Source organism: Takifugu flavidus, chromosome 2 (genome assembly GCF_003711565.1).
Source record: "Takifugu flavidus isolate HTHZ2018 chromosome 2, ASM371156v2, whole genome shotgun sequence".
Taxonomy (NCBI): domain Eukaryota; kingdom Metazoa; phylum Chordata; class Actinopteri; order Tetraodontiformes; family Tetraodontidae; genus Takifugu; species Takifugu flavidus.
The window spans coordinates 4,688,726-4,798,942 of NC_079521.1; the positions used below are offsets into that span (position 1 = coordinate 4,688,726).

General features: G+C 40.8%; 12 protein-coding genes across 26 annotated transcripts; 5 read left to right on the forward strand and 7 right to left on the reverse strand.

The window, feature by feature from the left end:
• Positions 1 to 5,828: 5,828 nt before the first annotated feature.
• rhoua (ras homolog family member Ua) lies at positions 5,829 to 9,903 on the reverse strand. Its single transcript, XM_057015562.1, has 4 exons — positions 9,304 to 9,903; positions 8,961 to 9,019; positions 8,205 to 8,393; positions 5,829 to 8,048 (listed from the first exon to the last, which is right to left on the reverse strand). Exons 1-4 carry the CDS (start codon positions 9,593 to 9,595, stop codon positions 7,767 to 7,769), a joined length of 822 nt encoding a protein of 273 aa, XP_056871542.1. The 5' UTR covers positions 9,596 to 9,903; the 3' UTR covers positions 5,829 to 7,766.
• Positions 9,904 to 9,965: 62 nt separating this feature from the next.
• Positions 9,966 to 13,795, forward strand: pdcd2 (programmed cell death 2). Of its 2 annotated transcripts, XM_057015517.1 has the most exons (8): positions 9,966 to 10,310; positions 10,611 to 10,719; positions 10,852 to 10,908; positions 11,836 to 12,021; positions 12,395 to 12,541; positions 12,614 to 12,714; positions 12,783 to 12,896; positions 13,011 to 13,795. In XM_057015517.1, the coding sequence occupies exons 1-8, from the start codon at positions 10,110 to 10,112 to the stop codon at positions 13,191 to 13,193; spliced, it is 1,098 nt and encodes a 365-aa protein (XP_056871497.1). In that variant the 5' UTR covers positions 9,966 to 10,109; the 3' UTR covers positions 13,194 to 13,795. The 2 variants fall into 2 exon arrangements, with proteins under 2 accessions (XP_056871497.1, XP_056871506.1); XM_057015526.1 differs by lacking the exon at positions 12,783 to 12,896.
• tbp (TATA box binding protein) lies at positions 13,528 to 17,545 on the reverse strand. Of its 2 annotated transcripts, XM_057015540.1 has the most exons (10): positions 17,310 to 17,520; positions 17,090 to 17,149; positions 16,693 to 16,900; positions 16,294 to 16,447; positions 16,000 to 16,177; positions 15,733 to 15,820; positions 15,317 to 15,408; positions 15,029 to 15,196; positions 14,630 to 14,724; positions 13,528 to 14,491 (listed from the first exon to the last, which is right to left on the reverse strand). In XM_057015540.1, the coding sequence occupies exons 3-10, from the start codon at positions 16,741 to 16,743 to the stop codon at positions 14,412 to 14,414; spliced, it is 906 nt and encodes a 301-aa protein (XP_056871520.1). In that variant the 5' UTR covers positions 16,744 to 16,900; positions 17,090 to 17,149; positions 17,310 to 17,520; the 3' UTR covers positions 13,528 to 14,411. The 2 variants fall into 2 exon arrangements, with proteins under 2 accessions (XP_056871520.1, XP_056871529.1); XM_057015549.1 differs by lacking the exon at positions 17,090 to 17,149 and having other exon boundaries at positions 17,310 to 17,545.
• psmc3 (proteasome 26S subunit, ATPase 3) lies at positions 17,452 to 18,985 on the forward strand. The gene is made up of 2 exons (XM_057015507.1): positions 17,452 to 18,396; positions 18,545 to 18,985. Exons 1-2 carry the CDS (start codon positions 17,452 to 17,454, stop codon positions 18,881 to 18,883), a joined length of 1,284 nt encoding a protein of 427 aa, XP_056871487.1. The 3' UTR covers positions 18,884 to 18,985.
• Positions 18,986 to 19,521: 536 nt separating this feature from the next.
• On the reverse strand, positions 19,522 to 21,541 carry psmb1 (proteasome 20S subunit beta 1). Its single transcript, XM_057015574.1, has 6 exons — positions 21,276 to 21,541; positions 20,850 to 20,957; positions 20,542 to 20,623; positions 20,234 to 20,363; positions 19,959 to 20,065; positions 19,522 to 19,811 (listed from the first exon to the last, which is right to left on the reverse strand). Exons 1-6 carry the CDS (start codon positions 21,374 to 21,376, stop codon positions 19,626 to 19,628), a joined length of 714 nt encoding a protein of 237 aa, XP_056871554.1. The 5' UTR covers positions 21,377 to 21,541; the 3' UTR covers positions 19,522 to 19,625.
• Positions 21,542 to 21,918: 377 nt separating this feature from the next.
• phf10 (PHD finger protein 10) lies at positions 21,919 to 28,714 on the reverse strand. Its single transcript, XM_057017952.1, has 12 exons — positions 28,522 to 28,714; positions 27,889 to 27,998; positions 27,571 to 27,701; positions 27,154 to 27,237; positions 26,948 to 27,072; positions 26,716 to 26,865; positions 26,445 to 26,554; positions 26,201 to 26,348; positions 25,973 to 26,101; positions 23,449 to 23,557; positions 22,926 to 23,114; positions 21,919 to 22,825 (listed from the first exon to the last, which is right to left on the reverse strand). Exons 1-12 carry the CDS (start codon positions 28,591 to 28,593, stop codon positions 22,728 to 22,730), a joined length of 1,455 nt encoding a protein of 484 aa, XP_056873932.1. The 5' UTR covers positions 28,594 to 28,714; the 3' UTR covers positions 21,919 to 22,727.
• A 197-nt stretch (positions 28,715 to 28,911) lies between these two features.
• rab4a (RAB4a, member RAS oncogene family) lies at positions 28,912 to 31,847 on the forward strand. Its single transcript, XM_057018021.1, has 7 exons — positions 28,912 to 29,068; positions 29,680 to 29,760; positions 29,884 to 29,998; positions 30,096 to 30,158; positions 30,253 to 30,407; positions 30,681 to 30,776; positions 30,964 to 31,847. Exons 1-7 carry the CDS (start codon positions 29,053 to 29,055, stop codon positions 31,077 to 31,079), a joined length of 642 nt encoding a protein of 213 aa, XP_056874001.1. The 5' UTR covers positions 28,912 to 29,052; the 3' UTR covers positions 31,080 to 31,847.
• ccsapb (centriole, cilia and spindle-associated protein b) lies at positions 31,845 to 36,370 on the reverse strand. 6 transcript variants are annotated; one of them, XR_008947576.1, is made up of 7 exons: positions 35,691 to 36,360; positions 34,366 to 34,788; positions 33,746 to 33,807; positions 33,602 to 33,669; positions 33,349 to 33,516; positions 32,748 to 32,809; positions 31,845 to 32,040 (listed from the first exon to the last, which is right to left on the reverse strand). XR_008947576.1 is itself a non-coding variant. In XM_057017996.1 (7 exons), the coding sequence occupies exons 2-7, from the start codon at positions 34,778 to 34,780 to the stop codon at positions 31,964 to 31,966; spliced, it is 798 nt and encodes a 265-aa protein (XP_056873976.1). In that variant the 5' UTR covers positions 34,781 to 34,788; positions 35,691 to 36,370; the 3' UTR covers positions 31,845 to 31,963. The 6 variants fall into 6 exon arrangements, 5 of the variants coding, with proteins under 5 accessions (XP_056873976.1, XP_056873944.1, XP_056873954.1 ...); XM_057017996.1 differs by having other exon boundaries at positions 33,403 to 33,516; positions 35,691 to 36,370; XM_057017964.1 differs by having other exon boundaries at positions 33,602 to 33,807; positions 35,691 to 36,361.
• Positions 36,371 to 36,697: 327 nt separating this feature from the next.
• On the reverse strand, positions 36,698 to 39,951 carry acta1b (actin alpha 1, skeletal muscle b). Its single transcript, XM_057020962.1, has 7 exons — positions 39,786 to 39,951; positions 39,076 to 39,212; positions 38,356 to 38,680; positions 37,813 to 37,974; positions 37,544 to 37,735; positions 37,273 to 37,454; positions 36,698 to 37,188 (listed from the first exon to the last, which is right to left on the reverse strand). Exons 2-7 carry the CDS (start codon positions 39,202 to 39,204, stop codon positions 37,045 to 37,047), a joined length of 1,134 nt encoding a protein of 377 aa, XP_056876942.1. The 5' UTR covers positions 39,205 to 39,212; positions 39,786 to 39,951; the 3' UTR covers positions 36,698 to 37,044.
• Positions 39,952 to 42,846: 2,895 nt separating this feature from the next.
• abcb10 (ATP-binding cassette, sub-family B (MDR/TAP), member 10) lies at positions 42,847 to 48,918 on the reverse strand. The gene is made up of 14 exons (XM_057025707.1): positions 47,787 to 48,918; positions 47,493 to 47,699; positions 47,006 to 47,208; positions 46,541 to 46,675; positions 46,129 to 46,275; positions 45,749 to 45,884; positions 45,566 to 45,661; positions 45,068 to 45,277; positions 44,923 to 45,002; positions 44,637 to 44,817; positions 44,412 to 44,455; positions 44,290 to 44,324; positions 44,145 to 44,203; positions 42,847 to 44,053 (listed from the first exon to the last, which is right to left on the reverse strand). Exons 1-14 carry the CDS (start codon positions 48,193 to 48,195, stop codon positions 43,860 to 43,862), a joined length of 2,136 nt encoding a protein of 711 aa, XP_056881687.1. The 5' UTR covers positions 48,196 to 48,918; the 3' UTR covers positions 42,847 to 43,859.
• Positions 48,919 to 49,568: 650 nt separating this feature from the next.
• Positions 49,569 to 65,195, forward strand: urb2 (URB2 ribosome biogenesis homolog). 8 transcript variants are annotated; one of them, XR_008949483.1, is made up of 13 exons: positions 49,569 to 49,887; positions 50,288 to 50,441; positions 50,833 to 51,009; positions 52,614 to 53,731; positions 53,825 to 53,963; positions 54,073 to 56,539; positions 56,719 to 56,879; positions 57,344 to 57,454; positions 58,100 to 58,342; positions 59,327 to 59,423; positions 59,915 to 61,794; positions 61,919 to 62,011; positions 62,089 to 62,222. XR_008949483.1 is itself a non-coding variant. In XM_057025705.1 (12 exons), exons 2-12 carry the CDS (start codon positions 50,316 to 50,318, stop codon positions 64,228 to 64,230), a joined length of 4,971 nt encoding a protein of 1,656 aa, XP_056881685.1. In that variant the 5' UTR covers positions 49,575 to 49,906; positions 50,288 to 50,315; the 3' UTR covers positions 64,231 to 65,195. The 8 variants fall into 8 exon arrangements, 2 of the variants coding, with proteins under 2 accessions (XP_056881685.1, XP_056881684.1); XR_008949482.1 differs by having other exon boundaries at positions 59,915 to 61,103; positions 61,264 to 62,011; XR_008949485.1 differs by having other exon boundaries at positions 49,570 to 49,887; positions 61,706 to 61,794.
• A 1,578-nt stretch (positions 65,196 to 66,773) lies between these two features.
• Positions 66,774 to 107,795, forward strand: galnt2 (UDP-N-acetyl-alpha-D-galactosamine:polypeptide N-acetylgalactosaminyltransferase 2). Its single transcript, XM_057025708.1, has 16 exons — positions 66,774 to 67,159; positions 95,000 to 95,084; positions 96,933 to 97,086; positions 99,418 to 99,516; positions 99,601 to 99,668; positions 99,755 to 99,820; positions 99,903 to 100,024; positions 100,631 to 100,718; positions 100,977 to 101,064; positions 101,158 to 101,261; positions 101,947 to 102,073; positions 102,637 to 102,729; positions 103,248 to 103,331; positions 103,495 to 103,621; positions 103,863 to 103,982; positions 104,106 to 107,795. Exons 1-16 carry the CDS (start codon positions 67,064 to 67,066, stop codon positions 104,259 to 104,261), a joined length of 1,677 nt encoding a protein of 558 aa, XP_056881688.1. The 5' UTR covers positions 66,774 to 67,063; the 3' UTR covers positions 104,262 to 107,795.
• Positions 107,796 to 110,217: the final 2,422 nt, after the last annotated feature.

A 110,217-nucleotide genomic window follows, 5' to 3' on the forward strand; every position in this document is an offset into this window, starting at 1 on the left:
GGCACCAATATCTAATGACTGAAGGGAGACATAACCCTCCTAATACATGGTCATGCGGCAACAGACCTAATTAAATGTACTTTGGATGTTACGGCAGCTGCTGGCAGCGCCTGAAATCCAGATGTGTTAGTCGCTTGTTGTCATACCATTGAGGTTGGCGTTGAGCCGTGTTGTCCAGGGAACAGGTTCTTCCCGGTTCGGAACCACACGTTGACTATAAATCACAAAACACTGCAGATTTCACTCTCACACCTAGAGAGCACCGGGAGCACTGTGAGAGTCATGTTCTTTGACTTCTCCAGTGCCTTCAACACAATCCAGCCATCATTGCTGAGAGGGAAGATGGAGGGAGCCAGAGTCGACTATCACCTGGCTGCCTGGACCACCGACTACCTCACCAACAGACTACAGTACGTGAGGCTCCGTGACTGTGAGTCTCTCTTCCTCTTCACTCTCTACACATCGGACTTCAGCCACAACTCGGACAGCTGCCACCTCCAGAAGTTCTCCAACGATACAGCCATCGTTGGACGTGTGTCTGAGGGGAACGAACTGGAATACAGGGAGGTCATCACCAACTTTGTCGCCTGGTGTGAACTGAACCATCTGCGCATCAACGCCAGCAAGACAAATGAGGTGGTGATCGACTTCAGTAGGAAGGCTTCTCACACTGCACCCGTGAACATCCAGGGTTTGGATATTGAGATTGTAGGAGTACAAATACCTGGGTGTTCACCTCATCAATAAACTGGACTGGACTCATAACACAGACGCCCTGTACAAGAAGGGCCAAAGTCGTCTTCATCTGTTGAGGAGACTGAGGTCCTTTGGAGTGTGCAGGTCACTGCTTAGGACCTTTTATGACTCTGTGGTGGCATCGGTGATCTTCTACTCTGTGGTCTGCTGGAGCTGTGGAAGCTCAGAGAGGGACAGGAAGAGACTCAACAAGCTGGTCAGACGGGCTGGCTCAGTCCTGGACTGCTCTCTGGACTCCATTGAGGAGGTGGGTGAGAGGAGGATGTTGACCAAGCTGACATCAATTATGGACACCCCTCTCACCCCCTACATGAGACTGTGGGGGCCTTAAGCAGCTCCTTCAGCAGCAGACTGTTACACCCACGGTGTAAAAGGGAACGTTACCGCAGGTTATTTATCCCAACTGCCGTCAGATCGTTCAACATGCACAACACTTAATTGTAGCACCAATAACCCAGGGTTGGCATATTTGCACTAACTAATCATCCTACCTCTGGAATGTCTTATTTGCACATCTTATTTACACCTTATTTTTTTCTTCACACTGTCCGACACTCCTCCTGTACATAATTTTTTTAATTTCTGTATATACTGTACAATGTACATAGCAATGTACATAATATTAGAGTCTTTTTATTTATTTATTTATTTTTTCTTTTAGTACTTTTCTGTATTGTATACCACGGGCTACCGCTGTAACGTGCAATTTCCCCGATGTGGGATCAATAAAGTCTTTTATCCTTATCCTTATGATGAAGAAAGGACAGCCGCCAGGTCAAACTGATAAAGATGCTGTTTCACTATCAAAGCTTCTCTAACTTAACCAGTTTCATCTGTTTACACGCTGATGATTAGGATGGAGTCTCTATGCCAGGATTGTGTCATTGGTCTGTTGGACAATTTTTGAGTTTGTTCTTTATATTTGTAATCTAAATAGAAGATGAAGATATTTAGCATAATAAATAATATTCATCTGAAACATTAACATTAAAAAGCTGCTGGAGGTCATGAAAAATAAAAGATCAAAATGAATCAACTAACCACCAAACCACATCTCTGCTCCTGCTAAACTAGCAGGAAAAAAATTCAGCTTGGAAAAAGAAGTGTTTTCATCATCTGCAGAATCAGACAGCACTTTACTGATGCTGTGCAACATGAGAGAGCTAAGTGATATGTACATGATCATGACAGATGTTTCAAACTGCTGATAACCAAAGTGCAATACCCCCAATTTAATCAAAGTTTGAAAGCAAGGTCCAGCGTATAAATTAACAGATATGTTTTCTAAGGGAGAAAAATATTCCTTCTGCTCCCAGGATCAACATCCCATAATTCAGAAAGCATACCTGCTGTGGTCAACTCCATGAAGGTACTGCTTCACGATCCAATCACACACATGGCCAAATGTTCTGGCCACAAGATTGATTACTGGGAGTCACCTTGTGTGTGTGAATTTGTGTGTGATTGTATGTGCTGGTATATTGGTTTCAGCTGGTTACATCTGGTTTAAAAGCCCATAGAAAGAGCAACAGGAGGCATCTATCTCCAACCTCTCAGTATGAATTATTAATCCTTGTTTTCCATAAGTCCTTGTGCAGAACTCTTGTGCAGTCTGTGTGTGTGTGGGGGGGGGGTTAGATATTGAGACAGAGGGAGAGAGAAAAAGAGAACATTTAGAGCTGCTCTCTAATGATATGATTAAAAAAAATGGGATTACAGAAAGTTTAAACCACAAATCAAAACATTTAAACATGATAACAACCCTGTGAAATGTGTTAAAGATCTCAGCTTTTCTTAACTCCTGCCTGTGACTCCTGCCTGTGACTCAACTACAGACATCTCCTCTCCTCTCCTCTCCTCTCCTCTCTCTCCTCTCCTCTCCTCTCCTCTCCTCTCCTCTACCTGTCCTCCCCCTTCTCCTCTCTCTCTACCCAGCCGGCCATAAGGAGGAGGGTCCCCCTACATGAGCCTGGTCCTACTTAAGGTTTCTTCCTGTTAAAGGGGAAAAATTGATTGAATTGATTGATTGATCAACTCATCACCAAATCAAATCAATCTTTATTTATATAGTGTCTTTTACAATCAAAATTGTTTCAAGGCGCTTTCCAGAATCCCAGGGCCTAACCCCAGACAAGCAACAGTGGCAAGGAAAAACTCCCCTTTAACAGGAAGAAACCTTGAGCAGGACCAGGCTCATGTAAGGGGACCCTCCTGCTGATGGCCAGCTGGGTAAAGAGAGAGGAGAGGAGAGGAGAGGAGAGAGAGGAGAGGAGAGGAGAGGAGAGGAGAGGAGAGGAGAGGGAGAGGGAAAGGGAGAAGGAGAAGGAGAAGGAGAAGGAGGGGGAGAGGAGAGGAGAGGAGAGGAGAGGAGAGGAGAGGAGAGGAGAGGAGAGGAGAGGAGAGGAGAGGGAAAGGGAGAAGGAGAAGGAGAAGGAGGGGGAGAGGAGAGGAGAGGAGAGGAGGAGAGGAGAGGAGAGGAGAGGAGAGGAGAGGAGAGAGGAGAGGAGAGGAGAGGAAACCATGACCCAGTGGGGTGACAGAGGCCTGTCAGGTGATCATGTTTCCGGACCCCGGCAGCCTTGGCCTATAACAGCATAGCTAAGATGTGACCTAATGATTAGACGACCCCCTAAATATGATAATTTGTCTATCTATGATAGTAACTGGAACTACAGAATTAGTAACAATAAGCTTTTTCAAAGAGGTAGGTTTTAGGTCTGATCTTAAAAGTAGCGATGGAGTCAGCCTCCCGTACCTGGACAGGGAGCTGGTCCCATAGCAGGGGGGCCTGGTAGCTAAATGCTCGGCCCCCCATTCTACTCCTAGAAACTCTGGGAACCACAAGTAGACCAGCATTCTGAGAGCGGAGCGGTCTATTGGGCTGATAAGGTATCACTAGCTCCTCTAGGTAGGATGGAGCTAGGCCTCTGAGGACCTTGTAGGTCAAAAGAAGGGTTTTAAAAAATATTCTAAATTTAACGGGCAGCCAATGGAGCGACGCCATTACAGGAGTTATGTGATCTCTTTTGTCAATACCTGTCAGAACTCTGGCTGCACCATTTTGGATCAGCTGGAGGCTTCTTAAAGAGTTGTTTGGACACCCTGATAATAAAGAATTACAATAGTCCAGCCTGGAAGTAACAAAAGCATGAATTAACTTTTCAGCATCATGTAGCTTCCTAATCTTTATGATTTTTTCTCAGGTGAAAAAAGGCACTTCTAGAGACTAATTTAATGTGTGAGTTGAAGGAGAGATTTTGATCAAAAATTACTCCTAGATTCCTCACAGAGAGACTAGATGTTAATGAGATACCATCTAGAGTGAATCTATCCCTAAGAGGTTCAGGACCAAACACCATAACCTCAGTTTTTCCTGGGTTAAGGAGGAGGAAATTTGAAGACATCCAGGACTTTATGTCTTTAAGACAGGTCTGGAGCTTCACTAACTTCTCTGTCCATCCATTTTTCTTTCTTTGATTTCAGTACATTATTCCACCAATGACTGGGAAAAAATGAAAATAGCATGAGAAGGGGTGTAATAAGAATAAAGGACCAGTTTTGACAGGAAAACGGAGGAAAGAAAACAAAGTGGTAAGTTGAGAAAGGAAATGTGTGTTTGTCCAGAGGCAGGAGCTAAATGGACAGAGATAAAACAGCAGTTTCACTCTGTTAGCATTCCAGGTGTTTGTCATTCTATTTAAACTGCCCACTCTATTATTTATAAAGAAGAATTCAAGATAAAAATACATATTTACACTTATGGTGACTCTCCAAACACATGAACATCATTGATGGGAGTTGAGAACACACTCACCTCACAGGGGTTTTCAGTCAGCTGATAAGAAACCCTGGTTCAACCTCCTGAATTTTTGTATTTCTATGCCACATTAATCATTTTAACATTTCATAACTCTGGATTTCCCAGCTCAGACTGAATAGTTAAATTTCAAACACTTGTATCTTGTAAAATTCTCACTTTTGTACTCATTCACTAACCCAAACATATTTACTCAGAAGTTTTCTTTTTCCACCTTGTCTAAAATTATTTTGTCTTTGTCTTTGCTTAACAACGGATTTTTAATTTAACAATTCTATCCACACACACCCTGGGCTTGTTAAATGTCAGGACTGATGTCATTTAATGTTATGCAATGCTCCTACACACACACACACACACACACACACACACACACACACACACACAATGTTGATTATTGCCTTCAGCACTAGCATCTTTCTATTGTCACAATGTGTCTACATGTGAGGTAACATTTTACATGTTTCTGTCTGTTCTGGACTCGAGTCCATTAATGACATGTAAACAACAGGGCAACATAATATCAGGTGTTTTTGTCTAATTTTATTGTCTTCGGACCACTTTCCTATTAAACATTAACTTACAATTTCTTCACTGTCTGCTTTGATCCAATGAAGCTTAGAAAAATATGCCTTTATGCCATTACATTTTGAAGAACAGACTTTGCTTTAATGCTTTAAAAGTTGATAAATGTCAGCAAATGAAACTGAGAAGAGAAAATCGAAGCTCATATAACCACAACAGAGTTGCCATTCACAGCACGGAGAAATGCTTGTCAGGTAGAGCAAAACAGTTGGTTTCCAAGACAAAGTTAATCAGTGTATACACCCCCCCAACACACACACACACACACACACACACACACACACACACACACACACACACAGCATCTAAGAAGAGAGACGCCACTCAGCAAATGTCACATGACAAACTTCAAAATAAAGCACTTGCATAACTTCTAAGACTGTGAAACCAGATTCTATTCACAATGATCCTGTCTGAAGTTTCTGTGGTCTCAATCTGACTCATCTACTTTGTTTCTCTGTGTCCCCCAAAAAAATCACTTCCTGCCTCATGATGTGCATCAGCTGAGCACAGCATGGCTCTTGTATCCTATATATGAAAAAATCACTACAACTCCAGTGAAGATAGAAAGTAAACTGTGTAGTTGCAGTTTGTGAAAGCTATTTAGTAAGCAGCTATGAAGCCAAATTCATGAATTTGTCCTCTTAGAAAAATAATCAAACACACAAAATTAAGCAGTCAAATATTCTTTATTTCTAAAACCTCTGCAGAAAAATATCTTTGTGTAATTGCTGACCAGATTTTGGAACATCACCATCAGCAGATTCCTGCAGCATTATCCTTCTGTTACAATATTTTTACATGAGGAAAAAACAGAAATCACTGTGATGTTTCTCTCCAGCTGAGTGACTTGGTTCTCAGCTGGTGTCCCATGTGAGGGAGCTCACGTCTGTTTTGAGTGATATCCAAACCAATTAAACCATTAAATCTCAAGAATGAATCATTCTATCCATTCCCCCCTTCCAGGGTGTGGAATTCTTTGACCTGAAACCAGTCATGCTGTCATAGCAAATTTCCATGTATTTGGATGAGTGATTGTCTCAATCAAGTCCACAATTAAAGAGAACTTGTCTGTATATGTGGATCAATCTAAATCAGAGACAGTCGGCATGGTGGTTGTTTTCCTCTGCTCCCTGCTCACTCATGTCTGTTCATCCCACTTTAGTCGTCCATCACCACATCGTTAATATATCACATAAAAAAACCACAAAATTGTGTCAAAACCTTAACAAAACACAGAGTCAGTCAAAACTTAACATTTTCTCCAAAAATAGTTCACCTTCAGAGTTCAATCTGTTCAACATTACAAAGCTGGTGCATATTCAAATCACCATTAGGGGATATTAAGCGGTTTTGTTGTGGCCTCTATCGTCATCATCTGTGGAAATGATAAAAACAAATCTGGAGTTCTCCAGCTCTGTGAGAAACACAAGTATTGTTTTCAGTATAAATAATATTGTGATCAATATTATGTGTGTAATCAAGTTTAGTGATGACAGGCTTCATTAAATAGCAGCTACTGTAATGGACATCATAACCTTTACCCTACTAAAATCCACCCTGTTCCAAGAATACATGCAAACAGCAAGACAAGCAACTTATTATGCTTCTTCTGCAGCGAGAAACAAAGCATTTGCTGAGTAAAATGTTGACACAGTGATCCCACTCACTCACTTATGTCACAGCTTCTGCAGAAAAACTGGCTGCAGCAACAGTCTTCATGTCAGAACTCTACAGAACTAACTAAAGAACTAAAATATTGAACAAGATGGGTGCTTGTCCTCAAAAAGTCCTGAGAAAATCCAATATCAGTGTAATTTTTTCTGGCTACAAATATTTTAAAATCTATTAAATTCAAAAAACACAATCACAAACTAAAGGCAGTTAATGAAGCATGTAGAGCACAAAAAATATGTGAAGCTAAGATTCTGTCTTCTTCGTGTTTTTGACAGCTAGTAGTCATGATTACATTGACAAAAACATGAGGGGGAGAAATTTCATCAGCATGAATTAAAACAAATGCAGACACAAAGAAGACTGGAATTTAAAATAAACTAAGGCTTTTCATGAACAGTTTAAAGGAGAAAGTGAAATCCTTTAATAGACCAACTATACCAGGCACCAAAATAAATCGGGAATTGTCTAATGGTCACCACTCATAAGACAAATTAGGTTCTTAGCTTGACCACAGTTAAAGAGAATATATGGATGGTATCCTATGATTTACTCACAATTTGAAACAAACAGACAATACAGGGACCAGAAGACAGCATGGTGGGGAGTCTGGTGTCCTGAGAGTCAAGCTGCAACCAAAGATTTACTCAACATTTTCCAAACATTCTCCTGTTGGACTCCATCCGTTGTTCCATCCTGGTTATGAGAGTGATAAAGCATGTTTAATTAGCGCTTGTGGGACGGCTGCTGCACAGCAGTAGATCTCATCCAATCACAATTACCAGGAAAAATAGACCTGGAACTTTCTGTTCAGCTTTCAGCCGTAGTCCTGCTGAGATCATGTTCAGCATTTTAGGCAAAGCTAACATCTGCATTGATGGAATCCCAATAAAGAAAAAAGCCAAAATGAGATCCAACTGGCAGCGGGGCTGTTCTAGGTCATACAGCAGTACCTCTTCCACCAAGACTTAGATAGACTCTTCATTTTGTCAGGTGTCTGTCTTCGCTTTTGCCATTTCTGTTTCTCTTGCGGGTGCTTGTCAGAGCTGCAGCTCTGTAGGCTGGCCAGAATGGCTGTGTCAAACACTTCCTTCAGATTCTTTTGGGTCAGTGAGGAGCACTCCATATAGGCCACAGCTCCAATCTCCACTGCACATGCCTGCGCATCTGCCGGCTGCACAGGTCGCTCCCAGAACTTTGCTAGGTCAATGAGAACCTAAATGGAGGAAAATTTTGAAATAATCGATCAGCTTAAATGTGCATCTCAGGTCTTAGCATGTTTATGCTTCATCTTGCATTTTGAAAACTCTGTTATCCACTGCGTATCATGTCTACGTATCATGCGTATCAGCACAGAATACAGTTGTTCCACCTTGACATCTTCTCGTAGGTCAGACTGTGTCCCAACGAGGATGAGTGGTGCAAAGGGGACATACTTTCGGATCTCTGGGACCCACTTCTCAGGAACGTTCTGGAAAGAGGTGGGACTAACTACGCTGAAGCACAGCAGGAACACATCTGCACTGGTGTAACACAGGGGCCGCAACTTGTCAAACTCTTCCTGGATGAAGTCAAGACAGTGAAGATGAAGCAAAGGCAGTTTGTTACTCAGTAAAATGTTTTTCTTTTTTAATATCAAGCAGAAAAACTAGTTGAATTGGATTGTCTGTTCCTGAGTGATGTCATTTTAACAAGAGATGATTAACTTGGGAAATGTCCCATCTGTCCTTCCTGACTTTCATCTTCCACTCTGTCCTTCCTCTGGCTGTGAGCCTCCTCTCATGTAGAGACAAACAGTTTTTGCTGTTGTCCACACATAATGAATGGGCCCCAGACACATCTGCCCCTTTGAAACAATTATCACATATCACATTTAACAGACTTGCTTCATCAGAGACGTCCAAAGAAAGAAAATCCCAAAAACTTCCTGTGTGCTGGACTGCAACCATATTTAACACATATCTATTGTAACACAGAATGAATAGTTTCTCTCTGGCCATCAGTTCCTCAGGTCAGTCATTGTTCCACCTAAACTCGAAACGCTGCTCTCTTGTACTCTCAGCCAGCGTGCGTGTGTTTGTGTGTGCATTTGTGTGCGTGCATGTGTATGTATGTAGAGATCACTGACCTGGCCAGCTGTGTCACAGAGCTGCAGTTTGACTGGCTTCCCTTCCACTGATACCACCGCTACCCACATGCACACACAAAATAAGACACAATTTTTAACTTATTACTTTTTACACGTTGTTAAAAAAATGAATGAGAGAAAAGAGAATTTCTCAAAGTTTAAGGACAGATGATCTGTAAAAATATTTTTTTTTGCCTTATTAGCTGGAAAATATCTCCAATAAAACTATATGGTGGTTGTTCTGCATGGAATTATGATATTCGAGGTTGCAGTGTTTATTTAGTCTCACATTTGGCAGTTTAATGGATAAAGGTGAATTTCAGGTTTATTTAAAGGTCTTCACCTGAGAAGTTGTCAAACGCAGTCGGCACGTACTCGGTGGGATAGCCATTGGTGGTGTAGCTCACGACCAGGCTGGTTTTGCCCACCGCTCCATCGCCCACCAGCACGCACTTCACTCGCCTCTCAGCTCCTCTCGCTGATTCTGGCCCCAGCGTCGACCGCCGCGTCCTGCCGGAGCTCCTGTCCTGACTCCGGATCCTCCTCGGGGGAACAGGCGGAGCGAAGGACACAGGCGTAGACTTGTAGCCTTCATTGCCCCGAAGAGGACTCTGCACTGGCGACGAGGGTGACATGAAGCTCCAAGAGACTTCACATCGCCGAGTCCTGCGCTGTATGCCGGGTGAACCTATCGCGGTTAGGGTTAGTCAAATAACTCGGCTGCTGCTTCACTTTAGTTCCCATGGTTAAATAAAAAAAGATTTACAATCTCTAAGTCAGCCAGAGCTGAATCTTGTTTGTCCGTTCTAAGAGATAATGTCCATTCAAAAAGAACGTATATTCACTTATTGCTAACTTTTTTCTGACGATCTGCGTCCGGTTAGTCCTCCTACGGATAGACCAGTGCCAAGCTCTGCTCAAGTGACACCACTCACAGCGAGCGAGCGCGCGCGTGTGTGCGTGCGTTTACGCGGAATTTTAAATTACAATCGGACAACAGCGGAACAGAAATTTGATCTTGTTTTCCTACGGAAAGTTTTTTGGGGTGCACCCACGATTCGGACGTGGGCGTGAGATGATACAGTTGTCTTGACTCACGCCGTCTACATATTGTTAAAATACCTTGTTTAAATGGCAGACTGAGTTTTTATGATGTCAAGGGATATGAATTCGACACCACCAGAAGTGGTTCTGGGTTTCCTGGAGGAGGCGAAGCACTGGCGACTCCTGCCTCCACAGTTTCCGAGTAAAGTCGGAGGAAGGCCTGCGTGGCTCAGCCAGAGAAACTTACCTTCACCACACGAGCTAGAGTGTGAGGTATGCCGCCTGCCAATGGCCTTTCTGCTGCAGGTAAGTGGCAACGAGATCATCCTAAATTATGGTTACCCCTTAACATACATGCTTAATATTTCATGGAGTCTGTGGTCGTCATTTAAACTTGTGCGCTTATTGATAGAGACTGGTGTGATAAACTTGTATTATTATTCTTAAATGAGTAAATCCATAACTAAATTTCAAGATTGTTAACCGATGCTTCATCTTCATACCACGCTGAACGTGGTATTAAGCTGAGTTGTAACTAAACCTAAAACTTTGAGTTGTATTAACCCCTCTGTGTGGTTACTTAATCTCGTTCTATCCTGTTTTTAGGTGTATGCACCAATTTTTGGCCTGGAGAGAAGTTTCCATAGAACAGTTTTTGTGTTCTGCTGCAAAACAGACAAATGCTACACATGTAACAACAACAGCTGTATAAAAGGTAACAGTATTACTTCTGTTGCTACTTTATATTCACAGCAGAGCAGAATTGACACTTCAGCTCAAATCTGTTTAGTCTTTGCTCTTGTAAGTCATTTCCTAAACACGTCCTCTAGATCTGTGTTTGTCTCAGTTTTCAGAAGTCAGCTACCTAGGAGGAATGAGTTCTACCCCTTCAACCCTCCACCAGGTTTGTGCCAGAATGTTACCAAATCAGTGTACGCTCATTAGCCACATTATTAGTTCAATTGCTTGTTAACACAAGTAGCTACTCAGCTGATCACATGGCCACAACACACTTTATTAAAGCATGTAGACATGGCAAAGACTACTTCCTGATGCTTAAACTGAGCAACAGAATGGGGAAGAAATAGCATTTAAGGGAATTCGAGCATGGTATGTTTGTTGGTGCCTGATGGGTGGGTTCCAGGGTTCCAGAAACTGCTGATCTGAATTTATGCACGCAGTCTTTTTCCAGAAGATGGTCCAAAAAATGGTGAGTGTCAGTCATGTGGCCATATTGATGTGTGTCAGAGGAAAATGGGCAGACTGGTTCAAGATGATAGAAAGAGAAGTGTAACTCAAAAATCACTCGCTACAACCAAGGAATGAAGAATATCACAGCACTGCTTCTTTTCTCAGCTAAGAACAGGAAAGTGAGCCTACAATTCGCACAGGTTCACCAAAACTGGACAAATGGAAGATCAAAAAAATGTTACCTTGATTTACAGCTGCAAGACACAGATGGTATAGTCAGAATTTGATGTAAACAAGGTGAAAGCATGGATCCATCCTGCCATCCTTGTATCAATTTCAGGCTGCTGTAGGTGGTGTAATGGTATGGGGGTTATTTTCTTGGAACACATTGGCCTCTTGGTAACAATTGAGCATCGCATGACATTTGTGGAATAAATGTGATTTTTAAAAAAATCAGATTACGTTTAACTCAGGTTAGTAACTTGGGTAATCTGATTTTGGTACAGTTTATAGAATCAATCAAAGAACTTTGTCCCCCATGCACAGTTGTACAATAATAGCAGCTGCTGTGTAAATAGAAAATAAAATGTCATATGCAGAATATTTCCAGATAAATGAATACTGTTTTTGACCCCATCAGAGGAGGAACCCACCGATAACTCGGAAGCAGACCACAGTATGTTACTCTCCGGGTTGAAGCTTTGTTGGGTGTGTGGTTGCCTTGGAAACAAGGCCTGCTCTCGCTGCCACATGGTGACCTACTGTGGAAAGCACCACCAGACTGTCCACTGGAAACACACACACAAGAAGGAGTGTAGCAGCCCAGGTATGTGACAGGCATAGTTCTTACTAACACCAGTTAGTTTTCAATATTTACTTGTTAGAACTGCTCACATTCGATGCAGGCTGCAATTTTTTTGATGTTATTTGTTAATGTTAATAAATGAACGAGTCATCGAGATTAGAGTGCTGTTCTCTTTTTTTTCTGTAGAAAATTAAATTCTGCTCCCACTTATTTGGAACTTAGACCTCAAATGCTACGGGAGAGTTACAAAACAACCATTGTGCCCACACAATAAATAATAATAATTTTAAAAAAAAACATTAAGGAGATGATGGCGATTCTGTAGATTTAGTCCAGCATTCTGTTCTGTTAATTCCTGGCTTAAAACTTCAATTTGTGTTTTCTGTCTGTGTAGAAACAACCACTATAAAAACTTCACCATTCCTGTTTCGTGAGTATGAGCTGGTCACTGAACCTGAAGAGGAGGAGGTAGATGAAGCAGAGATAGATACAACAGTGGTTGAAGAGGAACGGAGTGCGCTACATTCTTCCATAGTAGGCTGTAAGGTGTAAAATTAATTTTATTTTATTTTAACTTGATTAGCCTGATTAAATCTTTTTTTTTTTCCTGCAGCCCTGACAGAGGCAGACCTGGAGGAGGTGGCAATGCATGAAACTGAAGATAACAAAGTATTCCAGCAGTTTAAGAAGAAAATAGCATCAGAACCTCACCAGGTAACAAAATACAAGTGTATAAAATGTCTCAAATGTCCATCCATCTAATGCTGTTTTGTGACATTCAGGTGTTACGTTACAGTCGAGGGGGCTCTCCTCTTTGGGTCTCTTCTCAGCATATCCCTTCAGATAATGATATCCCGCTATGCACTTGTGGTGCCCCCAGATGCTTTGAATTTCAGGTAGTCGGGCTATTTTCAGGCTATTGTCTCTGAGAAGATTCTTAGTGTGTTTCTATGTGGGTAGATGTGTGTGTATCTGCTGAGGAGAAGTATTGATCATAAATTTGTCTGTAGGTGATGCCCCAGCTGTTGAACAGCCTTTCTGTGGACTCCATGGGGATGAGTATTGACTGGGGGACGCTGGCAGTTTACACATGTTCTGTAAGCTGTAACCAAGGAGACCGATACATCTCTGAGTTCATCTGGAAACAGGACTTCATCTCAGAACACATACACTCAGAAAATCCTCATGTGTGATGGACTTCAGAAATCTCTTGATTTTCTGTCCAGCTGTTGGCTTACTCACATTCAATTGAATCTCAATTATTTTCATTTCAGGTTTCCTCTATATTTAAAATTCCTGATGTGTGTTCAGTAAATATATTGCTGTGTTCTTTATTACACAAAGATTTGAACACAATATATTTAGAAGTAATGTCTGTAAAGCAACATTTTAGAAAGTAATTGTTTTGTTGTTTGTAAATGCCTACTTACATAAGCTTTTTCTGTATATAAGAAAGTGACTTAGATATTTGAATTTATCTGATAAGGGCCCATTTCCAAATTGACAATGAAATGACAGAAAAATCAGTATAAGTCAATATTTACATTTATTCACAACATAGGACACATTTAGCGACCTGAAACAGACATTTCAAAATGGAAAAAATGTCTTTATTGCCATACAGTGGGACTAAATTAGAGCAAAAACTGTTTTACTTGTCTGTGATGCACACCAAGTTAAAAACATGAACATTTATAAAGCCAAAGTCATCTGTATTGAAAAAAGTATGATCCTTGAAAACTGAAGCCATTCATTCTGGCAAAAAGGAATAAAAACACTTTAAAATACTGCTCTACATACTAACACATTTATTGACCATGTGTTTTAGTGCTCATAAAATTAATGGGACTTGCAAAGTCGATAATTTATATGGTTTATTTCCTGGTGAAATATAGACTTAAGTGGAATACATCCGGTCTTAGTCTTAAACTTTCAATGAAACTAAGAGCAAACCTTGACTGAGGAAATACTAATGGGGACAATAAAACAACAAAAAATGTTTGTTTCACCCAAAACATTTTCCAAAAGTAACAATTTGGCAACTACTCAATAGGGAATATCGGAAATAAACTTTAGGAAAGAGGTGATGAATAAAAACAAAGGTTTAAAACTATTTAAATTGTTCCAAACAAAGTCCCACTGGACTGCTTCTAATCTGGTTTTTACACTTCTTTACAAAACGTATGTACAATGAAAGGAAGATAATAAAAATTAGGCAAAATAGAGCAAAAAGCAAGTGATGTCAAAATGAAAAATGTGGAAAAGTTTGGTTTTTTTAAGTATTTTTAATAAAAGAAAAGAATGTATGTCCTTGTAAAACAACCCTTTCCAGCACTCCAATTTTACAGGTCAAGGAGTTTTAGTATTACAGGAAGGGGTTGGGAATAAAGTAAAAGAAGTATCTGTAGATCCTACGTCGTCTTGCGGAAGCCTTTGAGAATGGGATAGATGTTTTCAAATGCTTCATAAATTTCTGCTCTCACCTTGGCACCTTTAAAACAGAATGTAAGTCATAGTTTACTTTTTAAAGATTTTTTTTTACAAATATGTCTTCCATTAACAGTTGTTTAAATGAGGCAATCTCAACTTCTTTTTTTCAAAAGAAGAAGTCAAAATTATAGGCATTTACCTGTGAGTACAACTTTCCCAGAAACAAAGATGAGCAAGACAATTCTGGGTTTGATCATTCGGTAAATCAGTCCAGGAAAAAGCTCTGGTTCATAGCTTGAACACACAAAAGGTTTTAATTAAATCATTACAGTGATTAGCTGAACTGTTCAAAAATTAAGCAAAACCCCTCTAACAGTCTGAACAGTGAATACAGTCTCCAAATTGATTGCTATTACAAAACACAATAATTTGGAGATACAGGATTAGGTGACATTTTTCAACAGTTATCTTTACCACAACAAATGCAGTGCCTGTTTACATTTAAATAGCCAAAACTCTTTTTTTAAAGCACATCATTTGAATTAAGTGCAAACTATGAGACTAAACATTACTTGTTCACAAAACTGAAAAATGTTACCTGCTAAACTGCTGATGCGTCAGGACTAATCCTTCCAGTCGGATTGGGAACCTCACATCACAGCTTCCCACCATGTTTTGTATTTTAAAGTCCAAGAACTTAGCAGGAAAGCCAAGCTTCTGCACCACACGAGCGTATTTTCTGGCAGCTAACCTTGACTGCTCCTCACTGTAGATGTGACACAGAAAAACGTGAAGGAATCAAATACTCAGCAAGCAAGAAAGAATTGCCCTGTAAAAGATAAACTACTGCATTATCTATATAAAGCTACCTAAGGCTAAAGCTAACCTCTTGGCTCCTGTGCAGACCATCTTCCCAGAACTGAAAATGAGAGCAGTAGTCCTGGGTTCTCGTATTCTCATGATGACAGCAGCAAAACGCTAAGCAAGAAATTGAGAGCCGTGATGAAAACAAGCAATAGTTCTTACTTATACAGTTCTTCTGCGACTGTAAAATTCTCACTGTGTTAGCAAATCAATTGAGTGATTTAAGTTACTGGATAATAATGGTTGGGTGACGATTCCCTAGGCATCATAATAATAAAAAAAATAATAAAATATATATATATACACATATGCTGTGTATTGTCAGCATGGCAGATGGAGTTTGAGCTGTTGCAAAGGGATCATTGATCTGTATATTCTAAATGTGACAAATGTTAAATCATTTTTTTTGTTGAAAGTAGTTTGGCATGCAAGTCTCACCTTTGGATTGTATTCTGCATTCCTGGCTCTCAGAGCAATTGTCTTTAAATCCAGTTTACAGCCCAGATTTACTGTAGATACTATGTTTCTAATAGCAGAAAGAATAAGAAGCATATTAAGAAAAGTTATCCAGGAGCTGCTGGTATCTGTAATGTGATTAATTCCAACCTTGATAATTTGAGCATATATATTCAAATGAGGAGCCTAAAAAGGTAAAGTCAAGTGTGAAACACTTCATAAAAAGACACTTTGGCCATTTCAACATACTGTAGCTGTGGTACAATCCCAGAGCTCTCTGAAGCTGGTGTGGCTGGTGTAATTGGGGTCATAGGAGTCAGTGGGGTGTTGTACAGTGGCGTATTTCCTGGTAGCGCTGTGGTTGTTGTGCCTGCAATTGCCTGGGAATGGAAAAGCTGTGGGGTTGTTCCTGATGTTCCAGGAATCCCTAAAGAGTAGTTTTCCACCCAAACATATATTCAATACAGATTAAATATTGATAAAAATTAAACTAAAAAATAAAATTCTTGAATTTCAGACTCGAGAAAATATGAATCGTTATACCTGTGTTTGCCTGCTGTGCTTGTTGTTGCTGTTGCTGCCTCTGCTGTTCCTCCAGTATAGACAAACTGTTGGTGTTCTGGACAGGTTGGGGTGTCAGGCCCGAGCCATACGGCATCATAGGACTGAAGATAGGCATACTTGGTGTCATGGCGCCCTACAGAAGACCAAGAGCAAAAAGAAAAATGGCATTGCCAATAAAACACAACATAGTAGGTTGCATTATGAACAAAATCAAGGGGCTTTGATCTTCCTGAAATCATAGGCTAAGATCAAAGTCCTTCCAGAATCCAGAAGATCTCGAAAATGTAATACAACTCTTGGCCAATTGGTCAACATGTACTGAAAATGTCATTAGAATCATTCTTTGAGCTATTTTGCTACCAAAGGTGTCACGCATACCTGGGGGGATGCCAGTCCTTGGAAGCCTGGTATACTGTTATTCTGGTCCATCTCTTCTGCAGTAGTTCACTGCTACCAAATAGCAGGAAGTAACAGAAGCAAGATGACTTAAATCTGGTTCCTCGAAGCCGTTTCTTAGTATAAATGTCAAACCCAAACAGAAGGCTCTGCAGATCCACCAATTTTATTGCTTCTTCTCACACTCCCCCTGGAAAGATTGGAAAAAGCAACAGTTTCAACAGACAAGTATGTCACCACTATTAATGATTTAAGATTAGTGAACTAAACGCAAACTACTGCAGCACGCACAACTTATTGCTAAAAATATTTAACCTTAATGTTACCAAGATTGGCTCAATCGTATTAGTGAGCCTTGATATATATCAGGTCTTTTTACCGTGTGAATCATGCACCCAGCGTTAGAGCCATGTTCTACGGCGGGAAGTATCGACAATTTCTGAAACGATGCAGATTATCACAAGTGGTTAGCTCCCATGCTAGAATTAGCCGCAGCAGCTAACATGCAGTCATCAATGTAGATAATTAACAGTAATTAGCTAAACTCTTTGCAAGCAGCTTTGTAATGTACAAGTGCACCACAGTAAATTCCAACTTACAGAAGCAGTCGAAATGTGGGACACAAAAGAACTGACACAGCTTAGTTTCGTCTGATTTTAGTTAGGCGCTGGAACGTCAGCAGCTTCCGGAAGTTAAATATTTCTTTTCCGCTGCGTCACAGTTCACCGAAACAGAACAAAGATGGCGTCGCTGAGTGACAAATCAGTTTGGGACGAAGTGGAAGATGGAATTGGCGAAGAAGTATTAAAAATGTCCACGGAGGAGATTGTTCAGCGAACTCGTCTCCTCGACAGCGAAATTAAGATTATGAAGAGCGAAGTGCTGCGAGTGACCCACGAGCTTCAGGCAATGAAGGATAAGATAAAAGAAAACACGGAGAAGATAAAGGTGAACAAAACCCTGCCGTACCTGGTGTCTAATGTAATTGAGTTGCTTGATGTGGACCCCAACGACCAAGAAGAGGACGGGGCCAATGTAGATCTGGACTCTCAGAGAAAAGGAAAGTGCGCCGTCATTAAAACCTCCACACGACAGACCTATTTCCTTCCCGTTATCGGGCTGGTCGACGCAGAGAAGCTGAAGCCAGGAGACCTGGTCGGTGTCAACAAAGATTCCTACCTGATCCTGGAGACTTTGCCCACCGAGTATGACTCTAGAGTCAAGGCCATGGAAGTGGACGAGCGCCCCACAGAGCAGTACAGCGACATTGGTGGTCTGGACAAGCAGATCCAGGAGTTGGTGGAAGCCATCGTTTTGCCAATGAACCACAAGGAGAAGTTCGAAAACCTGGGTATCCAGCCACCCAAAGGGGTGCTAATGTATGGCCCCCCCGGAACTGGGAAGACTCTCCTCGCCAGGGCCTGTGCTGCTCAGACCAAAGCCACATTCTTGAAGCTGGCTGGTCCTCAGCTGGTCCAGATGTTTATTGGAGATGGAGCCAAACTTGTGAGGGATGCCTTTGCCCTGGCTAAAGAGAAGGCTCCATCCATCATCTTTATCGACGAGTTAGATGCCATCGGAACCAAGAGGTTTGACAGTGAGAAGGCAGGTGACAGAGAGGTGCAGAGGACCATGCTTGAGTTGCTTAACCAATTGGATGGATTTCAGCCCAATATGCAAGTCAAGGTAAAGATGCTTTAATAGAACACTAGTTTAAACACATACCCAAACTGCTTGAAAGCAGCTGGGTTCTCTTAAAAGAATGGAATAAACAAAATTTTATTTTGGTCAGGCCAGTGGCAGTATTGTACTTACATATTAATTGTATTTTTAGGTAATTGCTGCCACAAACAGGGTGGACATCTTGGATCCTGCGTTGCTCCGTTCAGGGCGCCTGGACAGAAAGATCGAGTTTCCCATGCCAAATGAGGAGGCCAGAGCTCGCATCATGCAGATTCACTCCCGTAAGATGAACGTCAGTCCAGATGTCAACTACGAGGAGCTGGCTCGCTGCACCGACGACTTCAATGGTGCTCAGTGCAAAGCTGTATGTGTGGAGGCTGGTATGATAGCGTTGCGACGTGGGGCCACAGAGTTGAACCACGAAGATTACATGGAGGGAATCCTGGAGGTGCAAGCGAAGAAGAAGGCAAACCTTCAGTACTACGCCTAAGGACACTTGCTGTGTCTGTCATATGAGAGAGCCTTTGTTATTAAAACATGTGAATTAAATAACACTTGCTGATTAATCAGATTAATAAAAAAGTAACCTGTCTGAGTGTTGTCTCTGTAAATCAGATAACAAAGCTTTTACAAGTAGATCAGTGTTGTCACATTTTGTATTAATGTTAGGGTGCTGTTTTCATAAGATGCCATTAACATCTTGACCAAAAGATCAACCCAATAAGTGTGGATAAAACATGACTTAAACCTAACTTTGACCTTTCATTGTTCAGTTTATAAATATATGCAAATAACTCAATGAAGTTACGTCTTTACTTACCTCTATACCAAGCACAGTATACCATTTGATCCAACCACATTCTAAAATACAATATCTAGTATAAATTTCTGTAGGAGTTTTGGTAACATTTAATTGAATACATTAAAGTATATAATTTTGTCTAAAGTCATTTTGATTTTTAAAAAACACGTACCAGCAGATGTAAACACCTAACAATCTTAGGCTAAATATTTTATTTCCACCTCAGAACATTCAAAAGATCCATAGTTATGTTTTTGAACCATCTACTTTTCATATCAATCCTCATATAAACACACAGGTGACCAAAATGAATAAATGACAGAGCAGACATTTCATTTTACATTTATTATGAATGTAAAAATAACAGGTTCCTGGATCAGTTAGAGAAAACAAGGTAAATGTGGAAAGAACAGAAAGAGTAACATGTTTCTCAGTCCTTCCTCAGCGGTATGGTCTGCTCTTTGATGCCCTCTTTGGTGATGATGCAAATTCGGAGGGCATCTCCAGTGTACACATCCCTCTCTGCAGCTGAGATGAAGACATCTTTGACCAGCTGAATTGCCTTCTCCTGACTCAGAGGAACTTGCTGCACATTTTCCATGTTCTTAAAACCAATCTGGGGAAGAGCACACAACATAAATATAAAGTAGAATCTGCAGGAAAAGTCACTTTTAATTAATTGCTCTGAAACTAATCATGGTGTGTTGTAACCGAAGGTATTGGGCTCATCAAATTTATGTTAAAGTCAGTAAGTTTTATTTACCTGGTTGTCTAGAAGTGGCTGCAGCATGGCACTTGCTGATCCTCCAGCTTTGTAGGTGTCTCTCTGGTAGGAGCCTACTGGGTCAAAACTATATACTGCCCCCTTTCCTGCATCACAAACATTAAAACAAATGTAAGCTATAACAGAGACTGCAACAAAATATACACATATAACATCAGAAGCAGCAAGTGTAGCTTTTCTATTTCATTACATAAACAGTGTGCACACATTTTGAAAAGTGATACTATTCATACTGTTGGCACTGAAATGCTTACCCTCTTCATCCAGACCTCCAATGATGTTGTATACGTAGTAAGGGAAAAACCTCCTGCCATACAGAATGGTTGACAACATGGCTGCAATGGCTCCGCTGGACATGGTCTTATTGTTAGAGTGCTTGTACATCTGTGAGCACAAGAAACATCTACCGGTATACAAAATCCTGCAATAATCAATCTCTTTGGGGGCCATTTATTCAAACTGGAGTTTTTCTCTAAAAAGGTCTGTAGAGAATTTAGCAGGTACTCATTTTGACAGTGTAAAAGCAAATACAAAACTGAGCAAACAGGATGGACTAGCCCACCTTTAGTCTGGCATCAATGATTTTTGTCAGGGTCAGACAATCTCCATGGAAACCACTGCAGCCAAGGACAGTTGTGTCTGTCCTGTGGTCGGAAGGAGCGGAATGAATATTAATTATCAGGGCAGAACATTCCAAATTACAAATACTGTATTTTTTTTAGTAAATTAATAATTTAAACAAAAGTACCACAATTTCAAGTAGTCTGAAAGTATTGTACACTAAAATATGTATAGTTAACTAAATGACTTATTCTAGCTGGTGTATTAGGCTGCCACTTATTACTCTGTTGGCAGCAACAATTCACTTACAGTTTGTAGCATTTTGGCGAGTCCCGGCTGTGGATCGAGTAGCCTTCACTCAGTCTGGTGTCTGAAGCTACGATGGCAAAGTCGTCTCCGGCAACAGCTAATACAGTCCTAAATGAATACACGAGTATGTGTATGTATGGTACACGCTGCCCACCGAAATCTTTTACAGTTTCATGTAATATCTGCTAGACGCCATGTTATAGATTCGAAACTGAAACTAATGGTAAAATAAACTCACTGTTAAACAGCAGAGTTATCTGGTGACGCTGTGGTAATAATCATTTTTCAAAATAAGGATGAAGGAATTACTCAGCTAAAATACCCTTCATTAAGTCTATTGTCGTTAGATGAATTAGCATACAAGCTAACTATGACGTGAACCTTAGCTACCGAGCAGTCAGTAGTGAAATATATACTCAAACTTACCCTCCGTTAAACGCATACGGAGAGAACCGGTGTTCAACCGGACCGGCATAATGATAGTCTTTCATTTTACCGTTGTCTCCAAAAGTCTGGGCAGAAAGCATTTTCACAGAGGAAACCAACTAGGCTATTTAGTAAAGTCGCTGTATCACTGCAATATGGCAACCTCTTCTTTTTCTGTCTCGAGAGCTGCACGCTCAATGGTGTTGGGGTTTTAGCGCCCCTAGTGGGCGCCCGAGATAGATCACGGGTTTTTATCGCCCCGCCCACGCGCCCGTGATGGTTGATCCCTAGTAAAGTCGTTTAGGAATATACCATCGTGTGAGGGATTGAAAACTAGCTGTAACTGTAAATAGCACTCAAGTAAATTTTAACTAGAATGGTAATTTTACTAATTAAATGCGGACATTTTATAATAAAATGCTTTAAAAAATAAGTAAGTATAGAGGGATTGTTAGGGATCGCTAATTTGGCTACTCCACTTGTTCGGCGGGCAGGAAGTGGCCCGGGGACCGTGGTTTGTGGAACCCTACTCTAAACACGAAAAATGTGCACTTCAAACACATCAGAAATTATGAAAATGACTTCCCTGAATTAGAAGAAATTCTAGACTGAAATATTTCGTAGTTTAACGAGTCAAGAATCATTTGCAATGAAGAAAGTTCTTTATTCAGTGACTCCTCAAACCACCTACATAAATACAAAATATAAACATATCTTGGTTGCAAAAATATCTAACAGGTGATATTCGTCTTCCAGTCGCAATTACTGTACAGTGCACTACCAACTAAACAAATTCCAATTAGCTGTAAATTTCAAAATTAATTCGGACAGATCCATAATACCAATGTCTAAAATGAGATAAATTACACAGGATCACAAGCACCACAGCAAACAAATATTAAAACAAGACAACTAATTGCTGTAATTGCATCATTAAATTGAAGCCAACTAAAAGTGTTTATTGAAAGATACACAACACAAAGATCAAGGCTCAATTATATCAGATTTGTTAACATAAATACAAGAAGCACCATTTTTTTAACAACTTAGGCAGATTCCCATCAAACTCTTAATTGGAAACTGAAATGTTATAAGAAGTGAAAATAGTAAAAACAAAACAATAAAACATTAGTGGTTAATACAAACTTTAAAGTGACTATTCAACAGAACTAAATGATGGTGCGCATCATTGGTAAATTGTTTTTCCCAAGCTCTCTGCTTTTGACATGCTTTACCTTTGATATTTCATAGAAAGAAAATAAATTATAATCTTAATCCAGTGTTGGTTGTATTGTCCAAAATCATAAAAAAGGGAAGGTAACAGCAAGAATTAAAGCACAAGGACTTGATTGTTTTTGGGGTTTTTTTGACAATTATTTTTTATAAAACACTCAAGCTTCTATGATAGTTAAAATGTAATTTGGGCCTTTTGAAGAGTCCGACCAAGACAGATCATTTTCTAATGGATTTGGCTTTCTTGGGAGTTTTGGCTGCTCCCTTCTTCTCTGTTGTGTTCACATTGTTGTCACAGACCTGACAAACCCAAAGACCTGTGGAGATATACGAATTGCACATTAACTTTACCACACAAAGCATTGTCATCATTCCTGATGTCTATGACCATCATAAACCACGCATATCTCCACGTACCTGTGGGTATGGAGTCCATTCCCACGCAGAAGGTGTGGTACCCTCGGTCACATTTGTCGCAGAACATCATCTCATCCTCATGGTGAGGCTGCTGACACACAGTGCAGGTCTTACACTCCATACACTGCCAGCTGTATGTTTGGATGACAGACACCAGTTCCCCACTCATGTCCAAGCAGGATGGATGGCCTAAAGTATACAGAAATGATTTTACATTCACAGAAGCAAATATATATAAAACAAAGTAAGAGACCAAAAATAAGCATGTCAGACGGCAGTGCATACGCTTTAAAATAAAACTTTGATCTAATCCTAAAGCTGTCTTTTACTTAATTTAAATCTAAACTGACTATTTTCCAGAACACACAAACACAATGTTCATTAAAATATTAGGTAAGGTTTATTGAACAATAGTTTTTTCTTGCCAACAGTTTCACGATGACTGCTTTTATTCTAGTTTGGACCATTTATACATAAATCTAGAAAAATTGACAAGGATGCTTCCAAACTGGCAGTTACTTACCACTGTTATCACACTGGGAGCAATGAATAAGAGCTTCTGGTCTCCCCCTCTTGTTAGCCTCTCTACCCTTCTGGCAAATGCCACATATAGCACTGGGAATGACCTTAGGCTGCAAGGGCAGAATAATGCTATAAAAACCAGAAGTATCCTGTAGTCATGGACAATACATGATCAAAATGTTTACTGAAACAACACAATGACTCACAGAGCTGCTATGTCATTGTAAGAGGAGTGACTCTCCTGACACTTCAAAACTCAAATTATTGAGCTTTTAAACATCAGATTTCTTCATAAATTAATGAATGCAGATTGTGGTACAAGTATGGGCTATAAGTAAATTCATAATTTCTTTGATATGATTTATTAGAGAGAAAATTAACAAAATTTCAACACGAACAGATATGAATATCTAAGGTTTGGATTTCTAAATAAAATACCTTCAATTCAATGAGTCACAGAGGAGTGCACAGAGCAGAACAGCGTTAAAGACGTTTAACTGTTTAACTAAAAATGAGAGGTACTAAAGCAGCAAAACGGAGTTTACTGAGTGGGTATATGAGACACAAATGGGAATTCCAGCCTAAATAGGGGGAAAAAAAGGCAGAAGCCTAAAAGAATATAAACAGCAGCCAGAGACAGAAATGAGAAAGGGTTTCATCCCCATGTGCAAAAGTTCATGACAACTCCCTGCAAATATACAGAAAAACACACATTAAATTTCAGGTTACCGGTAATACTTTGTAATGTGTAAAATGATGGTCAAAACTGCCATTCAGACCTGCATTCTTCATCATACGGAGGACATCCAAACAACATTAATGCCACGACATGTCTTTAAATGAGATATCTAAACATAAGTACTTCATCTGATTGAATCCAGAACTTGATAATGGGACGATATGAATGTCACTTTCGGTATGATCTAAATATTTTTGTTAACTGTGGTGTGTGTCACTGTTCAAAACTATGCAAACCTTGTGTGACCAAAGGTAGACAGAGCAAGGAATAATCATAAGTAATGTTAGAAGCAGTTGATAACATCAGTGATGTAACTGATACATTATACACATTGTATTAATTAAAATGTAAATAATTAAGATGAACCTGTCATGTTAATATAATAGCTTAAATACAGTTTTCAAACTATAAATATAATCCCATATGTGTTATATTCTGAATATCTGTCTACAGAAGCAAAGCCAATATAGTTACATTCTAATAATTTGTTTTTATTCATGGGCTGAATGCAAAACACCAAAGTCCTCTTTAACTGCTGCACATACACTAAAGGAAAGTTGTTATTATGCAGTCACACAGCCAGGACAGACAGGAGTCCAGTTATTTAAAGTCTGCTGTTACATCTTGTATGTTTGAAAAGAAACTCCCTAGAAATGGGTAAATCTTTTATCTACCAAGATCTGCTTTGACTGATTTAACAGAAGTACAGAATGTATTTCTGTAGAGTACAGGAATTTTTTTTTAGTCACCAATTTTACTAAATTCTGGCTGCTATTGTGCCATGTTCTGTGCATCAAAAGTTTTATCTTGGATAAAAGTTAAAAAAAAATCAGGTCATAGCTAAAACACAAATATATTGATAACTCTCTGAAACAAGTTCTAAAAAAAGACCAAACCCACACCGCATAGCTGAGCTGAATCCACCAGACTTACCTGCAACCATCATGCAAATGGTGATACAGCATTTTCTAGATGCTGAACTTTATCCTTGAAAAATGTTGGCAGTGGAAGATAGACAGTATTTCTCGAAGATAGTGTTTAGTCTCATTATTCGACCTGACCCATAAACATGCTATGACTGATCCATGGCTTACAGGCTACTTCTGGCTCAGCTCAGCCAAAGTGTGAACAAGGTCAGCTAGTTCTAACCTCTACAAGGTCAGCTAAACCCCATATTCAACATTTAACAGTAAATAACCATGTATAAAACCAAGTATATTATTCCAACACACGGGCTTAGGTGCATTCTACATTTCAGATATAAATGTTCCATCACAAATTGTGTGCAGTTTATATTTCTATGACTTTAAACAAAAAGTATTTTCTTTTCAAAAACTTAAAAACTAGCAGCCAAAATGTCATCCTACTTGTCTTGGAAGTATTTTTTGTGACAAGTCAGGACCAACAAGAGTCATTTTGAAGACATTCCAAAAGAGAGGGGGGAAAAAAAACCAAAAATGAAAGTGCAGAGAATCAGAAACAAGAAACTGTTCCTTTACAATGTTCTTATTGCTCAGCAACGTGGGGGTGCAATGAACCACACAGTAATAGTAAAAATAAAAAATGGGACGAAGGAACCCCACAGTGTGGCTCTGTGCCGCACATGCTGTCTGTCTACAAAGTCACCACAGCTAAAAAGCTGACAACATGTAGAAGTCAGAGAAAGGGAAGAAAGTAGGGAAGGGTGGCAAAATGGATGAAGTAAGTAAATAGTAAAAATAAGAGGAGGGGGAGTACAGTACTGCTGCTGTTGTTGGAGGAGAGTTCAGGTGGTTTTGTCCTCTACCTTGTAGCCTGTGGCAGGTTTGTGGGAGGCAGAGTGACGATGACTACCCTCTTTGCCCTTGAACTTGTGACCATGTCCACCTCCTCCCTCCTGGCTCTCCATGTCAGATGCATTTCCAGAAGAACTGTCCTGTAGAGGAAAACAGGCAGGGGATGGGGGGGGGATAATATGACATTTTAGAATTTATATCTGTGTCGACTTATAATAATTGCAAGATATGTATCTTACTGATGAGTTGTTTTTCTTTTTCTCATCGTTTCCATCCTCGGCATCATCTGAGTCAGGTTCAGAGTCCAAGGCAGGCAGGTCTGGGTCAAGTGGAGGCTCATACAAAGCGGTATTCAGTGGTAAGTACCGCAGTTCATTTGGAGTGTATCTGTTTGTTATATAAAACAGTGATATATTAGAAATAATACACAGCACAATGGGTAACAAAAGCCTCCAAAAGCATCAGCCTAAACATGTAATATACCTTTTGTAGTATTCCTGGAACTGTCCTGGTATCAAGGCTACAGGATAGGGTCCTGTCCTTGTTAACTCTGGTGCCAGCACCTTGAATCTTCCCTGAGGGACCTGGATAATCTGAGAAAGATTACCAAACCCCATGTAATTGAGTGAATGAAACACAAATTTAACCTTTAAAAATTCATGGACAGGACATGGACATTCATGAGCCAGGTGGACATTTAGATCTTGAGATTTTTAAGGAGAAACACCTTTTTATGACTACAGTATGCACTCACATGTGTCTGGAGGTCAAAGTAAGCTCTCCTCTCTTCCATACGCTCCCTGTTGAAGTTGCTGTTGAATTCTGCAGCTTTTTTAGCTGCTTTCTTTATGTACTCTGGAACCTTGCTGGCTTCCACCTTCTGGAGGTTCTGCTGTTGCATTTGCTGCAGACATGTACACATTGGTGCCAACTACTGGTAGCTGCTGAAAGCAAACACTGATAGATCCCATTTGTATATTACTTACGGAGTATTCTTTAGCTATCCTCTGTCGTTCTCTCTCTTGCAATATAACTGAATACTCAGCGTGTTTGGTGGGATATTCCTTTATCATCAGATCTATCACCTCATCACTCCGTAGAGCTGTAAGACCTGAAAAAAGGGAACACACTGATATCACATATTGTACCTTAGCCATATTGAAACATTTTGTGTCCAAGATGATGCGCTTACCCAAAGTACACTGGGTCTCAGTAATGACATTCAGTTCTCGCAGATACAGCTTTTCTTTGTGAGACAAATCTCTTCGCTCCAAATCTACACAGCAGCAAGGACAAGTGTCAGGAAACATCACTATTCAGATACTCTGAACACCAGTGGAGTGCAGTGTATGTGCATGTTCAGATGTACTTTATACATTCATGTATATTACTTAATGTGTGTGTACTCAAAAGAGTTTAAAAACAGTTATTTACCATGTGGGAATTAATAAATGACTTTTCTTCTAGTATGACTTACTAACTCAACCAGTATTCTCATGCATAATAATTGTAACACACTCTTGAAGTGCTACAGTGTTAAATGGTGTTTTCTTTACAAAACGGCAGCTGTATTGATGAACAGTGTTTCTTCTCAGTGTTTCTTCCTTACCTGGATATTTCCTCTTAAAAGAAGTGACTCCCAGGTACTCGCTGACTTGTTCCTGCAGCATGTAATACTCTCCTGTGTCATCTGGAGGCCACTTGTACTCTGTCAGATTTTCTGCTGGGAAATATGTCAGGCTGGAAGGGGAATGGAGGTTTTAGCAAGTGCATACAAGATGGATTTCAAGGTAATAGGCCCAAATTATTGGTATAGTCTATTTTAATCTTAATTTATGAAGGGGTAATGTATAAATCCAGTTAATATTAGCAGATAGTAATAAAACTGATTGATCTATCAGTCTCCACAGATTTCCTAGCAACCTACCCAAGGTCTTGGCTCGAGGTATCGAAGCTTCGTGAGCTATCACCTGAACCCATTCTCCGTCTCTTGAGAGGCTGGCTCCCATCATTGGACTCATCTTCTAGTATATCCTCCTGAACATGAAAATTATTTTATTAATTGAATATTCACATTAAAATATATTTCCTCAGTATAATTTCAATTTAATTTATAATTAACTACGGTCTTACTAACCACCAGCTATCTTAATTCCTCAATATGTATCCAAAATAAAGAATAGAAAACAAGTTCAAATACTGTAAAACTATTTTTTTCTTAATTTGTTGCCATTTTTCAACAGTATATGATATACATACATACACACACACACACAAATTCTGTAAAACTTGTATGAAGTTTGCAAAGTACTGGGGATGCTAAAGTTATAGCTGCCAAATGGGTGGGTGGATTTTAACCTTGTTTATCAATGCCACAAAAACGATGTGAATTAATTGATTTTTTTCTTTAATGTAACTCATTTGAAAACAAAGCGGTAATGCTAACGACGCAAGCGATTGACATCTGGACCACGGTGTCGCATAAAGAAGCAGCTTGCCGAGTAAGCTCCCATACTGTCTGAAAACCAAATACTGCTCATCATCGCTGTACACAATTCACCTTTTCAGACTGTGCTCCGGGAGTAGCGGGGTTGCTGTCACAGGGTGGCCTAACAGGGAGCACAGTAGCCATATTTCACTGTACAATCCCTGCGGCTAAGTTAGCTATCAGCCTTCGTTTTCTTCTTCTGGTGTGGTTTATTGGTAGCTAGAAAATAGGTTAGCGCGACCTTTCGGCTTGGAGGAAAGGCTGAAATGAACTCATAAATACCTCGTCAAATTTTGTATTTTGTCTGTATTCTATTTCATATACATAGACTGTGATCAAAAGATCAATAGACATATAGTGCTCATCTGAAATTGAACAACAGTTGTTTGTACCAGAATTTAGTAGCTGGACAGCGCTACAAAACAAACAATCGATGCTGCAATACTTGGCAAATTGCTTTTATTTTGAAAGCACGAACCCCAATCAGGAAGTCAGGGGTAAAATCAGCTGGAATCTGGCAGGACAGTTTTGTTTAGCTAGCTAACGCCAATCTATTTGCATTTCTCCAGTTTTTCTATTTGCCGTAAAAACGCCACCTTGGCGATGTCGGAGTCATACGGTAAGATGGCTGTTATTAAAAAAGAAAAAAGAAAAATATAAACCCAATAACAGTCTTCTGTAACACTGGGAATTTTGAAGATGGAGCAGGGGTGCCAAGAAAGCTTTTTTTCCCCTCATCTTTCATGTGTAACTGACAGGCTAACCACCGTTGATGACGGTTGTTGACCTTGGAAAAATGTCCCATCGATGCGTTAAATAATAGCTAGGTTATTGTAGACTTTACGGTCACCTCATAGACAGGCTGCAAGCCTACGCGTCCTTGCAAAAGACAGTCTGGGCCAGGGTACATTTCTGTCTCGGCTGTGGATGATGGAGCTGCAATGAATGTCCTATAAACGGACCTCTTTCTTAGTGAACATTTCCTGACTTATTATTGTGAATAAAGTAATTATTGTGATACATTAATACAATGTTGCAACTCTTCAGAATAAACATATGGGGAAATATTTGCACAACCATATAAATGAATATATATTGTAGTAATCATTAGTGAACATTTACTGATCGAAAACCTTCTTCTAAGCATATAAAAGACGGCCTTTTGTGAATAAATCTAAAACGAAAGATTTATGTTGTCAGTGTAATGTTATTGCTGCACTTGTGTTTCAGATTTCCTGTTTAAATTTCTGGTGATTGGCAATGCTGGAACGGGTAAATCCTGCCTCCTGCATCAGTTCATAGAGAAGAGATGTGAGTCTTAAAGCTGCTGCACACCATTCATTATTGTGTAGTTAAAATGACGTGATCTATAGTGATTGAATCAAAACTTCTGTTAAAACACTTCTAAGTATTTTTGATGCGTTTTTTTTTTAGTTAAGGATGAATCCAATCATACAATTGGAGTGGAGTTTGGTTCCAAGATCATCAATGTAGTCAGTAAAATGGTCAAACTGCAGATTTGGGACACTGCAGGTCAAGAAAGGTTTAGGTAGGGAAAATATTACATCACTTTCGCAGTTGACCTGTTGGCAGCTTTAATCTCCAAAATCTGAATAACATTTCATGGTTTTATTGTTTTTTGTCAGGTCTGTAACCAGGAGTTACTACAGAGGAGCAGCGGGTGCTCTGTTGGTCTATGATATTACAAGGTAAATTGGCCAATTAAAGAATATATTCAGACTGATATTTAAGGACACAAATCAACCTATACTCCCTTTCAAAATCTTGCCTTGTGGTTTGCAGTCGAGAGACATACAATGCTCTGACCACATGGCTGAGTGATGCCAGGATGCTGGCCAGTCAGAACATCGTCATCATCCTTTGTGGAAATAAGAAGGACCTGGACGCTGACAGAGAGGTCACCTTTCTCGAAGCTTCCCGCTTTGCTCAGGAGAATGGTACACATGGAAACAGAATATTCTGGGATTTTAGGAGTGATTTTAAGTAAAACTATAAATTTGGAGGCCTTGAGAACAAACCCATCTCATGGCCACATGTGCATATTACATCTACAGTATATAAGAATCCAAACTGCGGTGTTATTTTAATTTTCCATTCCATTTTCCATTTTTTTTGGTAAATTTGTAGATTTTAGATTCTATAAGATCTCCAGAGTAAAGGTGGCCTAAATGTGTTCATATAAATGTCTTATGTGTGTGTTTGTTTGTTAGAGCTAATGTTCCTGGAGACCAGCGCGTTGACAGGAGAAAATGTTGAAGAGGCCTTTGTCCAGTGTGCTCGGAAGATCCTGAACAAGATAGAGTCAGGTAGGTCTGATCTTCTCCTGCTGACATAAAAACCCTCACCCTGGAGGTCTTCTCATCTAGACTATATAAGCTAAATTCTGTGTCACCCAATTAGAGAAGTTCAGATGTCCGAAAATATTCACAAGCTCTTATTGACAAAAACGTTGCAAACTTTTGAAAGACCAAACTAATCTGGTCAAATTTCCAGGTGAATTGGATCCAGAGAGGATGGGCTCAGGAATCCAATATGGTGATGCAGCGTTACGCCAGCTTCGCTCCCCCCGCCGTGCTCAGCCACAGAGCACCCAGGAGTGTGGGTGCTAGTTGGCAGACCAGGTCTCTTCAGAACTGCGGATGTAGCTGTGCGTGTGTTTCAGGCAGGTGTGTTTTTACAAGACAATTAACAGCTGCCTTTAAACCTCGCCTCAGCAATTTACACACTGTACAGTTTCTGTATAGAGAACAAAGCATGTTTTATGGCAGCATTAATTTCTGAAGAGCTCTTAAATGCATATTGAATGAGAGATCATATCAGCTGATGTCCTGTGATCCTGTGTTATTATTGGTTTCTTGTCATTGGCCGTTTGTATTATACTCTCGATGATCAGAGAAGATGGTATGGATTATATTCTGTCCATTCATTTCTAGTCAATTTAACACTTCTCCTCTTCTAAAGGATTTGAAACACTGACTCCTGTCTCTGAGTTCAAAATATTTTCTATTTATGTGACTTTCCCACTTAACTACTGCCACCAGTGCGCTAATACTGACATAATAGTTTTAACTATGCTATAAAACCATTTTAAATTATTATTTCATGACTTAATCAGCTGTGTTTCACTTTCCTGTGTATAATTTATTTTTTCCTCCTTTCCTCCTGATGTATTCAGCTCAGCAGTTGAGCACACTCACACCACTGTACAATATCAGACATGATTCCAGCCACATTAGTTTGCCATTTTGTGTTTGCTGTCCTGCTGTTTGTTTTTACTTATGTATATCAGTTTCTGTCTTAATTACTAACATGGATTTTTAGGTTATCGTGTATGATAAAAGCATATGTTTTTAAAATAAAGAAGAATACATACAGCAGCTTCTTCAAACATGTTTGTGTAAGGTGTGATACAGTTTTTACAGTCAGAGATTTAACAGTTAAAACACACTATGATGTTTAACCTCTTTCCTCCGCTGTTACACCTGTTAAACCGTCAGTACAGGTGACTAAAGCAGCACACTTGAAACAACCCTAATGTGTCTTTTTGCTGATGCTTTTGTCCAAAGCGACCTACAGTGAGACAGCACAGTTTAATGAGAGGGAGGCAGAGAGACTTTCAATTAATGATTGGTATCAGTTACTGAAAAAATATTAAAGAATGAGTTCACAGATCACTATAGTTCCACCATGATAACTTTTCAAATTTTAAGAGTAATATTGCACATTAATTCACATCCACGGACTGAACTGTTGAAACAATCAGAAATCAGTTTTAATTCTGAAATAAAAGGCCAAGTTGGAACATTAAAAAAAAGAAATAAGTCATTAAATAAAATTTCATTTAGGAAAAACAGTATATAAACACCAAAAACTCTTTGTGGTACACATGTAGTTAGAAGTGGAACTAATAAAAGCCTGATTGACCTATAGCATGAGTGAAATTCAGGCTAGTGAAACAAAAGCACCATTTATGTTCACATAAATTACACAGGAACTGTTGAACATTAAGCCTCATGTTGCATAATCAGCTTTAACCAAAAAGCTTAAACCACAGTTCAGCAAAATAAGCACAGATCCCAAGTTAGTATGATGGAAAAATATTGAAAAGTGCCCCTAAAATGTAAATCTTCACAGTCAAAATCACACCTTTTCACTAATTTCACACATTCATATCACCAGAATGATGAATGATGGCAAACACACACAGCAATGATAAATGTGGTGACTTCTCTACTTTAAGCCAATAATACATAAAAGTATTTAAGGTGAAAACATACCGTAGTTTGTACAGATTTTCCCTGTTGGTGTAAACCTCACTTCAGTGTTGCAGTCCTCCACCCTTAAAAACAGATGCTTACATAAACATTTAAACAGGATTCCAGACGCTAAATTGGCTAAAAAGCCTCTCAATTTCACAAAGGGCATCGATGAACGTTATCAACAAAAGTTGTGATCATTTCCTGTTAAATATATGAGCAAACTGCACTGCTCAGTGTTCATATTTGGTCATTATTAATCAGAATTGCCCATAAGAAAACAGCTACATGTATTCACACATGCTATTCTGTATTGTGGGATTCCATGGCGACTTAGTGTGAATACATGTTACATTCCATGTGGCCTCTCTTTAAAGGGACAATGTTGGTTCCATTACACTTTATTCACATTTATTTTCTCTATCCCGTAAAATGAGTATTCATGTGGTTAAAGTTTTTTTTTTTGTCAGTTAATGTGTTGAATGAGAGAATGATGCACAGTTGGAGCACAAGGCTGTACTCCATACCAGCACCTTCTGTGTTTTACAGAAAATGATGGCTTAACCTTTACATTTTTAAACAGTAAACCTGCTTCTGTGTTTGTGTCCTAACGAGAACGTACAGAGAAGCAGCGCATGTACTCCGTCAGCCAGGGGTTAAATTCTGGCTGCACCACCTTTCTTGCTTTGACCAGATCAGCAGATTTGGCTCTCCGGCACTCCGCCCTCTGAATTTGGATCTGACGTTCCACTTCCCGTCTGGTCTTGGCACGAAGAGCAGATTCGTGGATCTACCAGGGGGAGAAGGAGATGAATAACCATAAGATTCAGCCACAACGCCACTTTGTCACACAGTGGTACGCCCAGGGAGCTTACCTCGCGGGTTGAAGCTGCAGGGCAAACATTATGTGTCTTTCTACCTGCCATGCTTGCGTCCTTCTCCCCTGAACCATAGAGAGCAAAAGGATGTCTTCTGTGCATACTCTCCTCCCTGCGCTGCTGTGTGGATGCAGCACTTACCCGCCAGGAGCGCTTTGAGAACTTTGAGGGTTGAGTCTGTTTGGTTTGACCTGCTTCTTTTTCTACAATGAGAACAGATAAAATACTAAAATTTTCTGCTGTTGCATTTCCCTGTGTGGGACAAATAAAGGAATCTGAATCTGAAAATATCAAAATTAAATCGAAACTCTGCATGATGGAAAGATGATTAAAATATCAATTTAAATGAAAATGGGATTTTACTTTGTCATTTTGAAAGTTTATAGGATTTGATAAAGCACAAGTTTGGAAAACATTTAAGTCCTTAAATGTAAATGATGCATCCTATTTCTTTTTTTTCCAGAATTATTTGGGCTTTGTTTTGGTTTATCCTTGAGTTCAGGTCCATATTCAAATTTCAACTGAGAAATTCTGAGATAAAAAATATATATCTGCATACACATTTATATACCCTCAATAACTCTCTTTTCATTTGCAGAAAATAATGGAGAAAAAAACAATACAGTAATCTTTCAATTACCTTATAAAAACAAAATATCTGTCAAAATTGTAATGCAGGAAATTTCTGGTGGCATAAAAACAAAATTTCTTAAAAACTATATCAGAAGCTCTAAATAAATGTGTAGAATTTCTGGAATTACCTTTTTGATTTTTAGTTATCGTTAACTGTTTGCCTCCGTTGCAGACTCTCTCCTCTTGCGCTTGTGTCCCTCTGGCACCGGTTTCACCATTAATTACCAAATGGGGAGCTGACATTTGGACCTCTTCTAACTCATCTTGAAGGGGAAGCCTTGGTACCATTGGGTCAGGCCCCAGTCGGTCGCCACACGCCTCCGTGTGGGCCTCTGGTCTCACTTTCGAGAGAGACAGGGGGCTTCTTCCTCCGGAATCTGAGTCAGTATCGGAGCCTCTCCAGAACCAGGGGTTGTGGGTTTGCTCAAGCAGCCTGCGGGTCAGTCTGTATTTCAACGTATCCTCATAACACTTGTTGTAGGTCTCCCATTTGGGGTCTTTAAATTTCTTCATGTACTCCGAACGGAGTCTTCTGGTAACCATGTTGTCGCCTAATCAGAAAAAAACGGTTAGGAATGTACCGTAAAAGGCCACGTTGCTAAGCACAATAACTGGTAGGTGAACAGGTCATCAATTTTTGGTTTTAATCGTCTTTTAGACAAATATAAGGCATAAGATCATCTCAAAAAATTGGTTGTTATCGCCGCCAGATATTTAAATATAACGTAAAAGAGTTTGGACCAATGGAACATCTGGGGGCGTCGCCCTCCAACCAGGACACTTCCACTTCCGCTTTACTTCAACCAATAACATCCGGTTAGCTTAGTCTGGCTTCTGAGCGCCGAGCTTGACGAAAAAAATCGCCGTTTGTCTGACTGAACGCAGAACTTCATTAACTCTAAATCAAAACAGCAATTTTCTGTTGAATTTCAGAACAGTTTATTGACTCGTGAACAGCAGAAACTTCACGAGAATGTTGACACTGACATCTCGTCATCTGATAGGTTCTCGCGATGTAAACGTCCGTTTACTACCACTACAAAATAAAGGTCGGCTATAATGCATTAAAAGAGTAACTGTTTGTTGGCTGCAAATAACCAACCCACCATTATATTAGCATATTACTCCAAAACATGGCCTACCCACAGGTGCATTTGAATGTCCGTACAATTAACGTAGGCTATCAAACGTAGGCATCGGATTATATTACAAAAACCCGACTGGCTACTAAATCGAAAACTGTTCCTGTGTTGTGCAGAATCGTTGTAAAATTTGTTGTACCATTTAATTCATAAATGTTTATCAACGTGAACTTATGTAATATTAAGAATCGCCGGTCGGTATTGGCTAATATAAACCGCAGCCTTAAAGTCTCTCTGACAATCAATCAAATTCTGGCAGCACTAGACAACCCCTCTAAGAATCTAAATTTAAATACAGTAAATATACTTACTCTGGGATCGTATTACACCCGAAGCTGGTGCTGAACAGATGGCAATCGAGTTGCTGCCTTACACGCTGGTTACGTCATTTAGCTCCGCCCACTTGGAGAAGCAGTCAGTAATACGGTCAGCGTGATGATGAACTTTAGGTTGCAAATAACCACGTAAATAAATAAATTGTAAGTGCTTTCTTGTATACGAGACAGACAATAGGCTAAATTGCATGATACGTTCTTCTTGTGGAAGGCAATCTTCACATTTGTTTCGTACAACTGATCCACCTCAAACGTCACATTGATTGACACATTGCGGCATTCTTGTCTCTGGGTTAGACAAACTTAAATGCATCACATGTGTCCTTGTAAAAATATCCAAGGTTATTCATTATAGCCACATGACAGTTCAGTCCGCTCTGAATGATCTGGAACGGCGCTTCTCGACGCACGCTGCAGGCGCATGGATCTTCTGCAACTCAAATGCAAACTCAAATCCGACAACTTGCTGTGTCTCTATGCATATAAGGCTGTGCTGCGGAGATGCCCCCTGGGTCTGGTTTTGTCCAAAGATGGTCTGCGGGCCGGTCTTACATTCATAGATGCGCAGCGGTATACAGAGCCAGGTGTCGGATGTCGCAAGTGACAGATTTGATGGGTCTAAAGCGGGGTTGCTGTTGCTCGAACACATTCTCGGTAAGTCAAATTGCTGGACCTTGACGGCATGCCTAACCCTGTCATCAAGCAGCCTCCAATCAACAGACCGATCAAGAATCCCATCTCAAACTCATCCTGCACGAACGTCGAGAGGGGGGGGTGTAGCCGATTCTTTGGTCCGGCACTGACCAGGTCCACAACCACTCAGGGCTCTTCTCGTAAATGCTTTATGAGTAGAAATGTGTCGAAGAAATTACTTTTGTATATTGATTATTTTATATTTACATATCTAGAATTCTTTGCTCGTTGTCACAGTCATTTCTAGATCAGCTGATACCCTTCCTTTGATAGAAAACAGGGCCAGGGGCTGATATACCAAATAATGGACTTTAATTAATTAGTAATATGTATATACAGTTATACATTACCATGTGTTGGGCAACATGTTGTTGTTATTTTTTTTATTTATTTTTTTGTGGTGTATGCATGGTTCAGTTTTGGTTTTTCACAGCCTCTCTCTGTACAACACAGTCAACAGACAGCTACAAAATATGCACATTTTAAAGGATAAGAATGCATATGAATGTCAATAGCAGAGACAAAAAGTCCATTAAGAGCAGAGTGTTGCTGTGCCGCATAGGTTGATCCTTCTCGACTGGTCTCAAGACAGCTGGTGGTGCAAAAGATGAAGAAGCTGGACAAGAAGGTGGGGGATTTAGAAGCACTTCCTGTGGACAATGCTGGGGCCCGCCTCGTCGTACTCCTGCTTGGAGATCCACATCTGCTGGAAGGTGGACAGGGAAGCCAGGATAGAGCCACCGATCCAGACGGAGTACTTCCTCTCGGGAGGGGCAATGATCTAAGTGAGAGATAATGAGGAAAATCCGTCAATATTCCCGCGGTTTTAATTTACTTTAGTTTATTTTTGTATCCTAATTTTGACCTTGATCTTCATGGTGCTGGGGGCCAGAGCAGTGATTTCCTTCTGCATACGGTCAGCAATACCAGGGTACATGGTGGTACCACCGGAGAGCACATTGTTGGCGTACAGATCCTTACGGATGTCGATGTCGCACTTCATGATGCTGTTGTAGGCGGTCTCGTGGATACCAGCGGACTCCATACCTGATCAGGTAAAATAACTGCCGTTAACACGAGGACAGGTAACTGGGACTGATCGGTATTTATCGTGGTCTAAATTCACAGGCAATTACCAATGAAGGATGGCTGGAAGAGGGTCTCGGGGCAACGGAACCTCTCGTTACCGATGGTGATGACCTGCCCGTCGGGAAGCTCGTAGCTCTTCTCGAGGGAGGAGGAGGAGGCAGCGGTGGCCATCTCGTTCTCAAAGTCCAGAGCCACGTAGCACAGCTTCTCCTTGATGTCACGCACGATCTCACGCTCGGCTGTAGAGGGGCAAATTGATCAGAGAATATTCAAGGCTCAAAGCGGAGTGTATTGTGGGCGGCGATAAAATTTTTACCAGTGGTCACGAAGGAGTAGCCACGCTCAGTCAGGATCTTCATCAGGTAGTCGGTCAGATCGCGACCAGCCAGGTCCAGACGCATGATGGCGTGGGGCAGAGCGTAACCCTCATAGACTGGGACATTGTGGGTCACACCATCACCAGCATCCAGCACAATACCTTAATGAGGGTTAGGGTTAGGGTTGTTTAGTCAACTCACCCTTACACCAGATCCACACATCGATTTTGAGCGTAAATATGTGAAACACAAATGAAATGGAATCATAAATATGCACATAAGCTGAGAGTACAAGGGATAAGCTTAACACGGCCCTAAAGCGCTGGCCGTTCGTGCGTAAAAGCTATGCGCAAAAAGGCCACAATGACCTAATGGGAATTATTTGCTCAGTCAGTGCGTTTCTACAAGTTGATCTGATCTATTTGTAACGGTTTAGAATTTAATTGTAATAATGAAGCCAGGTGTGTTTTGTTTACTGCGTGTAATAGTTCGTGTCTCTGTTATAACGCTGATATGCAGCAGTATGCAGCTGTCAGTCTTACCAGTAGTACGGCCGGAAGCGTACAGGGACAGCACAGCCTGGATGGCCACATACATGGCGGGGACGTTGAAGGTCTCAAACATGATCTGGGTCATCTTCTCCCTGTTAGCCTTGGGGTTCAGGGGGGCCTCTGTGAGCAGGGTGGGGTGCTCCTCGGGGGCCACTCTCAGCTCGTTGTAGAAGGTGTGGTGCCAGATCTTCTCCATGTCGTCCCAGTTGGTGATGATGCCATGCTCAATGGGGTACTTCAGAGTCAGAATACCTCTCTTGCTCTGAGCCTCATCGCCGACGTAGGAATCCTTTTGACCCATACCGACCATGACACCCTGAAGGGAGAGGAAAAGAGGAGGTGCAGAAACGTTAGAGCGACGTTAAAAATAGCCAAAACGTCATATCATTTGCCTGTCCCAAATTGCGTAAAAAGCCCCAATCACTAATGCGCCAATTCCTAGCAGGAGTGTAGGGATTGTTTCTCTTCGTCTAAAGGTTGCTGATAAAAATATATACCAAAATGGCATGACTAGTGTCATATTATTGATTGTCCAATAATGTGACGAAAATGTTACTTTTGGGTTAGCTATATACATGTATTTTGTTTTCAAATGTATATGTTATGATACTCCCTTTACAAGCTATTGTGATTTTTTTTTTTTGCCCTCTTTCTTATTCACTGCATACAAGAAAATCTTCCAGTCAGCTATAAATATTGTCGGAGGTTTACCTGGTGACGGGGACGGCCGACGATAGAGGGGAACACGGCCCTGGGGGCATCGTCTCCGGCGAAGCCAGCCTTCACCAGCCCGGAGCCGTTGTCGCACACAAGGGCGGTAGTCTCATCGTCGTCACACATGGTGGCTTCTATAAAAGAGGGGAAGATGAAGAGTTCAGCCTAGTCACACAGAAATATTGTATAAATGACACAAGTAATTTCCCCGATAAATCCTTATTACTAAGGTCACCCTTACCTGTCTACATATCAAGTTAGGTGTATTTATTGCATGTATTAACCAATAAAATAACTGCCATTGCTTGTGTACTGAACATTTTTAATATAACATGTCCTTCGCCCTAATTGCTTCCACGGCACATTTATGCGCAAGTCTTCACGCATGACGCTTGAGTTATACATCCATTATAGGTGTAAAGAATACATTGATGATGATAAAAGTCACATCAGATTACCATAAAATCTGACAATTTAGGTGCAAAATCACAAGTGAATTAAATATATGAAAACAGCACGTATCTAGTAAAGTAAAGTAAAAATCTCCGTCTGTCTCTCTCTCAACCACTCCCCCCCTAAATAAGAAACTAAACCAATAACTAAACGGAAAAAAACCCCAAAACTAAACAGGAAAGCTCTGTTACGGCTCAGTCTGAGCTACCAGACTGGATGAGAAGCTTCAGAAGCGGGCTGTTCCAGGGTCTTACCTTAGGAGTGTTTCTGCGGCTCGGAGAGAAAGACCCAACCAGTGCTGCTGCTGAACCAGCTACGGCTCTTTGTGTTGCTGGTTCATCTTTTATACCCTACCTCCACCATTCACAAACCTCAGCACTGGACCCATCCCGGCCCTCTGCCATATTAGGACGCCACCCGGTCGGGGAATTGGGGGAGGAGAGGGGCGCAGCAAGAAGGAGGGAGGACGGGCAAGAGGGGTGCCATCCATCGAGATTCAGGGGATGTCCGTGAGTGACGGGGTGCGCCCCCGACGCATATGCCATAAATGGAACTGTCGTTCTGGCCTCCCATGGAGCCCCGCGGTCCCACCTCGAGGGCCGTATAAGGAGCGTGTTGGCCACTGGAGGTTTCGAGGATAGACGCCAGTTGCTACCAACCAGGGTTGTAGATTTACAGTTAGTGGGACTCCACTGGCCTTAAAATGGAAAAATGCTGAGGTCATCAGATTTAGAAGAGAGTGTGCAGAAAACGATTGACTGACAGCTCAACCAGGGACTGGCCTCCAGCTGACAGTTCAATTTATTTTTATGTTCATAAATACCGATTGGAACGCTGTTCACCAATAACTAAACAATTCACACTAACAGAAGCATTATATTATCAATGCATTACATATTGTAATCTCTTTCGCGTTTGCATGCCTGTAACATTTACATACTGACAGAATACAACTGACAATAAAAGTCACTTATCTGAAAAATGGTTATGCTGAAAATGGACATCTGATATTGAAAGAGGACTAGAAAAATAATTTAATTGCAATAAATGAAAGGAAATGAATGGAGATAGAAGCTTTGGGAATAGTTTAAAAGAAAAGCACTAATGTAGGTTTAATTTGTTGAATTGAATGAGGCTCAGAAGTCATCAAAAGACAGCTGAGGATTCCTGCTGAAAATAGCTAAAAGGTGCAGACATTGTACTGCACATGGCGAATGCATGCAAATAAGGCAATTGAACACATGGTTTTTTAATTTTCTAGCTTTATAAACTTTACTTTGAATGACATATTTGGTGCTTTAAAGCTTGATTTATACAGTGGCAGTATTTGTGACTTGGATTATTAGAAGCCACAGAAGGCTTCAGTATGTATTTCAAATTCTGAGACATGACATGGGAAGGTGTGTGAGTGTACATAGTAATTTTCACAATCTGCTGTTATTTCTAAGTTTAACAACAATTTATGCACTTATAATCTATATTTCACTTTTTTTTATTAGTGTAATTAACTAAATGGGATCAACGCTAGGAGTGTATGTGTGTGGCTGTGCACGCATGCACACGCCCACGTGTTCATGACCAGGAGTCAGGTAGGGGAGGGGGCTGCAGTGAAGGTAGAGCTACTTTTATGCACTTGTGGTGAGGCATTTTGGAATTACACCTAAAATGTAAAAGGGACTGCAGTTGGCAGGGAGTGAGAGGAGGAGATTAGGGGACTGAGTAAGGAGGAGGAAGGGGAGGACCTGCAAGCGGTTGTCTCTTGTATGGACTCAAGGAAGGGGAGGAGATTGAAGAAGGTGAAAGGGTGTGTGGGGCAGGTGGCAGAAAAATGAATGCAGTTTGTTTCAATGTTTGTAGCCAAGCCAGCAGAAGGAAGAACTTTGGACAAGGGATTTTTTTTGTTTTAAAATTGTGAGTGTTTGCATGCTATTCTTTCAGCCAGAAAAATAAAAGTGGCACGAGTTCTTGGTCAGAGCATGATTGTTCAAGATGATTTCAAGTTTTCTTATCAATTCACTCACGTTTTAACTAAACTCTGCTTCTGTTTTTGACACAGAGGGTGAAAGTGTCAGAAAAAGTAAGATTAGTTCAAGTCTGGGCATTGATTCCCCAGTACAATATACCCAAGTGCCCTGCTTTTTACAGATTTGCTCTAGAGTAGATTTTAATGAGTTTCTCAGGTTAGGATCCAAGGCTCTCATTCTACTGAAAATATTGTGTTCACTTTAGTTAGCCTTCGACCATGCTGCATCGTATAAAAACAGATATGATATTAATTACATATTGTTCTTTACCTGAAAACATGACTGTACTCATTAAAATATTCTTTTATGAAAAACAGCAGATCATGTCTCTCTTGAATTCCTCCAATCAGCCATGTCAGAGTAAAAATGAGATTCAAACAAAACCCTTGAATTGAAAGAACGATTCTATTTTTGCCACCCGTTCTCATGAACCTCAGTTCCACTAGTTCCTCAAATAGCCCAGGGTCAATACATAGAAAAGTGAGAGGAGCTGAGGCACACAGAGCTGATATTAGAAACCCATAGTTAGCCAACTATATTAGCCAGCTGAGAAACCCTCTACACACAACAACTGCTGCCTCTGTTGGAGGGGTTAATTTAAACTCACACATGTCTTCACTGCTTAGACAAACATTAGGAGCAACCATCTATTAGCATGTCCAAACATTTTATCATTTCAGTGTTATTTCCAACATAACTGCCTCCCGAGACTGTACCTTTTACAAAATTCAACACCAGAAAATGCAACTTTTTTTGTTGATTCAGTTGGTATAAATGTAATCATAAAAGACTTTATAAACCGGCAACAAGGATCGATCATAGATCATAGATCGATCACATGTTCTGCTCTGATTACCATTAGGTTTTCTGTGGGTATAATGATCTGGATTGATATAAAACTTAGTAAAGACCTATGCAGCAGTCCCACGAATAGAGAGGCAATCTCATTACCTGTTGATTCCATAATGCACTGCATCCATTTATATCAAATACCCGGGAAATTTAAGAAAAAGAAATGTTCATGTTCATGTTAAGGTAGTAATCTATATTTTATTTGTATATTTTGTCTCATCTTTGTTAACTGTTGGTTTATTTTAACATGTAAAGTGTCCTTGAGTCATAGAAATGCACTTATTAAAAAAGGTTTATATAAGGCAATTTACCCAAGTGTAAAATAAGTTTTACGGACATATATAACAAAATAATTAAAACATTCCAATTTTATAAAATGCAGTGTGCATCTCAGCAGGATAAAGTCAGACAACTGTAAAAAAAAACTACCGTAATCATATTTTATTTAGAGAGAAATTTATTAATTTATTTACCACAAAAATATGTATGAATGTACATTACATATTCTGATCAGAGTATTTCTATCTCTTAACAAATACAAATCAAAACAATGGTAATAAAAAAAGAACAGATTTAAGGTTTGTTATGCTAAAACATCAAAATTTCTATGACCACGATTGATTTTGTGTGTAGAAAAATATGTCTGACATTTAGTGAAATATCTCTAAAAATTATGAAGAGATTTTAGTAAAACATTCAAGAAATGTTGATCTTGGGACAAAGAAGAGCTGATTAAATTTTGGTGACATTCTGGATTTTGATGGGACTTTAAACATTGATTTTCCATATATCAAAGCCAACGGGGTTTGATCATAAAGCAACCTGTGATATATATACTAGTATCACTACTGCTGCTCTCTATATACTGTTCTATAGGTGTAGGTCACAATATGTGGGGAAATGACCTGCTCGGTGGAGGTCTGCACGCTCCAGGTAGCACCTCTGAAACCTTCAGCAAAACCTTGAGACATGTTTTAACAACACACACTGAAAACTCTGGCTTATTGAAAGTTAAATTACTCTAAAAAGGTTCTACAGACAAGTTTCAAGTTTAAAATAAATGTTGCATTGTGCCCGTCATACCAGAATGATGCTGTTTTAGTAATAAAAATGGTGGAACACTTTCGTGTCACTACAACTTGATCCTGTCACAGCCAATAGTGAAGCCAATAGTGAAGCCTCTTACACCAGTGATTAAAACAAAACATTCTCTTTTCCAATATCCACTTGGCAACTTTCAGAACAATTTTTCATATTTTCCATGAATTTCCAATCTAGTGTCTTCATTGTTAATCTATTATCCTATGATTATTTCTGCTCTTCTTAACCATTTGTCAGCCATCTCTACTTTCATAACTGTCTAAATTGGCATACTTCTTTTCTACCAGCCACTGACCTCATCACATAATCTCACTTTTATCATTGTAGGAACTACTACTAGAACCACACCTCTCAGCGAAGTGCCTGTTTCTGTTCTTCTTGAAGGAATGCCTGTTTCTCCATTAGTTTTCTGAACAGGCCTTGTCTGTTGGCCAGCAGCTCTCTGTGCTGCCCTACCTCTGCTATATGCTGCTGGTCCAGTACAGCAACAGCATGAGCATTCTGGATTGTGGTCAGGCGGTGAGCAATAACCATAACTGTTCTTCCTGAGGGTATAAGAAATAGCAAACACGTGAACAATAAACTCAAAAGACTTTTCAGAGCAAATCAAACAAAAGCTGTCATAAAATAATTTACCATCCATCAGACGCTCCAAGGCTTCCTGCACCAGTAGCTCATTCTCAGCATCCAGAGCACTGAGGATTGATGAAAGGTCAAACAAATCTGCTTAACTGTACTATGTAGTTCTAGTTACTGAATTCTGAAACAATTCCTTAATCACCTGGTAGCTTCATCTAAAAGCAAGATCCTGGGATTCTGAAGAGATAACAGAGGAGAACATTATTTCACAAACAGTTCAAATCCAAGATTTGATGAGCTTCCAGAACCAGCATGTTATGTTACCTTGAGTAGCGCTCTGGCTATGGCTATCCTCTGCTTCTGACCACCTGAAAAGTAAAGTAGAAGTAACAATGGTAACAGAATTTCAACACCAGTTTTGCTCTTTCACCAGCAATTTCAACATGAACGCTACAATCTTCCCTGAATAAAAATATTTTACAGCAAAACGAGTAAAGGGAGGTAAAAGATGTTCTTGCTGGTAAATCAGGTGTGATCGTAATGTCTAACCTGAAAGCAGCACTCCTTTCTCCCCCACCACAGTGTCAAAGCCCTTTGGGAAAGCCTGAATGAAGTTGTAAGCATTGGCCACTCTGGCTGCTCTGAAGATGTCCTCATTGCTCACAGCTTCTGGGTCTACGGCACCATATGCTATGTTATCTCTGATAGAGCAGGAAAACAGCACCGGCTCCTGGGAGAAAATCAAGGAAAGCCACAAAAATTGTTATTTAGAGGTCCTTAATGGTTCTATTCATGTGTGATGTCACATGGAAAATTCCAATTTATCATTTATCACCTGGCTCACAGTTCCAATCTGACTCCTGAGCCAATAGGGATTTAAATCCCTGATGTCATGACCATCAATAGTGATATAACCTGGAAAAAAGGCAAAACCATCACAGGCGATAACCCCCCCCCGAGCAAATCAATTTAAGTCTCACCAGCATCTGTGTCATAGAGTCTCAGTAGCAGGGAGACCAAAGTTGACTTTCCAGACCCACTGGATCCAACCACAGCCATAATAGTACCAGCTGGGACATTTAGATTGAGGTTCCGGAAAATGGGAGCGTCCTTGCGGGTTGGATAACTAAAAGAAACATTACAAAACTCTAGCTGACCCTTCAACTGCTCTGGAGGAAGCACCAAGCCTTCTGTGGAGGGACAGAAAAAAGGGGGCGAAAGAAATGAAAATGTTTTTAATAGTTCGTTTAAAACAGCATAGAAATTAGGAGAGAAATTACCCAGAAACAGCCTTAATTTTAAGGCCAGAGATATTTTATTTACAATACATCACATTAGTAAATAATGCATTTCTGGCAGTTATTGAAATGTATAATTATATGTATGTACTAAACAATATAAACAATTTATATACAGTATGAATATTACACAAATATGCCACAAAGGGGGAAAAGCTTTCCTTGTGTATGTGTACTAACCATTTAAGGGAAACTCTGGCTGTCTGTCCAGCAGCTCCCACAGTCGGGTACCTGCTCCAAACCCCTTCATCAGCTCAGAGTAGAAAGAACTCAGACCTGCAAAATACCAACCTATGAATCTGGTGTTGTCACAGTGATCGATATGGCACAGACATGAAGTGAAAATGAGCACCTACAGTTTACCTGCAATACTGATGCCAACCCAGAAGGTGTACATGAGAAATGATGAAAGCTCCCCAACACTCAAGTGCTGACTGGCCATCAGGAGGCCTCCTTTGTAGAGCACGGACAGGATCATGATGTTACCGCTGAGGCCAGTCTGAAGCACACACAACACACACCCCTATAAGGCACAGCTGTCATCTTTTGCATGCTTAGACATCATAATCCTTCATAATAACTTAAAAATGTCTTATAAAATGTCCATTCTTTTTTAAAAGATTTGCAAACAAATCAAATGTCTAAGAATAAAGGCTTCTGAACACAGCCTTGATGGTACGGTACACCAAAGGCAAGATTGTGATACTGTACTTTGTATCTACAATCAAATCACAAACACTCACCACACCATAGAAGCCAGCTCGTATTACAGCTTCCTTCTTGGCCAGAAAGAACACCTCGTCTGTCTTCTGTCTGTACGCTCTGACCTCTGACAACTCTTTGCCAAACGCTCTCACTGTCCGCATGTTGCTGATACGCTCCTCTGCCAACTTCCCCCAAACACATTCATTAACTGCAACTTTATCACTATCATATGTATAACAGGAATACTCAATAAAGATATTTTTATATAATACAAAAAAAATACTAATCATTTTATGAAGCTAACTTTTTCAATATCTAAATCACAGAAATAAATAAATACAGGCTCAACAGTTTTCAGTAGAAAAACCTGATTAGAACCTTCATCAGTTTAAAGGTTTGATTTGGGTATTTACCTTATCCATTACTGATATTGTTTGAGGCATTGTTTACCTGTGTGGTTCGTGCGAGTGCGTCCTGTGTGCATTTGGAGATGGAGCGTAGGTATCTACCGTAGACTATTGCAAGACCAGCCAAAGGAGGGACAATCAGTAGCACAAAGCTTGCTAAACTTGGGGAAACATAAAACTAAGAGAAAAGGGATGCAAATAAATAAATACACAAAAATTATGCTGAATTCATGTCAGAAATATAGACATTATGACAGAAGAATTTCTCATGAAACCAATCTCTTTTTACTGATTACTCAGAAATTTTACTTTGTTTTTGCTAAAGTTTGCTAAAGTTGGTAATCACTTGTACTTACATGGTGAAGGTGACAAATGTTACAAAAACTATAAATATATATGTTTACTATTTAAGTTGGTCATTTTAAACCTTGGATATAAATGTATCCTACAGCTGTGATGTATCATTACCCCATAATCTTAATAAACTTAACCTTGAGGTCAGACTCACCATCATACTGACACCAGCAACAGCCTGAGCAACAGCTCTCAGTCCATCGGACAGGTTGTCAGTGAGGGAGCGGCCTACTACTGCAGTGTCAACAGACAGACGGTTGATAAGTTCGCCCGTCCGTGTCTGGTCAAAAAAAGCCACTTCTTGTCTAAGGATAGAGGAGAAGACCAAGGCACGTAGATTACGAACAATCTTTTGACCTAAAGAAGAAGAAGAAGAAACAACTCGTGATGACAGTATTTTGACAAACGCGATTAGTATTAATCAAATTATGGCACATTATTTATTTGTTTCTATTATTCTGGTGATAATATAGTTCCTATGCACACAGTTTAGAAGTTCATGAGGTAAAATTGAAATGTTGCTGCACTCAGACTGTTTTTGCAATTGAAACAACACATATCAACAGATTCCAGCAGCAAATAACACACTCTAATTTACTCATCCTTAGTTTATCCTGTAAAGTATCAGTTGATGGCCTCACCTGAAATCTGCATGAGGTAGACTCTGGCAGCATTAGCTGCACTACCACACAGGAATACCCCCGTCAGCGTGATGCACAAAGAAGTTAGGGAGGCAGTCATTGTGTCTGTGTCTATTTCGCTGCCGTAAATGGTGTCAATCACTTTACCCAAGAAAAAAGGTGCTGACATAGTGATTGCACTGGATATGGTGAGGAATCCCACAGCAGCTGGGGTGACAAACAGAGAAAACTTTTGGTAAGACATCATCATCACATCTTTAAAAAGGCAAACTTTCAACAAGGAAACCCCATTACCTGCAAGTCTGCATCTTTCAGATTGCGCTAGTTTTAATATTCTTTTGACATCATCCAGGGGGACGGTGGTCGTTGGGACCGTCGGTGCCTTCAGTGATTCGGCCGGTGTTGGAGAAGAAGCGGCTGAAGAACTGGCAAAGGCACCGTGCGTGTTTGTGATTATTCGTGCTTGGTCGGCGGGGGTGTGTAACGCTCTATAGCGATTACATGGCAGCACGACAATGTCCTTCCCAGGTAAAGAGATGTAGGAAACAGGTGTTGCTCCAATGGTGGTCGCCGGTTTGAGCCTGTGAAAAGCAACGGACGAGGTCAGCCGCTGATCCAGCCATAGCATCCTGGGCTGTGTTAGCTTGAATTTGTTCATAAAGACACCACGAGTGCATCCTAGCACACGAATAAAAAGAAGCATCTTCCTGATTCTTGCCAAAAATTGAAACGAAGTTAAATAGCTTTACGCGGCTTCCTCATTCGGTTTCAGTGTTGGATGGTCTTAATTTGTCCGCCCGCAAAAGCATTTTTTTCTCCTTTAGCTGTGAAGTCAACGCACAGTATCCATAGTCGAGTCTTTGGCGCTTCTTCCTGCTACATTGTAGGATTGAAACCGTTATTGTTTGTTTTATCTGGTCCAGGCAGCACCCGAACTGGGCTTATCTGGTATCGATGGAAGGTAACACCCCGCCTGTCACTGTCATCTGTCGCAGAAAATATCGATGGCCGATGGCGGAAGTGAAGATACAAGATACCGATGACCGGGAAGAGCCCAAATGCTACGATGGACTAAAATAAAAAAATATACCGTAACTGAAAAGGGATAATGGGCCAGGACAGAATAGGTGACACCACTTAAGCTACCGTGTCCACACAGGTCTTCCGCAAACCACACACTGGAGTGTGTGTCCGAAACCACACACTCATTCCCTATTCACTACTTACTACATGGGGGACATGGATTGATTGGACTACGTAGTGCACTCAATTTAAAGTTAGTATTCGGACAACAACGTCATTTACGGCGCACGTAAAGTGACGTCATGGTGTCGCATAACAATTACGAACCGGTCGCCGGAAAAAGTGGCCAGGTCCATTTAATTATTTTAACCCATCAGAAATACATTCAGCGGTCATTTTATGAAAATGCAGTTTTTTACCCGATAATTAAATTTATATAATAAAATGAAATATTAATGTCAATAATAATACAATAATAATTACTTATTACCTAAAATAATTACTGTCCCTTGACATTTTCAAGCCAAGACGTGATGGCACATTCTCAAGTCATATTCCGCTGTAGTGAAAACATTTAATAAACCAATTTTTCATCAAAAAATGGATCCAGAGCTACTTTTCATCTTTGTAAATATTCTTTTACTGAGATTCTGTCGCCTGGTGAGGAACAGACGATTCCGAAGAACAATTTTAAGTGAGATTAAGTGAATTAAGTGATTAAGTGAGATCAGTGAAGATTGATTGATTTCTTTTTTACACATTTATGTTGAAATAATTTAAGATGATCATGTCGGACCCCTACTGAAAAAAAATCTCATTTCCAAAAATGTCATATATCAAACCGCACAGTAGAAATGACGATAAAAAAATGTATCCAATCAGCGTGATACCGTCACGTGATACCGTAAAGGCTGATGGGATACATTTCCGAGTTAGGGTGCTCGCTTGTACACTACGTTTCGCAGTGCATTGTGGGATACATTGAGTGCACTACATAGGGTACAGCGATGCTCACTAACAATTCGGACACTATTTCAAAATGGCGTCCACACTATGGTATGGGGGTGGTTTCGGAAACTCATTTACGCAAACTTTACAAGGCATAACCAAGCAAACCCAAATCGTTGCAAATTTTGAAAGTGTTTCAAGGTTCGATAATTTTTTATTTTATCTTTTACTCTCGGAATGTACGAAATATAAATATACATATATAAATATACATAGAATATAAATGATCTCCATCAATGTGGGGAAAATGCCACTATTTTTTGTCGAACTATCCTAAATCGAATTTCGATTGGTTTTGCCTTGACACCAAGGTGAAAGTTGAAAGTATCTCTGACAAGAGGAGACACGTGCGTGTGGAAATTAGGTAAAGTCTAATAAACTAGGTAAAACACATATACACATACAACATAACTGCTTAACGTTTAACACTCAGTTGTATATGATTTCATAGCGATTCAAGGATACACAGCTCTGCTGCTTGATTAAATGAGCTGTATCTGTTAAGTAGATGTTAGCTGCGATGCATGCCAGTTTTCTAAATCCGTGCAGGATACATTTAGAAACGTTAGAGTTAAAGTAAATAAAAACGTACAGGAGTTGTTCTCAGTCTGACCTAATCTACAATGTGCTTGTTTTACATCAAAATCTGTTTCTAACTAAGATGATGGTTCGGATTATCTGTCCTACCTGGGTCATGGATGTTTTCTAGCACATAATAATTTAATGTCAGTCAGTTTCTTTTCTGTCTTTTCATTTGTTTTCAGCTGATCTTTGGCATCATCCGTTGCCTTGATGGCTGCTATGTACTCAGGGATTCATTTAAAGTTGAAGGGTCCTCACACGCCATGGGAGGATAAGTTAAAGCTTGCACGGTTTGCTTGGATCTCAACTCAGTGCCTTCTACCAAACAAAGAACAGGTAGTTCTAGTTGTGTTGCATAAATTCATCCTTTGTATGCGATTAAGACCTGTTAAATAAACCTATAACAAACTTATATTTAATGATTTATATTCCACTGTTGGATTACATAGTCTAGTCTAGAGCTAAAGAAAAGTCATTCCATAATGAATATTTTTATTTTTGTTTCTATTTACATTTATTGACCAATTACACAATACTTGTTTTTACATTTGTTGGTTAAAGCTCATTCATATTATTACTCATTTCACACACACTCACACTCACACGCACACACGTATGTATGTATAAAAATCACAGTACTGCTCTTCCGGGATAGTTTTAAATTAAAATACTGGAAAACTGCTTTCTGTACTGATACTATGTGTTAATTTCTTTTTTTTACCCGTAGGTTTTGCTCGACTGGTGCACCCATGCGTTGACAGGCTGGTACAGTCGTAAAGTACAGTTTTCCCATAAAATTTTAGAAGGTCTGTGGCATTACCTAAATGACCTTCTTCACAGCAAGAAGCTCCACCTTCTTCTTAAGCAAGGAAAAACCATCAACTTGAGGCTCAACATGGCGCAGGTTGGTCATAATTAAAACCATTAACACTAGGGATGTTTGATACAACTTTTTTCAGACCACCACAACTCTACATACACACAGAGACACACACACACAAATACATTACTTTACTTAAATGTAATTAAATTGCTTTTTTGTAACAATACTGCATGTCACTGCCCGACAAACTGTCAAAGATTATAATAATAGTAGTGAAATACAGGTATCTGGTGTCGGTACTATCCCTAATCAACACAAACTAAAAATTAAACGTTGGTAAATTTGCGAACAGATTTACACATAATAGCCTACTCCACTAATAACCTACTCTGGATTCAGGAACACATGAAACTGTGTTCGGGAAACTCAGATCTGATCATAAACACGTTTGTAGATCATAAATACCAAACGATAGTAAATTGACAGCACGCTCCTGGTAATCATCTATTTGCATAAATCTCCACCCATGAATTGGCAATGAGCACCATAAAAGGAGGTGTTAATTGATGTGTCCGGCTTACCTGTCAGTCAAGCAAAATGAGAGAACTAAAGTTTTTGAACTTTCTGAAGCAGAACAAACTTTTTGAAGCAGAGATAGAGATTATTTTTAGTGAAGCTGAGTTAAAAAACACATTTTATTGTGGTCATTATTGATGGGACAGGCAAATCAAAAGCCTGGAATTAACAGCATCAATGTGGTCTCTGCTGTCCCCAGAACCATGTCTGAGGTCAAAAGAAAGTGGTTTGATATAAAAGCGGTGGCCAAAAAAGATATTCTGCATACAGAACAAATATATCTGACACAGGAGGAGGCTCACTGTCCAAATTGTCAAATACAGACGAGTGCATAGCAGGAATTATTTTGGAGAGTGCTTTGTCAGCAATTGTCCCGAATGGAGATAGCGACCCCAGATGGTAAGGTAATAAATTTTGTCACAATAGTCTACATTCTGAAAAATCACAGATACCTTAGTGATCAATTTAGTCTAGGTCGTACAGTGCCAAACAGTTTGGGCAATTTTCTCTCCAGATTGAAGTAGAAATGTGAAACCAGCAATGTTCTATTGTGCATAATTGATATAGTCTAATCTACATCCATGATACCTGTCGAAATGTAGAGCTAATAACATTTAAAAAAAGTGAATACCTATAACAGCCCACAGAAGTTTTGTATGCAGAATTCGCATTCATCAACCTAATCTAGATCTTAAACCTACTGCCAATTAATTTAACTAACTACATGTCTTCTATTTCTAATCATTTGTCATGTTTACAATATGCCTATATCACGTTTTTCAAAGGCATCTGCTTAGTATTTACGTAACAGAGCGCAATATGAATTAAAATTGTAATTTACAATAGTGACAAGCACTATTTATGTGTTCGTATGTTTCCACAAGCGCTACACATGGTTGAAAGCATGTGTAGATTTTGTTAGTAGCTATCTAAATTTACGTCCATGAACAGTTTACGCTCAAATTTGCTCTGCTCACATTTCATAAATGAGACCCAATGTTTGTAACGTGACAGTTAAACATTTTTTTTATTTAATCATAGATTACAACATCGACTGAAAGTGACTCAGTTGCTAACATTAACATCTCTTTACTTTTTCCTCTGATTAGTTGCTGCTTGAGCGTCTCTCTGAGGAGGAACGCATTGGTTCCAAGTCACCGGTGTGTCTCTCTACCATACTGAGTGTGTGTCAGGGACTCTTATCCTCCCCTGCTCTTTTATCTGTTTTCACCACCAAATATGAACTCATGGTCACTCTTGTGGCTACACTCTGCTCACTATGTTGTCGTAAACTTCAACAACCTGTTGATGACATGATGCTCGAGTGTCTCCAGAATCCACTTGACACTGATTTGGACACTTTACGAACTGAGCCAACCATGGAAAACTCTTCAGATCAGCAAGGATTTGATGAGAGTGTCTGTCCAACCAATCCAAAGAAAGCCCTCCAGTCAGCTAATTTGTTTGACATTTTACTTCAAGCATTGTCCTGTTATTTGTCAGTCCAACGACAACAAGCAAATCCTAATAGAGTTTTCATGATGGTAACCAACCAGCTCCTCCAGATTTTAGTCCTATTACGACACCTGCTAGCGTCTGGAGAGTTTGGACCTCGTCACATGCGTCTTCATCAGCACCTATGTAGAGACATCTGCAGCAAAATAGACTCCATTCTTAAATTGTCACTTTTTCCCACCGATCACTTGATTGCCTATAAAGAGGAGCTCCTTCCCTCTAAGAGTGATTCTGTGAAATGTTCTGGAGGGGCAAAAGGCTCTTTCAAGCCAGTCAATGCCATACTCTCAAAATTGTGTACTCGGGACTACTGTGAGGAACCGCTGCACTACGCAGTGAAGTCAACTACGCTCTCTCTGCTGTTCAAGTTCTTTCTGGAAAGCTACCGAAGTGGCGGAGGAAAATATGAGGAAGAACACTGCATGCTGTGTTTTCATTTCCTCACAAGATTGGTTTTGGATACAGGGCTTGATGGACACAAACTTGCCCTGGAAAAAGTTGATGAACCAATAGCTCTGTCGTCAGGAGAAAATTGTCCTCTGGTCCTTCCAGAGAGCTGGAGATTGACTCTGCTGGCTGTGGAGTCCCTGCTCAACCAGGCTCTTTCAGCTGATATTTATAACATAGCAGCAGACAAGATCCGACACGAAGAGGTCCAACTCAAGTTTTATAGATCTATTGGACAGATGCTCTTCAACCAGGCCCAGCCGAGGTAAAGTCAGATACAACCTTTCATAAATTTAAGTTTTAACTCTGCCCTTCGTCAAAATATGATTTATTTTTTCATTTTTTTATTCTTTCTTAGCATCCCAGCATGGTACCACTGTTTAAAAGTCCTTATGAGTCTCAACCATCTGATTGTTGAACCAGACCTGGACAAGCTGTTGTCCACCTCTTGGGTTAATTCTGAATGCGTGGCGGCACATGTGCAAAAGGCCAGAGAGGTCTCAACTTATTTCTCTTACATTATCAAAACATTAAATAGTTTCACAGAGTAAATGTTGAAAATTGTAAAATATCTTTGACTAAGACCATATATCTATTTCCCAACAGGACATGATTTGTAGACTCCTACAAATCTATATGAAGCTTCGCCAGCTTCCGCGTCTTTTCTCAGAGATCGGGTCCGTGATCTGTCAGCCTGCTCTGGACCACCTACGACCACCTCTCTTATCTGAGATCTTTTTTTCTATCAGGACTTGTCTTCTGGACATTCCTTCTTCACAGGGTTTGGAGATCTGTTCTGTTATTTTGGAGACCATCAGGAAGAATGTACTACCTGATCTTGTGAAGGATAAAAGAGAGGTTGAAGATATGGTGATTGATAGTGAGAGAGGTGATAAAGAGATGATGCAGGACCAAGACAAAAACAATGCATCTTTAAAGCTCTTCTCCCTCTCTCAGCTCCTTCATGTTATTCTTTTTAACCTAAAGACTCTTGACAACACCTCTCCACTCTCCATAGTCAGGCAGGGTCAGGGACTGATGGTGGACATACAGCAGTTAGTCAGAGAGTTGATCCTTGTGCTGCCACTTGAAACTAAAGCTGCAAATACAAGTATGAGTTCAATTCAAAAGACCACAAAGAAAGGCAAAAGAAAACTGGAACAGAAGGATACAGGGACCACTGATTGCAAAGTAGAAGCACTGTGGGTCCAGAAGACCCAGGAGGCAGCTCTACTCCTTCAGTATACATGGGTGGAGGTCAACATGTTCTTCCTTATCCGCTGCAGTAAATACACCTCTTTGGATGAAGGACCATCAGGAAGTAAAAATGGAGCAGGAGTTCCATTTTCAAATAATCTTGAGAGTTTTACATCTCTACAACTGACTTGCAGCCCCATGAGCTGTTTACTCAACAAACTCATCATTTTGCAGCAGATGAAGAAAGTGTTGTTGGATACTGCTTCAGTCTGTGAACACAGCACTGCTGCCCTGCTGCATAGTACTGCTCACTCTATTCTTGCTGAAACCCAGTTTATGTTGAGTCTGGATGAAGAACAGGTATGGAACAGGCAGATTGTGAGTGTGGAATCAAACTCCTACTTTGTGGCACACTGGTATATCATTGTGTCCAATCTGCCCTTAATTGTTCCCCACCTGAATGGAGAAGATGTGGGCTGTATAGCAGATGCTCTTGTCAGTTCATTGCTTAGCAAAAAGAGAGCTGAAGACAAGGACTGCCTGTCTGGCTATCTGACTACCTCACTCATCTTTTCTCAACTTCTCCAAAGCAGTCTTCTTGCTGAGTTACCTACATTGTTTTCTGCCACAGTCCATTCACTTAATCGGGGAATCATTTCCATCCTCAAGGAAGCACGTGTAACAAAGGTTAATCAGATGCTTTTTGAGTTTCCAGAAAAAGAAGGTCAATCTTTAAAGAAAGAAAGTCAGTCATGTTCCAAACTTTTTGAAAAAGAGGCTTTAGTTCAGGAAATATTGGCATCTTTAAAGATTGGAAAAGTGACAGCGTTTTTGAATAATGAACAGAGTAACAAACTAATAGACTTTCTTAACATTGTAACACATCTAAACCCAGACGGAATGAACTCTGAGGACATATCCTCTATTTTTTTACTCCTCCTCTTTGTCCTCACTTCTACTTCTGTCACTCCTGAATGTGGAGATGATTCAGTGGCTCTGGTGAAGCTGCTCAGGGCTATGATTTGTCTTGTGGAGGGTAGATCCTTTCAAACTATTTTGAAGCATATCCATGGAGGCACTCTGCTTCAGGCAGTGGTGACATGTCTCTTCTGGCACAGCGATAATGGAAGATTTCAAACTATGTGCAGCTCCCATTGGCTGGACATAATCAGTGCTACACAGGACCTGATTACATGCCTACTGCAGGTTATTATTAATAGGAACAGCAGTGTTCGACTCAACCTGGACCAGTTCAACTGCTATCTTATTAGTAAGGAAATGGCAAGAAGAGAAGATGTGACACCCGGCTCTGTCGTCACATCAGATGTAGAACTGGGAAGGTCCAGGTGTTCAGATCATCTCCTTCTGGCATCACTGGCTTCTTTGTCCCAGGCAGTGGTCTCTCATCTGGGCAGAAGTAAGTCAATGGATAAAACTTTAGCACAAATACTAATGAAAACAACTGCTTCTCTAGGACAAGCCGTCAAGTCTGTACTAAAGCCCAAGACTGGTAGTCAGTCAGGAAACCAGCCTGCCAGCATACTCAGTCAGGCTTATATCGTTGAAGTTGTTACCATCATGCTTCGGTGTGAGCTGTCCTCACTGTCTGTGGAGGAAGAGAACGAGCAGAGTCACATCAATCTCAGCCACATGATTCTGTATCAGGGCTTCTACCACCAGATCATCAAAGAAATATGTTCTGCACAAAGGCCAATGGAGTTCTTGGTTTCCTCTCTTCACTTCCTGTCGTTATTTTACCAAGTAATGAAGAAAACAGGAGAAAATGTGGAAGAACAAGGAGAAAAAATGAAGAGAGACAAGGAGTTAGATGAGGTGTATGTGCACATCTTGCAGACTGTACACAGACTGATGTCAGGTATTTATGTTCTTGTACAACTCAATGAGTCAGTGTTGTATTAGAAATATAAAGTAACAGAATAAAAGTAGTTTGGTTCCATTAACAAAATGTCATAAAACTGAATGTGCTTTGTTTGTCTAATTTTGGTGGACAAGAGTTTATTACCTATACTAAACAGACTTTAAATCTGCTCACAGCTTCTTGGCTCTCTTCGACTAACCTTTGTGAACTGGAGGCAGCTGTGCAGGAGCTGCTGTGCCATCTGGTGGAAGAAAGCACCTCAGATCAGTTCAACCTGCTGCTGTTGATGATAAGAGAAGCATTAAATGCCAGCCATTGGAGGGTAGACAACTACAGGGTGAGGCAGTCACCACAATATTGTTTAGTGTCTAAAGGTGAAATATCACATTCCTAATAGCCTCTCTTTATAAATTTAAAAGATGGGTTCTAGATATTGCTTTTTTTCAGGTGAATCCTCATCTCTGTGTATTGGTTTGCAGTCTTCCATGAACTCTAAAATTTGAAATATGTTTAAAGTACTGTAAACTACTCTGACGAGTAGTTTATGGCTATCCGAAAGGAAACTGAAGCACTGTCATGCAAATAATTATTGATTGTGTTCAGCTTCACAAACAGAAGAACATAATGGCTCTATGTGACAGTGTTTTTCCTATTTCAAAAAGCTCACATTGATATTACAGCTTCTAATTTACATAACCAATTATCATAAAAAGATAATTGAGCATTATATAACTCAGTAATTGATAGATAATAATATAGCTACCTTCACATTAAATTATAAACTTGCTTTCTTTTTTCTAGAACGTGCTGTCTGCAGTCATCATCATTAAGCTTCTGTCCTGCTGTCAGTTACCTGAGTTGTGCTCTAAAGCTTGGTGGTTGCTTGCACCACAGATAATATCTGCTCTTATGGTGAGAAAAAGTAAACAGTCATTTGGACACACCTGAAAGAAATACCTAATGTACTGCACATGCATATTTATGTATGTTAGAGTAAAAAGTTTTATGTGTTTGCTTTTTAGAATTATGAGTTGTTAGGACCACTATACATGAAATCATACTTGGTGTAGATTAAATGTTTAATATATTTAATAGCGCTCAAAATGTATTTTAAGATTCAAGACTTCTTTGTTCACTTCAATAGAATATTTAAAACAATTTTCCGTGGATATAGCTCATGACTCAAGCTTCATGTGGGGCACACAGCATGGTTAAAATGGACAGCTTTAATACCATAGTTAGAAGATATGAATATGACATTCTGAAGCCCTTTGTGTGTTTGATGTCTTATGTCTTGCACAAATCTTGCTTTTTAAGACAGGCAGAGTTATTTTAAGTGTGGCAGTGTGCTAGATGTGCATAGACAAATAGACTTATCTGCTGATTTCTGCCAGAATATTCACGGTTCAATCATATTTCATTGCCTTTATGGCATCCATATGTTTTTTATTTGGTTCTGCACAGTATTGATATTAATAGAAATGGCTGCAGTCTCAATGAAAAATTCCCACATTAGTTAATGTCATAATTTCATTTTATATGCCTTTTAAATTACAGCTCTTCATAACATGGTCCAGTCAGGACCCATCTCTAATCCTCCCATTTACTGTCCCAACGGTCATGTCAGTAACGTTGCTGCTACGTCGGGGAGAGGGGCTCCTCACCAGTCCTCATTATGTGACAATGGTCCTTGGAGCCCTCCAGTCGGTGGCACTCGACCATTTGAGCCCACTGGTCTACCACTCAGTGTTTCTGGCTGTTCATGAGGCTTTATTTGCAATTATCCAGTGTCATCCTCAGGTATGAATGAAGAAACAGGCCATTGTTGTTTTTTATAATCATGTCAAATTTAAAAAAAAAAAAAACATTTTCTAAACTCTGGAAATAAATACATTGACTTTGGAGATATTTAGTTGGATTTAAACTGTTATTAAATTAAAAGTATTCAGTTACAGATGTTTTTTCCATAATGATAACATTAACTAAACACCTTTAGGGTTTTTTGTATTAATATGTACTTAAGGGAATTGTAGGGAAACAACACCACCCCAAAAAGGTGTTGTATTCTAGAAGTTTAATCGCCAAGGCCAAGCTGTTCTGGTCATTCTGTCACCTCTTGATTGACAAAAAATAAAAAGAATAGTTTTGGTTAGTATACACCATGAACCTTGAACAATTTATGAGTATTCTCAGCTACATTCTTAGATTTGGGGAAAATAATTATGAACATTAGTATATATGTAATACAAATTATTATGTTAATATAATCCTATTGATATAATATATATTTACCATTAATATATAAGTAAGTATTTTAACAACAATGGTTTTTAACATGAGCTCCAAATTAGAGAAAATTTGCCCTAAATCAATATGGTTCATTTAAATTCATGATTCAAAGACAATAGTTATTGAATACTGCACAATGAACCAAAGAACTTGCTAAATGTAAAAATCTGCAAATGTAGTGCTGTTAATGCTCAGCAGTAAAACTAATTTGAGAAAATTTAGTGAAAAGTGGATATTTAAAAAAAAAAAAAAACACAGTTAAATACTTAGGATTTATAACACTCATTTCTTTGCATTCATCCATCAAACTTGTACCATTTTACCCCTTAATGGGGTGGTGACTTGTGCTGGAGCCTATTCTAGTTGCTCGTGTCTTCACAATTTATAGTTAATCAGCCCAGCTGTTGAGTATTATGTTAAAAGTCATTTTTATACTGGAGAAAATCATCAGTCATTCTTCTCTAAGAGAGCTGTGAATTTCCTTATTCTTTCCAGGTAATGCTGAAAGCAGCTCCATCCTTCTTGAATGTTTTCTATCGCCTAGTGGTGTCCATCATGCAGGAGGGACGACAGCAAGGAGAAAGACACACAGGTAACAGCTTTGTCTTACCATAAACTGATATGGATACAGTATAGAGGATATAAAAATGTCTGCACACCGCTGTTAAAATGCCAGGCTAGTGAAGTAATAATGTAAGAGCCAGATAAGAAATATCAGATTTTGTTTTGTCTACCTTTAATTTGACCTATAGTGCAAAAAAATGCATTAAAAGATTGAAACTCTAACTACAAGAATTATCCAATCACATTCAAACTCCTGTTAGAATAGTAGATAGTACACACCTGCCATTATTTAACCTGACTTTGATTTGTTCAAAGAAAGCTGTCGTTCAGGAAAAGCCTACAAAATCATTTCAAAGACACTAGATATACCATAGAACACAGAAGATGGTTGCAGTAGAGAAAATATGGCGACAATAATAACTGCTGTCCCAGCAAAATTAATGAAAAGAGGTGGGAACCTCTTAAAAAAAGCCTCCCACGGTATCATAAACTGCTCAAATTTCTGGTCTGTATATTTAGGTCTGGGTGAGTGGTGGCAAGGGAGAAACCTTTCTCTATGGATAAAATCATCCAGCAAAATTTTGCAAAGACGCATGTCTCCCAGAATAATGATACCAAAGTTGAAACTAAAGATAAGTATAAAAGCTTCATTTGCCAGAAAAACAACATTGCACATCACCCAAAGAACACAGTGCACACAGTGAAGCATGGTGGCACCAGCATCCTGCTCCAAGTCTCCAAGCTGGCAGCTTCATCTTCTAAAGATGGGGGAAATGGGAATTTTGCTTTTCAGCAGAACAATGCCCCAAAGCATACATCCAAATTTGCAAAATAATGAATTCACTAGAAGAAGAAAAAAGTTTGAGATGAACCAGCAGTGCACCAGACCTCCAATCAATCAATCCATCAATCAATCGATCCATCAATCCATCAATCAATCGATCCATCAATCCATCAATCAATCTTTATTTATATAGCATCTGTTACAATCAAAATTGTTTCTAGGCGCTTTACAAAATCCCAGGGCCTGACCCCCAACAAGCAACAGTGGCAAGGAAAAACTCCCCTTTAACAGGAAGAAACCTTGAGCGGGACCAGGCTCATATAGGGGGACCCTCCTGCTGATGGCCGGCTGGGTAGAGAGGGAGGAGATGGGGGAGGAAGACAGGTAGAGGAGAGAATAGGCAGAGATAAAAATACATTAATTATAATAAACTGCAGTTAGAATTGAATTGAGAATTGGTGAGATGGCTGCCTGTGATCTGGAGGCACCCTCACAGCCTAGCTAATTTGAATTACTTATTTGAATTACTTTTGTAAAGCAGAGCCAAATTATGCTGATATACTCTAGGCCACCACTAAAATTGGATACCATAATTAAATGAATTCAACAAAGTATTAGTTTAGGAATGTGCTTAATATATACAGCAGTATTTTAGTTTGTTCTCATTTAAATATATAGTGAAATTAATCTTTTTTAGATAGAAAGAATTAAAAATTTGCTATGTGAAGATCTAAAGGGGTAAGTTCATCTGGAGTTTAGCATGATGTCACACACCCTCTGTGTGTTGATCTTAAGCTATCTGTTGAAAAGCCAGTTCGGATGCGTGTTCATGTACATTCCTTTGAATTGCATGTTTCCTCCCTCTTCTCGGAGACCTTGGCCGTTCTGCGCTCCCTATAAAAGGCTACAGCCAGTGGGCTTTTTGTGAAGCGAAATGGCAGCGAGCAGAATGAAATGTTCACCTCAAGATGACCAGGATTCAAGATTACCTCTAAAGACTAATTTGGTGTGATGGAGGCAGAGAGCAGATTAAACAGAGGTGTGACTCATGACACACTTTTGGTCTACAGGCGGTGCACAACAGCCAAAGGTGGAAAAGTAGGGAGGCATATGTATTTTGTCTGGAACAGAAAAGACTTTGAGAATTCTATCACAGAGAGTTTATAAAAAGTACATCACCGTGTTTAGTCTATCTGTCCTAGTTGGCAGTTCACTTTAGTTTACTAGAAGCTGCATTAAGAGAGGAGGAAATTGGTCAATTTCTGCTTCTGAAGTGATTGTAAATGTTGGTGTTGGGGTCCAGGATTCCGGGTTGTTTGGTTTTTCCTGCAGGGGGTGTGGTGGAGCCATGCTCCTGCCACAGGCTTACGCACCGCAGTCATTCAGCAATCTAGCCGCCTATTTAAGGACTCAACTCCTGCCTACCAGTGTCGGAGTATTTTGGTGTTTTTGGTGACTTTGTTGGATCTGGAATATTTTGGTGATTTTGGTCTTTTGTCTTTGGTGCGTTCCCCTGCCTGTTTGAGGTCTCCATGCCGTCCGGCTGGACTTCTGAAACGAGCAGAACCCGACTTCTGTGTTGGCTCCATGCTGGAGATCTCTGTGCGCCCCGGAGGTTTGAACTTGTGCTTCCCTGCAGTCCAGGAGGGCTGCTGTTTTTTGTGTAGGTTAAATAAAACCTATTTTTGGACTTTTCATCACTGCGTTCTTGCCTGCTTTCGGGTCCTGTCCAAACCCAGACTGTAACAATTGGTGCATTGCCTGGGCACATCGCCTTGGCAGCCCTTCAGCAACATTAGCGATGGAGGAACAGCTTCACTTAAAGCCTCCCTGTAGGTCAAAGTGGATCTTAGGATGATACAGAATCTTCAACATATGATTGAATTAACAATGATTATTGTTTTCAAAGGTCCAGACAGTCACGTGTATCTTGAGTGCTCCAGACTGGTGGAGAGAATGTACTCGCACATTGCAGCGACTGCAGAGAGCTTCACCACACTGTCGTCCTTCATGGTGGCACAATATGTCACGGAGCTGCAGAAGGTACATACACAAGCACACAGGTACACACACCTGGATGAGGCAGAATTCTTTGATCCCTTCCAGTGTGTCTGCTGGTTTTAGGCCATTAAAAACCAAATGGTTTTGCCAATTTAGCCAAGAGAAGTATTTCCATTAACCACATTGTGGATGTTCCTAAATAAAGGTTAATGGCTCCATGATAACTGTGGCACGTGATCGAGAATGAAGTCGGTGGCTAGACCTTCGCTGCTTTGTGAAGGACTGTATTTAACATAAACCAACCTGGTTTAGCTGGTCTCTGATGAGTATTTCTTGACAAAGGCATTGAAGAAATTTGGGATACTTTGAATTATACACCGGTCATTATCTTGAAATAGATTTAAATAAGACTTCTCAGACAAAATGTTCTCTTTCTAAAGCAGCTGTCATTGTGGTGGCAGTGTTTCTCTTGTGTCATCAGCAGAAGCTTTTTTTTAAATCTAGGGTGCATCAGTTGGTGAGGTCTAGGTTCAGTAATATTGTGTGTCCATAAAATGTGGTCACGTAACTGAAAATGCTCAGTGACCAATGTTTCCATGAGTGCTTTTTCCTTTCCTAATGGCACAATTCATTAGACCTGAACTGTGAAAGACTGGTTTCACACAAATTGGCACTGCCCGACATGAACTCCAGAACCAAATGTCAAAATGTCTATCTAGGGATTGCATTTATGCCTACACAAGCAGTTGTACCATGTTTTTTTCTTCAGGCTCTTTGAGAAAAAAGTACAGGATTTTAATGTGGCTTAATTGTAGGTGGCTGACCTGAAATGTCTTATGTACACTCATATGTCATGAGTGTACAAACTGGTGGCCAAATAGAATTTCCTGTGAAATTGCAAGATTCCTGTTCTTGCAGAAAGTTGTGTCTGCTTTATGAAGGTGCATTTAGCGCAACTTAAATGTGACACAGCAGTTTTCAGCTGACCCTCCTAGAGAGAAGGATTTACCGTAATTATACCCACCCATTCACACTGGCAAACAGTAATAATGTAAGGAGCTGTTTTGGACTCGGCGTACTACTTTCCCTGATATACATCTGCTCAATTTTGATCTGCAGAAAGCTCACAACGTTCTGTCCCCTTCAAAATGTCTGGCTTGTAATTAGAGGAGCTAGTTTTTTGCAGTGGTTAAAACTTACCGACACGGAGGTAATATACCGGTAAGCGAACATTTTTAAAAGTGTTTGTTTCTGTTTGTAGATACACCATTAGGATGCATTTATCTGGTTATGTTGAGAATAATGTGTATATGTTTCATACCTGAGTTTTAGTGTGTACTTACAAATTATGCTGTGTTCATACATATCTGAATATTTTTTGTCATTCATTTTTTAATGTGGAGTTAATTGATCCCCGACATTTCCCTCTAATCATGCTATAAGTAATTAAATATGAATTTAAATGTAACTTGATGATGCCACTAAAGTTGAAGTCCAGGGGGGTGAAGGTATGGAAGCAGGAGTTGCCACCCTCAAGCTGGCCCTCTGCTAGAATATAGATGTGCAGTATCATATTTCGATTAAATAATTTCCAAATGAGGAAAATCTGCCATTTTTGTCTTTGAGTAACAAATGAAGGAAAAGGAAATTGGTGAAATGAAACATCAAATCAACACTTACTAATTTCCTGTCCTGTATTGTACTTTTTTTCTGCATCGTAAATGAGGCTTGCCTTGGTGCATGTGCAAGTAAATAAAGGGAATGAATGAATAAATTTTACCGCAAAGATATGACTCGTGTATAGATATGCAAATTGTTTAACCCCATTTTCTTTTCATGACTCCCTCTCCAGGTTACTCTGCGGACAGACATTAAGCTGCATTTAACAGAAGGCATTTATCAAATTTTGGATCTGTGCGTGGAGCAGGATATCAAGTTTCTCGCAGCTGGGTTGCAGCTGGGAGTCAGAGAGGTGTTCAATGAGCTCTACAGCAGCTACACCGTCTACCACAAAGCTCAGAGGCAAGGAGAGGACAAATATACTGTTTAAGCCACCACAACAAACTCAACCTCCATTAGGTTTTAAATAACTTAAACCAGTCTTTAAGACATTCTTTTTTTAAGATCCAATCTGCATATGTGGACAGCATGTGATGTTGACATTGTGTCTGAGATGTTTGCAGTTAATTTGATAATTGTGGTGAATCTCTGAATCGATAGCCCGTTTAAATATTTGCATGAGCTGGAGAAAAAAAAAGCAGGAAGAAATTCTATCTCCAAATTGGCCTACCCTGTATGAAGAAAAAAAATGGAGATACATGGATTAGTTGGGTTAAATCCTGCACTGTCACCACAGAAATGTCTCAACTGTGAAAGGGTTTCCTCCTTCCGCTCTCTGTCTAAAGATTATTACAGAAAGATTCCAGTTATTTGAAGTGTTTTTATGTTTTTTTCTATATTCAGTTTTAATTACTGTCAGCCTGTCTCACACCGCTTCATTTGCTGGTGTATTTTCAGGAGAATGAAGCATATTAAAAACTATTGATGCCTAACTATAACACAAGTGAACAGTGAAATTGCATAATGACAGTGATGTTGCTGTATTAAAAAGGAAATTGGTCAAATCAGCACAAAGCGTGTGTCTTGGTAAGCATATCTGAAGCAGAACTAGGATTATCTCCATTGTTGTATTGTTGTGGCTTACTCTGAATATTCAAAGTAAATCAGTTTTTTGATAAAATATTTCATTTTGTGATTATGGATAAAATTAAATATTGTCTCTGGTTTAGTGCAGTTGAACTGACAGTTGTTTAGTTTGCCTTTTATGTTGATGGACTGAGCTGTTGATATAAAGTCTGTAAGTGCTTTCAAGCACTACATTGATTGTTCATGATGGCTTTGTTCACAAAATCAATGCAAAACATTAAGTTAAGCTTTCTAAAAATGCAGTTACTATTGCCTTTGGTGCAGTTGAGATGTAATTAAAACACACTCATCACATTTGTAAAGTTATAATTTGGTATTTCATTTTTACTAGTTATGTTAAAGACAACATGAATATTTTAACTATCATCTTTAACTATAATGAATATATCTGCCTATAATGGAACACCTTCACATGAACACCTTCATAATAAAAGCCCACAACAATATGATAGTCTTCTGTTGTGGGCTTTTATTATTTTTAAAGCCTCTCAAGTGTTTATGTGAGAAGTCAGACAGGAAGCTGCTTGCAAACCTCGGTGGCCAAACTTTGTCTGACATTCCCTGTTTTAAAAAGCAAAATACTTGTAGTTCTGAGATGTAAGGACTTATTTGGAAGACCTTGTAAGGATGTTATTTGCAGCTCAAAAAAAAAAAAAAAAGCCAACTATTACATGAAACAAAGATCAGACCAGTAGCACATTAGAGGTAAAACGTAGTGGAAACTAATGTGCACACCAATGTGTAAAATGGTAAACAGAAAACTAGGGATAGTCTTCTAGTGTTTGCTCCTACCTATTGTAAACCTGATTATTTTGACCTTAAGTACATGTTTAATTGTGGAAGTAAGTCTTCCAGGTCCAGAAGCTTTTTTTGGCCTTAAATAAGCACATCTGTAGTGTTATCAGGTTTCTTCTTTGACTTAAGAGCATTTATTTTATGCATTATGTTAAAAATAGCACTATGGCTTTTAACTTTTAACTTAGAGGTAATACTAATTTGGTTTGAAATAATTTCATATTTATTTAGTTTAGTAGTTTAGAGACACAGTCTCCTGGAAAGACAGAACTCCTAACTGATTCATTTTGACCTAGAAATTGCAAATCCAACACAACAGCAAGTTCAAACCCAAGAGCCTGGTTTCCTCTCAAATTTAGTTCTGAAAGAGGTCTTGAAATTTAAAAGCCTTCTCTTCCGGGGAAACCTGATGATCTCCTAGCTGTAGAGCATTATGAAAAATGTGAGTCCTGTGGTCACTGTAAAAATTAAGAAACAGACATTTAAGATTAATGAGACCTTTGTAGCGTTTATGTCATTTATCTGTAGGAAACGTCTTGAAATCATGTCTCCATGTAAATTAAGTGCTTGCCAAAATCAGTGATTTAATTGATTGCATTGTACATTTGCACCAGAGTGCTATTCACTTGATTTTTGTGGTCAGAACCAGATACACACGATAGAATTAAAGGGTTCAATGGTCTGGTCTCAGAGAAAACTGTTTGTTTTGGTTGATTTGAATTGGGGCCCCGTTGTTTAGAGTTTTTTTTTTTTTTAACATAGTAAGTTTACTTAATTGGAATAAAGAAGGGGATTTTTTATGGAAGTATAGTCATAGCAATGTAGTTATACCATTGGATACATATGTGTCTCTCCCCTTTGTCACATGAACGTTTTCACCAGGAAAAAAAAAATCAAGAAATCTTTTACGATTTCGCCTCATTTGTCTCAGCCTCTCTGGTGCCCCTTGCGTCTCCTATAAGTAAACGCAGCTCCCGATAAATCTGGAATCACGTCACGCGATAATCGCCGTTCGGTTTTTTAAAAATAAAAATAAAAACCCCAACAACGACCTCCCTAACCGCGACTGCCCCACTCATCATTGCCCGACTGTGGCTCTTTGCCGAGGGGATCGGGTGGACTTGCTGCCTGCCCCAGCCCACCTCCGGGGCCGCGGAAGCTGCTGTTTGATTGGATTAGACTCCGCTAGCCTTTGCCCTTTAACCTCGTTGATGTCGGTTGGCTGCTTCCTGCTCCCTCCTTCCGTTCCCCCGGACCGACTGACGAAGCCTGCCGGATCCGTACGTCGCAACTCTACACGGATACTGCCAGCCGTGTGAAACAGACTGTTATAGCGGAACCGCAAACGAGACAGACGGCTGAACCAAACCTACTCGGCAGCCATGCGGAGGAAATCCAGGATCCTGCTGTGTTTTGCCGTTTTGTGGGTGCTGGGGATAGCCTACTACTTCTACTCGGGGACATCGTTGAGTCGAAAGGTAGGTTTTCGATCCTGTTTCCCCTCCGATTCACGGTGCGCCGTCATGTTCGGGTGGATCTTTCCCCGCATAACAATGCGAAGATGGACCGGTCCAGTTCGGTGCCACGACATCTTTCCTTACTTTGGGGGTGCTGCGTTTTGCAACTGTGTCGATGCTGTGAGGAGTGTGATAAAAGGCCTGGGAGTGTGTGTGGGCATGCATTGATTTGGTGGGGATGAGTGCGGAGTAGTGCAGCGGCGCTGGCCGGTCGCCGTGCACGGACCTTCCTCTGGTCGGTGATCGCCTTACCATGGCGGCCAGAAGGAGGCACGACCAGCCCGGTGGCGCCTTAACCGTTTTAACATGACCAGACTGGTGACGTGAGAGGAGAAAGGATGGGAAAGCATGCAGAATTGGCTCCTAACACTGGGCTGCTAGCCTGATTTTTTTTTTTTTTGGGGGGGGGGGCGTCAGCACAAGCTGCAAAAATGAAGAGATCAGGAACGAATACAGCTTTATTACAGACACGACCAAACCGTTGAATTATATATTTTAACAAACGCGTTATAGGACAGCTTGGGTGCAATTCCGTGTAGCAGCAGCAATTAGTCCGTATAAAGACACCCTGCTTAATTAAATGAAAAACTGCAACACCCTGCAACAATTTCTCATTTATCTCTTTGTCTCGAATCTGTCACAGTACCTGTTTGAATTTACCCCCCCACCTACTCACTAACATTAAGTATAATGGAAAACATTGTTTGGAGTTGCTGATCTGACTTGACAAATTGCTAATTTCTTCTAAAGAAAATTGTTCAACCATCACCTCAACCATCTCTTTTGCAGTAAAAAAGCAGTCAGAGTCAAAGCAAGTCAAAGTGGCAGAAATACAGCAGTCTGTAATGCTCAAGTGAGGACATTAATTCCTCATTTCTCGTTAATTCCATTGGTGTCATTGAGCCACCCCTCATGTTTGCATCGCTACTGCCAACATGAGTGTCCCCCTTTTATTACATGAAGATGTTAGCTTAGTGTGTGTGTGTGTGTGTGTGCTGTGTGTACATATTGGATGATTGTCAAGCTTGGGTCAAAGTGACACTCCCGTGATAATCAACTTTCTCAGGGTTTGGATTTTAGCTAATGTTACCTTGCAGCCTGAAGGATTGCCTCCTCCTCATGGTTTTAACTAGTCCTGCATAAACAAACCCTCTGCTGCTCAGCTAAACTAATGTTTTCCATCACATCTTCAGACTCTTGAAAACACACTCAAACATTTCCATGAGCTATTTCCTCTTTTATTTCTTGATAATTTAGAATTAATGTAAAAATGCTTACCAGGATGGATTTTTTTTCAGTCTGCAGAATTCAAAAATCTTGAATTTGGTTTGTTGTGGCACTGATTTATATAAAAGATTAGGGAACTATTTATGAGATGGGTTAAATTATTATTTGGTTGTCAAGCAGAATTATGGTGTGCTTACAGTGAAGTGCAAATTGAGCTGACTTGAGCGTCAACCTGGTGTGCTGTCAGTCCTTTCTTTGGTGCAAAATTTGGGATTTTTACAGTGACCTCCATATGCATGGATATAAGTTTAGCATGAATCTTCCACATGTCTGTGCCACATGTATGGATGCCGTGGGTGTGAACTGGCTTTGAAAGAATTGATGTACTTCTGGCTGAAAGAACCCCTGGCTTGATCATTATGTGCACTGTTCTGTACAGATGGCTTCTGTAAACACCTCATGGTGCTCCGTGTTACTTGTGATCATCGATGATGGCTGGCATTGTAGTGTTGCATTCAGAATCCAGTATCAGTGTGACTGTCCCCCTGAGCAGGATGCCCATTGACACCCATTTAAATATGCTTTTTGAACACGATATCTGTGTCTACATGCTGTCACATTCCTCGCGATGACTCTCAAATTCCAAGTGCCAATCAAAAGGAAAAAAAGACACCATGTCTCCAAACACTAGCAAACATTTTGTGCATTGTGTTCCTTCCAAGGTAGTTTTCTATGTCAACTGGACTGGGTTTCTTCTCTTGAAGACGTTTCGCCTTCTATCCAGAAGGCTTCTTCAGTTCTGAAATCGCTGGGGAGAGAGCTTGAAAATATATAGCCCCTGTGGACCACCTGCATGCTAATGATCTGGGTGGTCACCTGAGAGTCGTTAGCAGGGTTGTTGGTCGGGTCGTCTGCTGGATCACATGGTGGTGAGTCACTGGGTCTCCTGGAATGGTGTGAATGTTTGTTTTGCTGTTGGAAGGAGTGGAGGACTGCATTGTATGTGGGTGATAGGAAGTGCCTCAGGCCACCACCTCTGTTTAAGGATGGTTTTTCCAATTTGACATGGATAGCTTCCTTGACACCCCTTTCAAACCAGCGGTCTTCTCTGGCCAGTATCCGTACTTGGCTGTGGACTGCTGAATCCTGACCCGAAGAGGTGGCGCGTCTGTGTTGTGCCATTCTTCTGTGGAGAGGTTGTTTGGTTTCCCCAATGTACAGTTCCTTGCATTTCTCCTGGCACTGTATAGCATAAACAACATTACTTTGTTTGGGTCTTGGTGTCTTGTCCTTTGGGTGTACTAACCTCTGTCTGAGAGTGTTGCTGGGTTTGAACTGAAACTGTGTTCTTTGCATTCAATCTATTCATATTCTTGTGTTCTACCAGTAAATTTCAACAAGCTGAATGCTATTTGCCTGCCTACTGACAACAGGTGGAGGTATTTCAGTGATTCAGGAGAAGCGTAGTTGTGTGATCACAATCTGGAAAATTCAAATGGGAAATGTAGGAATATGTTATACTGATGATAAAATTAAACTGTCTGCATGTAACATGTAAAAATGTTCCTGTATGTTGTGTTTGGTAGTTTGGAAATTATGTTTCCATTCACTGCTTTCTTTCATATGTGTGACTACACACAAATAGGACTAGATCTGTCTTCTCTCTATAAAGCTACTTTCAGAGTGCATGTCTTAATGCTCAATTTAGATATTTTTTTGCTCAGATACAACTTTCTTCTTTGGCTTTTCATATTTCCCTTTAATATGTGATTCCATTGTAAACTGTTCACTGCTTTGAATGGAACTACATGTGCTGGAGAAAATAACATTAGCATTACCATCAGGACATGAGCATTGGAAGCCAGAAAATTTAAGTAGGTCTTGAGGAGGGCAAGAATAAGTGGTACTGTCGCTGCAAATTTGGTATCGTGACTGTTCTTTATTTTGAAAATAGGTTTTCCTCCCACCAACATACAGTTGTGAAAACTCTCGCTCTAGAAGACATCAGAGTCACATCCAATCCACCTTGGTTTTTCACATTTTGAAAAATCGGACCCGCATCTGATTCATTACCACGTATGATTCATTACCCTTACCCTAACTCATGAAGGGACAAACTTTGAGCACAAAATCTGATCTGGTTACACGATCCCTTCAAAAAAATGATTTGAGCCACTTTTTCCTGTAGTTTAAACATAGCCTAAAAGTGCTCTTGTACACAGGAGGATAATGTAGCAGACATAAACCTGGTGGTTCACCAGGGCGCCCCATAAAAGTCTTATGAGGTGGCCGGGTTGCTGGGCATTTTTGTCTGCCTGCTGTTAAAAAATTTATTTAAGTCTTCTTTTTTGCTAATCAGGAAGTATGTTAACAAACCATATGATACAGAATGTCTTCATGAACTTATAAAGGTGTTTAACCAAATCAGCAGAAGGAACATTTGGAGCTACTTTTGGGGCTTGTGTTAGCATTTTACATTGAGTCAAACCTTCAAGGTAACATGTCTTTCTGTCAGCATCTTTCATTGATTGTTAACTGTATTTTGAATAATAAAAAAACACTGATTCAGGAGAAATAATATAATATAAATGATAACTACGTATATTATACAGTAGTATAAATTGTCCACTCAATGATTGTAACCACTGGCAGACTGTTCAGGAGTGAGATCAGTCCTGTTCTTTCAGAAAACCTTTATTAAATGCAAGTTACTTTGATCAACATTGGCTCTGAGAGCTTTTGGAACGGGTTTGTCAGGGGGGGTCAGAGCATCTTTTTGCTGTTGCAGCTGTCTGCATTTATCTGGCCATGCTGGTTGAAGGGTTTGGCTTTATCAGGACAACTGTCTGTCATTGCATATTGGCATATGGCATGTGCTTATCTCTGTGAGGGTGAAGGTAATAATACCGGTTTTTGTTTCTTTGATGCATATATCCAAATGGGCATTAAGCAGAATGAACTAAATATATGCCAGCAAAATACCAGCAGATTTGAGGGCCATAAGTGTAGCTATATGTTTATATTGTAATTACAAACCAAGAAGAAATTGATCATTACTAAATTTAGATTTTTCTGATTGATAAAGGTTTACAGTCAGTGTTACCCCTCAGATTACTGTATGTGTACTGTGTGTACTGTGTGTTTCTATGATTATGAAATATTTCCTATTGATTCAGACTGTAAATAAGAGAAATATAACAAATTATTTTTTCTTTGAGAAGTTACCTCTTCTTTTGATATGAGCAGTTGCATACGATTAAAGGCCGTTAATAGGAAGCCATAATGTACATCTGCTCATCGCATATGTGTATTTTATATGTATGTACTTGTGGGTCAGAGTGATGTACAGGCATACAAATGCTTATATTTGCCAGCAGTTCATTTCTGTTTCAGAATGTGTATATTGTGACGGAATGTGCGGGAATGTGTGTACAATTAGTGAACAAGCAGTCTGTTCACAGCGATGGTCTATGTCATTATATTTCTGGGTGCAAGCTATGTTGTACAGGTCTGCATATGGAACCTAAGGATTGAAGCATGAAAGATGAAAGTATGATGTATTCTTGTATTCACATGTCATCATATGAACCTATATTTTGCATAAACTATGAAAAGCATACATTTCAAGTGTCTTGCTTTTTCCCGCTTTCACTCGATCTCCTCTCAAAAAGACTTGACTTCAGAACCAGAAATAAGTGGTGTGTATGCAGATATTTACTTGATGATTTACGCAATGGATAGAGAGGTCATAATTTTTGCTTTCTTCATATTCCACCCATCACAAACAGTTCAAAGCTAAAAAAGAACCACTTTCTCCACTGTTTATACTCTCCACCCATACTGTTTAGTCTATAATAGTCCACCGGTTGTTCAAGAAAACTTTGTGGACTTTTGCAACAGCTATGAATCACAGCAAATATTTACTTTAACTTTACAGGATGTGGTTTGTGAAGATGAAGGAACAATGCAGGAAGAGTCAATGATGAGGTAACAAGGAAACAGTTGGAATGCTGAGCTCCCAAACGGGTTTTATTACAATGGAAGCTTTTCTATTTTTCACCAATCAGAACAAGTTAGTCCAGTTGTTGGGACTTAATACACAGAATGATGTGGAGGGAGAACTGTGCTTGTATCACCCAAAAAATACATAAAATAAGTGTTTTGAAGGAGCAGGAACAAAATGATGGCTCCAGAGAAGAGTGGTTATTTATCTCCCATTTATTTAATATTTATTAAGCTAATGTGTGTTCACCGGAGCAACCACCTTTTATTCAATTTGTCACCGAGAAAGCTGCCACTGAGACCTGCAGTAATCTGTCTCTTGTTTCAAGTCTCAGCTATTCTTATGGACATTTTGTGCCCAATTTGTGAGATCCATGTGTGAGTACAGCAGGAGAGTGCCCAGAACAACAGTCACATCATTGAAAGAGTGTTGCTGACTGGTGCATAGATGAGAAAACCAAAATACCAGGGGATGAAGAACGGGGAGATCCAACAGGGAAGTTGAAACTGAAATAATCAGACAGATCCAGGACATGCAGCAATATTATATCATGTACATATCAAACCAAGGGTCAACTATATTTTTAGGAGTTTTAGGTTGTACCACCAAAGGCACAGCTCTCTCAAAAAAGCTTGAGCAGAGTCCAGTATGGGTACAATTTTGGAAAACTACACCCACTTATACTTACCAGTAGTATTAATTAATTAATTAATGTTAAGCCCATTCAAACACACAAACAGAGGCTATATTCACAAACCTTAAATTTAATTAAACCTGTGCATTTTAAACACAAAGCTACATTATCCGATATATTAACCTATTAACAGCACTTCTTTTGTGTCACTCTGAATCAGGCATTTGAAGTGAAATAATTAAGCGGCTTACCAGAAAAGTGCGCTGAGTTTGGATTTCAAAGTTAAAGACAGTGAAGCTTAATAACTGAGATTTGGGTGTAAATGTGGTATACTTTCCTTAAGCCGGAATTTAAAGAACAATATACAGTATATTACAATATTATATATATATACACACACACACATATACTGTATATACACACATATATACACATATGATATTATATATATGTATAATGTGTACCAGAAACAGGAAAAAAATTTCCTTTGTGTTTTCAAAAGCACTCCTTGTTCACACAGAGTGTGAGAAAACAACGTGAGTTCACACGGATCCCTGATAACGACTGAAAACGCTGAAGCAAGTAAGCCAGGCTGTTAGCGATTGACAGTCTTTGGCCAATATAACAATTGGTCAGAGCATTGACAGAGCAAATCCACATTTTTGGAAGAGCGATAACAATTCTAGCACAGTCAGTATGTACACACACACATGTACACATGTACATTCAAATCAAATCAAATCAAATCAATCTTTATTTATATAGCGTCTTATACAATCAAAATTGTTTCAAGGCGCTGATGGCCGGCTGGGTAAAGAGAGAGGAGAAGGGGGAGGACAGGTAGAGGATAGAATAGGTAGGAGAGGAGAGGAGAGGAGAGGGGTAGAGGGGAGGGGAGGGGTAGAGGAGAGGAGAAGTCGAGTGAAGGGGAGGTAGAGGAGAGGAGGAGGAGGAGGGGAAAGAGGAGAGGGAGGGAGAGGAGAAGGAGGGGGAGAGGAGAGGAGAGGCACGGCACAGAGCACAGAAACACACACAAAAAATATGATATACAATCACTTCAGCGGGGCCGGAGGTCATTATGCAGCTCCGAGGGCGGCGATACCTGTAAATAAATAGAGGGGGGGGGGAGAGAAGCAGAAAAACTACACAAGAATCAGCATAACTAGTCTGCTTGATGAGGAGAGGAAAGGAGAGGAGAGGAGAGGAAACCATGACCCAGTGGAGTGACAGAGGCCTGTCAGGTGATCATGTTTCCGGACCCCGGCAGCCTTGGCCTATAACAGCATAACTAAGATGTGACCTAACGATTAGACGGCCCCTAAGTATGATAATTTGTCTGTCTGATAGTAACTGGAACTACTGAATTGGTAACAATAAGCTTTTTCAAAGAGGTAGGTTTTACCTCCTCCTCCCCCCCTCCACTCACCATCAATCCCCCCCCCCATCACTTACCACCAGTTCCCCCCTCCTCCCCCCCTTCATTCACCATCAGTGAACAGGATGTGCGCAGGCAGTTCGCCAGGCTGAACCTGCGCAAGGCCCCTGGCCCGGACGGCGTGTCTCCTTCCACCCTGAGGCACTGCGCAGAGGAGCTGACTCCTGTCTTCACAGACATCTTCAACTCCTCCCTGGAGTCGTGCCAGGTGCCAGCCTGCCTCAAAACCTCAACCATCGTCCCTGTCCCCAAGAAGCCACGGATCACTGGGCTTAACGACTACAGACCTGTGGCGCTCACCTCTGTAGTCATGAAGTCCTTAGAGCGCCTGATCCTGCCACACCTCAAGTCCATCACCACCCCCCTCCTGGATCCACTGCAGTTCGCCTACAGAGCCAACAGATCTGTGGACGACGCGGTCAACCTGGCCCTTCACTCCATCCTGCAGCATCTGGACTCCCCGGGAACCTACGCGAGGATCCTGTTCGTGGACTTCAGCTCTGCATTCAACACCATCCGCCCCGCTCTGCTACAGGACAAGCTGTCCCAGCTTAGTGTGCCTGACTCCCTCTGCAGGTGGATCACTCACTTCCTGACGGATCGGAGGCAGTATGTGCGGCTGGGGGAGACTGTCTCGGACTCTGTCTCCATCAGCACTGGATCACCCCAGGGCTGTGTACTTTCCCCCCTCCTCTTCTCCCTGTACACAAACTGCTGCACCTCAAGCCACCAGTCTGTCAAACTGATCAAGTTTGCGGATGACACCACCCTCATCGGTCTCATCTCCAATGGCGATGAGACTGCCTACAGGAGGGAGGTGGCTCGACTGGTGTCCTGGTGCGGACACAACAACCTGCAGCTGAATGCTCAGAAGACAGTGGAGATGATTGTGGACTTCAGGAAAGTCACAGCCCCTTTGCCCCCCCTTGCCCTCATGGACTCCCCCATCACCATCGCGGACTCCTTCCGCTTCCTGGGCACCACCATCACCCGGGACCTTAAGTGGGAGCCAACCATCAGCTCCCTCATCAAGAAGGCCCAGCAAAGGATGTTCTTCTTACGGAAGCTGAGGAAGCTCAAACTGCCTCCCAGGATGTTGGCGCAGTTTTATACGGCCATCATCGAGTCCATCCTCACCTCCTCCATCACCGTGTGGTTTGCTGGTGCCACCGCCAGGGACAGACTAAGGCTGCAGCGCGTCGTGCGCGCTGCTGAGAAGGTGATCGGCTGCAGACTTCCATCCATCCAGGACCTGTATATCTCCAGGACCCGGAGGTGTGCAGGTCGGATCACGGCCGACCCTTCCCACCCTGGTCACGGACTGTTTTCCCCCCTCCCCTCAGGCAGGAGACTACGGTCCATTCAGACCAGAACCTCCCGCTACACAAACAGCTTCTTCCCCTCTGCCATCAGGCTGCTGAACACCAAGTGACTTATCACTTAAGCACCATGTACAGCAGCCAGTCGGACTCACGAACAATACATTACTCCTGCACGGACCTGCACTATTTCTTACCACTCACTATTTATGTATACACTGTATATAAGTCTTATTTTATTTTATTTATCTTATTCTAGTGTGGTGTTGATGTCTAGTGTTATGTTGAATGTCGCAGCGGCACACCATGACAAATTCCTAGTTTGTGTAATACTGTGTATTACAGTGATCCCTCGTTTATCGCGGGAGTTGCGTTCCAAAAGTAACACGCGAAAAGTGAAATCCGCGAAGTAGCAACTTTATTTTTTTAAATTATTTTACAATGCAATACTGAACAGTAGAATGAAACCAAACATCAAAACCTGTTTTAAAGACCAAACTTTGTTTAAAACAATAATTTTAATATAGTAATACAAGGTTGGAAACATTGTCACTGGCGTATTTCACGGTCCCAGCTGTGCCTCTGCGTCCTGACTCCGCTCCGCTGGAGCGTCTGTTTCTACTGAAGGCGCAGGAGTCTTTCTCCCAGAGAAGAACATTGTTATAGGCAGTTGTTGGCGCTCTTTCTTTTTCTGAGCAAGAAGATTTTTATAAACGGATATGCCACCTTCAATTATATTTGAGAACTGCAATGAACGACTCGCAAAAAAAATCCGCGAAGCAGCGAAGCCGCGAAAGATGAACCGCGATATAGCGAGGGATCACTGTACATGAACAATGGCAATAAACCTTCTTCTGATTCTGATTCTGATTTAAGTCTGATCTTAAAAGTGGCGATGGAGTCAGCCTCCCGTACCTGGACAGGGAGCTGGTTCCACAGCAGGGGGGCCTGGTAGCTAAATGCTCGGGCCCCCATTCTACTCCTAGAAACTCTGGGAACCACAAGTAGACCAGCATTCTGAGAGCAGAGCGGTCTATTGGGCTGATAAGGTATCACTAGCTCCTCCAGGTAGGATGGAGCTAGGCCTCTGAGGACCTTGTAGGTCAGAAGAAGGGTTTTAAAAATTATTCTAAATTTAACGGGCAGCCAATGAAGCGACGCCAGTACAGGAGTTATGTGATCTCTTTTGTCAATACCTGTCAGAACTCTGGCTGCAGCATTTTGGATCAACTGGAGGCTTCTTAAAGAGTTGTTTGGACACCCTGATAATAAAGAATTACAATAGTCCAGCCTGGAAGTAACAAATGCATGGACTAACATTTCAGCATCATGCCGCGTCAGCAGCTTCCTGATCTTTGTGATGTTCCTCAAGTGAAAAAAGGCACTTCTAGAGACTAATTTAATGTGTGAGTTGAAGGAAAGATTTTGATCAAAGGTTACTCCTACATTCCTCACAGAGAGACTAGATGTTAGTGAGATGCCATCTAGAGTGATCATGTGATCTAATCTATCCCTGAGAGGTTCAGGACCAAACACCATGACCTCAGTTTTTCCTGGGTTAAGGAGGAGGAAATTTGAAGACATCCAGGACTTTATGGGTTTCATGGATAAATAGAGCTGAGTGTCATCAGCATAACAATGAAAATGTATCCCATGCTGCCGAATAATGTTCCCTAAGGGACGCATGTACAATGTGAAGAGGATTGGTCCAAGTACAGAACCTTGAGGAACTCCATGGCTAACCCTACTGTATGAAGAGGGAACACCATGGACATGAGCAAACTGGTATCTATCAGATAAATACGATCTAAACCAGTCTAGTGCTGTCCCTTTAATCCCAATCACATGTTCCAGTCTATGTAACAGGATGCTGTGATCAACTGTATCAAAAGCAGCACTGAGGTCCAGCAGAACCAGCATAGAGACCAGTCCATAATCTGAAGCTATGAGAAGATCATTAGTGACTTTAAGAAGTGCTGTTTCTGTGCTGTGGTGAGCTCTAAAGCCTGACTGAAACATCTCAAACAGGCTGTTCCTCTGCAGGTGCTCCAGTAACTGAGTCACCACCACCTTCTCTAGAACTTTAGAGATAAAAGGAAGGTTGGATATTGGCCTATAATTTGCTAAGACATCAGGATCCAGTGATGGTTTTTTAAGCAACGGCTTAATCACTGCCACCTTGTAGGACCGGGGTACATAACCTGACACTAAAGAACCATTGATCTGGTCCAGGATAGAACTGCCTATCAATGGTAAAACATCCTTCAACAGGTGTGTTGGGATGGGATCTAAAAGACACGTGGTGGTCTTGGATTTCTGAATTAGCGATGACGCCTCAGAAAAATATATAGGGCTGAAGGAGTTTAAGGGCTCGTTGGAGACCCTGTATGTTCCCACAGTCGGCACATCTGGTGATGGTCCAGTTGTTGGGATGGCCTGGTTAGCTTTCTCTCTGATAGCTAGAACTTTATCAGTGAAGAAGCTCATGAAGTCTTCACCACTAAGGGAAGAAGGGATACATGGATCTAAAACACTGTGACTCTTAGTTAATTTGGCCACAGTGCTGAAAAGAAACCTGGGGTTGCTCTTATTTTCCTCAATTAAAGAAGAAAAATAAGCTGTTCTAGCCTTGCGAAGGGCCTTTTTGTAAACTAATAGACAGTCTTTCCAGGCTACATGAAAGCTGTCTATTTTACAAGAATGCCACTTCCTTTCCAGTCTTCGCACTTTCTGCTTGAGGGTCCTGATATGTGAATTATACCAGGGGGCACACCACCTCTGATTTACTATTTTCTTTTTCAGGGGGGCAACAGAATCAAGTGATTCTCAATGAGGCTGCTGCACCTTCAGCAATAGAGTCAACCTCAGCAGGGCTAAGATTATAATGATTGATCCCTGGGGAAACACATGGCGGTCCTGGGATCAGCACAGTGATCACTTCCTTAAACTTAGCTACAGCATTATCTGAAAGACATCTGCTATAGTAAGACTTTGTTCTGAGCATAGAAGAATCCTTAATCATAAATGTAAAAGTGATCAAAGAATGGTCTGACAGGACTGGGTTCTGAGGGAACACTGACACATGTTCTACCTCAACACCATAAGTCAGAACTAGATCTAAGGTGTGGTTGAAGCTATGAGTTGGTTGGTTTATCTGCTGGAGGAAACCAACTGACTCAAGTAATGAAATGAAGCCATTTCTAAAGCTGTCATTTATAACGTCTATATGGATATTAAAGTCTCCAATGATAATGACTTTGTCCGTTCTAAGGACCAAGTCAGATAAGAAATCAGAGAACTCAGACAGGAACTCTGAATGTGGACCAGCAGGGGGCCGATATACAACTACAAACAGAAGTGGCTTTTCTGCCTTCCAGTTCAGATGAGTGATGCCAAGAGTCAGGCTTTCAAATGAACTGAAGCTATGTTTTGGTCTGGGATTAATTAATAACTTGGAGTGATAGATTGCTGCCACTCCCCCTCCTCGACCAGTAACACGTGGAATATGATAATTAAGATGGGTAGGAGGAGTAGATTCATTTAAGCTCACATACTCCTCCTCCTGAAGCCAGGTCTCAGTAAGACAAAATAAATCAATGTGATGATCCGCTATCAGGTCGTGCACTAACAGGGATTTACACAAAAGAGATCTAATATTTAACAGTCCACACTTAATTGTGATATTAGTTTCTCCAACTTGTGCTTCAGTATTAATTTTAATAAGATTTTGGTGATTGACCGCTCCCCTGCTCTGTGCTTGGTGAACTTTTAACCGTGGAACAGAGACTACCTCTATAGTGTTAAATATGTTATTGTTGGTGGATGAGGGTTCTAAGGAAGCAGCAGAGATGTGTGTAAGACTACAACTCTGCATCCTGGTCTGGACCCTGGATTGTCAGGTCACTTTGGGTCTAATAAAATTAGCCAGATTACTAGAAATGAGAGAAGCACCATCTCGTGTGGGATGGACACCGTCTCTCCTAATCAGACCAGGTTTTCCCCCAAAAAGTGCTCCAATTGTCTATAAAGGCCACCTGGTTTTCGGGGCACCACCGTGACAGCCAGCGACGAAATGCGGCTAAACATCTCATCGCTGGCCAGATTGGGGAGGGGACCAGAGAATGCTACGGAGTCCGACATCGTTTTTGCGTAGTTACACACCGACTCCAAGTTAATTTTGGTGACCTCCGACTGAGAAGCCGGGTGTCGTTGGCTCCGACGTGAATAATAACTTTACCAAATTTACGATTACGTCTCGCCAGCAGCCATAAATTTGCTTCTATGTCGCCCGCTCTGGCCCCCGGAATGCACTTAACTATGGTCGCTGGAGTCGGCTTCACGTAGCGCAAAACAGAGTCGCCAATTACCAGGGTCGCTTTCTCAGCGGGTGTGTCGCCGAGTGGGGAAAAGCGGTTAGCCACGGGAAGTGGTTGGTGGTGCACCGTGGGCCTTTGTTTTGGGCTACGCTTCCTGTGAACCGTCACCCAGCCGCCCTGGCTAGCCGGCTGCTGCCGGGGGAACGCTAGCTGTAGCTACGCTAGGCGGCTCCGCAGCAGCTAGCTTATCCTGGCTACTTGACGCAACTCCAGCTAACTCCAAGCTGCGGAACCGCGTCTGAAGCTCGCTAAGTCTAGCCTCCATAGCCATAAATAAACTACACTTTCTGCACCTATTCCCTTCACTAAGGGAGGCAGAGGAGTAACTAAACATTTCACACGCTGAACAGACAAAGACACCAGGTGAAACAGACGGTGAGGCCATGCTAACGCTAGTGATCGGCGAAGCCCTGTATTTGTTTAATATGGGTTGTTTCTCACTGTTGATATCAGGTGACTAGAATGTCCCAAGTGTTCAACATTTTAAGTAAAGTGAATACAATACACCAAGTGTTCAATATTAAGTGAATACAGCACCCCGTGTACAATGCAACCAGCGAAAGACAGGAAATGACGCAATACTCACACATTATGTGTGTGTATATATGTGTGTCTATATATATATATAGACACACTATATATATATATATATATATATATATATATATTGCGCTTACCCATGGTAAACCTGCATTTAAATCATTATTTTACATGTGCACATACTGTAACGGGCAAGTTTGTTTGAATTTCATGGAAGAGAGGTTCTGTGTGCTGTGATCTGTCGATAATTGACTCTTGCACTGGATCTTCCATCTGCTCCCCCTCTGGGTCTTTTTTGTTTGTTGCTACCCATTTGACATATAGGATGGAACATGTAAAAGCAACCTTGCCAGCCACTTCAGTCTTAAACATTCCCTGCAGATTTGCTTGTGTCTGTCAATTTGGGGTCACAGAATCCTGTTGCAGACATCGAGCATCAGCTTTAAACAAGAATAAAGTGATGATCTCTGTTAACACGGCCCTGAAATTTTTTTTTCTTCCTTGTATCGACAGCATAAATGTCCCAATATTTTACTAAGACATCGACCAATGTTGTGAATTGCTGAAATATTTCTGGGAAGAGATTTTGATTTCTCAGGGCCATTTCACCCGACAACAAAAACTGAAAGCTTCGTTTCAGTCTTTATTTCCAAGAGAACACTTTCGGAAAAGTTCTGAAAACGTTTTTTGTCCCAGTGCATACAGGAAGTGATGCTTCGGTAGCAAAGGTGCGCTGTGCATGCGCATTACTCTTTAAGATAAAGGTAGCACGTGCACCTTGGAACAATAGCTATCGCCGACGACCGAGCAACTCGCGTATGGCTGACTGTGCTAGAATTGTTATCGCTCTTCCAAAAATGTGGATTTGCTCTGTCAATGCTCTGACCAATTGTTATATTGGCCAAAGACTGTCAATCGCCAACAGCCTGGCTTACTTGCTTCAGCGTTTTCAGTCGTTATCAGGGATCCGTGTGAACTCACGTTGTTTTCTCACACTCTGTGTGAACAAGGAGCGCTTTTGAAAACACAAAGGAAAATTTTTTCCTGTTTCTGGTGTCAATGATGGTGTGTAAATGTGGCGTCAGCCTCCATTTGGAATAATTGAATAATTTTGTCTAGTATGGTCAGACACTGCTGGTTTTCATAGCAGCAGAGCAATGGAGGATAAATATAATCAACATCTCCCCTGCAGACCAGAACTGCAATGGCTGCAGTGACTTGCACAATCTCACGCATGTTCTCTGGAAGTTACAGAAACTTCCAGCAATTCATAAGGAGCATAAAACACACACCAAAAGCCACAATAAAATACGGGAAAATTTTTCTTGCAATGTCGCGTGGCCCTTATTTGTGACAATTTTTCCTTCTGACTACTGCTTTAACTTTTTAAACACATTTATGCAAATTAATTATAAATATTTAACTGGGCTAACTGTTGCTACCCCCGAATAATAGAGAATTTTGTGGTGTCTTATGTCGAAATCATTCTTACAAATCAGAGGTACTCAGTCAGCTTTTTTCTTTACTTATTTTATCCCTTTTTTGTGTAGTAATGAGTGAATGTAACTGGTGTGTAGGCTGTTGGCAGAAGTTGCCTTTGAAATATAGGAGTCCAACTTATACTGTCTGTTAAAGCCTGTTTCAGAATGTGAAGACTTCCTGACGCAGTGGATAAATGTGGATCAAATGAAGAGTTTGTGGCGTCTTTGACCACATTCATTCCAGTTTGTTTTTCTTTTTTCTTCTTTGGGCATGTCTCTCCTGTCAGGGACATGTCAGCAGGTTCAGCGACATCTGTTTTTGCAACTATCATGTCTCTGTATACCGGGGGTCGGCAACCCAAAATGTTGAAAGAGCCATTTTGGACCAAAAAACAAATCTGTCTGTAGCCGCAAAAGATCAAACGCCTTATTATGAAGGCAACACATGCTCTAAGTGTCTGTATTAGCTATATTAGGCTACTTTCAAAATAATAAGTAGGCTACAAATACATAACGAGCATCCTGGAGAGAATGACACACCACATGACTACTGTGCTGTACGATGGTGCTTTAAGTTTAACTTACATTGTAATGAGATGTTGAAATTAAATATTTATTATACACATTTTTACAGCATTGGAAAACTTTAAGATTGTTTGTCATGTTTTTCTTCCTACAGAAATTATATTAAAACAAAATATATATTCACACCATCTTTTTCCATTTTCATATTTTTGAAAAACTAGGGCGGCGCTAAAGAGCCGCATGCGGCTCTCAAGCCGCGGGTTGCCGACCCCTGTTGTATACCAACTTGCTGAACACATGAGTGTTCTACCTTCTACTTTTCATTCTGTGTACAAGCTTTAAAGTTTAAAATTAGAAGCTTGTTGGACACTGTGTGTGTGTGTGTGTGTGTGTGTGTGTGTCAGGGATTCACAGCAGGTCAGGAAGTGTATGAGACAATGTACCATGGATAATGGTGTTTGAATTTACTACTGTTTATTGCCATGACAGATGGTTACCTGTATGTTACCTGGTTTTCTTTAAACAGGCCATATAGTATTCACTCACCTCTTTGTTTGATGCTAATATTCCACCTTGGTTATTTGTCATTTGCAGTGTTTTTGCTACCTTTCCAGATCAATATTTCTTCACCAATGCATGTCTGCTCTTTAGTGTTTTTCTTCCTTTTCTTTGGCTGTAGGACAGATATTCAATGGGTCACCCAGGGAGCCAAATATGAAACTGCAAAGCTGTTGTCATGTATCATTGTGCAAAAATGGGCTAAAAATGCCTGACTACCTCTAGGGATGGTTCGATGACTATTAGTTGAAGCAAATAAAAGATGAAGCAAAAAAAGTGCATCAAATGATAATTTTATGATCATCTCCCAACATTAGCACCAGGATTATCAATGCGAAGCATGTTTCTATTACGACGCCATTACGGACAGTAAAATGTCTCGTGTTATTATGTACTGATATCTAACAGTTAATCTGACCTGATTAATTCGCTCTGTGACCTCAGCTCTATGTTGGCTGGGTCCTGAATGAAAAAAAAACTGGTCTTATAGGGAAAAAATGGTGGATTAATTGTTAAAAAATATGCATTAGATGCAGTCTTAATTACCTCACTACTTAGTCTTTTTTCACCCTTCCGCTCTGTTATTGTGGTTTCTGAAGATGAGGCCAAAACAGACAGAATATAGGGGTTGAAATCTTAGGTTTAATATCTTCCAACCCAATTTACTTGGACTACCTATACATTTGGAATTAGATTGTGTATCTAGGTATTTGAAAATAAGAAAGCAATGAAAACTTCTGCAGGTGGTGAGGGATATTAGGCAAAACTACAAATGCAAATGTATTCCTTACCTACATTCCGTATTTTCTGGACTATATGTCGCTACGGAGTTTAAGTCACACTAGCCAAAAAATGCATAATAAAGAAGAAAAATAGATATATAAGTCGCACTGGACTATAAGTCGCATTTAGGGGGAAAATTTATTTGATAAAATCCGAGACCAAGAACATACATTCATCTTGAAAGGCAATTAGCATGGATTAGCAATAGGGTTACGGTATGCTAACGTAACAAATTCAGCTACATGACCCACAACGAACTGAGTACGTGTCTGCTTTGTTAACGTAACATATTAACAGTTATTCAGATAACTATAGCATAAAGAACATCAGAGCAAGTTTACCAAACAATCAAGTCTAACTCCATAGATGAAGCACCGCTTCTTCTTCTGCATCGCTAAAGGAACTCGTTCCTCAGGTACACACGCCTAGAGCGCCTTCTTGTGGTTGTCAGTGTGAAAATGACGAACATGTGAAATTCTGTAATAATGTATTTATTTAAGTCACTCCGGAGTACAAGTCACTCCCCCTGACAAACTATGAAAAAAAAGTGCGACTTATAGTCCGGAAAATACGGTATATCTGCTTCATGGGAGACGATGTACAAATACACAATGTGCCCCTAACGTGGGAGAAGTTTTATTGTAGAAACTTTGAGCTTTCTGTATAATTTGATGGAAATATGTTGAAGTTTATTATGTTGTCTTGAGTACATCTGTAAAAGACCTCATAAAACTAGCAGAATAGAAAGAAGTGGTGTTGAGTCACACAGGAAGGTCAGTAATACCAGAGCATGTTGTGAGAATATGTTGAGGAGTTTCTCTACAGCTGTCTATTCAGACTTGCAGCACACATTACAAATGCTGCATTCTTGCAGGCTCATTTTGATATCTTCTTGTTATTTTGAGTTACACAGCTTAGGTACTCAGAAGACCATCCCAATTAAACCCGGTCCCGAAATGCAGCCCACATTAAGCGGACTGAATCCCAAATGAGGTAGGATTACGGCCACTGTGTAAAAGGGGGTTCGGGTTACTGTTCTGTTTTTTGTTTTTTAACACCAGTAGAGTGTTTTCACTGGTCAGGGTTCACAATCCCATCATGACTGTGAATAATGAATTTACCAGGCTTTAAATGAAGGGGTATATGGATTTGTTGCCATATACAGTATGTGGAGCACAGGCGGTAGTCACAGCTTACATGCACACAGCTGAACTGAATTACACTTAAATGTAGTCCTCATTGTTGTAGAGTGCGCTACCAGAGAATTTATATTCTGCCTCTTTCTACTGTATCTTTCTTGCACATGGTGCTGAGCTTTCTCTACTTAATTCTCTCTGTACCAGAAAAAGCAGGATCCTAGAAATGTAATCAAACTTGGTTAATGCTCTGCAGTTGGAATGTGGCACTGAACGGAATTGCCTGCGTAGTCCGTGATTTGTTCTGTTTGCTGGATAACAAGATTTATTGCTGCAATTTGAAATTGGGGCAAACCATTCCTTCATAGATGCTTGCTCCCGTCTGACTTGAATCCTCTTGTAGGTTAGCACAGTTTAGGGAAATCTCAGCTGCAACAAGTGGAACAAAGCTGCATTTAACAGCGATTCTAATTTAATTTTACAAGGTGAAGCAATGGCACGTTTTTCTCTACATGAACAAGTGCAAAACAATGAACTTAATTAAGAAGGAAGCAAAATTAAATTGACATGGGCCCTGCATCAGTGAATTTTGAACACCCTATGTTTGTCTTTCTGTGTTTGTGGTGACTTGCAATGACTTAATACCAGCATTATCATGTTTGTGACAAGGATCAACACCACCATGGCAAAAGTCATAATAATTACAGGAACAGTAGAGGAATAGCTTTCGAAAAATGCCATTTCTTGTCTCTTTCCAGTTAAAATTCTTTGAATAACACATTTTGCCGTACACATTTTCATACATGAGACACAAGTGGATTTATTTTTCTGGTCATTCTTCTGATATGTTCAAAGGACTTTGAATTTTATTTTACATTCAATCAATCAATCAATCAATCAATCTTTAATTATAGAGTCTGTAAAAATCGAAATTGTCTCTAGGGGCTTTACAGAATCCCAGGGCCTGACCCCCAACAAGCAACAGTGGCAAGGAAAAACTCCCCTTAGGAGTGTGTGTGTGTGTGTGTGTGTGTGTGTGTGTGTCTGTCTGTCTGTCTGTCTGTCTGTCTGTCTGTCTGTCTGTCTGTCTGTCTGTCTGGGGGGTTGCTTATGTCTGGCTGGGTAGAGATGGAGGAGAAGAAGGGGGGACTGGTAGAAGAGAGAATAGGAGTAGTTGAGTTAAGCATTGTTACTGTTGTCATTGTAAGAAAAGGGATAATGTTGATCAAAAGTCTTACAGTCAGTCTTAAACTGGAATAAACACTGTGCCATGTCTTTCTCTGGTGACTGAAAGGGTAGATCATGATTCATACTATGATTCATATGACACATACCTATCCTTGAGGAAACCTGCATGACGAGACAACAGTTTTGTATTTCCAACTGCTCTTACCCACCACAGAATAAAGAAATCTCTCTTTGTGCCAGAAATGTTGCCGAACCAGTTACAAGAGTTGATATATGTAAAAGCCTTGGACTGAAGGCTTATGGTTTCCCGCTTAACATAGTTGACATATGATTAACATATTTGGAAGCATTAAACAAGTTGAGACAGTCTTTTCTGTGTCCCTGTGTGCCATAACAGACACTGATATACATCACACAAAATGGTACGGTATGCTAACGTCCATTAGCATACATACAGCTACATGACGCACAATGAACTCAGTAAGTGTCTGCTTTGTTAACGTAACATACGGTATTAACAGTCATTCAGATAACTATAACATAAAGAACATCCGAGCAAGTTTCCCAAACAATCAAGTTTCATTCCACGTCAGTAAATCCATTGAATTCTTCATCCTCGGTGTCACTTCTTAACAATTCCGCAAGGAGGTAGACGAAGCACCGCTTCCTGTTCTGCGTTGCTTTCGTCAGACCTGTCATCATTGCGGTTCCAATTATTCCGGCCTTTCTGAATCCCGACAGGATGGTTTCAGTTGTCATGGGCTTCACATGCTTTGTCGATCCATCCAATGACTTCCAGGAAAGTTGCATGGCGCATTCTCCCGGTTGCCGTGAAGCTGTGCTCTCCGTCCATCATTCACTGCTCCCACAGGTTACGCAAGGCTGCCTTAAAGCTCTGGTTCACGGAGATGTCAAGTGGCTGGAGAATTTTGGTTAAGCCTCCGGGGATGATGGCAGGCATGGAGTTGAAACCTTTTAATTCATCTTTGAACTGTGGCGTGATGTGCGCTCGCGTGCTGTCCATCACAAGCAGGGCTTTGCGCGTTCTAAAGAAGCCATCTGGACGTTTAGTGTAGCACTTCGTAAGCCATACGTTCATCATTTCGTGATCCATCCACCCTTTTTCATTCACGGCGATGGCAACTGAAGGAAATTGGATTTTTGGCATGGTTTTCTGTTTGAAAATGACCATTGGTGGCAATTTTGATCCATCTCCACAACATGCCAGCACCACTGTGAAGTGTGATTTCTCATGACCAGTTGTTACTATATTCACACTCTTTGGCCCTTTTTCTGCGACACTTCGGCCCATGGGAATGTCAGATGTGAGGGGGACCTCATCCATGTTAATAATATGGTCCGGTGTCAAGTTGTGCTCAGTTAAGTACCTTTCAACGAACTCACGGAAACTGCCAGCCTTGGCTTGGAAGTCTGCTAGCAGTTTCTGTCACATCGTTGTCCTCGCTCTGATAGAGAGGCGGTTGCGTTGCATGAAACGGTAACACCAAGAAGGTCCTCCCACAAAGTCATTTATATTAATTTCCTTGGCGACCACCTGGGCGTGGAGACGCAACTGCACTGTTGACAAGCCTCTCCCGGCGTTGTTCAAGCACCCATATGCGGACTCTTTCCTCTAGCTCTGGCCACCGAGCTTTTAGCCCGCGATTAGCTTTTTTTGTTTTTTCTCCGCTTTTCGCCAGTCCCTCACAAGTTTCTCGCTAACTCCGAACTTTCTTTCTGCTGCTCGATAACCATTTTCGGCTGCATATTTCACTACTTGCAGTTTATAATCTGCAGAATAGGATTTTCTTTTTGATGCCATTTTTCCTGCCCTTCTCAGTTGTATTTTTAAGCTACTGGTTCTGTTGAAATTTTAAATTTTCAGTGGTTCAGAAGTAGCGGGTAAAGGTACACACTCCTAGAGCGCCCTCTTGTGAAAATAAAGAACATGTGAAATTGCCGAAAGTAATAATGTATTTATTAAACATATAAGTCGCTCCGGTGTACAAGTCGCACCCCCCTCCCAAGCTATGAAAAAAAGTGCAACTTACAGAACTTATAGAAAATACGGTATATTAAAATTCAGAAAACTCTTCTAGGCATCCCTTGTTCTATTTTTATATTAGTTGAAGGTTATCGAAGAGGCTTCCTGAGATTGTCTAGGTTTTAAAAACATCCACTTACCGTATTTTCACGACTATAAGGTGCACTTAAAACACTGAGATTTTCTCAAAAATCAACGGTGCGCCTTATAATATGGTGCGCCTTGTGTGTGGACTGGGTTCCAAGCTCCGCCCATCGATTAGCGGCACACCTATGCGTAAGGACCCCCTAAAATGGCACCGGTCAAGCGACACCCGTATGAGGCTTACTTTAAACTGCAGGCCATCGAATATGCGGCTGAAAATGGCAATCGAGCAGCTGCAAGACATTTTAATGTGAGTCCATGGTCAGAAAGTGGAGAAAACAAGAAAGTGAACTGCGCCAAGTGAGGAAGACGAAGCTGAGTTTCTGCGGGAACAAAGCAAGGTAGCCCGAGCTGGAAGACCGAGTGGAACAGTTGGTTGTGGAACAGCGAACAACTGGAAGGGGCGTCTCTACTGTCACCATTTGACAAAAGGCCAAAGCGAAATGAAGAAATGGACATTGAGCACTTGAAGAAATGGACATTGAGCACTTCCAAGGAGGTCCGTCTTGGTGTTTTCGCTTTATGAGGAGGTGGCATCTCTCCATACGCGCAAGGACAACTGTTGCGCAGCGGCTGCCCACGGATTACCAGGAGAGGCTGGCCATCTTCCACACCTACTGCCGCGACAAAATAACCGCGCCCAGCCACATCACCAACATGGATGAACCGGTCGGTGAGTCTGATTCAGATGATGAAGAAGATGGCGATCTCAAGATGGCGCTGTAGCAGACGGCAGCCACTCCTCGCGCTCTACAGCACTGTGTGTGTTTTTACTCATTTTAGCTTGTTTTTAGTATTTCACTTCGTCAAGAAGTTACTTTTTATGCATCCCATGGATACGTCGACCGCACAGAGAAGAACCAGACCTCTCACTTACTCCAGAGAGGAGTTACTGGAACTCGTAAAAAATAAACACGGACGGAGACACCGGGTCCCAGCTGAGCTGCAGCGACACTACAGAGGCTGCAAAGCCGGGGCTAAAGTACAGGCGCGGCGAACAGAAAACTGGCGGAGGCACAAACCATCGCTCCCCTCTGTGATTATGGGCAACGTCAACTCTTTAACGAATAAGATAGACGAGCTGGCAGCCCTGGGAAACCAGCAGATTTACCGTGAGTGCAGCATGTTTATTCTCACAGAGACGTGGCTAACCGCTACCATACCCGACGCTAACGTGGACCTGCGAGGATTCACCGCAGTGAGAGCGGACAGGGACACAAAGGCATGCGGGAAGAGCAAAGGAGCGGGACTAATCATCTACACCAACAACCGTTGGTGTAACCCTGGCCATGTCTCTGTGAAGGCGGTTTTGTGTTCAAATCTGGAACTGTTAGCCGTCAGCATGCAGCCATATTACCTGCCCAGGGAGTTCAGTCACGTGATCGCCCTGTGTGTGTACATTGCCCCCACGGCCAACGGAGCAACTGCGTGTGAGAAGATCCACAGCGTCGCTGCACGGCTGCAGACCAAGCACCCTGAGGCCCTCCTGATCATCTCTGGAGACTTCAATCATGTGACCCTGGACTCCACACTGGCTGCTCTCCACCAGGTTATTGACTGCTCCACAAGAAACAACAGGACGATCGACCTACTGTACACCAACGTCAAGGAGGCATACAGAGTCATCGCTCTCCCCCCACTGGGCAAGTCAGACCACAACCTGGTGTACGTGCAGCCCCAGTACACCCCACTGGTCCAAAGGCAGGCAGCCTCCACACGCTCCATCAGGAGATGGACTCCTGCAGCAGAGGAGGCTCTGAAGGACTGCTTCAACATCACGGACTGGGATGTACTGCTGGGGGAGGACATAGATGGGATGACCGACCGTCTCACAGACTACCTCAATTTCTGTGTAGATGTGGTTGTCCCCACCAAGACTGTACAGTGTTATCCTAACAATAAGCCATGGGTAACACAGGAAGTCAAGGATGTCCTCAATAAGAAGAAAAAGGCCTTCAGAAATAAAGACAGGGAGGAGATGAAAGAAGCGCAGAGGGAGGTGAAACGCTGCCTGAAGGAGGCAAAGAACACCTACAGGAAGAAGGTGGAGAAGAAGCTGGCTGATAACAACATGCGGGACATCTGGGAAGGTGTCAGGACCATCACTGGTCACAAAGCCAAGACCAGCACGGAAGGGGGAGGAGTGGAGAGGGCAAACGACCTGAACCAATTCTTCAACAGGTTAGTCAGCCCACTCCACTCCAATCCTCTGCCCCCCACCTCAGCAGCCCAGCTCCCCTCCCCTCCACCCCTCCCCCCCTCCCCAGCAGCCGAGCCCCCCTCTACCCCCCCTCCCTCCAACCTGCCACCCACCACAACTTCCCCCAACCCCGCCTCCCCTCCTCCCTCCTCCACCTCCCCTTCCTCTACTGACCTCCCTCCTCCCACCCTTCCACCCTCTACCACCCCCATCCCCCTGCTCTCACCATCCCCACATCCTCCCTGCATCCCCCTGCTCTCACCATCCCCACATCCTCCCTGCTTCACGGCTGACCAGGTGAGGGGAGAACTGAGGAAGCTCCGGCCCCGAAAAGCAGCTGGACCAGATAGAGTCTGCCCCCGGCTCCTCAAGACCTGCGCTGCTGAACTCGGGGAGCCGCTACAACGGGTCTTCAACCTCAGCCTGGAGCTGGGGAAAGTGCCCACCTTATGGAAGACGTCCTGCATCATTCCTGTCCCCAAGAAGAACAGACTGAGTGAGCTGAACGACTTCCGGCCGGTGGCACTCACCTCACATCTGATGAAGACTCTGGAGCAGCTCTTCCTCAACCTCCTCAGGCCCCAGGTGCAGCACGCTGAGGACTCCTTACAGTTCGCCTACCGGGACAAGGTTGGTGTAGAGGACACCATCATCTACCTGCTGCACCGAGTCCACTCGCATCTGGACAAGGGGAGTGGCACAGCGAGAATCCTCTTTTTGGATTTCTCGAGTGCCTTCAACACGATCCAGCCCCTTGTCCTACAGGACAAGCTTCTACAGATGCGAGTGGACCCCTGCCTGGTTGCTTGGATCTCCAGCTACCTCACCGACAGGCCGCAGTTCGTCAGGATGAAGGACATCACGTCTGACACTGTGGTCAGCAGTATCGGTGCTCCACAGGGGACTGTGCTGTCCCCCATCCTCTTCACTCTGTACACCTCGGACTTCTGTTACAACTCTGAAATGTGTCACATTCAGAAGTTCGCTGATGACACAGCCATCGTTGGCTGTATCAGAGACGACGAAGAGGAGGAGTACCGGTGCGTGGTGAGGGACTTTGTTGCCTGGTGCCACAACAACGGCCTGCAGCTCAACACCTCCAAAACTAAAGAACTGGTCATTGACTTTGGGAGGGACCGACCGAGACCTAGACCAGTTCAGATAGGAACGGAGGAGGTGGAGGGCGTGCAGACCTACAAATATCTTGGGCTGTGGCTGGACAACAGGCTGGACTGGACAAGCAACACGAGGCAGCTGTACAAGAAGACCCAGAGCAGGATGTACTTCCTGAGGAGACTCAGATCCTTCAACATCTGCAGGGAACTCCTCTGGATGTTCTACCAGTCTGTGGTCGCCAGCGTCCTGTCCTACGCTGTGGTGTGCTGGGGGGGGGAGTGTGACAAAAGCAGACCTCTCCAGGCTGGAGAAGCTGATCAGGCGGGCCAGCTCAGTGGTTGGGATGAAGCTGAAACCTCTGGTGACAGTGGCAGAGAGGAGAACTATAGACAAGCTGCGGAGCATCATGGACAATGTCCGCCACCCTCTGCACACTGTCATCCACAGCCAGAGAAGCCTGATCAGCCAGAGGCTGCGCCTCCCCAAGTACAGGACAAACAGACTGGGGAACTCATTCATCCCCCGAGCCATCAGACTGTTCAACTCCTCACTGGGGGGGAGGAGGGCCAACAGAAGGACTGGAACAACACTGCAATAACATAATACTGGGACATCCATTCATTCAGTTCATTCATTCATTCAGTTCATTTATTTACATTTCTATAGTTTTATATTATATTCTATTTTTAATTTATTCTATTTTATTTCTTATTTTATTCTATTTTTATTTTTAATATTTTAAACAGTGCTGTACGTTTCTTTGGGGAGATGCTAATTTCCCTAATGGACACCCCCTAAAGGGATCAATAAAGTACCCTGATTCTGATTCTGATGATTCTGAAGAGGAATTCGGGATGTTGGACATTGAAATAGCGCAGCTGTTTAATTCAGATACAGAAGATGAAAACTTTTGATGGTTTTGTGGTGGGAGAATGAATAATTTGTTCAATAAATGTGTCGAAATTCACTGTCTTGCCCGTTGTCATTTTGTTACTGTATGTTTTAGCACGCGCCTAATAATACGGTGTGCCTTGTGTACATGTTAAATAGCACCCGTAACTGAGACTGTGACTTTTATTACAGTGCGCCTTATGGTCGTGAAAATATGGTACTTATTTTAACCAGCATGGCTCTGACAGAGCAATTTCAGATTCCTTTTCGTTTTGCAAATTTCTCAAACATTCTAAACTTAGATGGTATGGTGTATGATCAGTATTAGATGGTCAAATCCCAGTGTTCTTAGCATTCTGGCTTATTAACTGTGATTGTATTTGAAAAGCCTATTAGAACTCTACATGTCTAAAAACATTCCTTTTTGTGCCTTGCAGACAGGTCAGATTTTGTGCTGAGTCACTTTCTTATCAGTATTCAGTGCCTTGCTCTTGGACACTTCTGCAGCCTTCAGGGAAATGCAGCCTATCACGGGAGTGTGAACCTGAGCAGTACTCTCGAAGGACATTTGCCGTAATGGCTGACAGCTGTCCTGTCAGGCAGAGAGTGCATTTACAGCTTTTGGCACTTTTTCCATATTAATGGCCACTTACCCATAAATACAAGTTTGTCATTATTTTTGCATAATCCATTTTTTCATTGCATAATTAACTAAACTAACTAGTTAACTATGCAATAAAGACAGGTTGTAATTAGTTAATTATGTATTAATTTTTGGAGATGCTTAAACTTTTATTCCCCTTTCCTGGGGAATAATAAAAACCAAATGCCATTTTCATGCTCATTTATTCAGCCTTGGTAAACAACCCATGCATTAAAGAGACCAATGGAATTCAGTCAGGAGTTTGCGTAATTATGTAGCAGCAGCAGCGTGTTTTATCTCCTCGTGTCTTCCCCAACTGTGTGTCTTTTAAACTGTTGGTCCTTATCTAAGTCTATCAGTGGCTTATACTTGGACAATTTAAAGAAAGAGCGAGACTGGATCAAACACGCTCACACACAGACCTGTTCAACCAGAACAACACTAATGCAGGTTAAGTCAAAATGCGCAAATTTGAGATTTCACATGTTAAAATCACACACACCCATGGCATGATATGGCTGGGGATTATCCCATTACCAGATAAGGAGGTCTTCAGTGATTACTATATCGATTCTACAATTGGCAAACGTGGGTGCAGTAAGAACTGTCCACACATAATGAAGAATCCTCTCATTTTCATAGCTTGGCTGATATGAAAAGCTAATTTAAACCATAAAGTAGAAAGAAGTAGATTATATTTTCACCAGGTCCAAAAAGCACAGTGTACTAAAATGTTTTGATCTGACTTGTACAAGTTCTGTATCATCTGCTCTGGACTTAGCCTTTTAACTCTTTTAAGTCTTTTGGTTCAATCTGTCATATTTTTAGCAGTCATTGCTGATAAATCATGTGCAGTGGTCCATGAAGTCATGCATTGTTCTGATCATCTCTTAATGCTTCTGTCATAGTGCAGTCTATGATGAACTGCAGCACCCACAAATCTCAGGATTTGTCAGAGTGCTGATACAGCAGGAGCGCTCAGAATTCTCCCCCAGCCACTTGTGGTTCAATTTTTATTCAAAAAGATTCCCGTATTCAGTTTTGTCCTTCTGTGCCCTGTTCCTCTCGCTCCCACTTTCAGTTAAAACAGCTAAAAGTGACCTATTATATCCAAAAGTGCACTCATAAGGGAAGCCTTTGGTAATTACGAGCAGTAAAACAGTAAAACATTTTGCACACTTTGGAGGTGAACAGAAACTCCAGAGAAAATAACACGTCACACCATGGTCGTCTGAATTCAAGGACAAAATTCTGGGTGGGAATGGATGGCACCTAGAGACGTGCCAACCAGCTGAGTGGTTTTAATGGTAACAGATGAGCCTGAGATACCAGGGCATCATTGTGACATCAGCTGGCTCATGAGTGACTGTAAAGAAACACACCTGCATTCATTTGACTTAATAGATCAGATCAGAGTAAAAAAGCTCCTTTGTGTTGGATAAGTTCTCTCTTTCTCTTTCTTATCTGTGCCCCTCTTGTCCTATGCTTCTTTCCAGATGAGCTTGTTTCATTCCTGCTCACTTGTGGTTTTGATGTATCAATATTTGTTTAATTTCAGGACGAATGGGGATCCAGCGACTTGTCCAGCAGAAGTAAATCTCACAACTCTGACGACACCCACAATTTGGAGACTCTGCCACCAGGTAAGACACCAACTATCTGCTTCACAGTGATAATAATGTTGATCATATAAAACTGCATTTATATGTCTGAGAAGCACCCTTCATTTATATTGGTATATGCAGAAAATAGACCGTATCTCACTGTAACGTGGAACTTTAGATTTGGGGGGTGATACCCATGTGATTATGGTGGTAATGGGGTTGTTGATGTGTTCTTGGTTTGAACTATGCTTGAAAAGTAATGCAATAGCTTGATCAGCCAGAATGTGGACTTCATATCACATTGTTTTAATAGTAATGTAGTGAAAGTGGATGACCTAGGAGGACCATAAAGGTCAAGGTTTGGTGTTGTAACTCGTGTTATTGTAGTGCACAATTGTCAAAAGAGTAAAGCAATTGCATTCATTCAGAAATAAAATGTCCAATTATGAGCTAATTAAACGAATCATCTTATCTCTGACTATTCTGCTGGTCTTACTGTATAGAATTAGAGTAATTTCTCCCTTTGTATCAATACCGAAGGGCATTCCAGGGCATTACCTGTCATCGCTGATAGATGACGCAAATGTGCCTTCTACTTAAGTAGTGCTGTTCTAATGCAACAGTTTAGAATCAATAAAGTACATTTATAAATGTATCTATGAAGGCAACAAGCATTTTCTGAAGTGTGGGAGCAACAGCAGTTATGGCAGTGATAGTTTACTTTAGACAGTGTTCAACAGTTCAACAGACTGGGCTGTTGGGCTCCACAGAAGTGAAGCTGGACTGAAAACACAGGAAGATGGTCAAAATGGAAGCAAAATGTTACATTTAAGCAGGTGCTAGAACAGGACGGACTGGACGATGAAGACTGTATAGAGACTCAATAGGAGAAGCTGAAACATTAATTAATCACTACAATATCAACAAGGACATCACAGACTCTGATAGGAGCAGCAGCCTCTTAGACAGCATTATACAGTGATCCAAATCACAGTGAGTTATAGCACATTATCATGCCAGACACTTCCATGCGCTGTCAACACGGGCACAAATAGTCTCTCTGTGGGTTCTACGGCCTTGTCAGGCTTAGTTTTACTCTGTCTGACTGTCATATACACCATAGCTTAATATCTTGTTGCCATAGTATGTTAAACACAAGTCATTATCAAGGCATCTGCAACTGAGTTAATTAGTTGTTTGGTATATTTTAATATGCATGCATGTGTCTCAGCAATCCCTGGTAAACTGGCTCTCAGTAATCTGGCCAGACAGCTGCACTGCTCTCTGTTTGTCACAGTTGTTTAATTTAGGTTTTTATTTTGCTGTTGGATTAAATTTTTTTCATGTGGTAGATTCTTTTGCATTTTTCTAATGCTGGCAGTTTGACTTTTTTTCCTCAAACATTATTTTCCATTTTGCTGCATATGAGCATAAATCTCATGATGCTTTCCTCTGCATCATATCAATCTTTTGTCAAACAGCTTTCTGACAGCAAGGTTTCTCCCCCAACAGCTGTGACAGATTTTTGAATAAGCCATGCTGCTGCTTACATTTCATATTCCCCTGACATGTCATCCCATTCATTCCTCAGATGTTTTTCATTCATTTGCAAAGCACTGAGCTTTATCATTTCTTGATGTTTATAGTTTTGTATTTATTTCTTTATCTCTGCTTTAATTATTCATCTCACATGGTTGCTTTAAAGCAAAATGACAAATTTTGCAAGGAATGGGGATTTATCTTTGAGCTGCATCACCAAGAAGACAAGCTTAACTTTCTTCACCTTTGTTTACTTTTTATATAGACAAATTTAACAACATAAACTAAAAACCTGCCAGTTACAGTATGTCAGTGTGATGTTATCACATAAGTTGACTGTGTGTGCAGGTAAGGTGCGCTGGCAGGACTTTGACCAGGACCAGTATGTCGGAGCCACAGTCGTCCGACCAGGACAGGATCCCTATGCCAGGAACAAGTTCAACCAGGTGGAGAGTGATAAACTCCGTATGGACAGAGCAGTGCCCGACACAAGACACGACCAGTATGTCACTTTAATAATACAAACTATACCTAGATCTAATCACGCATTTAAACTGGCACAGTTTAGTTGCAGGATTTGTGTGCACAGACTCTTTTACAGTCCGTGTTAATAAATGGTACAAGGTTAATAATCAAAGTATGTATCTTTTTGTGCTTTTTTAAAATTTATTTATCTGATGAATTCAGGAAGCAGCCAAAGTTTCTTCATGGCACAAACACCTTATAATCACTTTAGACTCTTATCTCAAAGCTCATAACTGCAGCAGCTTTAATGTCATTTTCTTGTGTTTTTCATCATGGTTTTGAAGATATAAAATTGTGGTGAGGAAATTAGGAAGAGGAAATATGAGCATCAATATCTTAATCTGGATTTATGTTGGTGTTATTTAGCCGGAGGCTCGGGGTGGTTATTGTGGCGAGAGCCTTTCATGGCTGTCTTTTGTATACTACTTCTACAGTATTTTCAAAGGATCAGAAAGGTGAAGCTACAGACTCTCCATCCACATATCTATAGAAAATCACAAGTTTTTTTCATCTATTGAAGCTTTGTAGAGCTGAAAGGAATTACAATTTCATACCGGTTGTGGAGGCTGAACCAGCTCTATACCCTGCTTAGTGTGCTAGAAGCTTCATGGGACTTTCAACAACCAGTCAACATGTGGTTTGTTTATCTTGATTGTTGATGCATTCGATTGTGTCCCTTGTGATAGCATGTGGAGGGTGCTCCAAGAGTATAGGGTCCGGGGCCCTCTGCTAAGGGCTTTTCAGCCTCTGCACGACTGGGTCAGGAGCATGTTGGACTCCAGATGGGCCGTCCTTTGTCGCTGGTTCTGTTCAGAATTGTTATGGACATCATCTCTGCCTTTTCTAAAAGATGTTGTCCCGTTGGCTTTATAAGGCTAGGACCTTAAGCCTCATGTAGAGGAGTTGAAGTATCTCGGGGCCTTGTTCTCCAGTGAGGGAAAGATAAGCGTAAGATTGACAGGTGGATTGGTGCGGCCTCTGGAGTTATGCGGACGGAAAGTGACGCTCTTAATTTATTGGTCAGTCTCCACTCCCACTCTCACCTATGGTTGTGAACTTTAGGCTAGGGACATAATCACAGATACAAGTGGCCAAAATTAATTTCCTCAGAAGTGTGGCTGGGCGCTCCCTTATTTATAGCGTGAGAAGCGTAGTCACTTGGGAGAAGCTCGGAGTAGACCTGCAGCTTCTTTGCATTGAGAGAAGCCAGCTGGGTGGCTTGGGCACCCATTTCGGATGCTGCCTGGATGTCTTCCTAAGGAGATATACTAGGCATGTGTCACTAGGAGGATCCCTTCAGGAAGACCCGGGGCACACTACGTGTCTCGGCTGGCCTGGGAGCACCTCGGAATCCTTCTGGAAGAGCTGGAGGAAGTGTCTGGGCATCTCTGCTTAGACTGACCCAGCCCCAGACAAAGCGGATGAAGAAGAGACAAGCCAAATTTTAATAGATGAAAACATGTTTTTGAATCTTGTAGCGTGAAATATTTTCCCCCTTTCAATTGAATTTTAAGAGCTACATGCTGCTTACAAATGATAGGGGTAGCATTAAATAAAGTGCTGGGGGAACCCAGTCATTCACAATGAGTTTTAGGATGAATGCCACCACAATAATGAAGCAGGATTCATGATAGTAACACCAGTATTTTCCAGTTATCTACTTTACAAAATCATTTTTTGTGAAAAGTAAGAAAATGAAAATGACCCATCACCACAAATCTGTATGATTATTTTTTATGATAAATTGTGAAACAAAAAGATTCCTCCATCATATTCAGTCAGTCTTAAGTCAAATAAACCTTAAATGTGCAGTGATCCAGCCCCGCTGGTATATTGACATACGCTGCCACAGTTGAAAGCATCAGGCCTAAGAATAAGAGTATGTCCACTATTGAGCATGCATTGACCCAACATTGGCTGAGCATGGAGAAGCACTGAAGCTTGGATGGGAAAAACTGTCAGAGAGATATAAAGGAACTTTGGTGTTTATTAGACACACAGAGACTCACACAGATGCGCACACACACACTTTTAGATAAAAGCAACTGTGCATCTGCTGTTTCCAAACTTAGACTTGCTGGTGTAGCAGAGGCATTGGACATTCAAACCATATGTAAGGACTGCATGTGCATGAGACATGTTTAAGAAATGCTAGCTTTGGCAATATTTTTTAAATAATTCTATCAATTGTTTTAATTTGAAAACAGTTTTTTATTTATGTGCTTATGTTCACCCTTGTTTATGTAGTCACTACTGGATGCTCTTTATTCAGGTTTTAGATCCTAATGTAAACTGTTTGTTTGTGCAGTTGCAGACATAAACAGTGGAAGTCAGATCTGCCAGCCTCCAGTGTCGTCATCACCTTCCACAATGAAGCTCGCTCGGCTCTGCTACGAACTGTGGTCAGGTAGGCCAAGAACATAGTGCTTAGTTTATGATTCCTTTTCTTTCATTTCCCCCTGTCTGTCTTTCTGTCTGTCTGTCTGTTCAGCGTCCTGAAGAAAAGCCCTCCTCACTTGGTCAAAGAGATCATTCTGGTGGACGACTACAGCGATAACCGTTAGTATTGACCCCAAACTGAATACGACCAGTGCATAAATATAGTGTCTGGGGTCTATTTGGGACAAACTTTGTGTTTCTTTCAGCGGAGGATGGAGCCTTGCTGGGGAAGATCGATAAGCTTCGCGTCCTGAGAAATGATCGTCGAGAGGGTAATCAGACCTTTATTGATTTGTTTGATGTTTGATGAAGCAATTGTGTACATTGCTGTTTTGGTACTGATGTTTCCCTTAGGACTGATGCGTTCAAGGGTCCGTGGTGCAGATGCAGCCACAGCACCAGTTCTCACCTTCTTAGACTCTCACTGTGAGTGTAATGACCACTGGCTAGAGCCATTACTGGAGAGAGTCGCTGAGGTACACACACACACACACACACACACACACACACACACACACACACACACACACACACACACACACACGAATCAAACTCCAAGTTCCATTTCTTGATTTCTGATATAATGAAGAAATACTTCTATAACATTTTTTTTTAAAGTGATAACCTGGGAACAAATTGTAAACCGGCCAGAAGTAAATTCTTGGCTGAGGCATCAGGTTAATGGCCATCTTACAAAAATGTGACTGACCTCTTGAATTATTCTTTCAGAAACATACTAAACCTTAAAGTTGAACTGAAATTGTTCAGTAATATTTGGAATAATTTTAATCAAATGGAATTTTAGTGTGAAGTAGGTTACAGAGTAAAATGGAAGTCATTATTTAACTATTCATTCGATGTGTTAAGATGCAGTCTGATTCTGTATTTGAGCGTGAGGGTTTAATCCTCATGTACTAAATTAACGCATCCAATCCAACAACATGTATAAAATAAAGAATTTTACACAATATTTGTTTTACTACAGCAATAACCTTTAAAATTAAATGAACACCAAAATTGCAAAAAAATATTAATTTCTGTTAAACCTTTGGACTCACTGACATTTTATTCTTTGTGTCTAGGACAAGACCAGGGTTGTTTCTCCTATTATTGATGTCATCAACATGGACAACTTTCAGTATGTCGGCGCCTCAGCTGATCTGAAAGGAGGTACACTAAGCAGAGCGATATAGTTGCTGTTAATGGTTTATGCTTTCTGAATTAACCGACTGCTTAGCAACACACAGCATATCTTCTTGTGGTTTCACTCAGTCTGAACACAACACAGTCACATTTACTATGGGTTTATTGTCATTCCCGTTGGGCTGTTTTGGAAGATTCCCATTCTTTTGGTTTAATATCCTTTTATAATCAACAGAAAGCACAGCATTAGTTTTAACTCAACTTTTTGTGTCTTCACATCATCAGGTTTTGACTGGAATCTGGTATTTAAATGGGACTACATGACTCTGGATCAGAGACGAGCCAGACAAGGCAACCCAATTGCTCCCATAAAGTAAGAGAGAACTTTCCGGTTTCTATCCACAGCTAACCTTATGCTTTCTTTGTCCATTTCATCATCTTGTGCTTTTTACCCCTACCTCTGCAGGACTCCGATGATAGCAGGAGGTCTATTTGTCATGGATAAGGAATACTTTGAGCAGTTGGGAAAATATGACATGATGATGGATGTGTGGGGAGGAGAAAACCTGGGTGAGTGCTGCCTCAGTGTACCTCGCAAAGAGGAACAGGAAGTTGGTGGAATCGCATTTGATGTGGCTTACAAATAATGTGTCAAGTGGCTTTTTCAGCTGTCAGGGAAAAAGTGGAGTTACAGAAAACAGTAATAAAAATGTGATTAAGAGTGAAACAATGGCTGGGAAACAAGTCTTATCCTAACCAATAAGAGGTTTTACCAGAGGCACGAACGTCCTTCAGGAGAGACTGATGTCTATCAAGTCAACCCTCGGGAGTTTATCTAGGGTTTCTATGCAAAAACATGATAAAGGGAACGTCCTTCCAAATGATATTAAGTTGAGTCTTTCAGGTGCCAGTTGATTTCAGAAAATTACAGAGTTAATGGGAAAGTCTTTATGGCCTTTACTGAGGGGAGAGAACCACATTGTACACAACAGACCTCATTTAAAAACGAGCACAATGAAAAAACATTTTTCTCTCCCCCATGCTTTGCTCTAAATGCAGCAGAGAGATTCTGGAGAATAAACAGAATCATTCACGCTTCTCTTGAGAAGACATAGTGACTCACAAGGGCATCGGCACTTGAGATACTAGTTTATACATCCACCCATTGAGACAACATATATGCAGATATATAGAAATCTGACAGTAAATAATGTATGAGGTTCTGACCTTGAAATTGTTTTCCAAATATTTTTAGAGATCTCATTTCGGGTGTGGCAATGTGGTGGAAGTCTGGAGATCATTCCCTGCAGCAGAGTTGGACACGTCTTCAGAAAGCAGCATCCGTACACCTTTCCAGGAGGCAGCGGCACTGTATTTGCAAGGTGAAGTACCCAGGTTTTTAATGAGCCCGTTGCGGCATGACATGCAAAATTCATTTGTGTGTCCTCTTATATAGGCTATATGCTCATCAGCTCTCTGTCTAATCAGAATGAAGACCCAAACATCTTCTCCTTGGGGGAGCTGCCAGGCAGCACCTATTCTGTTTGTTTAGATGATTGTACCTAAGAGTTTGTCATTCTGATGCTGAAGAAGATTTACTTCTTGTTTCCTGTCATATATTTTCATTTGCTGGACTTTGAACCTTTCTGTTATTGAAATAGAGTGTGAGCCATGTTGTATTATTACAGCTGACACAGGAACTTGGCTGTGTCACATACACGTGTCTTTTCAAATTAGTTTAACTGCCGCAAAGTTACTGGTTTACCCCAAGTGAACTCTGGCATCTGGTGGTTGTCACGCTGTTTGAAAAATTGTTGAGCGAGCAGAAAAAAGGGTTTGGGTCTGTTTGTGCCATAAATATCTATCAAACATACCCATAAACATTCCACACTTAGGTCCCACTTTAACCAGTTTCATGACTTCTCTTTATGATGTTTTCTCTCAGGAACACAAGGAGAGCAGCAGAGGTTTGGATGGATGAATATAAAAACTTTTACTATGCTGCCGTCCCCTCTGCAAGAAACGTCCCTTATGGAAAGTAGGTGTGATAATGTATGGCCAACAGATGATGGCATTATAAAGGGAGGTGATGAATTGTTATTTTACGTGATTTCTGGGTTAGCATTATATCAGGCCAAACTCCTTAAATTGATGGGATATTAGGCATTAATGTAGCTTTAAACAGAGCATTGAATTTGAACACTGATCAAAAGGCTGATTAAGGCCTGATAACGATGGACATGTTGATGGACACATGTCGGACTGGGAGAATCAGATGAGAAGAATCAGTAAAAAAACAGATGTCCCAGTTTGCATTTATGGTTTTCAAAAGATAAATATTAATAAAAATGTATTATTGACACATTAATTTTTCTTTTTTCTTACACTATCTCAAATAAAATTCACATTATCATTCATTCTTTACATGGCTGGTTAATATATTGTCATTTACAAAAAAAAACTGGTATCCTGTCATCTATGTTTGGTGTCATTTTACCTTTACGGCAATATCTATACTTCCCAATTATAACACCCAAATCTTTGGTTCTTTCTCAGTATCCAGAGTCGTTTGGAGTTAAAGAAACGAGTAGGCTGTAAGCCATTTAAGTGGTACCTGGAAAATGTTTACCCTGAACTACGGTGAGAATTAATTTTCCAATAGAGGACTGTCTAAATTGTATTTAATTTTTGTAGCTCTTCAAGTCGTTATCATATTTTTATGGGAGATATTTATGGAAATATTAATAATTGTTGAAGATATTTATGGAAATAACATAACGCTGCTTTTTTCCCTGCTACTCAGAGTCCCAGATCACCAGGATATAGCATTTGGGGCCCTGCAGCAGGGAGGAAACTGTCTGGATACTTTGGGTCATTTTGCTGATGGTGTTGTGGGCGTCTATGAATGCCACAATGCTGGAGGCAACCAGGTAGCGTTAAACAAACACACACAAGTCAGCTTGGTAGATTCCTACTCTAAAGAACTGGGTGACTTCTTTGGTGAAAGCATTGAGATATAGTATCCATCTCAATAACTCAAGACAAAGACTGCCTGGATTTTAGTGGCAAGAGATCAAAGGTCAAGCTGGAAGTCTAATAAATCTTTAGTCTTAGCCGCAGTGAGATTTCTGGGATCCTTTTACTAATGTTTCACTTCTTTATTCGTTTAAGGAATGGGCCCTGACTAAGGATAAGTCAGTCAAACACATGGACTTGTGTCTGACGGTAGTGGACAGAACAGCCAGTTCCCTCATAAAACTACAAGGCTGTCGAGAGAATGACAGCAGACAGGTAAAAGTTTGCATTCAAGGTCCTTTGGAGAGCTAATAGTTGCAAGTAGAATTACACAAATCCCTGCAGTTTGAAGAACTAATTTATTTTTTTTTAATGACGTGAATCATTGTGTGTCAACAGAAATGGGAGCAAATTGAGTCCAACTCGAAGCTCCGCCATGTTGGCAGTAACCTCTGCCTGGACAGCCGCAGTGCCAGAATGGGTGGGCTTACTGTGGAGGTCTGCAGCCAGAGCCTCAGCCAGCAGTGGAAGTTCACCCTCAACCTGCAGTCATAGGGGCTGGTCCACATCCTCCCACGATTTGGAATGTGGAGAAACACACTGAATGAAGAGGACCAGATGAAGATGGACATGGACTTTAGAGGGACAGACCAAAATGATGTCCCCCCTCTCAGAGGTGCACCTGGTCCTGTCTATTCACCTCTCCCCCTCTTCAACACTCCAGAAAAACATTGGAGGAGGTGCTTGTAGACCCCAGTGGAATAAATGGGAAATAATTTGTTGAATTGGTGGTTACAGAGTTGACTATGAAGATAAAAGCAGCAAGAGGCTATCCATCCAAACTACATACCTCAGTGTTTTTCATTGATGGTTCAAATGATTAATTAAATATTTGTTCTTTTACTTTTTCGATGCCTGGATGTTAAGAACTGGTGGTTTTATTTTGCATTTACTTTATTTCATTATAAATCTGTTTATTTCTTATACTTAAATCTATACGGACAATAGCAAATCTTGTTTCTTTACTAAAAGCATCACATGGTGGTATTTGTCATAGTGGCTCAATTGCAGAGGTTGTGGTTTTTGTTGACGTTTAGGTGTTGGCTGATTTGAATGTCGGAAATCACCCCGATGCTTTTCTACTATTCATCTCTTCGCGGTTTACAGGATGGACACTGGTTTTTAAAAAAAATTGCAGATGAAAAAAGTGAAGCTGTGTGTTCCATTTTTTTATTATATATTTTTCCTGGAGACACTGTGCAGGAGGTACCACACCTGCGTTGGCTGCAAATCCAGCTCTAGAAACTGGGAAGTATCTTCAAGCCTGTCTACAAGATTTATTGTGCGTCTTTGGGCTGTGACAGCAACTGCTACATTATTGTCTGCATCATTATGTCTCCAAATTAGCAATCTGTCATTCTTCATTTTTGTTGACTCTTGTCTAAAAACATTTTTTGTCTTATAGGAAGAGAGGAGAGAGGGTTTTCAAGTTTTTAAAAGTTTTAGTTTGCTTGCAGTTTTACTGCTGCCATTGGTACAGAGCAGTTCTGAGCAGTTTCAGCAGTCATGTTGTTATAGCAATTACACCAAAATTGGATATAAATTCTTTAAAGATGCAAAAATCAGATCAATCTCAAACTGACAGGTTGGTGGTGAAGATTTTTTTTTTGTCCATGAAAAGATGCAATAAGCGGCAGAAGGGAAAACCAGAGGCACTGGATGGATCTTCTTGGATTTGGTGTCTTCTTTGTTGACAAATTCAAATCTCGTTCATTTCAGCCCAGCAGCAGATGACAAATGGGCAATAAACACATTCAATGCTCCCATAGTTCCACAGTGATTTCTTTCTAAAGTCTATAAGATGGCTCTCACTTTTCTTTTTCTTGATGTCTCTGACTCTCAAGACTACTTGATTCCTATGGTTTAATGGCAATGTTCCTTTTCTCCAGTTTGTGAACACTGGCTTTATGATTGAGGCACTGCTGGTATTTCTTGTGTACCACAAATTTGTCAGATTCATCATGGTTTCACTTAACTGCTATACTCTCCTGTTCTGATGTACTTCACCGATGAGTAAAAATGCTGCAGTTTGGGACACAGGATGAAATTCAGTCACTCGCCACACAAAACAACCTTACCACAAAACAGCATTGGACACTATACACTGCCTGACAGAGCCAGGCTATTGAAATGGCCTGTTCTGTTTCTTAAGGTTGGAAAGAAGCTGCAGCCTGTTTTTTGTCCTGTGAGCTCCTTAGTATTTGTCTTGCAGATTTACATGTTGAGCACTCCTGATGGTTTGTTTTACCGGTTTACCGTAACTGGCCCAGACAGATGGCTGCACTCACTCACACTCATTCTTCCTCTCAGTCTATGTGAACTTTGCTTCTGAAATGTGACTGGCACCAGTTTTTTGTTTTTGCTTTGCCTTTTAATGTTCATTCAACTGTAAAGAAAAGTGATTTAAGTCAGCAGCTGATTGAATAGCCTATCCTGAGACTTGACAGGTTGCTGCATTGTGCTGTGGGACATGAAAAACACAGACAAGGGGTTTATTTTGGTTTCATTATAGACGGGAGGTGGGGATTGCTGGGAAATGATAAAATATAAAGAATAGAATATTGCAAGTCAGTGATTGGAACATAAATTAATAGATCCACGTTTACTCTGGAGTCAAATTAAGCATCGTTGTGGGTGAAAATCTGCAACACTAGGATGTTTTTTTCATGCTCCTCAGAAATGCTTCCATTGTTCCTCATATACTTTTCTTATTGGATGATATTTGTTTGCTCCTTTAGTGCATTTGATATAGGTGCTGTCATTTTAATCCAGCACTCTTTTACGTTTACTGGACTAATTAGTAATTGTTAATGCCAAACTGTTGCTAATGGAGAAGAGAGATGGGCTTTGTCGCTACGGGTCATTTAATATTTTAACGGTGGTCTGGAGCCCTCTGGCGTCACTCTTGAGTATCAAAGCCTGAAAAGAGAACTAAAGGTTTTAAAGATGGAAACCTGAGGTTTACAATGCAAACCGGAGAGTTTCAAACTCTTCCCTCCTTATTTACACTTTACCCTTTTACGCTCTTTGGTTCCTCCTATTGTGACCAGACTTCCGTTTTAGATTTGCATCAGTTTTTTAGATTAACCTGCCATGTCAATATTGTTAACTAAAACACAATTGTTTTTAAACTAGTCTTATTAGCCTATTCCTCCAGATATTATATTTTATAATTATTTTTTTAATGTTGTACTTTGAGGAGAATAGTGAAACAGTTGTAGTCCAAGATTAAAGTTTCCACCTTTAGCACAGTGTGCCACAGTTCCCTTCTTGTTTTTAGAAGAATTGCAAAGAATGTGTCTAATCTTGGAAACGGGTTCGTTAACAGTATGGCACGTTTAACCTGTAAAATATGGGGACATGTCAGTTTTTCTTTTGTTTTAAATATAAATCAAATGTATGGATAACTGAATCTTAAGCTTACAGGGGTATTAATATGAGGACTATCTCAGTGTTTTTAATTTAAGATGGAATATCTAACTGAGCACCTAAAAACATCTTCCCCACAGAGCAAAAGCAACTTCATCCATATTCACTGTGTTTTGCATGGAAATAGGCAAATGTTTTCCATTACAAAAAGAGAATGTGTAAATCTTTGTTCCTAAATAGGAGGATCCATCACCTCACATCCTCTTTGATCATTTTTAAGAGCCTTTTCTGATGTGCATCATTCTGCTGAGACACCCAGCTGTATTTTACTACCATTTTCATGAAGGAACAATGACACTAAGCTGTCTTTTCGGTGGTCATTACCTAAAAAGAATTTGATTTTTAGGTAGCCTACTGTGGTTTGTACCACAGTGGTGTAATGAGGGGGGTCACACGTGTAAAAGTGTATATTTTTGTATATACCTACATCAGTGTGTTTGTACAGTATGTACATATAGACACAGTGTACTCGGCTACAGTTCATAGTTTTGTTGTCAGACTGTACAGCACTTTGTTTTCCTGTTTTATAGATGCTACAGAACTTCAAGTTTGAATGTGGAGGTGATTAACTTAAATAAATGCATTTATATATAATCTAAACAGTGTCCAATATTTCACTTTACTTAAATGGTGAATGCACTCATCATGCATACACATTTTCTCATGGTCTTGCAGTTTTTATGCTAATTATCAGAAAATTGCTTTTGAAATGTATTCCAAAATATTAAAACATAATATTAGCAATATAATGATAAGAGACGGGAATGTTTACCGGGAGCTTATGCTACAAGAGAAGCAGTCTTTTTTATAAATTATTAATTTGCATTTGCCCTACAACAAAGTGTAACATTAAACGCTGTAGCAGATAGTAAAAATATTGGTCTGCACTGAGAGTGCCGACCAAATGTGCAGCATTTTTACATTTATATTTACAGCGAAAACAAAAGCTATGTAAAATCCTGGAGCCTAGTCGCTACATTTTGTCTGGACCAACAGGTGGACGATGGTAAAAAGCTACTTTGTAAACTTTGTTTTTTCTGCCGTCAGTTCATAAGAGGGGGCTAAAACCAACACTGAAGACATCAACAGCAGAAACGCAGTTAAAAACACTTGATGTAATTCAAAGTACATCAATTAGATTATGCTTGGAAGCCATGAAAACATCACCAATATCAGCATGACAGGTAGAAATGGGGGTAATGCCACTTGAACCAAGAAGAATTTAAATTACGGTTTGCTGGGTTAAAGTTACCGGGGCAAGGAATCAATCATCCAGCAACATGGAAACAACAGAAAAGCAAGCAGAAATGTTTTGGATGGTGTGTGGAAAGGAAAGCTGAAAGGCTGGGGATGACAGCAAACACTCATGTCCTGTGATCATTCTACATCCAGAGGTACAGCAGGTGTATCATGGTGTACAGAAACAAATCAAGAGTTAAAGCCGCAAGTTCTAATTAGCTTTTGAAGAAAAGTGAAAAGCTTCACAATTTAATGTCACCCACGTGTTATTATAGAGCAATCCAAACATGAAGGCAATCTGATCAAACCTACAGGAAAATGTTGTTAAAATGTGGGACCTGAAAATGTCACTTAACATCTTCCTTCAATCAATTATCATTGTTGTTCATTTTACAGTAGAGCATCATCAAGGATTTGTTGACTCACCTGGTTTGAGGTGATCCAACAAGAACTCTAGAAGGAGTTTGTCAAAGTAAAAGGTCTGGGAATGAAAAATTTAGATCAAACTTGCATCTTCAATTCAAAACGGAGGACTTACTGTTTGACTTAGAACATAGCTCTATGAGACCTCTCTGAAAACTTGTACATAGGTGGCGCTGTAGATCCATTTTTGGATGCCTGTGCCCAGGACCCATGAAAGACGTAATTTTATTTTTTGTCATGTCACCCTGCTAGCCTTTTGTGCTTCTCCTCCTCCTCCTCCTCCTCCTCCTCCTCCTCCTCCTCCTCCTCCTCCTTGTCTGTATCCTCCCCTCCCCCTCCTCTTCCTCTCTCTGTATCCATCTACATGTATTACTGACATCATAGCTGGGTGATGACCTGTCGACTTCTGACCACACTGACCTGCTTAGCTCTTATATTCATATATTAATGCAATTAATGTGTTTGAAGGCTTTATATCTATTCTCTCTTCTACCTGTCCCCCCCTTCTCCTCTTCCTCCTCCTCTCCTGCCCAATTGGCCATCAGTGGGGCGGTCCCAATGAGCCTGGTTCCTGCTCAAGGTTTCTTCCTGTTAATGTGGAGTTTTTATTGCAACTGTTACTTGTTGGGGGTCAGGTCCTGGGTCTCTGTAAGGCACGTATCAAGACAATCTTGGTAGTAACAGACACAATACAAATAAACATGGATTGAATCTAACTGACTATAGTCGCACATATGATTCAGAGGTTTAAGGTCTATGGGACTGCAGCCAACCTCCATGGATGTGGCCAAAAGAGGAAAATGGATGACAAATTGAAGAGACAGATAATACAAATGGTAACCAAAGAGCCCAGAGGAACCTCTAAAGTGAACTCCAAAGTCAAGTTACAGCTTGGTCAGACAGTGCCATTAATTATCATTTGAGTCAAATTTGACTTCTGTAAAATGAAGTTTTAAGCCTACCAAGGCATTCTGGATAGAAATGTGCTGCCTGGTATCAGAAAGCTTCATCTCATTTTCAGGCCATAGGTCTTCCAGCAAGATTATGACCCAAAGCACACAGCTAAAAACACATAAGAATCTGAAGAGCAAAACATTGGACTATTCTTAAACGGATTTTAATGAGCTCTAATCTAAATCCTACTGGACATCTTTGAAGGTACTGAAATATTCCATCTGGAGAAGGCACCCTTCAAATCTGAGACAGCGGGAGCGGTTTCTAGTATTTTGGCTTATTACTGTTGCAATACCTGTTGGGCCTTACATAAGTCTCACTGACAGTTACAGAAGTCTTTTGAGTGCAGCTATTGCTTCAAAAGGTTGTAAATAACAATTATGCTGAACCAAAATTCAAAAGCAAT

Coding starts and splice junctions, on each gene's coding strand:
- galnt2 (XM_057025708.1), top strand. CDS start 67,064: ATGCGGAGGAAATCCAGGATCCTGCTGTGTTTTGCCGTTTTGTGGGTG. Junction 99,669..99,754: donor GGACGACTACAGCGATAACC/GTTAGTATTGAC, acceptor TGTTTCTTTCAG/CGGAGGATGGAGCCTTGCTG. Junction 103,983..104,105: donor GAGAGAATGACAGCAGACAG/GTAAAAGTTTGC, acceptor GTGTGTCAACAG/AAATGGGAGCAAATTGAGTC.
- ccsapb (XM_057017964.1), bottom strand. CDS start 34,780: ATGGTTACCAGAAGACTCCGTTCGGAGTACATGAAGAAATTTAAAGAC. Junction 33,517..33,601: donor CTGCAGCTTCAACCCGCGAG/GTAAGCTCCCTG, acceptor TCCCCCTGGTAG/ATCCACGAATCTGCTCTTCG. Junction 32,810..33,348: donor AGTACATGCGCTGCTTCTCT/GTACGTTCTCGT, acceptor TCTGTTTTTAAG/GGTGGAGGACTGCAACACTG.
- rab4a (XM_057018021.1), top strand. Junction 30,159..30,252: donor TTGGTCTATGATATTACAAG/GTAAATTGGCCA, acceptor TGTGGTTTGCAG/TCGAGAGACATACAATGCTC. Junction 30,408..30,680: donor CCGCTTTGCTCAGGAGAATG/GTACACATGGAA, acceptor TTTGTTTGTTAG/AGCTAATGTTCCTGGAGACC.
- psmc3 (XM_057015507.1), top strand. CDS start 17,452: ATGGCGTCGCTGAGTGACAAATCAGTTTGGGACGAAGTGGAAGATGGA. Junction 18,397..18,544: donor AGCCCAATATGCAAGTCAAG/GTAAAGATGCTT, acceptor TTGTATTTTTAG/GTAATTGCTGCCACAAACAG.
- rhoua (XM_057015562.1), bottom strand. CDS start 9,595: ATGTCACCCTCGTCGCCAGTGCAGAGTCCTCTTCGGGGCAATGAAGGC. Junction 8,394..8,960: donor TCTGTGACACAGCTGGCCAG/GTCAGTGATCTC, acceptor GACTTCATCCAG/GAAGAGTTTGACAAGTTGCG. Junction 8,049..8,204: donor ACCTACGAGAAGATGTCAAG/GTGGAACAACTG, acceptor TCCTCCATTTAG/GTTCTCATTGACCTAGCAAA.
- pdcd2 (XM_057015517.1), top strand. CDS start 10,110: ATGATGTCAAGGGATATGAATTCGACACCACCAGAAGTGGTTCTGGGT. Junction 10,720..10,851: donor CAACAACAGCTGTATAAAAG/GTAACAGTATTA, acceptor TGTTTGTCTCAG/TTTTCAGAAGTCAGCTACCT. Junction 10,909..11,835: donor CCCCTTCAACCCTCCACCAG/GTTTGTGCCAGA, acceptor TGACCCCATCAG/AGGAGGAACCCACCGATAAC.
- psmb1 (XM_057015574.1), bottom strand. CDS start 21,376: ATGCTTTCTGCCCAGACTTTTGGAGACAACGGTAAAATGAAAGACTAT. Junction 20,624..20,849: donor TCGCCAAAATGCTACAAACT/GTAAGTGAATTG, acceptor TTCCGACCACAG/GACAGACACAACTGTCCTTG. Junction 20,066..20,233: donor TGGAGGTCTGGATGAAGAGG/GTAAGCATTTCA, acceptor TTTGTGATGCAG/GAAAGGGGGCAGTATATAGT.
- acta1b (XM_057020962.1), bottom strand. CDS start 39,204: ATGTGTGACGACGATGAGACTACCGCCCTTGTGTGCGACAACGGCTCC. Junction 38,681..39,075: donor TCGGCCGTCCCCGTCACCAG/GTAAACCTCCGA, acceptor CTCTCCCTTCAG/GGTGTCATGGTCGGTATGGG. Junction 37,736..37,812: donor CTACTCCTTCGTGACCACTG/GTAAAAATTTTA, acceptor GCCCCTCTACAG/CCGAGCGTGAGATCGTGCGT.
- phf10 (XM_057017952.1), bottom strand. CDS start 28,593: ATGGCTACTGTGCTCCCTGTTAGGCCACCCTGTGACAGCAACCCCGCT. Junction 26,555..26,715: donor ACTTTGACCTCCAGACACAT/GTGAGTGCATAC, acceptor AATCTTTCTCAG/ATTATCCAGGTCCCTCAGGG. Junction 22,826..22,925: donor AATGGACTCCATACCCACAG/GTACGTGGAGAT, acceptor ATATCTCCACAG/GTCTTTGGGTTTGTCAGGTC.
- abcb10 (XM_057025707.1), bottom strand. CDS start 48,195: ATGCTTCTTTTTATTCGTGTGCTAGGATGCACTCGTGGTGTCTTTATG. Junction 44,818..44,922: donor AGATTGGAACTGTGAGCCAG/GTGATAAATGAT, acceptor ATTTTCTCCCAG/GAGCCGGTGCTGTTTTCCTG. Junction 44,325..44,411: donor TAGCCAGAGCGCTACTCAAG/GTAACATAACAT, acceptor TTATCTCTTCAG/AATCCCAGGATCTTGCTTTT.
- tbp (XM_057015549.1), bottom strand. CDS start 16,743: ATGGACCAGAATAACAGTATACCAGGCTTCCAAGGACTGGCATCCCCC. Junction 15,409..15,732: donor ATGCAGAATACAATCCAAAG/GTGAGACTTGCA, acceptor TTTCTTGCTTAG/CGTTTTGCTGCTGTCATCAT. Junction 15,197..15,316: donor GTCTGCACAGGAGCCAAGAG/GTTAGCTTTAGC, acceptor TCACATCTACAG/TGAGGAGCAGTCAAGGTTAG.
- urb2 (XM_057025705.1), top strand. CDS start 50,316: ATGGCTGCTATGTACTCAGGGATTCATTTAAAGTTGAAGGGTCCTCAC. Junction 58,343..59,326: donor TTATCCAGTGTCATCCTCAG/GTATGAATGAAG, acceptor TATTCTTTCCAG/GTAATGCTGAAAGCAGCTCC. Junction 62,223..64,032: donor ATGTCACGGAGCTGCAGAAG/GTACATACACAA, acceptor CTCCCTCTCCAG/GTTACTCTGCGGACAGACAT.